Below are 117,099 nucleotides of genomic sequence, written 5' to 3'. Positions count from 1 at the left end.
ATCTGTTAAACTGTGGACTTTAAGAAAAATACGCTTCACACATCTACACAAAATTTTACATGTACTTTTAAGGAGCCCACAGAACCTATAAATCTGTGCATCTCAAGAAAGGGAATTAGAAGTATTTAATACCTGCTGTGTGCCAGGCTTTGTTATTAGGTGTTTTCACTCTTCAAAATAGCTATGTCTTTTTTTTTTTTTTTAACGACTAAGGAAGCAGAGGTTAAACAATGTGTCCAAGGTCACAAAACCGTTAAATAGCCAGGTGCAACTGACCCTAAGAGGAACATAATGGTATCCCTCCACCTCCAGGGGAGAGATCCTGTATTCAGGAGCCAGAATCCAGAGGAGATCCAAAAGACGGGCACAAACATTTTTAATTGGAGGCAAATCCAACTCTTGCAGGGATATCTGATCCCAGAATAGCCATCTCCTAATAGCTTTTGTTGTAGCAAAGAGCAGTAAACAGGTAAGTAATGCACTATTAAGTGTGGGGTTTACTGGGAAGTGTCAACCTGATACTCATCCACTCCCTGGATGCAGGAGGCTGTGGTGGACTCAGTAGTAAAATAAATAATAACAGTATCTTGGATTTTACATCACATTTTGCTTGAAAGAGCTGAAAGCGTTTTTTTTTTCTACCCAGAATCACAATTATGGTTGGAATGAGTAAGGTTAGGCACCCAGTGTGACGGGCTCTTAGTGGAGACAATAAAATGTCAAGTCTCAGAGCATGGATCCCACCTGAGGAATAAAAGAAACCTAATAAACTTTTCCTTTTTTTATTTTTTTAAGATAACCCATTAATCTCACAACCCAAATCTATGTGTAAACTGTGTAAGCAGTTGCCCGCACTTACCCTGGGAGGCGTCAAGATATTGTAAGAAGAGTATTAGGCCAGGAGTCATATTTTGGAAGGAAATTCCAAATACTTGGCTCCCCACCAGATCTGCAAAATTAGGTAAATTACTAATCTCTGAGATTGACTAATTTGATAAATAGGATAATAATACCTACCCAACCCCCGCACCCCCCCCCCCCAAAAATCCATTGCTATAATTCCAACTCATAGCAAACCTACAGGACAGGGTAGAACTGCCCCTAGAATTCTCAAGGAGCGGGTGGTAGATTTGAGCTGCCAACCTTTAGTTAAGCAGCTGAGCTCTTAACCACTGCACCACCAGGGCTCCATCTACCTAAGAGGGTCATTGAAAAAAAGGAAGACCGTCAAGAGGTGGATTGACACAGTGACTACAACAGTGGGCTTAAACATAGCAAAGATTGTGGGGATGGCGCACAACAGGGCACTGCTTCGTTCTGTAGTACACAGGGTTACTATGATTCAGAACCGACTCCAAGACACCTAACGACAGGCTAGCTAGGAGCATGGTAGCACAGTGGTTAAAGAGTTTGGCTGCTAACTAAAACTGAAAGGTTGGCAGTTCGAACCCGCCAGCTGCACCGGGGAGAAAAATGTGGCAGTCTGCTTGCGTAAAGATTACAGCCTTGGAAACCCTATGGGGCAGTTCTACCCTATAGGGTTGCTATAAGTGGGAATGCGTTTGATTTAGTTTAACAGGCTTATTGTGAAAATAATGCTAAAAAAAAAAAAGACATTGAAGCATGGCTGGTATATTGTAAGTTTCTTTCCTATAATTCCGTTAAGGGATGGTAGTGAAAATTCCCTCCTTCAATAATATCTTCCTGGTGCCTGACATTTTGATTAGTTCCTTTGGGATTAACTGCAGCTCTCAGGCGTTCCTAGTTAAGTGCAAATACCATTAGGAGAAGGATGATCTCTAAACCTGGGTTGGTTCTCCAGATTGGCTTTAACAGGCCCCTGAAGAAACCAAGAAATCGAACACACGAGACTGATACATTTTTCACTGGGAAGAGGTAGGGGACATCTTAAGTGTAGGGTATCACCTTAAAAAAAAACAGACCCTCATAGTTTGGAGAAAAGATGCTGTACTGGACATGGATTAGGTTCTAGTTTCAGCTGTGCCACTGGATGGATGAACAAGTATTTATGGAGGGCCACATAATGTGCTAGTTGCTGGGGAGTCTTAAAACAGATCACTTCCCCCTGAAATTGATAGACTAGTCAGGGAAACTGACAGTAAGCAAATAAATCCAGTGCCGTCGAGTCGATTCCGACTCATAGTGACCCTATAGGACAGAGTAGAACTGCCCCACAGAGTTTCCAAGGAGCGCCTGGTGGATTCGAACTGCTGACCCTTTGGTTAGCAACCGTAGCACTTAACCACTACACCACCAGGGTTTCCGGGGTAAGCAAATAGTCACTGAAATAAACAGTTAATTACAGTTGTGAAAAGTGCAATGAGGAAGTACAGGCAGACCTAGACTAGCCAGGGGCCCGAGGAAGTGTTCTCTGAGAAAGTGAGTTTCAGCAAAGGCCTAAAGGATGACCAGAAATTGGCCAGGCAAGAAGGGAAGGGAATGGAGGGAACAATATGTGCGAAGGTCCTAAGCGAGGAAGGAGCCTGGCACTAATGAGAAACTGAAAGAAGGCCAGCATGACTGGTGCGTAATGAGAGAGAGGGTGGCACTAGACCGGAAAATTGGGCAGAAAGGACAGAAGTACGGACTTTAGTCTTTAGCCTACGAACAACTAATAAAGGATTAAGCAGGAGAGTAGCATACTCGTGTTTGTTTTAAGTTCTCTCTGGTTGCATTGTGAGAAATAGATTTAAGAGTTTAGGAAGACAGTAGATTTGGAGTTCGAAGCATAGTACAGGAAATCCAGGCAAAAGATAATGGTGGCAGAATGCAAACGGAAATCTGTATACCAACGTTCATTGCAGCACTTTTTGCAATAGTCAAAAGGTGGAAACAACGTAAATGTTCATCAATAGATGAATAGATAAACAAAATGTGGCATATACATACAATGGATTACTACTCAGCCATGAAGAGAAATGAGTCCTGTTATGTGCCACAACATGGATAAGCCTTGCAAACATTATGCTGAGCAAAATAAGTCAGTCACAAAAGGACAAATACTATGTGATCTCACTTACATGAAATAAGCAAATATATAGAAGCCAAAGACGATTAGTGGTTACTACGGATGGGTGGGAGGGGGAAGCGGGAGCTTTTGCTTAGGGAGCGTCGAGTTAATGGCGGTGGAATACTTTGAAAAAGGATAGTGATAATAGTTGAATGACATGAGGAATGTTATCAATGTCACTGAATTATGCTTGTAGAAATTGTTGAATTGGTGACTTTTTTTATGTATATTTTCACTACCAAAAAAAAAAAAAGATAACGGTGGCATGGTCTAATAGCAGTGCAGATAATGATAGCCAATGCAGCCAGGAGCCGCTTGTTGCTCTTAGGTGCAGTTCCAAGTCATAGTGACCCTATGTACAACAGAACAAAACGCTGCCCAGTATTGTACCACCCTCACAATTTTTGTTACGCTTGAGCACATGGTTGTAGTCATTGTGTCAGTCCATCTCACTGAGGGTCTTCCTGTTTTTTGAGGACCCCACACTTTACCAAGCATGATGTCCTTCTCCAGGGACTGATCCTTCCTGTCAAAATTATGTGAGAAGTAGTTGCTTAGCCATTATCAAACAAAACCTGAAGTGATAATGCTGGGTGTGGCTCAGTTAGCCAGCTGCTCAGACCAAGCAGAACCTTCCCCCTCCTGTCCATCGTCCTCAAAGCATTGCATGTAGCTCAAGCCAATCAAACCCAGTTTACTAGCCTACATGCCAAAGAAAAAAAATGCAATTTGACTTACTGCGCCTATGGACAATGATAATCTGTGTAGTCCATAATGTTTGTATGTGCTTCCTTGTGAGACGCAGTATAAAAGTTTCTGCCTCCCTTTTGGGAGCTTGATTTGAGGTGTACACTCCTTGATCCTTGCCTGTGTGCTTGCTGGTAAATGCTCTTCCTCCCCCCTCACCTTGGTGTTTCTTTATTGACAAGAAGCCACACCAAGTAGTACCTGCTTTGGATAACAATATTGAGAAGTGGATGAAATTGAGAAGTTTCAAGAGGTTAAAAAAGAGGTTTTAGCGATTGATTGGAGGTAGGGGTGTTGCTGCTAAAGGAGAAGGAGGTATCAAGGATGCTATTTGATTTGATTGGAACAAGTGGGCTGACAAGGTGCCATTTTTCTGGGATGGAGAATACTAGAGAAGATTTCTGGGGATGGAGAAAGATAAATTTACCTTTGGACATGCTGGGTTTCAGGTAAACACAAAACATCAGATGAAAACCTTCTGTAGGCAATTAAAGGGTTGGGGCTTAGAAAAATGGGGCTGGCCTACATAGGATACAAATCTGGGAATCTCTGACACAAAGATATTATTTAAAACCAAAGGAGTCCACGAGATTTCTTCAGAAGAGGGCAAGAAGAAAAAAAGGCCCAGGACCATATCCTCAGGTACTTCAACAGTAAAGTTTGGTAGAGGAGGAGGAAAAGCCTCATCAGGAGATATATACAATCACACATGGTCCACAGAGAAACCAGGAGAGCAAATCAGTTCCTTGCTCTGGGTTTACCTCCAAGACTGAAAATAATAAAGAAGTTGGACCAAAATGACCTCTGAGGTGCCTTCTAGTTCCATCATTTTACTCCTTTGGAAGGTGGAAACCAAAGAGATCCTTCTGGATATATGAAAGGAGAAGGAATAAAAGAGAGAGAAGTGGGAAAGGCAAATTTTTGCATACTCTTCAGAATTTTGCCATGGGCTGGGCTGGGTCCTAGAGCTCTGGGTCTCAAACTTTTTCAACCTTCTGAGCCCTTTATCAAGAAGAGTAGACCTCATCACCCCAAAACCAAAACTAAACCTATTGCCATCGAGTTGATTTTGACTAATTGTGATCCTATAGGACAGAGTAGAACTGCCCCATAGGGTTTCCAAGAAGCAATTGGTGGATTCGAACTGCTGATCTTTTGATTAGCAGCCGAGCTTTTAACCACTACACCACCAAGCTTCCCAGCACCCAAGTCACCCCCTTAATATGACAGGAATAGAAAACACCTTCTGTGAGAAATGTTTATATACTTCACTTATACTTCAAATAAAGTGTAAGTACCTTTTTTTTTTTTTTAAAGATTTCTGTGGCCCACATAGGGTACAAAGCTTGCCACTCGCTAGCCCTGTATATTTCTGAAGCCTCGACTCCAGTGGATCCTCGTGAGCTCCATGTTCTACCAGTTACCACCAGTTGCCGTTGAGGTGATCCTAACTCATGATGACTCCCTGAGCGTCAAAGCAGGATTAAGCTCTGTTAGGTTTTCAGTGGTTCATTTTTTGGAAGTAGATTGTCAGGTACTTCTTCCGCGGCACCTCTAGGTGGACTCGAACCTCCAGCTTTTGTTTAGGAGCCTAAAACATTAACCATTTGCACCTCCCAGGAACTCCTCCATGCTCTAAAAAAAAACCCCAGTGCCATGGAGTCCTCCATGCTCTAGCCACACTGAACTCTTTCCCAAATACACATTTTTTTTCCAGAGCCCATATTTCTGCACATGCAGTTCTTTCTACCTGGAATGCCCTCCCCATCTCCCCAGCCCATTCCTATATGTCTTTCAAGATCCTGATCAATACAGGCTTATTTCTTCCCCCAAGCAGAAAGAAAGTACTCTTTGTTCAGCCATATTATCGGTCATATTTCCTTAGGGTAACCTATTCTAGTGTATTAAAACCATTTACATCAATGTTTCTTTTGTTTTGGAACTCCTGGACTTGTTGAAAATTTAATGAGAGCAATGAATCTTTTCTCCAGAAAAATGCACACGCACCCAAATTTTTGCCTGCAATCTCATTGACCACCCCCTTGCTCAAGCCCATCCATCCCATGGACTCCAGTTTAAGAGAACCCCTAACTTACATATTGCCTCTCCAATAAATCTATGACTGCTTATAGAGCAAAGAACATGTTTAATTATTAATCTTTATAATCTAATACCTGCTACATAGTAGGTCATAAGTGAGTGTTTGTTAAATTAATCTGTTATTCATTGGCAAGATTCTCCTGAGTAGTGTCAATCCCCATTTTATTGAAAAACTAGTGGGGCCAATATCTGGGTTGAAAGTTACATGTGCAGACTTAACTAGCTTAATTGAATGTAAAGAAAAGGCACTGCAGAACTCCCAGGGTAAATCGACAATTGACTGTTTAATGTGCAGGCTTATGAATCCCTGAATGGAGGTATGAAAAGAGCAACGTGAGAACTAGGGTGAAGGAAGAAATGACATACAGCTGGGCCAGGTGGCCTTTAAACACAAGGAGTTCATAGCCGTGCGTAGCCAAGAAATGTTATTAGAGACAGCAAGGGCAGAAAAGAACAAGAACCAAGAAAGAGCCGGCACTAAAAGAGCATTAGAAGTTCAACTCAGAGTCTGGAGGTAACAGCAAAAATTTTCACCAGTTCTCCAGAAAGTGGGGGAGTTCATAACAATGTAGTGAGTTTTTCATAAAGCTAAACTTATTGTATATAAAAGACTGCTCTTTATTCTAAGATTATTTCTCTGCCACCTTTTTGATGTTAAAATGCTGACAATAATAGTTGGCAATTCTTAAAAATATCCTTATTTGGCAAAATATAATGTTAGGAATCTCATGTTGGGCGCCCCAAATTTTTTTTTTTTAATTTGTTTATTGATACATGGAATCTAAAAATCCAAGTACCACTGGGGAACATCTGTGTTAGGGAGCAGCTTACGGTTGCAATCTAAGACAATAGACCAGTGAGAAAAATGGAGTGCAAACAGGATTTCTGGAGAGAGTATCAAGGGACAGCACCAGAATACTACCAGTCCTCAGTATTATGTGTGCCAAGAGAAGAGTTAAACCAATGAATGTGTGTCTGAACTATTTGCAACAATGTTTTACAGATAAATCCTACCCTTTTCCATTCTTGGGTGGTTACAGAGAATTTAAACTCTACAAAGGCAAGAATAGAGTCTGTCCAATTTGCTTAGAAAAACATCTGGCACAAAGGGTTTCAGATAAAGTTCTATGGATCTCTACCTCTGTGAAGTAATTCAGAAGGTATTCTTTGTTTAAAAAAAAAATGTGAAGGGCAATTTGCTTAGAAAGGTTAAGGAGATGGCTTGGTCAATGGGAACATCAACATTTCTGAGGCATGGTGTTTCCATATTCCCATTTTGATTCCTCAAGCAGAGGAATATTTGCTTTTTACTCAGCTGGCAGAGACTTTACAATACTCCTAATGTCCTATGAAGTAGGTAGTTCCCTAGCGGGTTGAGGATTGTGCATTTTAGGAGCTTGGCAAAGAAATAAAGGAGTCCTAACCAGGGACCCTGATATCAGTATCATTTCAAACAGGCTATTCACCAAGTGATAAATTAGTGCTTCTGTGTCAGACAGATGCTCTGGGTTCTAAAATCCTTCATCAAGTAAGTGGACTTTTCCTCTCCCCAATACTCTCTCACCAGTACTCTGAAAGGTGGTGAAAAAGCTTGCGGCAGCAAAATCTGATCATCTGCTGTTGTGAATTGAATTGAGTCCCCCAAAAATATGTGTCAACTTGGACAGACCATGATTCCCAGTATTGTGTGGTTGTCTTCCATTTTGTGATCTGATGTAATTATTCTGTGTGTTGTAAATCCTAATCTCTATGACATTAATGAGGCAGGATTAGACGCAGTTATGTTAATGAGGCAGGACACAATCTGCAGAATTAGATTGTATCGTGATTCAATCTCTTTTGAGGTATAAAAGAGAGAAGTGAGCAGAGAGAACAGGGACCTCATTACCGCCAAGCAAGAAGAGCCAGAAGCAGAGCGCATCCTTTGGACCTGGGGCCCCTGCACTGAGAAGCTACTAGACCAGGGGAAGATCGATGACAAGGACCTTCCCCCAGTGCCAACACAGAGACAAAGCCTTCCCCTGAAGCTGGCGCCCTGAATTCGGACTTCTGGCCTCCTAAACTGAGAGAATAAGATTCTGTTTGTTAAAGCCATCTACTTGTGGTATTTCTGCACTAGGTAACTAAGACAGCTGCCGTGGGGGGTTTGAACCCACCCAGCAGCTCCATGGAAAAAAAGATTTGGTGATCTGTTCCCGTAAATATTACAACCTAGAAAACCCTACGGCAGTTCTACTCTGTCACATGGGGTCACTATGAGTTGAAATCGACTTAATGGCACCTAACAACAACAACCATGGCCCTAACCAGTAAAAAAATAGTTGCCATCGACTCAGTTCCGACTCACGGTGACCCCATGTGTTACAGAATAGAACTATGCATAGGATTTCCAATGACTGTGACCTTCTGGAGGAGCCCTGATGGTGCAGTGGTTAAGACCTCGACTGCTAACCAAAAGATCAGCAGTTTGAATCCACCAGCCACTCCTTGGAAACCCTATGAGACAATTCTACTCTGTCACACAGGGTCACTATGAGTTGGTATGACTCAACAGCAATGAGTTTGGTTTGGTTTTTCACCTTCTGGATGTAGATCACCAGGCCTTTCTTCCAAGGCACCTCTGGGTGGATTCCAACCACCAGCCTTTCTGCTAGTAGCCAATCACTGAACTGTTTGCGCCAGCCAGGAACTTCACCATGGTCCTAGATCTCTAAAATCCCAGTCAAGTTGCATTCCAGTTTAGGCCTGGTCTTACAGCTGAAAATTATGTCCACAGGTGGGCCCAACTTTAAGTAAACCTAATATACAGAAAGTGGTTAAAGCACTCAACTGCTAACCAAAAGGTCAGCGGTTAGAACTCACCAGCCTCTCTGCGGTAGAAAGATGTGGCAGTCTGCTTCGGTAAAGATTACAGCCTTGGAAACCCTATGGGGCAATTCTACTCTGCCTGTAGGGTCACTATGAATTGTAATCAACGGTAGTAGGTTTGTTTTTTGGTTTTGGTTTTGCTTTAGTAGTAGTAGTATGTTCATGCATCAAATATCTATCAAACGCCTATTATATGCCAGGCACTCTTCCAGGGACTGTGAAAACAGAAGTGACTAAGAGACAGGAATGAAGGATATCATTGCTGATGTCAGATGGATCCTGCCTGAAAGCAGAGAATACCAGAAAGATGTTTAAAAAGAGATTACCTGTGTTTTATTCACTATGCAAAGGCATTTGACTGTGTGGATCATAACAAAATATGGATAACATTGGGAAGAATGGGAATTCCAGAACAGTTAATTGTGCTCATGAGGAACCTGTACATTGATCAAGAGGCAGTCATTTCAAGGGAACAAGGGGATACTTCCTGGTTTAAAGTCAGGAAAGGTATGTAACAGGGTTGTATCCTTTCACTGTATCTATTCAACCTGTTTGCTGAGCACGTAATCCGAGAAGCTGAACTATATGAAAAAGAATGAGGCATCAGTATTGGAGGAAGATCCATTTACAACCGGCAATATACAGATGATACAACCTTGCTTGCTAAAAGTTAAGAGGAACTGAAGCACTTACTGATTGTCTTAGTCATGTAGTGCTGCCATATCAGAAATACCACAAGTGGGTGGCTTTAACAAGAGAAATTTATTCTCTCACAGTCTAGTAGGTTACAAGTCCAAATTCAAGGCATCAGCTATAGGGGAAGCCTTTCTTTCTCTGTTGGCTCTGGAAGAAGATCCTTGTCCTCAATCTTCCTGTGGTCGAGGAGCTTCTCAGGCGCAGGGACCCCGGATCCAAAGGACACGCTGTGCTCCTGGTGCTGCTTTCTTGGTGGTATGACGTCCCCAACTCTCTACTTGCTTCTCTTTGCTTTTGTGTATTAAGAGATAAAAGATGGAGCAGGCCACACCCCAGGGAAACTCCCTTTATATTGGATCAGGGAGGTGACCCAGGTAAGGGTGATGTAACAATCCCACCCTAATCCTCTTAACATAAAATTACAATCACAAAATGGAGGACAACCAGGCAATACTGGGAATCATGGCCTAGCCACGTTGATACACACATTTTTGGGGGGACATAATTCAATCCATGACACTGATGAAGGTCAAAGACCACAGCCTTCAGTATGGATTACACTTCAACAGAAAGAAAACAAAAATCCAATAAGCAACATCATGATAGAGAAAAGATTGAAGTTGTCAAGGATTTCATTTTACTTGGATCCACAATCAACACCCGTGGAAGCAACAGTCAAGAAACCAAAAGACACTGCAAGGGGGAAAACTGCTGCAAAAGACCTCTTTAAAGTGGTGACAAGCAAAGATGTCACCCTGAAGACTAAGGTGTGCCTGACCCAAGCCATAGTGTTTTCAATTGCCTCATATGCATGGGAAAACTGGACGATGAATAAGGAATAAGGAAGACCGAAGAATTAATGCCTTTGAATTGTGTTGACGAAGAATATTGAATATACCATGGGCTGCCAAAAGAACGAACCAATCTGTCTTGGAAGAAGTACAACCAGAATGCTTTTTGAAAGCAAGGATGGTGAGACTACGTCTCACGTACTTTGGACATGTTACCAGGAGGGATCAGTCCCTGGAGAAGGATGTCATGCTTGGTAAAATGGAGGTCCAGGGAAAAAGAGGAAGACCCTCAATGAGATGGATTGACACAGTGGCTGCAAGAATGTACTCAAGAGTAACGATGTAAGGATAGTGCAGGACCAGGCAGTGTTTTGTTCTGTTGCACATACAGTCACTATGAGTCAGAACCGACTCAACTGCACCTAACAACAACAACAAGAGACAAGAAAGTCCCTGCTCTTATGGAGCTTCCATTCTAGTGGGGGGAGAAAATAAATGTATGTCAAATGGTGTCATGGATTGAACTGTGTCCCCCAAAAATATCTGTCAACTTAGCTGGGCCATGATTCTCAGTATTATGTCATTGCCCACCATTTTATGTGATTTTCCTATATGCTGTAAATCCTATCACTATGATGTAATAAGATGGATTAGCAGCAGTATATTGATGAGGTTTATAAGATTGGGTAGTCTCTTAAGCCAATCTCTTTTGAGATATAAAAGAGAGAAGCAAGGAGAGAGACATGGGGACCTCATACCACCAAGAAAGTAGTGTTGGGAGCAGAGCGCCTCCTTTGGACCTGAGGTTCCTGCACTGAGATGCTCCCAGACTAAGAGAAGACTGATAACAAGGACCTTCCTCCAGAGCCGACAGAGAGAGAAAACCTCTCCCTGGAGCTGACACCTGAATTCGGACTTCTAGCCTATTGGACTGTGAGGAAATAAATTTCTCTTTGTAAAAGCCATCCACTTGTGGTATTTCTTTTATAGCAGCTCTAGATAACCAAGACAGATGGTAAATAGGAAGTATAGTGCAGGGGGAAGTTGCTATTTTATATAGAATGGTGAGTGAAGTCCTCTCTGATAAGGTGACATATGAACAGAGACTTGAAGGAAGTGAGGAAATAACCTTGCAGTTACCTGATGGAAGAGATGCCTGAAGAATGTCCTAAGAGGTTATTGAATTAAAAAAAAAAAAAAAGAAGATACCAAAATAAGTAGGCCTGGGTTTGTGGGAAGGAATGGCAGAATCTGTGATGAACTGGAAGAACCATGCCCCATCTAAGTCATGCCTCAGTTCCAGTCAAGTGAGGAAATGTGGACCTAGTCAGATCTGTTTTTCATTTTTTTCAAGAACTGTATCTGGACTTTTTCATATGAACTATCCTAATGTTTAAAACCGTATAGGCATAAATGCACACATATGTTCACCCACAGACGTAATTCAGAACATTGATAGTGGCGCTATTTGTAATAGCCCTAACCCGGAAACTATCCAAATGTTCATCAACTGTAGAATGGATCATTTGCAAAACAGTGACAACTTCTCTACAGCAATGAGAGGAACCAACTACAAGTTCACACAACATTGTAGATGAATCTCACAAATATAATGTCAAATAAAAAAAAGCAGAAAGGGTACTACTACATGATTCCCATGGGTATGTTCAGTTTGTTATATATATCAGATTGTACAATTATGTGTATACTTTCCTGTACACATGTTATATTTCAATAAAAAGCTAAAACAAAACCGTGAAGCAAACAAAGCAAGTCTTCAGGGCGAATCAGGGCTGTGGGCTGTCAGTTTGATCTACAGTGTATAGACTTCTTTAAGAAAACAGCAAAGAAAGTTAGAAAAAAAAATTACACTTGAAACACAGGTAAACCCCATTATGAATTGATTGTGTTCCCCAAAAAAGATATGTTGAAGTCCTACCTAACCACTGCGTGATGGTTAAAATTGTGCCAACTTGGCCTGGGCCATGATTCTCAGTGTTTATATGTGATCACACCAATGATTGAATCTCGTATGGGTAGCCAGTCAGTTGAAAGGGAGTTTCCTTGGAGTGTGGCCTGCAACCAAATATAAGCAGACTTTCTTTTTTGCTCACTCTGGATCCTGCGCTGCCTCCTGTTCATCTGACCTCTGGCTTTTGGGACTTGAGATACCAGCTTATCTGCATTTTTTCGAATTCGTAGATCTTCACACCCGGAGAGCGGGAACCCTACTTTCCAACCTACCAATGTTTGCAATCTTTGGTTTGCCAGCCCCTGCTGCTACATGAATTGAGAGAACCCTCTATCCTAATACACAGACTTGGGAGTTACAGCCTCTATAATCCCGTGAGCTGTTTCCTTGATATAAATCTCTCTATAAATATATGTATACACTTACTGGTTTTGCTTCTCTAGAGAACCCAACCTAAGACACCCTGTTACCTATGAAGGTGACCTTGTTTGGAAATAGATCTTTGAAGATGTTATCAGTTAACATGAGGTCATACTGGAATAAGCAAACAAAAAACTCATTTCCAGTCAAGTCCATTCTGACTCATAGTGACCCTATAGGACAGAGTGTTGTTGTTAGGTGCCGTTGAGTAGGTTCCAACTCATAGGGAACCTATGTACAACAGAACAAAACACTGCTGAGTCCTGCACCATCCTCACAACTGTTATGCTTGAGCACATTATTGTAGCCATGGTGTCAATCCATCTCATCGATAGTCTTCCTCTTTTTCACTGACCCTCTACTTTACCGAGCATGATGTCCTTCTCCCGGGACTGATCCCTCCTGATAACTTGTCCAAAGTATGTGAGACATAGTCTCGCCATTCTTCCTTCCAAAGGGCATTCTGGTTGTACTTCTTCCAAGACAGATTGGTTTGTTCTTTTGGCAGTCCATGGTATATTCGATATTCTTCTCTAACACCATAGTTCAAAGGCATCGATTCTTCTTCAGTCTTCCTTATTCTTCGTCCAGCTTTCCCATGCATATGAGGCGATCAAAAACACCATGGCTTGGGTTAGGCGCACCTTTGTCTTCAAGTTGACATCTTTGCTTTTCAACACTTTAAAGAGGTCTTTTGCAGCAGGTTGGCTCAATGCAATTCGACTTTCGATTTCCTGACTTCTGCTTCCATGGGTGTTGATTGTGGATCCAAGTAAAATGAAATCCTTGACAAATTCAATCTTTGTTCCATTTATCATAATGTTGTTTATTAGTCCGCTTGTGAGGATTTTTGTTTTCTTTTTGTTGAAGTGTAATCCATACTGAAGGCTGTGGCCTTTGGTCTTCATCAGTGAGTGCTTCAAGTCCTCTTCATTTTCAGCAAGCAAGGTTGTGTCATCTGCATATCGCAGGCTGTTAATGAGTCTTCCTCCAATCCTGATACTGCGTTCTTCATATAGTCCAGCTTCTTGGATTATTTGCTCAGCATATAGACTGAATAACTATGGTGAAAGGATACAACCCTCACGCATGCCCTTCCAGACTTTAAATCAGGTAGTATCCCCTTGTTCTGTTCAAACGACTGCCTCCTGATTTATGTACAGGTTCCTCATGAGCACAATTAAGTGTTCTGGAATTCCCATTCTTCGCAATGTTATCTGTAATTTGTTATGATCCGCACAGTCAAATGCCTTTGCATAGTGAATAAAACACAGGTAAACATCTTTCTGGTATTCTCTGCTTTCAGCCAGGATCCCTCTGACATCAGCAATGATATCCCTGGCTCCATGTCCTCCTCTGCATCCAGCTTGAATTTCTGGCAGTGAAATTTAGTCAGTGAAAACTTTATGAATAGAAATCAGGTGTTGGTGAAGAATGTTGAATATGCCATGGACTGCCAAAAGAACAAATAAATTTGTCTTGGAAGAAGTACAGCCAAATGCTTCTTGGAAGTAAGGATAGCAAGACTGCGTCTCACATACTTTGGACATGTTATCAGAGGGATCAGTCCCTGGAGAAGGACATCACGCTTGGTAAAGCAGAGAGAGGGTCAGGGTAAAAGAGGAAGACCCTCAACGAGATGGATTGACACAGTGCCTGCAACAATGTGCTCAAGTGTAACAACAATTGTGAAGATGGCACAGGACCTGGCAGTGTTTTGTTCTCTTGTACATAGTTGTACATAGGGTCTTGGGGTCGCTAGAAGTAGGAATGGGCTCAACTGCGCCTAATAACATGTGTTGTAAAACCTAATCTCTGTCCATAGTTAAGGAGGCAGGATTAGATTATATGCAAGAGGATTAGGGTGGGATGTAACACCCTTGCTCAGGTCACATTCCTGATCCAAGGTAAAATGAGTTTCCCTGGAGTGTGGCCTGCCTGCACCACCTTTTATCTTACAAGAAATAAATGGAAAGGGACCTGAGCAGAGAGGCGAGACCTCATACCATCAACAAAGCAGCACCAGGAGTAGAGTGCATCCTTTGGACTCAGGGTCCCAGCACTGAGAAGCTCCTAGTCCAGGGGAAGATTGATGACAAGGACCTTCCTCCAGAGCCCACACAGAAAGACTTTCCCTGGAGACGACACCCTGAATTTGGACTTTTGGCCTACTTTACTGTGAATAAATAAATTTCTCTTTGTTAAAGACAACCACGTGTGATATTTCTGTTATAGCAGCACTAGAATAACTAAGACAGTTGACCAGATAGCTGTCTTCCAAATTTCCTGGCATAGACAAGTGAGCACTTCCAGGGCTGCATTCATTTGTTGAAACATCTCAGTTGGTAGTCGGTCACTTCCTGGAGCCTTGTTTTTCACCACTGCCTTCAGTGCAGCTTGGACTTTTTCCTTCAGTACCATGGATTCCTGATCATATGCTACCTACTGAAATGTGTGAACATCGACCAATTCTTTTTGGTATAGTGACTCTGTGTATTCCTTCCATCTTCTTTTTTTAAATTTTTATTGTTCTTTAAGTGAAAGTTTACAAATCAAGTCAGTCTCTCATACAAAAATTTATATACACTTTGCTATATACTCCTAGTTGCTCTCCACCTAATGAGACAGCACACTCCTCTCCACTCTCTATTTTTGTGTCCATTCAGCCACTGTCTGACCCCCTCCGCCCTCTCATCTCCCCTCCAGACAGGAGCTGCCCACATAGCCTCACGTGTCTATTTGATCCAAGAAGCTTACTCCTCACCAGTATCATTTCCTATCCCATAGTCCAGTCCAATCCTTGTCTGAAGAGCTGGCTTTGGGAATGGTTCCCTGTCTTGGGCTAACAGAAGATCTGGGGACCATGACCTCCGGGGTCCTTCTAGTCTCAGTCAGACCATTAAGTCTGGTCTTTTTATGAGAATTTGAGGTCTGCATCCCACTGCTCTCCTGCTCCCTCAGGGGTTCTCTGTTGTGTTCCCTGTCAGGGCAGTCATCGGTTGTAGCTGGGCACCATCTAGTTCTTCTGGTCTCAGGCTGATGTAGTCTCTGGTTTATGTGGCCCTTTCTGTCTCTTGGGCTCATAATTACTTTGTGTCTTTGGTGGTCTTCATTCTCCTTTGCTCCAGGTGAGTTGAGACCAATTGATGCATCTTAGATGGCCAGCTGGTCCTTCCATCTTCTTTTGATGCTTCCTGTGTCCTTTAATACTTTCCCTGTAGAGTCCTTCAGTATTGCAACTCAAGACTTGAATTTTTTCTTCAGTTCTTTCAGCTTGAGAAATGCAGAGCATGTTCTTCCCTTTTGGTTTTCTATTTCCAGGCCTTTGCATGTTATTACAATACTTTGTTTTGCTTCTCTAGCTGCCCTTTAAAATCTTCCACTCGGCTCTTTTATTTCATCATTTCTTCCTTTCACTTTAGCTACTCAATGTTCAAGAGCAAGTTTCAGAGTCTCTTCTGATATCCATTTTGGTCCTTCTTTCCCGTCTTTTTAATGACCTCTTGCTTTCTTCATGTATGATGTCCTTAATGTCATTCTACAACTCGTCTGGTCTTCGATCCTTAGTGTTCAATGCATCAAATCTATTCTTGAGATGGTCACTAAATTCAGGTGGGATATACTGAAGGTTGTACTTTGGCTCTTGTCAACTTGTTCTAATTTTCTTCAGTTTCAACTTGAACTTGCATGTGAGCAATTGATGGTCTTTTCTGCAGTCAGTCCCTGGCCTTGTTCTGACTGATGATATTGAGCTTTTCCATTGTCTCTTTCCACAGATGTAATCAATTTGATTCCTGTGAGTTCCATCTGGTGAGATCCACATGTATAGTTGTTGTTCATGTTGGTGAAAAAAGGTATTTACAGTGAAGAAGTCATTGGTCTTACAGAGTTCTATCATGTGATTTCCAGCATCATTTCTATCACCAAGGCCATATTTTTTTATTATTATTTTTTTTAATCCTTCTTCTTTGTTTCCAACTGTCTCATTCCAATCACCAGTAATTATCAATGCATCGTGATTGCACATTCAGTCAATTTCAGACTGCAGAAGTTGGTAAAAATCTTCCATTTCTTCATCTTTGGCTTTAGTGGTTGGTATGTAAATTTGAATGATAGTATTATCTGGTCTTCCTTATAGGTGTCTGGATATTATTATATCACTGACAGTGTTGTACTTCAGGATAGATCTTGAAATTTTCTTTTTGACGATGAATGCAACATTATTCCTCTTCAGTTTGTCACTCCTGGCATAGTAGACTGTATGATTGCCCAATTCAAGATGGCCAATACCAGTCCATTTCAGCTCATTAATGCCTAGGATATCGATGTTTATGTATTCCGCTTCATTTTTGATAACTTCCAGTTTTCCTAGATTCATACTTTGTACATTCCACATTCCAGTTATTAATGGATGTTTGCAGCTGTTTCTTCAAATTTTGAGTCATGTCACATCAGCAAATAAAGGTCCCAAAGGCTTGACTCCATCTACATCATTAAGGTCAACTCTACTTTGAGGAGGCAGCTCTTCCCCAGTCGTCTTTTGAGTACCTTCCAACCTGAGGGCTTTCCCCCATGCATTTGTCAGTTTGTCATACTGTGGGAGCTTGTGTGTTGCTGTGATGTTGTAAGCTATGCCACTGTTACTCAAATACCAGCAGGGTCACCCATGGAGGACGGGTTTCAGCTGAGCTTCCAGACTAAGACTAGGAAAAAGGACCCGGTGGTCTATTTCTTAAGAGAACTGGCCAGTGAAAACCTTATGAATAGCAGCTGAACGTTGTTTGATACAGGACAGAGGATTTCCAAGGAGCGGATAGTGGATTCAACCGCTGACCTTTTGGTTAGCAAACATAGCTCTTAACCACTATGCTGCCAGGGTAAGTTGGGTCCCAATTCAGTCTGAGTGATATTCAGGTAAAAGAGAAGAGATATAGAGACAGAAGGAAGAAACCCATGTCGCTAGGAAGGTATGCTATGGTTTAATGCCAAAGAACGCCTGGGGCTACCAGAAGCTGTGATTGACAATAGAGGATTGTCCCCTAGAGCCTTCTGAGAGAACATGGTCCTTTGGACAGGCTGAATTCGAACTGCTAGCCTCCAGAACTGTGAAAATAAATTTCTGTTCTTATAAGCCACCCAATTTGTGGTATTTTGTTACGGCAGCCCTAGGAAACTAATACACCCCTCTATGGATGCTTTCATTAGAGCAGTTCCTACAAGCCCAACGAGGAATTTCTTTCCCTCTAGGTCCTTACCCAGTCTCCCATTTACCCTTATATGTAGTCCAAACCTATTGCTCATTCTTATTCCCAAACTAGAAAAATAAATCCATGGATACCATATTTCAAGTCATGTCTCTCTGTAGAGGTAGAGCTGGAGAATATAGATGCATGAGGAGAACCTAGAAAGCAATTTCAAAGTAGGGTGTGGTCTACTTCAGGTTGAGAGAGCATCAAGAGTGTTTGGAGACAAGATATAACAGAAATTTCAAGTAGTTGTGGGGATGTAGGAATCATAATGGGCTGAAATAACTTATCTAGGAAATGAGGTGTCTTAGCCTGGGCTACGGACCTTGGGTAGAGAATCAATCAGGTGTAAAAGATACGTTTTAGAATCTCTGTGTTTCGGGGGACTTACCTACAGTCATTGCACAAGCACCCCCCAGGTATTGGTGAAGTTGGCAAGCCTGTGTTAAGAGTGAAGCCTGCACTCTATGGATGTATGCTGAAGCTGAGGTTCCAGAGGTACCTTGAGTGGAAAAGTGATTGTCTCAAAAGTTGTTACTGACATGGCAGAATTTGGGAACAGACTATATTTGATTTGGGCTAGAAATGGATGACAAAGTGGGGGAGTGAACAAAGAAATTACAAAGTACTACCTTCTAGGAGCCCTGGTGGTGCAGTGATTAAGAACTCGGCTGCTAACCAAAAGGTTGGCAGTTTGAATCCACTAGGTGCTCCTTGGAAACCTATTGGGGAGTTCTACTCTGTTCTGTAGGTTGCTATGAGTTGGAATCTACTCAATGGCAATGGGGCTTTTTTTTTTTTTTTTTTTTTTCCTAAAGGAGCCCTGGGGTTGCAGCGGTTAAGTGCTGGGCCACCTGCTCCACGGTAGAAAGATGTGGCAGTCTGATTCCATAAAAATGTACGGCCTTAGAAACCCTATGGGGCAGTTCTACTCTGTCCTGTAGGGTTGCTATGAGTCGGAAGCACTTAACAGCAACGGGTTTAATATCTTCTAGAAGCAGCCCTGGTGGCATAATGGTTAAGTGCTTAGCTGCTAACTAAGAGGGGGATGGTTCAATCTCACTAGCCACTCTGCAGGAGAAAAGACCAGGTAATCTGCTTCTGTAAAGATTAAACCCAAAAACCAAACCCATTGCCATCCAGTCCATCCCGACTCATAGTGACCCTATAAACATTACAGCCTTGGAAATCCTATAGGGCAGTTCTGCTCTGTCCTATAGGGTCGCCATGAGTTGAAACTGACTCGATGGCACGCAACAACAGTACCTTCTAAAGGAGGTCAAATGACATAGCTCAGGGATAAGAAAGGTGTTTCAGGATTGGGAAGGTAACCAAGAACAGAATTTCCAGAGGCAGAGTCCAAATCCAGTAGAACTAATCCTTTGGGATCCCTTGTCTAGTGAACAACCTTGGTTGTTACTGCAATATACTACAGACTACATGACAATTTTGCAGGGAGAAATTTATCCTAAGCATTGAGGGATCTACCCCACTCCCAGGAAAGGGATCAATTATGCTAGGAAAAGCCAAAGCTGTTGTTGTTGAGTCGATTCCAATGCATAGCTACCCTATAGGACAGAGTAGAACTATCCTCATAGGGTTTCCAAGAAGCAACTATTGGATTCAAACTGCCAACCTTCTGGTTACCAGCCGAGCCCTTAACCATTGTGCCACCAGGGCTCCTGTACCAGGAAAGTATTGCTCAAGGTAAATCAGTTTCATGCCTTCTTTCAGAATTCAGCCTTTTCTTTGTCCTTTCTGCCTCCTTAATAGTCCTAAAACTGGGCCAGCGATAATTCATAATGAGCTGGTTAAGTCCACATTTCTTTCTTGATTTTTGCTATCTTCATAATCAAATGTTAACAATACCAATACTCTCTCACCATACAGACTTACCCTTAGTGCCTTTCATGAAATGGGATAAAATGCCACCACTAAAGGGTAAGAGAACCATCTGAACTGAATATTAACATTCAAAGTATTTAATATTGGTCCTCCCTCTCTAGCGTGAAGTTATGAAAGAAATCTTCACATGAAGTTGTTCTGAATCTTCAATATTCAAATCTACTGTCCGTTTTCTATTTCAGAAGGACTGGGTGTGTGTGAGGTAGAGGGGTCTGGAAACTGAGGAGAACAAGGCAGAACCAAACAGGGACATGGCCAAGATGACACAGATATACAGCAGACTCCAAAGCCTTTATGGAAATCACATGCCATTTCCCCTCTACCAGCTAGACTCAAGTCCTGCACTGGATTCAACACTGGGTCCCACTGGTGGAAACTCGGAGAAGCCATCACATGACCCAGCTTTCCCCGGTGGGGTGTGCTCAGGAGACTACCAGTGCTAACTCTGCCTGGCTCTGTAGGCAGATGTAACAAGAGACTAAGGATTTTTCTTTCTCTTATAAATAAGCCCAACTACTTGAAAATGATGATGTGGGGCTAAAGTAGCCGAAAATTGTCTCCATTAAATCTGTTTAGGTATGTGCCTTCTCCAGGAAGTACTCATATATTCTCTTACCTCACCCCACCCCACCCCAGGAAACCCTGGTAGCATAGTGGTTAAGAGCTATGGCTGCCAACCAAAAGGTTGGCAGTTCAAATCCACCAGGCGCTCCTTGGAAACTCTAGGGGGCAGTTCTACCCTATCTGTAGGGTTGCTATGAGTTGGAATGACTTGACGGCAACAGGGTTTGTTTTATTCTCACCCCACCCCAAGCCTGGTTAGGTGATTGAACTGTCTGTTCTCTCAGCTCTCAGCCAATAGCTCTATCACTGTGCTTACCCCGTTATGATGTGTTGGTCTCTCATTAACTGGAGAAGGGGTTCTTAACCTTTTGATGCCTTTGGCAATTGGCCGAAACCTACAGACCAATTCTCAGAATAATCGTTTTCAGTGCTTAAAATAAAATACACAGGATTACAGAGGAAACCGATTATATTGAAATATAGTTCTTAACCCCAGGATGAAAACCTCTGGAGTATGAATTCCTTGCCAGTGCCTAGCACAAAGCCTGGCACATAGATGGTATTTATAAATGTTTATTTAACGAGTGAATAGAAAGGTAAATGGCTACTGCCAGTCAGCTTGAGTGATTCATTGCAACCGCTTGTGCACACATCAATGGCTTGCATATGTCTTACCCCATCTGAGATCATCTAGACCAGGGCTGTGCGGGAACCCATACTCAACCATGGGTAACATAGCATCTATTAATAATTGACAGGCTATTGGAAGACCAGTAAAACAACAAAGCTCATGTATTTTCACCAGCAGGAATATTCAGGTAGTGAAAGTGAACAGGCTGTCTTTAGGAGGGGGAGATCTCTTGCCTTTGGAAGCCCGATGCTCATGCTACCTTAAACCTCTCACAAGAGCTGTGACAGAGAAAAGAAAGGAACCTGAGCTAGTGTGTAGGTTTTCTCTAGGGCTCCTCTCCTGTCCCAAATTGGTCCTCTCACCTCTGGGAAAGAGAAAAGCATCCCTAAAAACCGCAGTGGAATGAGAGGTGCCTTTCTGGGTTCAAGTGGTAGTTTCAGTCCTAGAATTTTTGTTTTTATGTACCAACAGAAAACCTAAAGAAGCAGGAAATAAAACTTCCATCACTAAAGACATGTAAAGGGCCAAAGGTTTGTTCTAAGCCGATTGCTAAGCCTATCAAATATTTTGAAAAGAAAAATAAAACCCCAGACAATTTTAAAGCTGAAAACCACAACTGTATGGGGTTCAGAAACCCCACCCTTAAGGCTTTTAAGATTGACCCTCTCAAGTTAGAGGGCTTCTCTGGCTACATACAGCCATCTGAGGGATGGCAGAACACAATTTTCATTGCTTGACAGGGCTTCCAACATCAATTGGAAGAAACATGGCTTCAGGTAGGTGCCTTCTTCAAAAACAAAGAAACTACAGGTCAAAGTTTTGCTTTTAATAATAATTAAAAAAAAAAAAACCTCCCACTCCTAAGGTATGTGCTTTCTCTTTTGACCTATTTTTCCTTTAATTGTCTGTAGTTTCCCTATATTCTCCCTAGTGCAGTAAACAATGCAATCAAAGAAATAAAAACCAGGGTCCACTCTTACCCCAAACACTGAAGAGGGTCAGAGAGGGAGGGAATCACAGCATGGAAATGGCCCAGCTCTAAATATACAAACAACTTAAAAAAAAAAAAAACAGAATAGCCCTCCCCCCTCCCCAGGACATTATTATTGACATTCCTGGTAAATTTCCTATAATATAACGTTGCAGACAGTGCTTCTTTCCCAGGGAGTCCAGCTCACTCAGGAGGAGACATCTACTCGGTGCCTCAGGAAAGGCTGGGAGTCTTGAGTCTTCCCTGCCAAGCCTAAGATTTGTGATGAGCTCAGTATCTCACAGAAACATTTGTGGGATAAATGATAAATGAATTAAAAGGAGATGAAGGCAGGCAGGCACCTGTCACTGTTCTCCCAAAACCAGCCAAAAAGCTGAAGAGCGTGGTATCCAGTAGACAGATGCTGATAAGAGCTGAGGGATGGAGGACAGAACAAGAGGAAGCACCAAATGAGTGGCTGCTTTTGGTTCCAAAGCCCAAAAAGGGCCCCACCAAAAACGCAGCTGGCCCGGGTGAGGCACTCCCTTGCTCCTGGAGTCATGCAATAAAAAATGGTGGCCTTGAAACCCCACCCCCACGACAGCCACAGTCCAAGAACAAGAGCAGTTCACACCACATCTCGCAGTTTGCAGACGAATGGACTGATTCCAACTTTGGAGGGTAAGTGCTTTGACAAGGTGGTGGGGGAGGGGTGGACAAGGTGAACCCTGAAGCATAGCTGTGGCACCCCTGGATTTCTATTTCTGCAAAGCCACAGGCCACTGCTGCCATGGCTCCATGGAGATGTACCCTTCTACCCATCACCTGCTTTACCTCAAAACTGGCACTCATGGTGGTAGCCCTCAGAGATCTTAAGAGGCATCTGTTACACTTCTGGAAGTAATATAATTTCCTTGCCCCATCCTTGCCAAAGCACTTCCCTTTTCAAGCCGCTGCTGGTGTGCCACCTTTCCCTCCAAGCAGAGTTCAACTTCCTTTTGTTTCAGTTTTCCACTTCCCAGGATACAAAATAAAGTACCCTTATGCATCCACATGTGAGTGAGTTGCCTTCCAATGTCAGATCTGTGTTCCAGAGTTTGGTCAATGCCTCTTAACAAAAATAAAACCACATGCGTACACAGACAGACTAGCCTGGAAAGGGCTTTCTGGACAGGGTTTCTGGTTGTCTTGATGCCTCCTCTAAAGGAAATAGTTTCCTTTATCTAAGAAGATTAGTACATTGAGTGACCTACTCTCAACTTCTGAAAGGGCAGTTTGTTTTGTCCATTTTTCAATGAGGGGGTGGGAAGGACCCAACATTTTCAGTTATAACAACAAGATTTTGTCTTTTTTTTTTTTTAAAAAAAAAAAAAAAAGGATCCTATGTGGAAATGAGTGGGACAATGATAAAAATAAACAAATAATTAAAATTCCAAACCAAAACATATCTCCTGGCCCCGATATCCCCAGTTAATCCTCCAAGACCACAATTTCCACATTGTGGACTTGATGCTGGTGTTCTTCCATCTCAGCCACAACTTTCTCCTCAGTCCTCAGCTCTGTCTCCAAGATGACTGCTTTGCCCTCAGTATCCTCAGCCTCTGGGTCTGGGGCTGGGTCAATCTCAATGATGGTCTGCCCATCCTCTGAGGTGCTTTCAACAGCCTGGATTGCTGAGGTCAGGCCAGACTCCATGGCCACCAACTCCACAGGGCTCACCATGGTGGTCATGTTGCCCAGGGTACCCCCATCCTGCATGGCGGTGGAGCTTAGCAGTGCTAAGCTAGACGACGGGTGGATGGTCATTGTGTCTGGTGAGTTGCTCTTGGTAGAGGAGACCACTGTGGCATAGCGGAAGAGCTGAGGGCCAGAAGGCAGTGTGTGGACAGTCAAAGGGCTGGAGCCCTGGCTGAGGGTGGCCACTGGAATATTACCCATGGAAAATGACTGACCCACTGGGGTGATGGTGATGGGTGAGATGACTGTGAACTGAGGCTGCTGGACAGGAGGAGAAGGGCTCAGAACGGTGGTGGAGGCTGGCCGCTGGAGCCGGGGCCTTTTTGGAGGTTTAGGAGTGCTCACAGGCATCAGCACCACATTTTGAACCGTCTGGGATTTCAGCCTGTGATCCTGAGCTTGCTTCTTCTGCTCTTCCAACTGGCGTTCCAAGTCTATGGAAGAAAAGACAGACCATATGAAGGGAAGTACAAGTTGGAGAACAGTAGAACCCAGGACACCTGGGTTCTTGTCCTGGTTTTGCCACTATGTCACCTCTGTTAAGTCACTCATTGTTTTCAAAATGAAAACTAGACTGGATGATGTCCTTCCAATAATTACATTTCACTGTGAGACTATAGGCAGGGGAACAGTTCAGAATCTTTTTCAGTCTATGATCCTAGTATACCTCAACCCCAGAGGCTACTCTAGCATTTTGTCACCTGTGGCCAAAATAGAAACCTAAGAAACATCCAGTTGGTTTTGAGAAGATGAAAATTAGGAATATCTGCACAATCCCTTTGGAACTGCCTCAGACCTACAAAGGAGCTACAATGGCCACTTAGAAAAATAGTGATTCCCAAACTGCCCTTCAAGGCAGGATCATCTTGCCATGCTAGCTGGAAAACTTCTTTGCTGGTGACCCAAATGGCCTGTCTCTCACTGGCCCAAAAATGTCTACAGAAAGTGACAGAGGAAATCCCTAAGAATTACAGAACTGAAGGAGGTCTTAGAGTTCTCATTCATTTTAGTGGGGCCAGGACAAAAGTCTTCTGGTGGCCAGCTGGGTGGTTTTTCCACTATAATAAGCCTATCACTCTCTTTTTCCCAGGTGTTTAATCCAACCTTGCCGACCCCTGGTGATACCACATCTACACCTGAACCTCCCTATTGCTTAGTACTATTGCTTAGTACCTAATAAGCATCCAATAAATAACTGGTTACACCTATAAAGCAGAGCAAAAGTCACTTCCTTGTTTGGAATAAAAGATGTAGACGGGTCAGTAACGCTTTCAAATTTATAAAATACTACCTTTTAAAGTTATAAAATACTGGATATTTTCTATCTTCAGTAGTAATCAAAGAAATGGGAACTTAAACAAGGTACCAATTAAACCTATAATTTTTTTTTTTTTTTTAATTTTAAATCAGGGGATATTATAAATAACAATGACCAATGTTGGTGTGCTCAAACTGGTATCACAAATTGCTGTAATCTTGAGAATTTAACAATAGGTCACAAAAATCCATTAAAAAATTATCAATGCTATTTAATCTTAAACTTAGTCCTGGGAAGTAGTTTAAAAGGGCACAGAAAGAAAAAAAAAATTATACAAGTTCACTCCAACATTATATAAGCTGCTAAAGAAAATTTAGCAATTTTAAATATCATCCCTAGAGGGATGTCTAGGTAAGGTACTGTGTACACCAATGCTGTAGTGAAAAAAGCAGAAAACAAAATTTTATATATATTACAATTAAAGCTATCTAAAAAATAATACGGAAAAGGAACTTAAAGTCTACATTTCTTTAAAAAAAATTTTTTTTTCTGATGGCTTAAAATTTAGAGATGAGACAGAACTCTGTATCAGGAATAAGAAGATAGAGTCCTACTCTTGGCTTTGCTGCCAAGTAGTGATGTGGCCTCAGGCACGTCATGTATCCTCTCTGGGCTGCTACTGGATCATCTGTAAAATAAGGATACTAGCCATCTTGGCATTCTCAGGAGGATCAATGACATAGGGTATCTCTGAAAGCACTCAGTAACTGAATTTAAAATATAAACTGGGTATAAAAATAAATTTAAAACAACCTAAATTGTTTCTCTTTTACTAAATGAGTCTTTCTTTTTGGCTCCATAACTAATATATTCTAAATTATTCAAAGGCTAAAAATCCATACCTCTGACTTGTTTTGTGTTTTGCACCTGCCTTACCTCTTCCAAATACTTCTCTTAATTACTGGTATAAGTATAGGCATAAGCAACTACTCCTTTTGTTCTTCCACCCTAGCTGTGACATTCATCTGTCACAAAACTTATTTCTTTCTAGGTCTGCTTCCTCCTTGACTGAGGCTGTCTTACTCAATTTTGAATTTCTAAAATTTTGGAGACTGACACAAAGTAAGTACTTGATACAGAGTTAAATTACTCATGTTCTCATAATTTCTGATTACCACGAATAATGGAGAAGGTGCTAAATTTACATTCACCAAAAGGGGCAGTATCAAAAAATGTAAAAAAGACAAAGGCTAATTTCAATTTGTATCTTCTGGCACCAACATAACTGGATTAATTATCATTTCAGTAGACATCTTAATTCTCAAAAAGACACAAAAGGAGGACTGCAATGCTGGCTTCTCTGTTTTTACCTTTGTGTCTCCTTTGCTTCCCACCACGCCACCTCACCTGAGGCTGTGATAAAGGAAGAACAAAATCTGACACTAAGTGAATTAAAAAAAAAAGCCAGTCCCAAGACAAGTCACAAGGAAGATGTCAAGACTCAAGGAAATCAGTATAATACACCTAAGAAGGGTGATCAGTCACACACACACCTGTCAGAGTATAGAGAAATTGCTCTTCTCCCTGCTCTACTTGGTTCTTCCTGTTGTCCAAAACCTTCTTGACTGTGTCCATTAGGCCAAATGTATGTGCTACATTATTGAGAACAGCAGCATCTATTTAAAACAAAAGACACACCTGTTGAGTTAAAACAGAAAAATGTTCCACCAACTTCCTGTTGTGCTGCTTATAAATATGAAACAACGCAGAAACGATGGGACTCTAATTTCATGTATTTTTAAAAAAAATTTTAATAAAGATTTATCACACATCTAATTAATTTTATTTAATTATATCTTGGTAAGTCTTTCCACATAAATAAATTAAAAAATCATACACCTGGTTATAGGTTTTGACTTTTGGTTTGGAAAACATGGTCACTGTATTAGATAGAGCTAAGTCTGAATCTCAGTTTTGATACTTCCTCTCTGTGTGACCTTGGGCAAATCATTTCACTCCTCAGTTTTCCCATCTGAAATAAATGAGATCAATAATACTTACCCTGCAAGATAGATATGCAAATTAGAAATAACATATTTGAAGTACAAAACATAGGGACTGGTATGCAGTATTATTCTCTGTTCCCGTTATGTAAAACTTCTAGAAAGAGTCATCAATATTTGCTGTCATTACTTTCTTAAGTGGCACACTTTTCAACCCATACTGTTTTCCACAGTCATCTCCTCCAGTTCCATGGTTTTAAATACCACGTACATGCTGACACATCCCATATGTATATCTTCAGCCCTGACCTCTTTCCTGCATTCCAGATTCATATATCCTTCAATCTGAGCAAAATCTCCATTTGAAAGCCTCAGAGGCATCTCAATGTAACAAGTAAAAGACCAACTCTGATTTCCCCTCTAAATTTGTTCCTCAATAAATGGCATCACCACTCACTGCTCAGGTAAAAATGTGTACGTCATCCAGGATTTCTTCCTTTCCCTTTCACCCCACATCCAATCCATCAGCAAGACTTATCAGTTCCACATTCAGAATACATCCCCAATCTGAGCACTTCTTCCTAGGTCTATCCCTACCACGCTAATCAATGCCACCACCATCTCTTGCCTGGATTAATTCTTTCAAGAATCTGGCAAGTGGTCTTTCTGTCTCTACTCTTGCCCACATAGTCTACTTTCCACACAGAAACCAGAGTGATTATTAAAAATATAAATCCAATCACCTCACTCCCCTTGTTCAAAATCACTATGATGGCTTACGATCACCTTAGAAAAAAATCCAAAGTTATGGCCAAGGCTCACTGAACTGTCCCCTCTTCCTCTCCATGCTCATCACTATCACTCTCCCCATAGCTTACTCCACTGCAGCTACACCAGAGCTCTTATAATTCTTTGAACCTACCAGGCTTATTCTCACTTCAGGATCTTTGTTCCCTCTGCCTTGAATGTTCCTTTTCCCAGATTGCTACCTGGCTAGTTCATCAATTCACATGTGACCTCCTTAGAGAGGCCTTCTTTGACCACCTTATCTAAAATAGAGTGCTTTCTATATTATTTGCCTTTTTTTCACTCCAAGCATGCATTCTTCTAAGTTAAAAATAAAAAAATTGCTCCAAAGTTGTTAAAGTGTATGTTCATATGGGTTATAAAGCTGTTTAAGTGTATATAGCATATGGTTAAAAAGAAGTAACAAAAAACAACTAACAAATCTAAGTAAGAACTCACTGAATATACAAGCTTATGAGGTCTCATCATGACCCCGTTTATATCAGATGATTAGAACATCCTTTCATATCCTTCACAGCAGTAAGCATCCTGTGAATATTCAAAAACAGCTACAAGTACACACAACAGTTCTAGAAGCCTTTAACTGATAGGATATGAGAACACTCTAAAACCAGTTAGATTTCTCCAATTTTCAGTATGTATATGAGCCTTGGAAACCCTGGTTACGTAGTGGTTGAGTGCTATGGCTGCTAACCAAGAGGTCGGCAGTTCAAATCCTCCAAGCGCTCTTTGGAAACTCTAGGGGGGCAGTTCTACTCTGTCCTATAGGGTCGCTATGAGTCCGAATCAACTCGATGGCAGTGGGTGGGTATATGAGCCTTGGAGCCCTGGTAGCACAGGGGTAAGTAAAGAGCTCGGCTGCTAACCAAAAAAGGCTGGCAATTCCAACCCACCAGCTGCTCTTTGAAACACTATGTGGCAGTTCTACTCTGTCCTATAGGGTCGCTATGAGTCAGAATTGACTCGAAGGCAATAGGTAACGAGTATGAGCCTTAACTTTTATGAGCCTTAATTTCCTTATCTGTAAAATGGGGGGTCATAATGCCTATAGCTCAGGGTTGTCATGAGGCTAACAGGACCAGCCTACAGTTGTGAGTGTTCAATAAATGAACATATTGTTAGGATTAGTTCACTTACCTGTGACCTGGAATGGAGCCTGAATGAGCCGCTGCTGAACTCCCCTGAGTAGCTCCTCTATTTCCTTCTGTATATTACAGACAACCTCTTCCATCAGCCCTACATCAGCTATTCCTTTCCAGAACATCAAAGTGTCCTCTGGCACAAAGGTGAAAGAGAGAGAATAAACAAGGGATGCTATATACTCAGGCATACTCTCTACAATGTTAAATTCAAAATTATTTCAATTCAAAAGTATTTCTTGTTGGGCCACTTCTGAGAAAACTGGTAAGATGAAAACTTTCTGAATTCCAATTTCTTCATATGTAAAATGTGACTTTGCAGGGTTGTTGCATGGATTAAAATAAAGATGTTTGTGGCTATACTGAGTATTATTATATATGAAGAAAGCCAACAAAAATAATTAGGAGGGCTTCTGTGCCCAGAAGCATAATGAAAAGGGGTAAGGGTCACAAAACCCCACAGGAGATACTGAGGATGAACATATCTGAGCCCCACAGGAAGGTACCTGAAATTTCCTCTGAGTCTTTCTTCACGCCCTCCTCTGTGGCCATGGTAACGGCAGCAGTGAGGGCTGAGTTCCATTCCAGCCCTGCCTCTTCCATGCTCTCCTCTGAGATGGCAATCTGTGTGATGCTACCTAGAAGCAGTCCATTGGAGGCCAGTGAATTTTATGAAAAAATCATAGTTATTCTCTACCTCATGCTCAAAGCCACTGAGCCCCTGCTGTTATTTTAACATTCTGGCCTTTTGCCTGCAGATCCAAACTTTAAAAACTAGAATCCTAGATAAGCCAAGATGATTGGCTTTTCTAAAGAGAACCTGCCTTGCAAAAGAAAACATTTTCTTCTTGCTCTGAATAGAAAGTGAAAGATAGGTTTTGAAAAAAATCACAAAGGGCAATTTGCTTGCTAAGCAGGTATGTTTTTGAAAGAGAATGCAGGTGAGCATGATTGGCAGGATGCCTGCCCCAGACTTATCGAGGGTGAAAAGGACCCAGAATAATTTAAGAGAAATGCATCGTGGCTGGCCAAGAGCCCTATTATAAGCCCGTTTGATACTAAGCATCTAGGATATCTGAAGTTGTTACAGCTTATTTATCAGCCTATATAAGAGAAATGAGACCAAAAAATTCAGCAGATTCACACAGGAAAAAACCTTTCCTATCAAAAAGAATTGAGAAAAATCAAACTGATGCAAACAGAGATATAGGAAAGTGCGGACACTACATGCAGAAGATGTCAGTATTCAAACAAATGAGTACCAGCAATATCAATAATCAAGCAAAGGAGTTTTGGCCAAATAAAAAGAAAGAAAATAATTTCACAGCATTTTTCACTTTTCAAGAGAAAGAATCAAGTGACCAAAAATTCAAACTGCTAGGTATTTTATACTTTCCCGAAATGACTTACTTCCAAAAAATTTGGCTTCTATTCACCCAGTGGTTACTCACAGGACATTAGGGCTTGCCAGAAGAAACATTGAGAGGTCATTTTTAGCACAGTACTTCCCTAACCTTTTATATCCTTTAGCATTCTTGTGACTCTGTCAGGCACGGTTATAAATCTTCTGGTAGTAGTTGAGACACATACTATCCACCTGTGCGAAGTCTCCAGCTGGATTAACTAAATCTTTAATAATCACCTCCCATGGCTACGTGTTTTCTGGACATTCGGAGCCCTAGTTCCAAGCTCAACAATACTGAAGTTAAGTGTCTGTCCATCCTGCCATCCATCTGTGAGGAAGCCTCAGCTATATGTTTGATCCTTACAGCAGGGTCTTCTGAGTCTAGTCCAGCCAGTGAGACATGGATATATCTTGGTTCAATGGCTGAAAACCATTCATCATTCTAAGTTACTTTCCTGACTTGACCACTAGTTGAGCAAACAGTTTTCAAAACAGTGTAAGCTCAACCCAGACAAGACAAGTGGCACCAAAGTGAAACACTTGAATAAGCATTATAACTACTGAGCTATCTGTCTAGTGCTTACCACACATTGTAAGAAAGAAGCAAAGAAGGAGGTCTGGCCAACGGGACTCATGTGGAAGAAAATAAAAGGTCTGTTTCCAAAGCATGAAATCCCACCCAAGTTTACCATACCTGACAAGGCACATCAACACTCCCGAGAACTGAAATTAAGGAACAATGGGAGGCATAAGGGGTATACTGCTGCAGAAAAATACAGTGGGTTTTCAGGTGGTTTCCTACCCCCTACCATCGGCGGAGGTGGGTGTCTGCACCACACTTGTCTGCTGTCCTGGCACGGGAGCTCTTGCACTGCTGATGAGAAGATCAAATTTGGTGCTTCTGCAGGTATTGGAGCAAACCTTGTCATGCTGGTAAAAATCGATCTGTCCAGAGTCCATCATTTTCCTGTGCAAAGGGAGACAAGAAGTACCAGTTGAGCTGGCATTTCATCTAGAGGAAACCTGCCCTCAGGGATAAATAGAGACAAAGTTGCTAAGTCTACTTTGTAGATCAGTGAGACCCAATAGTATTAAAAGTCATTAGATTACAAAAATTCTAACTGGGGCTATAACATTTTCATTGGTCCTACCTACGTTTACCAGTACTCCTCCTACTCTCCTCTATTTCCTATTACCACTAAAGTTTAGGTTCTACTCCTAACAATACCTAAGTTTCCCCAGAGAACCTCACTGAAACCAAACTGAAAAGGGTTTGGTTAAAAGCCTAAAAGACTAGCTCATATCATAGCACAGCTGAGAAATGACACAGGGGAATTAGAATTTTGTGATGAGATTCTGATGTATTAGTACTCCTAGACCAGTAGGATTTGTTGCCACTTTCAGGGATAGAAAGCTTCAGCAGATTTCTTTTCACTGAAAAAAAAAAAAATTATATATACATATATGTGTATAAATATATATATAGATATATATCACAACTCTCCTATAAATAGAGGAAACCCTAGTGGTGTAGTGGTTAAGAATTTGACTGCTAACCAAAAGTCGGCAGTTCAAATCCACCAGGTGCTCCTTGGAAATCCTATGGGACGGTTCTACTCTATCCTATAGGGTCGCTATGAGTCGGAATCAACTCAACAGCAATGAGTTTCAGGTTTTTTTTTAATAAATAGAGAGCAAAGTTGATTTTACTAAACGCTCACTAGAAAATGCCCTTCTCCCTGGATCCACAAGACATTGTTAATATAAGCCATGAGCAAAAACACGGGGTATTTTAATTATACTAAACTGTATGTTAAACGTCACTTGGGTTTTACTGAAGAATTCTTAGGCATTCTTCTTCCTTTTAGATTTAGGGAAACTTGGCAGTACTTTCCTTTCTAAGCAAATAAAACAGACCAAGAACAATAAAAATGAAAGTTAAAGGTATTCTTCCCCAATTTTACGCAACTACTGATTTTGTACACAAATTATCTGAAAAAAAAATCTTTTTTAATTCTGTTTATGGGTCTCTGACTAAAAAAAAATGTGAAGGAAAAATTAACATTTTTAGTGGAAAACACAGAAAACTATAAAGAAAACAACTGTCCTTTAGAAAAAAAATCTAAAACAAAGAGATACTGTCATTGTTTTGGCATATTTTATTCCATTTAATTTTATTGACGCGTGGTGTTTTTAACACAGCTAAAATCACATTGTTTAAGTGATTTTATATTTTGTTTTCTTTCTTTTCATTACATCATAAGCATTTTTCCATGTAAAAACTCTTCAGAAATATTTTAATGACTGCATAAAATTCCACAGTATATACTCACAGATATTTAAATGAGTCATAATTTACTTTAGATGTCCCTTGACTGTGCATTTTTCAGACTGCCGTGTTCATCATCATAAATAATGCTGTAATGAACATCTTTATCCTTGAATCTCTACAAGCACTATAGATAATTTCTTAGGACAGATTCCTCAGAAGGAATAAAAAGCACTTTCACCTAAAGCACAATAAAGTGAATGAGCCAGATACAAAAGGAAAAATGTTATGTGGTTCCACTTGTATGAACTATCAAGATTAGGCAAATTCATCAAGATATAAAGTAGATTAGGTATTACTACAGGTTGGGAGGAGGGGAAAATGAAGGGTTATTATTTAATAAGTACAGAGTTTTTGTTTGGGGTGATGAAAAAATTTTGGAAATAAATGGTGGTGATGGTTGCAAAACATTGTGAATGTAATTAACGTCACCAAATTGTACATTTAAAAATGGTTAAAGTAGGTGGCACAACATGAAAAAAACGTAATCAATGTCACTGAATTGTGAACATGGAAGATGTGCTGATGAATGTTTTGGTGTGTATATTTTCATCACAATTTTTAAAAAATGGTTAAAATGGCAAATTTTATGTTTTTTTTTTTTTTTATTTACCACAATGAAAAATAATAAAATAAAAAAGGGTGGGAAAGAGTACACATTCTGAAGTTTGCTTCTCTGGTACAACGATGGCAAGGATTGCATTCGTTATGCATCGACAGCACCCTTCTACTTTACCAGGTGATCCCAAGATTTGTTAGTCAGCCTACACTTCTCCACGGTTGTCACACTTCCATAGCACCAGGCTTAGCTGTGCCTCTGCTTGGTGATCTCACGCAGGACTGTCAGCTGCTCCTGAGCTTCTCTGCCCAGAGATGATTCTACCCAACATCCTGACGTCAGAAAACCCTGCCCTAGATGCTAGGAAGAGTTAATTTAATTTGGTCTTCCTTCCCTTCCAGGTATTTTAAGAATGAGTTGATGAAGGTCAGATAACGCATGGATTGCTCAAGCCAATCCTTCAGACAGAAAAAAATTTTCAAACTGAAGAGAAAAGAATAGATTCTCCCATGATTAAAACCCAAACCCAGTGCCGTCAAGTCGTTTCCGATTCATAGCAACCCTATAGGACAGAGTAGAACTACCCCACAGAGCTTCCAAGGAGTGCCTGGTGGATTCTAACTCCCAACCCCTTGGTTAGCAACCGTAGCACTTAACCACTACGCCACCAAGGTTTCCATGATTAAGTGTGCCAAAGGCGTGTGCTTGCCATTAGAGCTTACCTGAGCATGATTCCACCCAGACGAATGGCTCTCTTCCAGTCCTTCAGGGTGGACTTGCCAGCCAGATGAACAAAATGCTTGGGACTGATCAACTGATCATTGAACTAAAGTCAAAACAAAAGTCCAAAACAATCCAATGTCAACTTAGCCAGGCCAAGAAGGAAAAGAAAGAGATAACTCTACTTGTTATGTACAAAGATATCCAAGCAATATTCTAAGCTATAAAACCAAAAATCAAACCCACTGCCAAAGAGCCAATTCCAACTCATAGTAACCCTATAGGACAGAGTAGGACTGCTCCATAGGGCTTCAAAGGAGCAGCTGGTGGATTCGAACTGCTGACCTTTTGGTTAGCAGCTGAGCTCTTACCCACTATGCCACCAGGGCTCCTCCTAAGCTATAGGCTTGTACTACCCAGCCTCCTGCACTACAGTGGAGCCGTGGTGGCACAAGTAGTTAAGTATTTGGCAACTAGCCAAAAGGTCGGCAGTTCAAATCCACCAGCCGTTCCTTGGAAGCGCTATGGGGCAGCTCTTCTCTGACTATAGGGTTGCTATGAGTTGGAATCAACTTGACGGTAATGGGTTTGGTTTGGTTTTGCCCTATTGTACCAGGGAGGATGAGCACAGTGTTCTTTTCTGGTACAAAGCTACAGAGGACATCAGGAGGATCTGAGATTAGTATCTTGATTAGCTCCTAAAATCCACTTAGGGCTTGAATCAGGTGGTTAGGTCTAGTGTTGCAAAGGCTATTCAAATAAAACAAAGTGATCTATCAAGTCCTAATGTCAAGATTCAGGATGTGGCAGAAAATACAAATACGGCACGATCAAAAGCACTGCAGGCCCTCAAAACTCTGTAATCTCTAATGATTCTAGGATGATGCCACTGAAGGTGACTAATTTCTGTGGACACAGCTGTGGCTACCAATGGACAGAGACCGAACAGTCACTTCCACATTTGCTCTCATAAAGATTATTTTATGTTTATTAATTCTACCACAATGCATACCAGGGCAAGGCATTTGCTCTGTATGTTTCTACAATGCTCTCAAATCTCACAAGATACAAGTCACTATTATGCTTCTAAAATATGTATGTATAATCACTCATAATATGAATTTAGGAACAGAAATACGTCTACCTTTGAGAGGCTCTCTAACATTAACTATAAGTCATTAGAAACTTGTAAGTCTTAAGAAAATTATTTAGAAAATTTCTGAACTTAGACATAGAAATGGATTGACACGGTGGCTGCAACAATGGGCTCAAACACAACAACGATTGTGAGGATGGCACAAGACCGGGGTGTGTTTTGTTCTGTTGTACATAGGGTTGCTATGAGTCAGAACCAACTCGATGGCGGCGCCTAACAACAGACATAGAAACACAGAAGCATGTGATGTATGTAAAGAATGTAAACAACCTTTAAGTTCACTTTGCCCAGCATGCTGTGACACAAGGAAACATAGCACAGATCTGAACAACCTCTGTAATCTCTAACCTTGAAGAAAAGATATGCCATTATGCTACTCTCCAACCCTGCAGAAAAGACATAACATACTAGCCTTTGACGTCACACTCACCCTTGTCATGTGGAAGGAACCAAGATGACAAATTCGCATATAAACCCTAAATTTCGGCTCACTCACTGAGAGAAGGAAGAGATGGAACTGAGATTCTGTTGTCAGCACCAACCTTGGACAAGGGGTCTCCACTGAGTTCAAGCCGTGGCTAAGCCTTCCTTCTAAAAGTTCTTGTTAAAGGTAAAAGCCTGAAGTCTAAAGATCTGGACTCCAACCACTGAACTAATATTCTAACTTTAATTGTTAATTCTGAGTCTCCAGTTCTAAATAAACATTGTGAGATTTTACCATCACTACCTTGCAATAAACTAAATGAGTTTATGCATGTCAAACCTGAGTGTCTCTTTATTAATTTTCTACGATAAAATCCTACACAACAGCATTTTACATATATTATTTCACTTAATCTTCTAGCAATCTTACAGTGTGTATATTATATATATATTACCACTTGAATCTATGTGGCTGTGAAATATTAGATAACTTGTTCAAGGTCACCCACCAGCTAGTCAGTAATAGAGACAGGACTCCATTCATTCATTCAACAAATATTTATTTTATTAAACAAACAAGTATCTATTGGTCACCTACGACATGCCAAACACCATTCTTGGTGCTGGTGATAACATTTGTGAACAAGACAGACAAGTTCCCTGTTCTCATAGAATTTGTATCATAGTGGGACTTCAGCCCAGGTCAATTTCACTCCAATGTCCTTATTCTTCCTACTGTGACACAATGGAACTAAAGCCACAAAAATAAAAAACACTGATATGGTGGACGAAAGGGAGGAGGTATCAAAACCACACCCTTTGAAAACAAGGAGTCCCAAAATAGGCCCCAGCAAGGAAAGAAGATAATTACCTTGACACACTTCACATTTATTCCTGGACATACAAACTTCTTCCAGAGGAGGATGGCTTTGCTCTCCCCACAAGTTATGGGGTAAGCAATTTCCATATCCTCATTTGCTTCTATAGTGCTTGCATCTGAAAATGGAAAAATATCAGTTATTTATTGAACAGCTCTTCACCAAAGCTTCAATTCAAAACCTAGTTTCTTGGTTCCTCTGAGGGGCTAACAGTTCATACTTGCTGGTATTGTTTAGGAATTCTTTGGAAGAAGTTTAGCCTAACAGCTATCTCTTACCAAGTTCCCACTATGTGCTATGTACTTTACATGCATCATTTTATTTAGTTCTTAGAACAATCATATGAAGCAGTGAGTGTTTCCTCCATTTTACATCATGTATGTGGAACTGAGAAAGGTGAAGTGACTTTCTCAGGGACACACAGCTAAGTAGTGAGGAAGTGATTTTCAAACTCAGGTCCCTCTAACTTCGAAGTCTATTTTCTTTCCACTGACCACCTTCCAGTCAACATCTTATGAGTAGTCTCATCAGCAACTTCCCCAATGACAGGGATCAACCTTGAGGCTCCAGTTTCTTTGTGGGATTTTTACAAATTAAAGATCTTTTCAGCAACCCTGGCAAATTGATGCTAAACAATCATTACCAGCTGACAGCCTTAACACCTAGCCAGTGATATCTCTAGATGTGACACCATCAAACTGATAGCTGCATTATTGGCAGGGCACAGTGAGCAGGAGAAAATCAAGGCACAAAAGGCAAGAAATCTCAACCAAGTAAGCTAAGATCAAAGGAACCAGAATAACAAAATGACTTACCAATCCCTTCCTCAATTTTGTGTATTGTGTGAGTTTCTACTGCCACAACTGCTGTGTTGTTCTCCGACCCAGCTTCATAAATCCTGTTGTAAAAGTGTCCATCGATAAACAAACTACATAAATCATGAAAAAATTAATATTCACAACATGGGGTTAAGAAATTTGTTTTAATCTATCCCATAAGGAATAAAATATACTTTACAACTCTACAAAAATCTTAGTGCTTTGACTAGTTCACTCTTACATTTAAAACCCAAGCTGCCCAGGACTGCTTAGCAGCTACTATCATGGAAATGAATCAACAATTTTCCTCAGCTCAAAGGCAAGTAACTCTGCTCTTGTTACTGCATTTACACCACTACTTGCTACTATACTACACCAAACTTTTCTCTTCATAATTTTAAATCTCATGACATACAGTTTAGTACAAGATTAAGTCACATTATACAATTATCCTGATAAGACCAAAAAGTAATATCACTGGACAGTTCAAAACAGAAGAACCATGAAAAGTAATATGTTAACCACAGAAATTGATGTCCCTTGTTGGAATCTGGGCCCTTTGGCATTTTTTAAGGCACCATAACCAAACTATTGACATGAGCAGAGCCTAATGAGGAAAAAACAAAAAAAGTAAGAGACCGTGCTCACAATAACTAGCAGTAACTAGAGGCATCACTTAGGGAAAGGTTATATATAACCCAAGTCACTCTAAAATGTCTCTACTGTCTAAGAAATGTGCTCAGATAACCTAATATGATACAACAAAGTCCTTTGTTTCATTTCTATAATAAACCTAATGTGTAATTATTACACCTTGCTAGTTGAAAGCACTGCCTGAATAATATTTCAGTAAACCTTTGCATCAGTGACCACCTACCTCCACGGTGATACCTCTGTCTCAGGCTCCCCCCACCCCCTTCTAAATTCCACACCGTAACATAGTTAACTGCTAAATGAATAAATCCATTTGGATGTCCCATAGGACTTTGCTGAGCTCATTATGTCTAAACCATGTTATCTTCCCTCTCCTACTCCCCAAACTACTACTCTTCTTCCTATAGTTCCCATCCTTGTTAATGGCATCACCCAGCACACTGAAGTCTAAGCCAGAACCTGGGAATTACACTAGATTGCTCCCTTTTCCTCCTCGTCAACTCCCACACAGTCAATTGCCAAATAACTACCAGATGCGTCTCTTTAACACCAATCTCCTCTCCCCCACTGCTACTGCCTTAATTCAGGCCTCATCATCTGGACTAGTTTCCTTACACTTACCTGATCTACTATATTCCCACCAGCGTGATCACATAACTCCCTCCTTGAAGTCCTTCAGGAACCCTCTCCTATCTGTTAAAATAAGGCCTCAAATCCTTAAGATGATATTTAAGCCCCTCTAAGATCTGGCCCCTAGTTTCAATTCTCTCCAAACCCTACTTTACAATCCAAGCCCCAGTTTTATTTGTGGCTCCTCAAAATGCCATCTTTTTTATACCTTCTGCTTTTGCTCTTACTTCTCCCTTTGCCCCATCTATTCTTTTTTCAATAAGCAGCCTCTATGATGCTTTTCCTACCTCTTCCATCCCAATGCCTCCAGTATAATCACTCACTTCCTCCTTTGTGATCCAAAAGTACTTTGTCACACATCTATAACTCTTAATAGTATATACTTGTTTACCTGTCTCCCCTTGGTCATAGTTTAAAAGGTCCCTGAGAGCAGAGATTATGTCTTACTCATCTATTCAATTTTGCCTGCCCAGCACATAGCACACTACCTAGAACATGGCGAAGCACCCAATAAACAGCTGTTCAATAAATAAGGATTGTGGTGAACATGAGAAACTATCGCTTCAAGTAAGATTAGTAAACTGATTCTAAGTGATGAATATGTGAAAAATCCCTTAAAAGAATAAATTCTTATTTATACATAACTTCAACAGCCAGTAAATTGTACTTCGGAGCAGGAAGTACGGGGCATAGTCTGTATTTTTGAGTAAACAAGATCTTATCAGGGAAATATTTTCTAAAGCAATTCAGAGTAATGGTAGATTTTGCCTAATTCTCTATACCTACTACAGCTATGGTCAAAAATCATTTTACATAACATTAACGAGGCATTGTAAGATATTAACATGCCTAGTGAATCATCGAAGGTAAAATTTATGTTTACTAGAACTTTAAAGTTAAAAAAAAAGGTCTATTTTATTGTATTCTAATTCTCTGAAAACTGATAATCCACATATAGTTAAGTTCTTTTTATCCAGAATGTTACAGAAAGATATTCTACTTAACTGAATACTGGATTAAAAACTAAGGATTCTCAAAAACAGAATTATTATTACATAAACTAACAGGTACTCTACTGATCTATACATCTTCCTAAGACTTAAGAAGTTTCTATTAGGGAGGGTATGAACATGAAATGGAAAGCAGGGCCACTACTCCTCAACTTCACAACTCCTCAGCTCAATCGATTACATTTGGGCTGAATTTCCTCTACAGAACACAGTCAGTCAGCACACTGAGTAACCTTACATAGTACTAAAGTCACCAGACCCTGATCTCATTATGCTAAAAATTCTAATATGAATCCAAAGTAAACTGAAAACTAAGAATGGTGATGGAATCCTAGCACCTCCACTTCTCCTAGAAATTTTTTGAGTATGTTATAAAAGATTTTATTTGAAAAAGCTAATACCCATTCCTTTCTTTTTTAAGAAAGCATATACTAAACAAGTCTTCTATCTTGAAAAACTCCCAGAATTTATAGCCTTATAAATTATATATACATTAACTGTAGCCTTGTACCTTAGTATTTATGTTAAAAAAGAAAAAAAAAAAGTTACAGGTGGACATCTTTTAAAGCCAATCTTGTTTTAATATGAAAGTATCACCTTATACAATGTGTCAGGTTGTATATAGTCATGCCAGGAGACTGTTACTAGACAGTCTACTTTTGCTTCATAATGTACTCCTGAAAACTTGTACTTAATGAATACTTGAAATCAAGTATAAAATGTCATACATGTAAAAGCTACAAAGACATACGAACGGAGTTCTGTTCACTGAAATCTAAAAACATTTATATAAAATCCCTAATTATTTCTTGCATTTTGGATATAATCTTTACCAATATATGCCAAAGCATTTCATGTACGTTCCTTGTTTCTTTGCTGCATACCTGAACTCACAGCCAATCAGGTTAAGTGTGACAGAGGCTGAAAACTGACACTCAGTGATTTTCATCTCTGTCTAAAGTATATTAAACTCATGAGACCTGTACTTATCACTGGTTTCAATGTTTTGTTTCCCATTCATTTTTATAAAATAAGGCTTAAGTGCAATAAAATAAAAATAATACTGTAAAAATTGATTGAGCATTGATTGGCAGGCATCTCAAAGTGCAGTATCTCAAAATTTCTTCATCAGCTCACATACTAAATTCAGTACGTGAAAAACGGCTTGAGCCAATATATGTTGTACTAAGATGCCCATATCTAACTAAGCAGCCAGATGGTTCCGAAAAAACCACTATGATTAGAAAAATAAAAAAGGCAGACCAAAGAAAAATAAATGCAACTAAATCTTCAAAATAACTACATCTATAAATAGTAGAGAAGAAATTTCTGTCTCTACTAGGGGTAGAACAAGTGACAATTGGAGCACGTTAGGAAAGAGAAGAAATGGTGACTCCATGAGAAAACAAAGCTACAGAGAACTCAAGAACCTACCCCTTTCTGTGTGCATAAGGAGTGAAGTTTTCAAACAAGTCAATCTGGATGGGCATGCATAATCTGTTGATGCCAATGAATATTTAAATCGCTCTACCAGCTATTTTTTTTTTTTTAAAAAAAAAACAGCTATATATCAGGAAGAATTTATATCAACTTTCCCTTATAGAGCTTAGAATACTTCTTTCATGCTTAACAATGTTCAGAAATGCCCACAAACTATGGTTATATTTTTAAGAAATCTTATCTTTTTGAGATACATACTAATGACAGATTGCTTTCAAAAAAATTCAGGAGCAGGTGAATGTAGAGATGAAATAAGACTGGTCATGTGCTGCCAAATGTTGAAGCTGGATGATAGATACTTACATGAGGGTTCATCATATTATTTTTGTATATATATGAAATTTTCTATACTAAAAAGTTTTTTAAATTACCAAGAGAGGTTCTGAATCCCTTTCTCCAGAAGTGTTTAAGACAAGGTACCCTATTTACTAGTTTGGGGCTGGATTATGGATTTGCCCAGGAACATTTCTAGTATTATGAGGAAATCTTCATCCCCAACGCAGAGTAACTCCCTCCTTTCTTATCTAACTCTTATTTATCCTTCAAGATCCATTTTTTCAAATCTCATCTCTTCTTTCAAATTCAGTCATCCTCTGAACTCCAAAGCACTTCCTAACCATGCCACTCAGTGCTTCTCAGATTTTGCCATGCCAGTGATCTTTTCATTTACTTTTTTTTTTTTTTGCTTTTCACAACTAGAATGCATGCTCCAGGATGGCAGGAACTATGTGCTGTATTTCTTTCAATACCTTTGTGACATATTATAGTTGCTGTTGTTAGAGACAGGTGGTTGATACATATTTTTTGATAGACCAAGCTTGATAATGTGCCCATCCATATGGGTCCAAAGAGCTTTCTGGCAGAAATACTTTTGTAGTTGCCTTGCCTGATCTCTTCCAACTCTAATGACACTGTCTTTCGGTAAACAGGTACCAAGATCCTGTGCTAAGTAGCGTGGATAAATAAGACGAGGGAGCCATATAACTTACCCTCCAGGAGAAGGAGAGAGACAAGGAAACAGCTAACTGTTGTAATAATTATTAAAATGATGAATATACCATATATAACATTAAAAGGATGAAAGCTTGGTCATTCTAAGAGGTTAATATTGAATGCTCCATTGTACTATGCAACATATAATCATAATTTCCCCCTCCTTTTAAACCTCTCAAAATTTTCTGAATATTCAAATCTTTAGTTGCTTACCCTTGCTGCACAGGTTGTAACTGCAAGATCACCTGGGTCTTAGTGTTTTCAGGGTTCTCTCCTTCATTGCCTTCAGTGGGTACCACAACTACATCCCCCACTGGGACACTCACTTCCGCATTAGCCATCTTTCACATGAAGTCAGGTAGATGAGCTGCCGTCAGGAACAAGAGCGTGAGTCATTTTTTTCTGGATTGAAAAGACAGAAATCATAGGAAGGGAATACCAAAACAATGACGACCAATTTCAAGGGCACCCTGGAGATTACGGACCTCTGAAAAGGATGGCAACTATGAGAAGGGGGTGACATAGCCTCTGGTCTTCCCAGCAATGCCTCAGTACTCACTAGCTATTGTAGGTTTTCTTAGCATGCCTGATCTATCTAGCGAGGGTACTGGAGCCAGCTCTACCCGTTAGTGAGAACCACCTGTGTGTATCTCTTCCCAAGCTCATGTTCAGTGACATCAAGTTGGTTGTTTGAAATCAGCCACGTTGCAGGTATTTACATCACAGAAATTGACAAGCCCTACAAATCAGGGTTTGTTTGTTTGTTTGTTTTTCTGGAAAGCTCCTTTATCAGCACACTATTAATTCCATCCCAAACAATAAACTCCTAGAAAGTAAGAATCGTATCTATTTTCTTTGGAACCAGCCATTATGCCTCACCAAGTGCTCTGTCCTTTGTGAATACTTAGTAAGTACCTGCTGACTAACTGAACTAAACTGAATGAGAAAGGGAAGATGGATTACGTTGTGTGGTTGTTTAGTAAATGCTGAAGCCGATGGTATGACCTCTAGGAGCTTTTTAATACCTCTGCCTCAGACCGAATGGAGAGATGATCTCGCCTTAAATCCCCTTGCAGGGCTGTTGGAGAAACCAGTGTCCAGTATCATGTGCTCCTTGACTCTAAAGTAACTCAAAGCGTTGTCCCAATCTTAATGAAAACTCAGAGGGCCCCTGGATATTCTATAGCTGTCTTCATGGTTGAAAAGAGAATATCGGTCAGAGCACTGTATCTACTTAAATACGGGAGTATGTGAATTTGTGTAAGGCTGCCTGAACAGAGTAGGCACGTAATGGATGAAAGTCTAAATATGTAGTCAAAAGACCTAATCCAAGTCTCAGCTCTGCCATAGCACTTTTTTGCCTATGATATATACTTAACTGTGGCACTCAAGGTCTCCCTCATTTGAACCCAAAATGCCTTTCCAGTCTTCTCCTCTGCAGCTATAATACCCCAAGAATCTTAAGCTCCAGCCATACCAACCACCCACTGTATAATGTACTTTCAGGTTTCTGTGCCTTTGTTTTTAGGAATAATAATAAACCCCAAACACCTTTCACCCTCATCTCCTTCTCCCTTCACGGTCCAGTTCAAAGGCTACTCCTCCATGAATTCACTATCAAGCCACTCTTTTCTGCATTCCCCCAGCACCTGGTTTACAGCTCTCTTCTAGTATTAATCACACTGTGCTCTGTATTGCAGGTAATTGAATAGACTTAGGTCTCCATCACTATACTCTCTGTGAGGACAAGTACTGCATCTGATCTAAAAATCTGCATGTCTCCCACAGCCCTCTTCATCATAGGCACTGATACGTGTTGGGTCAATTGATTTTGGTTTGCAGCTAACCAAGTCAAAATTCCTCATACCTGACCTCTCCTTCTGCCCTTTATGACTCTCACATTCATACTCTTTCCTGAACGCTAACCCCCCTACGTCCTATGTCCACCTGCTTCGAAGATGTCTTGTAGGCACCTTGAACTGAACTCATATGCCCTCCCAAACCTGCTCCTATGTTTCCTGTCTGAGTAAATAACTCCACTCCCCATCAATTTTCTCAAGTCAGAAACTAAGGAGTTATTTTTGACTCTGCCTTCTCTTTGTAAATCCAATCAACCACCAATCCTATCCATCCTAATACCTATTTTTCTCTTTGAACCATGCCCCATTCTCCATCTTGGCTACCACCATCATATCCTGGGCCATCACATTCTCTTGCCTGGATTTTTCTAGCTGCTCCTCATCGGTATCCTGATCTCTGGTCTCTCCCAATTCATTCCCCACAGAGCAGCCAAAGTGACCTTAATAAAAGTCACAGGCCTTTTATCCACTTAAAAATTCTTCAGTGGATTTTCGCTGCTGTTAGAATAACGTGCAAACGCCTTCGCGTGGCTTACGTAACACCCTCCAAACCTGCCCACTTTGATAACCTCATTTCTCACAGTTCCTCCCCTCACATTTAGGACTCCTATCATTGAATTTTTTCCAGTTTCTCAAATATACCACATTTCCTCATGTGAGTATTCACACTTGTTTCCTCTACCTGGAATTCTCCTCCCCTTCCTCTTTGGGTAGTCCCTGCTAACCTTTTGCGACTTACTTAAAATCTCACTTCTTCAGGGAGGCCTTCTGTAACTTTCTTTCCTAGATTCAAGCCTGTGTTCTTACTCCCTCAGCACCTGCAGCACCCCTGTCACAGCCATCATCCTACTCTGTCAGTTTCTCTGCCCAGATTGTACACCCTGGGAGAATAAGGATTGCTTCTCTTATTCTACAATTCTCCCATGTCTAGCACAGTGCCCAGCACACAGGAGTGTAACGGTTTTTGAATATCAGACTTCCACCTACAGAACTGCCTACCTAAACCTTTACCTGGCACACAGGTATGCTAAATATCTGTTCAATGAATGACTTGACTAACCCTAAAAGATTTCTAGAATTTTCTGTTTCTAACTTTAGGGAGTGTAAAATGTTTCCTAGAGTTAAAAAAAAAATATATATATATATATTTTTTTTACAATGTTAATTCTCCTAGGCAGCTAGGTGATCCATCATATGGCTAGTTCAACAAATATTTACTGAACTGGGACAATACCTGCTCTTAAGAAACCACAGAAGGGAAAGAGACGCAGGTCTCTGTCATATACTAGAGGAAAAAGTAACTGTAAAATATTACAGTAGGTAATCTGAATTTCTCAAAATTAAAGAAGTAAAACTATGGAGGAAAAAAAATACAATAATGCACTGGTCCTGCAGAACCAAAACCACTGAGACTCTTGTCTAGAAAAGACCAAAAGGTGTACAATGAAACACACAAATGTTATCAAATCCTAGAATAAATGAACCAATAAGTATTTTTAAAGTTTGGACCACTGAAATGTAGGGTAAATTAAAATAATAGCAGATAACGTTTATTGGACATTTATTATGCATCAGGCACTATTATTATTTCATATTTTAATTAATTTAAAAGATGTAATACTTTAGCATACAGCAAATTTATAGATGTTTTTATCCCAAAAAGGAAGTTTAAATTTAAAACAAAACTATCTCAGGTAAATTAATGGGTTATAGCAGCAGAATCAGAAGGATTTCAACCCTCCATCCCAAAATTGAGGCCCCTCTACCACACTCTGAATAAGTGGTTAATACCTTCCTCAGTAGGAATTCATATTGTACTCCTCACCCCTCCCACACCTTAGAACCTAAGAGGAATGTTTTGGCTGCTTCTCTAAACTTCTGAGAGTTCATCAGAAAAGATAATTACAATCATCCACAATGTTTCTTACTGTCAGTCAGAGACACAGGTCTGATTCAACATGGCAACTCTTACTACATTCTTTAGAGAAGCCATTTGGAATAAATATTACCCTAAATACCAGGTACCTAGCAAGTACCCCGAAACCAGCTCTACAGACTATATTGGCTAAATGCAAGGTCATCTTTTTGAGCTGAATGTAGAGTAGCTCTTGTTTATAGCAGCAAAAACTTCTGAGGCAAGATGAGTGAGTTGATCCTTTGGGTATTTCATGGAAGGGGCCTTACAGCATTTACTGTGCAATCACAGAAACTCTGTAATTCTAGGGGAACACACTTGAAGGAAGTATGTCAAACTTCCCTGAAAAGTAGGAATTACTTTGCAGTTATTTTCAAAGACAAAAAAGACACCTTCAAAGGGAGCACATGACTGCTCAGATAAACTATTGGAAACCTAAACAAATGACGTCTGACCTACTCTGGATTAAATTCATTTTTGTGTGTATCCTAAAAACCAGTATCTAAAACATGGCAAGATGCTGTGTGTGAGGAAGCATGAGTGTCACCTGATTACAAGGATAGCAGAGTTAGTAGTTGAAAGTGAGTAATACAAATGTCAAATATGGAAATTTTCTAACCCCAAAATGTATTTCTTCCACACTCTATTGTAACCCCTGTAGATTCTGTGATCTATTCTTAAGGAATTTCCAAGTTAAAACTGTATTATTACTTGAAGCCAAAACTTTTTTTCCTCATCCATTTAGTAGGTGCTCCAGAGTGCTAAAAGATGTAATGATGTTAACAAGTAGGCTACAGAGAACCACTGTGAAAGAATTATCCAGAGCAAACGAGGTTTTGGATAAACCAGACTGGAGACTAATACGGTGGGTATTTCGGAAATAGTGAGATAAAAGCGTTCTTTGAAGGGTCATCCCGCTAAAATCTGAAGACTCCTGCTTAGGACAAGACCAAAATCAGGTCCAAACTAACCCAGTGAAGTTGAGTACAAGTTATTCAATATGTTTTCTGAGGTAAATATCAATGAAAAAGTCATCATTTCAGCTAGTAAACATGAAATACACATAATAGATGTAAGACTGACAAATTTAGGGGAGTCAGTTCAGCCATATCATTAAAAAGTCTCCCAGATGAACTTTGGTGACCATTAACAGGAGTTGAGGGGGGAGAAAATGATTTCTCTGTGAGACCAGAGTCATCCAATAGTCCCTTTCCCTGATCCTCCACTAAAAAGGAACACAGCACTTCTTGGCCCTCCGAATAAACACCAAACAAGACCCCTTTCATGTCTGCTAGTATGCGGTTTTGACATTTCTTCTATCTTGACAGAATTCAGTTCTGCTCCCTGGGTAGCAAGGCCTTTCCCTGATCCCTCCTCAATGATGGAGATGCCTTACTATGGTGGATCACTCTCCAAGACCCTCGGGTAAGATTCTGCCCTCATCTCTTCTACTCCTCAATTAGGCGCACTGGCCAATTCCCTGTCACTTCAGAAAGCAGGAGTACCCTAAGCTTTTTCCTCTCCACGATCTTTTCCCTGTTCTCTACCTACATAAGGAGGTACTCGACTCTCTCTTCATTCTCTCACACAGGTTTGGACCCTTTTCATCTTACTTTAGGAGGCCCTAAGGTATCCTCCCAACCCACCTCTCATTTCTGGGAAGACAGGCCTGCTCACTTTCCCTTGGAGGTCCTCTTCCTTGTCCCCCTGCTCCCACTACCCAGGTCTTTTCACACACCTTCGGAAAAGCACATGCCTCTTTTCCCCTCAACTGGGTGGCCAAGGCCTCTAACGCGCCCCTAGAATGAAGCTCGGACCCTCCTTCCCTCAGCGGAACCCACTCTCCGCTCTTGCTCGCCCGCCAAGGTTCCGAGGGTCTCCTCCCGGGTGGGTATCCGAGCTTCCCTCTGCTTTCGGCTCCCCTCCCCCCTGAGCAGGACCCAGGCCTCTCCTCTGCTCTTTATCGAAGGGCCCAGTGCTCCCCGGGCCCCGCCTGCGGGGGTACCCCAGGCTCCCCCGACCCCTCGCCGGGGTCCTGGGTGCTCGGGCTTCTCAGTCCGGAGTCGCTCTGGCCCCTCGGCCAAGGACTTCCGGGCCCCTAGCTCCGGGGACGCCGGGGCCCCCCAGTGCGGGCTCACCGGCCCCCGCCGCCCTCGGCTGGGGCCCCGAAGCCCCGGGGCCGGGAGCCGAGCCCGGTCGGCGCGGCCGGCCGCGCTGGGGGCGGCCCGGCAGCTCAGGCGGACCCAGCGGCAGCGTCCCCCCACCCCCCCGCGGCGCCGCGACGTCCGCTCGCTCCCCGGCGGCGGCGGCGGCACGCACAGGGCGTGGGGAGGCGCCCGCGGAGGCAGCAGCCCCCCGCCCCCTGCGCGCCCGCCCGCCCTCGCCGGCCGCCGCGCGGCCCCCGCGCCCGCCCCCCCCGCCCCCACCCCACCCCGCGCCCGCGCCCGCGCGCCCACCCCTCCCCCTCCTCACCGTCTCCGTCGGGCGGGCGGGCGGCGAGCGGCCAGGGCGGGCGGGCGACGGAGCATGCGCAGAAGCCGCCACGACCGCTACCGCCACCGCCGCCGCCAGGCCGGGCTTCAACACTTCCGGCCGCCGCCGCCGGCGAGCTGGCGCCTTAAAGGGGACGCGTCCCTATTGCCGGCCCTGCGGAGGATAAACTCTTATCCCGAGGGATTTGGTTCTTACCTGAGCAGGGGTCTTCTGCCTTTGAAAGTGAGTGCTAGAGAGGACTATAAAACCCAAAAAACCCGTCTTCCCCAACTTCATAGATGAGGAAACTGAAGCCTAAATAAAAGAACCGGCTCGTCCACAATCACAGGCAAAGCCAGATCTCTCGACTCCTCTGGAGGACTCTGCCCCTTTTCCCTCCCCAGATCTTGTTCTGTGATGCTTAAAGCTCATCGGACCTTGAGAAATTACCACCCAACTGTCAATTTGGAATCAAAAGACCTGCTTGAGCATAGTAACTGATCATGAGTCTTCCAGAAAACTTACATTCTCTGACCCATGCTTGTCTACCAAGTCCGCCTTTTCTGATTGAGGTTCTGGATTCAAGACCTCGCAGTTAGAAGCTTTTTGACTTTGGGGGAGTTATTTTAACAGCGCTAAACCTAAACCTCTATTTTGCATTAAAAACTACCCAAACCCTTTGCCGTCGTCGAGTCGATTACGACTCATAGCGACCCTATAGGACAGAGTAGAACTGCCCCATAGGGTTTCCACGGAGCACCTGGTGGATTCAAACTGCCCACTTTTGGTTAGCAGCTGTAGCTCTTAACCACTACGCCACCAGAGTTTCCATTTTGCATAAAGCATAAGGTTAGTGTGAGCGCTAGGTGAGGCGCTAAGTGAAAAGTACTTAGAAATGATCCTGACGCCAGTATAGTAATTAAAAAGTATTAAGACCTTTCTGGGGCCAGGCCCTAGGGAAAATGTTGTGTCGTATAACCTTAGCAGTAGGTTCTTTGTTGTTGTTGGTTTGCTATCCAGTAGATTCCGACTCATGATAACCCTATGTGTACAGAGAGGGTTTTCAAGACTGTGGCCTTTTAGATCTCCAGTCCTGCCTTCTGAGCACTTCTGGGTGGGTTTGAACCACCCAGGTTTCAGCTAGTAGTTGAGTGCTTAACCATTTTCACTACCCAGGGGCTCCCGTAGGTTCTTTATCACTTCCAATTTACAGATAAAAAACAGGAGGCCAAGGGAGGTTAACTAATCCCTCTCTGTCATATAACCTGTAAGTGATTTAAAAAAAGGCTTGCCTAGTGGATTCCAACTCATAGTGACCCTAGCCAGGATTTAAATTCAGGCCCTTCTTTCTTCAGAGTCCCAGGTTATAACCACTAAGATGACTACTGTTGTTATTAAGAACAAATGAGGTGGTGGTGTACAGGTTTGTTTGTTTTTTGGGAGGGAGGGTAGGGTTGCTTCCCCAACTTGCCTCCTCCTATGAATCACATCTCTGCTACTCTATCTCCTCAGTTTGAGGAGACATGAAGAGGTGACAGAAGTTCTACAGCTTTTTAATTCAAAGGAGGTGAGACAGCCCTGGAATCAACAGAATTGAATTTAGGGGTCAGACAACCTGGATTCTAGGTTTGGCTTTAGCAGCTCAGAGACCTTGGCCAAGTTGCAGCCTCCCTTAAAAGGTGCAGTTATTGTCTCCTTTAATTTTTTTGTTGATGCTATGGGTTTTCACTAACAGAAGGCATGCTGATTAAAGGACCAATTCACAGTTTTGTTGTGTGGATTTTGATACCCATTATCTGCGATCACATATGTCCCAGTGGACGCTGGATGTAGTAAATCATGCCGGCATGAGTCATGATAAAATAGCTTTTTTCCCCCCTCGGGAATTTGCAAAAGATAAAGGCACCTGACAATAACTGCTGGTGGATTTGAACTGCTGACCTTTTGATTAGCAGCTGTAGCACTTCACCACCACACCACCAAGGTTTCCGCAATATCTGCACATACATTTTATTCTAGCCGTTTTATTATTTTTCATGAAACTTCTCAAAACATGGTACAATGCATTCATCCCTACTGCAAAAGCAGTACTTGCTGCCAAAATAAATAAAGCCAAGGGATTCTTTATCTCAGGAAAATTACCACTACAATGCATTCTTCATTACTGCAAAAGCAGAACTTACAGGCCAAATAAATAAAACTAAAGGAATTCAAATCTCTGGAAAATTACCACTACTATGTATTCTTCATTATAATAAAAGCAGTACTAATAGCTAAGAAGCAAAGAGAGCTGCCCCGGAATACTGCAGCACTGTTCGCAGTGGTGCAGTCTACCTGCCACATGTGGAAGCAATGATTGGGCCCTAAGATTGTGTGGTAAGAACAACTTAGGGGAGTTCGAGTTTCTTGGAAAGTACCACTGCAATGCATCATTCCTTGTTGCGAAGGTGTTATTTACTGATCAGAAGTTAGAAAAACAGGGAGCCAGTAACACCTGTAAACAATGAATGGCATCAAGGAGAAAATGGCCGCTATGACTGAATGAAGACTAAGAACAGCTTATTCTTGGTATAAGTACATTCTAAAGAGAACATAGTAACTAGGAAACAGCGAGGAAGGCTTATCTTGCAGAAATAAAGGCAAAACAGTCAAAAGTTTAGAAAACTCACACATCCACGAGGTATCACCTAAGACAATGCTCAAACTACACAAAAATGAGGCTCTAACTCTGGGTTCTTGAGTTTCACAAGGCTTCCATCTTGACGCTAAACACATTAAAACTGGGCTACCTCCTTCTCAAAGAAACCCTGGTATCATAGTGATCAAGTGCTACAGCTGCTAATCGAAAAGGTCAGCAGTTTGAATTCACCTAGGCACTCCTTGGAAACTCTACGGGGCAGTTCTGCTTTGTCCTGTAGGGTTCCTATGCGTAGGAATTGACTAGATGGCAATGGGTTTGGTTTTTGTTCCCCGCCCCCCCTCCTTCCCAAAGAACTCCAGAGGCATAAAAAGTGGTTGGAAAAAAAATTTTTTAATATAGAAACATATGAAGAATATAGTTATCACCCATAGTCTCTCCTTGTCCTAGGCTGTTTTCTCTAGAGAAGCAAAACCAGTAAAGTGTATAAATATGTATAGAGATTTATATCAAGGAAATGGCTCACATTATTGCAGAGGCTGGAACATCTTAAGTCAGTTGGTCAGGATAATGGTGTCTTCTGATTCAAGTAGCCACAGGGGCTAGTGAACCCCAGATCGGCAGTTCAGAGGGCAGGGCTCTTGCTCACAGGCTGCAAACCAAACCAAACCAAATCCAGTGCTGTCGAGTCGATTCCGACTCATAGTGACCCTATAGGACAGAGTAGAACTGCCCCATAGAGTCTCCAAGGAGCGCCTCGCAGATTTGAACTGCCGACCCTTTGGTTAGCAGCCATAGCACTTAACCACCACACCACCAGGGTTTCCTCACAGGCTGCAAAGATCAACTAATCCCAATATTGGCAGGCAAGACCACAGGTAAGCTGCTAGCTCAAGTCACAAGCACTGGAGGTCAGATGAACAGGAGCCAGCTGCAGGATCCAGAGTGAGCAAAAGTCCAGGAGCCTTGCAAGAATGTCTACTTATATCCAATGCAGGCCACACACCCAAGGAAACTCCCTTTCAACCGATTGGTTACTCACAGCAGATCCCATCATGGAGGTGATCACGTAATATCAAATCTCATCATGGAAGTGAACACAGTATCTTACGACTGACAAACTGCTGAGAATCGTGACCCAGCCAGCCAACTCACATTCTGAGGGGACACAGCTCAATCCATGACAGTCCTCTAAGAAAACTGCTAACACTTTGGTCTATTTCTTTGTAGTACTTTTTATTTTTCACAATGTGTGTATACATACTTTTTTTTTTTTTCACAAAGTTGATTATATTATGTAAATTAAAAAAAAAAGTGGTTGGGATACAGCATATCCTATGGGTCCAGAAAGGGTTAAGTCTTGATTTCCACATCTGTAAAATAGGAATAGTTATCCTACTCCACCCCCCTCTCAGGGCTGTTGTTGTTGTTAGGCGCCCTTGAGTCGGTTCCAACTCATAGTGACCCTATGTACAACAGGACAAAACACTGCCCAGTCCTCTGCCATCCACACAATCATTGTTATGTTTGAGCCCACTGTTGCAGCCACTGTGTCAATCCATCTTATCGAGGGCCTTCCTCTTTTTTTTGCTGACCCTCTATTTTACCAAGCGTGATGTTCTCCAGGGACTGGTCCCTCCTGATAGCATGTCCTAAGTGTGTGAGACAGACTGTCACCATCCTTGCTTCCAAGAAGCACCCTGGCTGTATTTCTTCCAAGACAGACTTGCTCTTTCTTCTAGAAGTCCATGTTATATTCAATACTCTTTGCCAACACCATAATTCCAAGGTATCAATTCTCCTTCAGTCTTCCTTATTCATTGTCCAGCTTTCACATGTATATGAGGCAATTGAAAATATCATGGCTTGGGTCAGGTGCACCTTAGTTTTCAAAGTGACATCTTTGCTTTTTAACCCTTTAAAAAGGTCTTTTGCAGCAGATTTGCCCAATACAACATGTTGCTTGATTTCCTGACTGTTGCTTCCTTGGGCATTGATTGTGGATTCAAGTAAAATGAAATCCTTGACAATTTCAATCTTTTCTCCATTTATCATGATGTTGCTTACTGGTCCAATTATAGGGATTTTTGTTTTCTTTATGTTGAGGTACAATCCATACTGAAGGCTGTGGTCTTTGACTTTCATCAGTAAGTGGCTCAAGTCCTCTTCACTTTCAGCAGCCAAGGTTGTGTCATCCGAATAAGGCAGGTTGTTAATGAGACTTCCATCAATCCTGATGCCATGTTCTTCTTCTTGGGTTATTTGCTCAGCGTACAGACTGAATAAGTATTGCGAGAGAATGCAACCCTTACACACACCTTTCCTGATTTTAAACCATGCAGTATCCACTTGCTGTGTTCAAATGACTGCCTCTTGGTCTATGTACAGGTTCCTCATGATCACAATTAAGTGTTCCAGAATTTCCATTCTTCACAATGTTATCCATAATTTGTTATGATCCACACAGTCAAATGCCTTTGCATAGTCAATAAAACACAGATAAACATCTTTCTGGTTCGGGGGACATCTAGGTCAACTAGCATCACAAAGTTTATTAAGGAAATGTTCTGCATCCCACTTTGGTGAGTGGCGTTTGGGTCTTAAAAGCTTGTGAGTGGCCATCTAAGATGCATCAATTGGTCCCAACCCACTTGGAGCAAAAAAGAATGAAGAACACCAAAGGCACAAGGGAAATATTAGCCCAAGAGAAAAAAGGTCCACATAAACCAGAGATTCCATCAGTCTGGGACCAGAAGAACTAGATGGTGCCTAACCAAAAAAAAAAAAAAAAAACCAAACCCACTGCCATCGAGTCAATTGAGACTCATAGCGACCCTATAGGAGGGAGTAGAACTGCCCCGCAGAGTTTCCAAGGAGCGCCTGGCTGATTCGAACTGCCAAACTCTTGGTTAGCCACTGTAGCACTTAACCACTAAACCACCAGGGTTTCCAGATGGTGCCTAGCTACCACCAATGACCACCCTGACAGGGAACACAACAGAGAGTCCCAGATGGAGCAGGAGAAAAGTGCAGACCAGAACTTAAATTCCTGTAAAAAGACCAAACATAATGGTCTGACAGAGACTAGAGGAACCCCCGAAGCCATGGCACCCGCGTGCTCTGTTAACTCAGAACAAAAACCATTCCTAAAGCCCACTCTTCATACAAAGATTAGACTGGACTATAAAACAAAAACTAATACTCCTGAGGAGGGTGCTTCTTAGTTCAATCAGGTACACAAGGCCAAATGGGCAGCTCCTGTCCCGAGGCAGAATAAGAAGGCAGAAAGGGACAGGAACTGGTTGAATGGACACAAGAAGCCTAGGGTAGAAAGGGGAAGTGTGCTGTCACATTGTAGGGATTGCAACTAATGTCACATAACAATATGTGTACACATTTTTGTATGAGAAATTAGCATGAGCTGTAAACTTTCACCAAAAGCACAATTAAAAAAAAAAAATGGGGAGAAATAAAATCTTTCTGGTAGTCCCTGCTTTCAGCCAAGATCCATCTGACATCAGCAATGATATCCCTCATTCTATGTCCTTTTCTGAATCCAGCCTGAGTTTTTGGCAGTTCCCTGTCAATGTGGTGCTGCAATCACTTTTGAATGATCTTCAGCAAAATTTTACTTGGCGTGTGATATTAATGGTATTGTTTGATAATTTCTGCATTCTTTTGGATCATCTTTCTTTGGAATGGGCACAAATATTGATCTCTTTCAGTCGGTCGGCCAGGTAGCTGTCTTCCAAATGTCTTGGCACAGATGAGTGAGCACCTCCAGCAATGCATCCGTTTGTTGAAACATCTCAGTTGGTATTCTGTCAGTTCCTGGAGACTTGGCTTTTTCCAATGCTTTCAGCAGAGCTTGGACTTAGTCCTTCCGTACCATCGGTTCTTGATTATATACTACCTCCTGAAATGTTTGAACATTGACCAATTCTTTTTGGTACAGTGACTCTGTGTATTCCTTCCATTTATTTTTGATGCTCCTTGTGTCATTCTTGTGTCCATAGACTCCTTCAAAATTGCAATTCGTGGCTTGAATTTTCTCTTCAGTTCTTTCAGCTTGAGAAATGCTGAGCATGTTCTTTTTTGGTTTTCTAACTCCAGGTCTTTGCACATTTCGTTATAATACTTTGCTTTGTCTTCTCGAGCCACCCTTTGAAATCTTCTGTTCAACTCTTTTACTTTATCATTTCTTCCTTTCAATTTAGTTACGGTACATTCAAGAACAAGTTTCAGACTCTTTTCTGACATCCATTTTTGTCTTTTCTTTCTTTCCTGTCTTTTTAATGACCTTTTGCATTCTTCATGGATGATGTCCTTGATGTCATTCCACAACTCATCTGGTCTTCAGTCATTAATGTTCAATGTGTCAAATCTATCCTTAAAATGGTTTCCAAATTCAGGTGGGAAAGACTCAAGGTCATATTTTGGTGCTCGTGGACATGTTTTAATTTTATTCAGCTTCAACCTGAACTTGCATATGAGCAACTGATGGTCTGTTCTACAGTCAGCCCCTGGCCTTGTTCTAACTGATGATATTGAGCTCCATTGTCTCCACAGATGTGGTCAATCTGATTCCTGTGTTTTCTACCTGGTAAGGTCCAAATGTATAGTTGCCGTTTATGTTGTTGAAAAAAGGTGTTTGAATGAAGAAGTCGTTGGTCTTGCGGAATTCTATCCTGCAATCTCCAGCATCGTTTCTATCACCAAAGCCATATTTTCCAACTACCGTTCCTTCTTCTTCATTTCTAACTTTTGCATTCCAATCACCAGTAATTATCAATCCATGTTGATTGCGTATTTCATCAATTTCACACTGCAGAAGTTGGTAAAAAAATCTTCAATTTCCTCATCTTTGGCGTTAGTGGTTGGTGGGTAAATTTGAATAACAGTCGTATTAACTGGTCTTTCTTATAGGCACATGTATATTATCCTATCACTGACAGTGTTGTACTTCAGGATAGATCTTGAAATGTTCTTTTTGACAATGACTGGGATGCCATTCCTCTTCAATTTGTCATTCCCAACACAGTAGGCCATGTAATTGTTTGATTCAGAATGGCCAATACCAGTCCTTTTCAGCTCACTAGTGCCTAAAATATCTGTCTTTATGGGTTCCATTTCATTTTTGACTATTTTCAATTTTCCTAGATTCAAACTTTGTACATTCCACATTCCAATTATTAATGAATGTTTGCAGCTGTTTCTTCTCATTTGGAGTCATGTCTCATCAGCAAACGAAGGTCCCAAAAGCTTGACTCCATCTATGTCATTAAGGTCAGCTCTACTTTGAGGAGGCAGCTCGTCCTCAGTCGTATTTTGAGTGACTTCCAACCTGAGGGACTCATCTTCCGGCACCGTACCAGACAGTGGTCCACTGCTATTCATAAGATTCTCACTGTCCAATTTTTTCCGAAGTAGACTGCCAGATCCTTCTTCCTTGTTTGTCTTAGTCTGGAAGCTCCACTGAAACCTGTCTACCAAGGGTGGCCCTGCTGGTATTTGAAATACCAGTGGTAAAGCTTCCAGTATCACAGCAACAGGCACACCACCACAGTATGACAAGTCAGTTTGGCATCAGGGCTCTTAAAAAAACCAAAAACCAAACTCCTTGCAGTCAAGTTGATTCTGACTCATAGTGACCCTACAGGAGGATCAAATGTTAGTGTCTGTACTTATGATTAAAAAAAAAAAAATTTACATACTAGCAAATGATTCTGAGTAAAGAGGGCTGATCATGACTGGAATCTTGACCTATATGAGCTATTCCTTAATGGAATCATCTGTATGTTTTGATTATGCATTGTACACTCATAGAACATTTACTAAAACTCTATTCCTTCCTTCCAGAAGCTCTTGGTTCACTTTCTTGGGGGGCAGAATGGTAAACAGATAAAAGACAGTACAGTACAGTAAGTGTTATCCTAGTTATATGAGCAAAACACTGAAAAAGTGTCATGCTCTCTCCCTGAGGATTACTGAAAGGCTTCATAGCATTTGAGTCCAGTTGTAAAGGATGAATAGGAGTTCATGGAGGGGACAAGTGGGGAAGGGCATTTCAAAAGGCACAACATATACAAAAACATCCACTCGTAGCAACCCCATAGTTGTTTCTAAGGCTATAAATCTTTACGGAAGCCAACTGCTGTACCTTTCACCTGCAGAGCCATTGGTGGCTTTCAACTGCCAATCTCTTAAAGACAATGGCATAGGAAATAACGGGAGATGGGACTGAAGAGGGAGGTTGGAAACAGATGGTTGCAGTAAGGAGTGGGGAGCAATGATACAGCGGGTAGGGAGGTAAGGGGGATATTGAAGTCGCCTCCAACTCCGATGCTAACACTCAGCCCTGGACCACTTCAGTAATTTCCCAGCTGCTCCTTCTGAATGCCCTCAGCATCCCTATCTACCCCGCCCCCAAATGATATCCACCCTAGACAAGTAATGATTTAAAAAAGCCAAATCATGTCACTTCCCTGTCAAAAATTGGCCTCCCATTGCACTTAGAATAAAACTCGGATTCCTCCCCAGGGCCACCGTGCATGATCTCCTTCCTGCCACCCTTTTCTCTGCCCCTCACTCACTGTGCTTCAGACACCCTGGGTGACTTTGGGTGCCTGCAGCCTCCCTCAGAGCCTCATCACCAGCTCTCTCCTCTGCCTGGAATGCTCCTTCCCCAGGTCTTCAGAGCTCATTCTCATCATTTATTCCTCACTGTCTTCCCTGGCTCCCAACCTAAAGTAAGGTCCCCAGCTACATTCTTCTGTATCATTGCTGCCCCTGATTCCATCAGGAAACCTGTCATGTTCATTAGGTGGACTATTTCAGGGCAAAGACCACATCCGAGAGAATCTCTTCCTCATGCCCCAGTTACTTTTTCTCACATCCCCCTATTTACCTTCATAGCAATTTATGCAATTTTAAATACCCTAGATTATTTATTTACTTCCTTATTTTATGTCAGTCTTTGTCACCTACCCCACACAGTATTTGGAGCAGAGTTTGGTGCACAGCAAAAGTTTGATAGTTGAATGAATGATTGAATGATCAGAAAAAATATAAGAAGATATGGACTGGAGAGGAGAAAGACCAAGACAAAGAAACCAGGTGGGAAAAACTGCTGTGATCCCCTCTGAAAGAGAGAGGGTGGGCAGAGCCAGAGCACATGAGCGGTGAGCCTGGATTCTAGCCATAGTCCCAAATTGTAACCAACAGGCATCAGTGATCAGCTGAACATGGGGTTAAGGGAGAAAAAGGGACAAGGATGACCCCAAGTGAAGGAAGAGTTGGTTGGGGATTGAGGAAAAGTAGAAATGACTCAGTTTGAACATATAGAGTCTGGAGTACTTGAAGGACATCCAGATGGAAGGTGTTCAGATGAAGTTGGACTGACTTGTCTAAGGCAAGAGGCCAGGGCTGGAACTCGGGACCTGTTAGAGTAGATTGGACCACTGAAGCCAAGAGTGGACAGGGTCACCCAGGAAAAGAATGTAGAAAGGGAGGGACCAGAGGCCCGAACCTGGGGAACACCAAGACTTGAGGGACCCATAGAAACCAACCAGAAAGGCCAGGCCTCTGGATGGAGGAGAGAGGAACCCCAGAGAACAGGTAGGGAGCTTATAGGAAGAGGAGATGCCAACAACAACATCAGGTACTGCAGAGAGCTCTGGCAAGGAAAAAGAAGCCACTGGACTTGGCAACTAAGAGGTCATTGCTGACACTTCCAGGGTGGGGTTACCTCCACACTTGGGGAGGAGCCCAGATTGTCCTTGGGTCAAGTAGTGAGTGAGAGTAGAAGTGGTAGAAACAGGGAGCAACAACTCTAAAAATTTTTGATACAAAGGAGGAAATAAGACATAAGGCAATAAGATGATTGTTTTAAGAGGAAAGGAATTCAACTGAAGGCTTTTTACTTTTTTCACTTAATGGTTTTTCCTGTAATTACATGTTCACTATAGAAAATTGAAAGTGCATAAAAGGATGGAGAAGCAGAGAAAGGAAAAAACCTCTATTAATATCTGGCATATTTCCTTCTAATCTTTTTTCTATGCATTTTTTTCCATTACCTTATTATCTTGTGTCATGGATTCAATTATGTCCCCCTAAAAATATGTGTCAACTTGGTTAGGGCATGATTCCCAGTATTGTTGGTTGTCCTCCATTTTGTGATTGTAATTTTATGTTGAAAGGATTAGGGTGGGATTGTAACACCACCCTTACTCGGTTCAACGCCCTGATCCAAAGTAAAGGGAGTTTCCATGAGATGTGGCCTGCACCACCTTTTATCTCTTGAGAGATAAAAGGAAAGGGAGGCAACCAGAGAGTTGGGGGCCACATTCCACCAAGAAAGCAGCACCAGGAGCAGAGCGTGTCCTTTGGACACAGGGTCCCTGTGCCTGAGGAGCTCCTAGACCATGGGAAGACTAAGGACAAGGAGCTTCCTATAGAGTGAACAAAGACAGAAAGCCTTCCCCTGGAGCCAGTGCCCTGAATTTGGACTTGTAACCTACTAGACTGTGAGAAAATAAGTTTCTCTTTTTAAAGCCGTCCACTCGTGGTATTTCTTTTATGGCAGCACTAATGACTAAGACATCTTGAATGTACGGTTTTGTGCTATACTTTTTTTCCCCCACTAAACACTGTTTCCTAAGCACTGAAAACAATTTTTCTTCTTCTAATTCTTTTTTTTTTTTTTAATTTTGCTTTATCATTTCAACCAGTTGTCATTGAGTCAACTCTGGCTCATGGCAACCCCATGTGAGTCACAGTAGAACTATCCTCCATAGGGTTTTTAATAGCTGATTGAAAGTACAGTACGAGGCCTTTCTTCCAAGGCACCTCTGGGTAGAATGGAACCTCTGACCTTTCAGTTAGCAGCCAAGTGTATTAACTGTTTACACCATCCAGGATTCTTTTTTTTTTAAACATGAGCAATAATTGAGTGAGCATATTGGTTTTCCCTTCCCTCCAGCATTCTTGGGGTCTCTCTGATTTCTGAGCAATTTTGTTTGGGAAATAATTCTATTCATTTGAGTGAATAAAAAAAACTGAACAGCAGAAGGACCAAAAATAACTTTGGGGGCAGCAGACAGGGTTAGGAGGGACCTCAGCGTGGGATGTTCGAAACACCCAGGCCCCCTTGGAGAGATGTGGGTATGAGCTGTACACAGGTCCACAAGTGGCTGCAGTCAGTTTGGAAACAGCGAGGAAGCTGAGGGATGGTGATGCCCAGGCCTGAGGAGAGCTTGCTAGCTGCCAGCCCCTGCCCTAAGCACCATAGATCTATCCAACCTCACAGCTCTTGTTACTAACTCATTTAACCTGAGAGGTTAAACAGTTTTCTCAAGTTCACACAATTAGTTAGCAACTGGTTGGATCTGGGCATGGGCAGTTGTACTCCAGAGCTCACTCCTAATTATTCCCCCCTCGCACACACACTGCAGACAGAGCTCTTGTCTCTGGCGGCATGTAGAATCACTTGGGGATCACTTTTATAAAATACCTATACCAGGGCCCTACCCCAGATTAATTCAGTTGGAATCTCTGAGGGTAGGGCCCGGGCATGAGTATTTTTTAAAATGTCCTAGATGATTCTACGGCCTGCCAGGGTGGAGAACCACAACTCTGCTAGCTCTGGAGTATGTTCATCCTACGCCAAGTAAAAACAATAACGGCTAACCCTTACTGTGAGTCCCTGGTTAACATGCTAGGCTGCTAATCGAAAGGTTGGAGGCTCAAGTCTACCCAGAGGCACCTCAGAATAAAGGCCTGGCAATCTAATTTTGAAAAATTAACCATCAAAAACCCCATGGAATACAGTTCTACCCTGACACACATAGGGTCACCATGAGTTGGAATTGGCTTAATGGCAATGGGTCAGGTGAACCCTTACCAAGTGACAGGCCCTGTTTTAAACCACTTATACGTATTAACTTATCCTATAGTGTCGCTATGAGTCGGAATCGACTCGGCGGCACTGGGTAATCTCCACAAGGTAGGTATTGCTATCTATAAGATGAGGTAGTAGTGTCTCCATCTTACAGGTAGCAAAACTGAGGTTGCACGGTTTGTAAGTGGTGGAGATAGAATCTAGGCTCTTAACCTCAGTCTATGCTATGGCCTGACCATTTCAATTTCCTGAGACTTTAGCTACTCAGGGGGTTGAAAGGAAAGGAAACTAACATCCGTTAAGAGCCTTCTCTGTGTCTGGCACTACGCTAGGAATTTTCCCATAGGTGAAATTCCTGTAAGTCTATCTTTCATTTCCTAAGAGAGGCCAGACAGGCTCAGTGAAGTTAAGGGGCACACCTGGGTTACAAGGTTGGGAAGCAGCAGAGCTGCAACTCCAATGGGTCTGTCCAGGCCAGCTTCTTGACCATCTCATCCCTTTCCATAGGGCTACCTCCCACCCACGCCACAGGTGGTAAACTCCAGTGCCTTCCAGGATCAGGCCTTGAGTGGACTTTGCTGGGGTCAGATGGGTGGGGGAGTTCATGCATCACCTGGAGGGGCAGCAGCTTCCCCACTAGCTTGCTGTGGCCTTTCCAGAATGTGGGTCCAGTGTGGCCAGAGCATCTAATTTGGAAGAGGTACTGGTTTCTCTGGATTTGTAAATGTTGATAACCAATTTAAAAACAAGCCTCAAGCATCTTCTGGGTTCTACATTACCCATCAGCCAGGAAATGTGGCCTGTGTCCCCAGGTGGGACTCTCTGGTCTCTTCTCCCAAGTGTCTCCCTCTAGCCTGGAGCAGTATCTCTAGCTCCCTAACCAGCCACTAAGTCTGCAAACTCAACATGTCTACAACTGAATTCATCATTTCTATCCCCACCTCCCTCCCCTCTGACCATGGCCCAAAGCTGCTTCTCCCTCAGCATCCCCACCTCAGTCAGGGAATGGCACCTCCTTCAGGCAGAGTCACCTTCCAGAAGCCCTTGAATACCACCTCTGTTCTGAACCCCACCTGGTCCAGGCTACCATCATCCCTGCCTCTGTTACAGATAAAAAAAAAAAAAAAAAAAAACCTGTTACAGATAGAGCACCCTAATTGGCCTCCCCACTTCCAGTCATGGGCTTCCAGTCTCCATGCTTGGCTCCTCCAATGCCCCCCACTTTTCCCCTAGAGCAAAATCCCGACTCCTCATTGTGGCCTACAAGACCCTATATGACCTGACATTGGGCTCTTCTCTTTGCTCCTTTCCTTCTTTCACTCTGCTCCAGCCACACTGGCCTTCTTCTTTTTTTATTAATTGTGGTAAATATATAGGAAGGAGCCCTGGTGGCTCAATGGTTAAGTGCTTGGCTACTAATCAAAAGGTTGGCAGTTTGAACTCACCCAGCAGTTCCACAGGACAAAGACCTGGTGATCTGCTCTCATAAAGATTACAGCCTAGAAAACTCTATGGGTCAATTCTACCCTGTCACACGGGTCACTGTAAGTCAAAATCTACTCAACGGCACCTAGCAACAAATATACAGGTAACTTAACATTTGCCATCTCTACAATCTTCACATGTACAGCTCAGTGATATTAATCACGTTCATCATACTGTTCAGCTATCACCATTAACAGTTATCGTATTTGTCTCTCCCCCTTAACAGAAGCTCAGTGTCCCCTCCCTAAGCTTTAATTTCCCCTTCCCTCCCACCCACCCCTGGTAACCACTAATAAACCTTGATCTTTATACACTTGCCTTTCATATATGTACACACAGCCTTCTTGTAGTTCCTCTAACACAAGGCCTCTGCCTGTGCTGCTTCCCCGTGCCCAGAACACTCTCCCTCCAGGTCATCAGCGGGCTGGCTCCTTCCCATCCTCCAGGTCTCATCTCCTCAGGCTGCCCTGTTCACACCATCTCAAGTTGTGCCCACTTCCCAGTCTCTCTCACATCTCCTTTATAGCCCTTACCGCTATAGGACATATCTATCTCCTCCCTTGTCTGTATCTACCACCGCCCCCTCCCCTCCACACATATATATCAGCAATGGACCCTGTGTGAGAGCAGGGACAGGGTCTGCTTTATTCACTGCAGAACTCCCAGCCCCTGGAACATTGCCTGGCACATAGAGGGAGCTTAGAAAAGATTTGTTTCTTAAGGACTGCCTGCACTTTTGTGTCTGCTTCCCCACCCCCCACAGCTTACCCCATCTCCCCACATCCACATTCCCAGAAGCCAGAAGCTACCAACAGATGGAGAGTGAATCAGAAAAGGAGGCAGAGAGAGAGAGAGAAGGAGGAAACTCTGCCAGGCGGTGAACAAAAACAGAAAGTCTGGAATGAGCCTAGATACAGTCAGGTGAATCACTTCCTCCCCCACTCCGGTGCCGCCACTACCCACTGTCCACCACCAGGGCCAAACTGAAAGGCTGGCTTTCTGGTGTGGGAGACGGAGAAGACTAGATTCAAGTCCTGCTAGCTCTGTGACCTTGAAAGAGTCTTCTGTCTGAACCTCAGTTGCCTCCTCTGTAAAAGGGAGATGGTAATGGTACCTCACTCAGAGGGGGTCTGTGAAGATTAAATAGAGTGATTCACATGCACAATGGGACTTAGAATAATGTCTGGAAGGTAGTAAGCACTCAAGAAATGTCAGCTGTTATTACTATTTATACTTCAACTACCTGCCCACCTTACAGAATTCGGGGTTCAACAGTGCCTGTATTGGTTATAGACCTTGGTTAGGCCCTCTCTGGGCCTCATCTGTGATGGAGACCATTAGTAGTTACATTTAGGAGCGCTTGCTCTGACCACTGTTCTGTGCATTTGGCATCTACACTGTCTTGCCCACTACAGTGTAAGCTCCCTGAGCCCGTGACCATTCTCCAACCCAGTACTGAGGACATAATAATAAAAAAAAAAGAGAGATAAATAGATAGCAGCTGTTTAGTTGACTCCAACTCAGGCAACCTTATGCACAACAGAATGAAGTGTTGCCTTGTCCAGCGTCATTCTCACGATTGCAAGCATGCTCCAGTCCATTGTTGGGGCTATCGTGTCAATCCATCTCACCAAGGGTCTCCTTTGGCTTCATTGGCCCTCTACACCAACCAAATGAGATGTCTTTCTCCAGCAGTTGATCCCTCCTGATGACGTGGCCGGAAACCCTGGTGGCATAGTGGTTAAGTGCTACAGCTGCTAACCAAGAGGTCGGCAGTTTGAATTCACCAGGAGCTCCTTGTAAACTCTATGGAGCAGTTCTACTCTGTCCTATAGGGTCGCCATGAGTCAGAATTAACTTGACGGGAGTGAGTTCGGTTTTGGTTTGGATGACATGGCCAAAGCAAGCAAGTCAGACAATGTTATGTTATGATCCATAGGGTTTTCATTGGCTAATTTTCCGAAGTAGAACACCAGACCTTTCTTCCTAGTCTGTCTTAGTCTGAAAGCTCTGCTGAAACCTGTCCACCATGGGTGACCCTGCTAGTATTTGAAATACCAGTGGAGTAGCTTCCAGTATCACAGCAACACGCAATCTACCACAGTAGGACAAACTGACAGGTGGATGGTGGGAGAGCATAAGCTGTTGTTGTTAGGTGCCATCGAGTTGATTTTTGACTCCTAGCAACCACCTGTGACAGAGTAGAACTGCTCCATAGGGTTTTCTAGACTGTAATCTTCATGGGAGCAGATTGCTCCGTCTTTCTCTCACAGAGCAGCTCGGTGGGTTCGAACTGCCAACATTTCAGTTAGCAGCCAAGCCCTTAACCATTGTGCCACTAGGTTCCTTCGGGGATATAATCTCTGTTGCTGTTGAGTCGATTCTGACTCACAGCAACCTTATAGGACAGAGTAGAACTGTCCCATAGGGGTTTCCAAGGAGCGCTGGGTGGATTTTAACTGCCGACCTTGTGGTTAGCAGCCGACATCTGAACCACTGTGCCACCCAGGCTCCCAAAACCTTGCTCTACATCACTGTTTCTTATCTATGGTCACTGATCCTAACATCCTGGAAAAGGACTGGTAGGCCGGCTCTGGAATCTGGTTCCAACAGAGAAGCCATGTTTGCATCTGCCCCAGGAAGGAGGGAAGACCTTCTTCCTCCCCTCTGCCAAACTGACACCTCTTGCCCTCCACTCTTCAAAGTTCCAAACCCTCACAACCTCTAAAAATCCATCTCCCACACCCATCTGCAGTTAACTGATCGTGTTGGGAAGTCTATGACCTTAGTCGAAGTTCCATGTTAGTTTCAGAAGGCTCTGCTACTTCCTTACTATCAGTGTAAGCTCAGAAAATCTGTAAAATGGGAGGATTCTTCTGTCCTACTTCGGAGAGTACAGTCGGTTTTCTAGAATGAACAGGAGAAGGCTGCCTTGTTCACCTCTATATCCCAGGACCTACACTTGCTCAATAAATAGCGGCCAATGTCATTGTGTCTCCCACCAATCCTGATGCCCCGTTCTTTTGCATATAGTCCAGCTTCTAAATTTGATTATTTTCTCAGCATATAGATTGAATAGGTATGGTGAAAGGATACAACTCTGATGCACACATTTCCTGACTCTAAACCACACAGTATCCCCTTGTTCTGTCCTCACAACTGCCTCTTGATCTATATACAGGTTTCTCATGAGCACAATTAAGTGTTCTGGAATTCCCACTCTTTGCAATGTTATCCATAATTTGTTATGATCCACACAGTCAAATGCCTTTGCATAATCAATAAAACATAGGTAAACATCTTTCTGGGATTCTCCGCTTTTAGCCAAGCTCTATCTGACATGAGCAATGATATCTCTGGTTCCACATCCTCTTCTGAATCTGGCCTAAATTTCTGTCAGATCTCTGTCGATGTACTGCTGCAGCCGCTTTTGAGTGATCTTCCTTGCTTGCTGAAAGTGAAGAGAACTTGAAGCACTCACTGATGAAGATCAAAGACCACAGCCTTCAGTATGGATTGCACCTCAACATGAAGAAAACAGAAATCCTCACAATTGGACTGACAAGCAGCATCATGATAAATGGAGAAAAGATTGAAGTTGTCAAGGATTTCATTTTACTTGGATCCACAATCAACTCCCATGGAAACAGCAGTCAAGAAAGGAAATTACGCATTGCATTGGGCAAATCTGCTGCAAAGGACTTCTTTAAAGTGTTGAAAAGCAAAGACGTCACCTTGAAGACTAAGATGCGCCTGACCCAAGCCATGGTATTTTCAATTGCATCATTTGCATATGAAAGCTGGACAATGAATAAGGAAGACCTAAGAAGAATTGACAGCTTTGAATTGTGGTGTTGGCGAAGAATATTGAATATACCATGGGCTGCCAAAAGAATAAACAAGTCTGTCTTGGAAGAGGTACAACCAGGATGCTCCTTAGAAGCAAGGATGTCAAGACTACACCTTATATACTTTGGATATGTTGTCAGGAGAGATCAGTCCTTGGAGAAGGACATCGTGCTTGGTAAAGTAGAGTCAGTGAAGGAGAGGAAGACCTTCAATTAGATGGATTGACACAGTGGCTGCCAACAATGGGCTCAAGCATAGCAACCATTGTGGGCATGAAGCCTGACAGGGCAGTGTTTCATTCTGTCGTACATGGGCTCTCTATGAGCCAGAGCCAACTCAAGGGGACCTAACGACAGCAACAACAATGTAATTGTGTATGTACAAGTACTTTATAAGCCATGAAATGCTCTACAAATATTTATCAAATGCCTACTATGTATCAGGTACTAAGCTAGACCAGGGAAACAAATAGTATACAAGACATGAATAAATCTCCGGCCCTAAAATGGCTGGTATTCTGGCTGGGGAATAGGAACATTAAACAACTAATTTTACAGCTAACGTTTTAATAACTATTTTGATAAAGTTCTTAAAAGTAGAAGTAGCTGGTACTATGAAAGAGTGTAACAGAGTGGTGGGAGCTGACCTAGTAGTGGGTGGGGGGATTCAGTAAGGACTTCCCTAAGGAAGTGACATTTGAGTTGAGATCTAAGGAATGTGGGGTTAATCACGTTACATCTGACTTTTTTTGTGAGTGCTTGATTTTACTTACCATCATTTGTATTCCAGGTCCCTGGATGGTACAAATTGCCCTCGACTGCTAACCCAAAGAGAAGCCCTGGTGGCACAGTGGTTAAGTGCTCAGCTGCTAACAGAAAGGTGGATGGTTTGAACCCACCGGCCCCTCTGCAGGAGAAAGATGTGGCAGTCTGTTTCCGTAAAGATTAAAACCAAAAAAAGAAAACTAACCAGTTTGCCATCGAGTCGATTCCAACTCATAGTGACCCTAGACAACGAACAGAGTAGAACTGCCCCGTAGGATTTCTAAGGAGCAACTGGTAGATTCAAAGTGCCGACCCTTTGGTTAGCAGCCTAACACTCAACCACTGCACCACCAGGGATCCCATAGGATACCTATGACTTGGAATCAACTCGACAGCAATGGGTTTGGTTTTTTTGGCTTATGAACACGCTGAAAGCAACTACCGGATATCCACACGGTGGATTACTATGCACCCACTGAAATGTTGAAATAAAGGCATTTGTTCTGTCCATGATAATGGTCCCCCTTCACTTTCCCAATAAATCATCCCTCTCTAATTGATTCCACTGTAGCTGATATTTCCCTTTGGGCATCCTCTGAGCAGTGACAGACACTGCTATTTTCTAGCTGTGTGATGTGAGCCTCCCCGAACCTTAGTTTTGTCATCCATAAAGTGAGCATCATAACACCACCTACAGCATTGGTTCCTGTGATGATTAAAGGTGCTAATATATCCAAAGTGCTTATTATAGGGTCTGGCACTTGGGGACCATTATCATGGAGAGAACAAATGCCTTTCTTTCAACATTTCAGTGGGTGCATAGTAATCCACCGTGTGGATATCTGGTAGTTGCTTTCGGTGTGTTCTGTTATACATGGTGGTCGCTGTTAGTCTGAGCTAACTCTATGGCTTTTTATAATGATATATTGCTGTAGAATGTGTAGGTCAGGGGTCTGCAAACTATAGTTTGCTGGTGGCTGCCTGTTTTTGTAAGTTTGTAAGCTAAAAATGTCTTGGAAGAAGTACAGCCAGAAAGAGCCTTCATCTCACATACTTTAGGCATGTTATCAGGGAGGACCAGTCACTGGAGAAGGACATAATGCTTCGTAACGTCGAGGGTTAGCGAAAAAGAGGAAGACCCTCAATGAGATGGGTCGACACAACGGCTGCAACAATGGACTCAAACATAGCAATGATTGTGAGGATGGCACAGGACTGGGCAGTGTTTTGCTCTGTTGTACATAGGGCCCATTATGAGTCAATGACACCTAAAAACAATAAGCTAAAAATGGCTTTCACATTTTTAAATGATTGGAGAAAAAAAATCCGAAAAAGAATACTATTTCACTACATCAAAATTATATAACACTCAAATTTCAGTATTCGCAAATAAAGTTTTATTGAAACACAGCCATGCCAGTTCATCTGGGTTGTGTCTCTCTTGCAGCTTTGGGAGGATATTGGTATTTAGTAGTATAATTCTTACCTTCCATGTGAGAGACTGTCCCTCAAAAATGCATGTTGTAAATCCTAACTACTATGCCTATAGTTATAATCTCATTTGGGAACGGGTCGTCTTTGTTATGTTACTGAGACAGGATTAGTGCAGGTTGTATTTTGAGTCAATCTCTTTCGAGACATAAAAAAGATCGAACAAGCAAGCAGAGGAGAGATGGGTTAAGATAGATGCCAAGACGCATGGAGATCTCCAAGGAGCCAGGAAGCAGAAGATAAAGAGACAGGACTGTCCTCCAGAGCTGACAGAGAGAGAAAGGCTTCCCCTAGAGCTGGCACCCTGAATTCGGACTTCTAGCCTCCTGAACTGTGAGGATAAATTTGTTAAAGCTATGCACTTGTGGTATTTCTGTTATAGCATCACTGGATAACTAAGACAGAATTTGATACTGGAAGAGCGGGATGCTGTTCTAACAGATACCTAAAATGTGAAAGCAGTTTTGGTACTGGGTAATGGGTAGGGGCTGGAAGAGTTTTAAGGTGCCTAATATAAAAGCCTAGATTGCCTTGAAGACACTTGGTAGAATCATGGACGTCAAAGGCAATTCTGGTGAGGGCTCAGAAGGAAGTGAGGAGAACTATAGAGAAAGTCTCTATCATCTTTGAGAATACATATGGCACCAGCAACAGAATGTTGCTACAAATGTGGATATTAAATCTGCTTCTGGTGAAGCTTTAAAAGAATATGATGAACATGAAATTGGACAATGGAAGTAGGGTGATGCTTTTTATGCAGTGGCAAAGAACTTGTTTGAATTATGTTCAAATGTTTGGTGGAAGTTATAAGCAATGAACTTGATATCTGGCTGAGGAGATTTCTAAGCAAGATCTTAAAGGGGCTGCATGGTTTCTCCTTGCCACTTTTAGTAAAATGGAAGAGGAAAGAAATGAACTTGCAAAATGAAAACAAAGCTTAAAGATTTAGAAAATTCTGTTGTACAAATTAAGGACATATGCTTCCAGAATGTTTACCAAGGATGTGGCTACACAATCTTTTGTTAAAGAGATTAAGCCTGTGACTAATGGATCTGATCAACTACCACAGCAGAAAAACCATCAGTTTAGACTGAAGGGGAGAAAGAAAGAAAGGAAAGAATGATGCCTGCCTCTTGGAATTCTGTAGGCAGGTGTCATGGATTGAATTATGCCTCCCAAAAAATGCATGCATCAACTTGGTTAGGCCATGATTCCCAGTATTCTGTGGTTGTCCTCCATTTTGTAATTGTAATTTCATGCTAAAGAGGATTAGGACGGGATTGTAACACCACCCTTACTCAGGTCACCTCCCTGATCCAATGTAAAGAGAGTTTCCCATGGTGCAGCCTGCACCACCTTTTATCTCTCAAGAGATAAAAGAAAAAGGAGGCAAGCAGAGAGTTGGGGCCCTCATACCACCAAGAAAGCAGCACCAGGAGCAGAGCGCGTCTTTTGGACCTGGCATCCCTGCAGCTGAGAAGCGGCTCGACCAGGGGAGGTCTGAGTTCAAGGAATCTTCCTCCAGAGCCAAGAGAGAGAGAAAGCCATCCCCTGGAACTGACACCCTGAATTTAGACTTTTAGCCTACTTTACTGTGAAGAAATAAATTTCTCTTTGTTAAAGCCATCCACTTGTGGTATTTCTGTTACAGAAGAACTAGATGACTAAGACAGCAAGTAACAGACCAAAGGAGCTACATCCCTTGTCCTCCAATAAAAGAAAAGGGCCATGCCAGGAGCAGCTCGGAGATCAGCAGGACTGTTGGAAGGAGCGCAGAAAGCAGAGCCTTCTCAGTTTCAAAGGGTGGGGCCATGGTCTCCTGCATCTCAAAGGGTGGGGACACAGCCTCCTAGGTTTCAAAGAGTTGGATCTTTGCCAACTTGGCTCTGGAGTGTGGGGCTCCTGTGAAGATGTGCCAGGGGGACGGGGCTGCTGCCCAAAGCTGAGGGGGTAGGGCCGCAATGCCCAAGGGGTAGAAGAGTGGAGTCTGCTGGAGCCAAGGGAGTGGGGTTACCACTCATATGGATTAGGAGAATGGAGCCATTCAAAGCTGAGGGGGTAGAGTTAACAACACAGTGGTCCTGGAAGGTGGAGCTGAAGCCCAGGGCTGAGGGGCCTCCACCGAGAATCCAGACAGCATAGCCAACATCCACAGTCTGGAGAACAGAAGATTATTTTCAAGCCTTCAGAGCTAATGTAATGTATTCTGCTGGGTTTTGGACTTGCTTGGTGCCCATTATCCCTTCTTTCCCTCCAATTTCTCCTATTTGTAATGGAAATGTCTACTTTGTGCTTTTTCTATCATTGTATTTTGGAAACAGATAACTTGTAGTCTAGATTTCACAGATTCACAGATGAAGAGGAATTTTGTCCCAGGATGGAATATGCCTGAAGTCTCACCCATATTTGATTTAAATGATTCAGCACATGATATTATGGACATGGAGTTGCTTTAAGAGTTTTGGGGTGATGTGATGGGATGAATGTATTTTCCATATGGCAAGGGCATGAATTTTGGAGGGCCTAAGCATGGAATATAGGGTCACGGTGAGTTGGAATCGACTTGACAGCAATGGGTTTCATTTATTTTTTTAAGGGTGGAATGCTATGAATTGAATTGTGTCCCCCTCAAAATATGTGTTGTAAATCCTAACCTCTATGCCTGTGGTTACAATCCCACTTGGAAATGGGTTGTTTTTGTTATGTTATTGAGACAGGATTAGTGTAGAGTGTGTTTTCAGTCAATTTTGAAATATAAAAGAAATTAAACTAGTGAGCAGAGCAGAGGTGGGGTAAGACAGATTCCAAGACACGTGGAGATCTCCAAGGAACCAAAATGCAGAAGCTGAAGAGACGAGGATCTTCCTCCAGAGTGGACAGAGACAGAAAGCCAGCATCCTGAATTTAGACTTCTGGCCTCCTAAACTGTGAGATAATAAACTTCTGTTTGTTAAAGCCATTCACTTGAGGTGATCCTGTTATAGCGGCACTAGACGACCAAGACAGAGATCCAGGTTAGATTATCGGCCAATGCAGCCACCACCCCTCTGTCACTGGAGGCCTCCGTGTTGCTATGAAGCTAAACAGATTTCAGCAGAGCTTCCAGACTAAGACCGACCAGGAAGAAAGGCCTATTTCCAAAAATCAGTAAATGAAAACCCTGTGGAGTGGCTAGTGAAGATCATATGGCCAGCAAAACCTAAAACATGTACTATGTGGCCCTTTAGAAAAAGTTTGCCTATACCTGCTGTAGATTCAACTTCTTATACTTTATTAAAAAACACTACGGTGAACATCCAAGGCCTTTGAGACCTGGCCTTAGCAGCCTCTTCCTGCTTCCCTTGTGTCTTGGCAACTGGCTGGTTTCACTCTGGCCGTTTTGGTCCTTCAGGCTCTGGATTGTAACACATTTTTTCCAGCCTCAAGACTTGGCCTCTGCTTAAACTGACCTGTCATGGATTGAATTACTTCCCCCCAAAAACGTGTGTATCAATTTGGCTGGGCCATGATTCCCAGTTATCTGTGACTTTCCTGTATGTTGTAAATCCTGCCTCTATGATGTTAGTGAGGGAGGATGGGCAGCAGTTGTGTTAGTGAGACAGGACTCAACCTACAAGATCAGATTGTGTCTTGAGGCAATCTCTTGAGATATGAAAGAAAGAAGTGAGCAGAGAGACAGGACCTCATACTACGAAGAAAGCAGTGCTGGGAGCAGAGCGCGTCCTTTGGACCCCAGGTTCGAGCGTGAAGTTCCTAGTCCAGGGAAGATTGATGAGAAAGCCAACAGAGAGAGAAAGCCTTCCTCTGGAGCTGATGCCCTGAATTTGGATGTTTAGCATACTTTACTGTGAAGAAATAAATTTCTCTTTGTTAAAGCTATCCACTTCTGGTATTTCTGTTATAGCAGCACTAGATGACTAAGACATGCCCATTCCCCCATTTCCCCCCTATACACTTTGCCTGGTTGTCCCCTCTATTCAACCTTTAGGTTACATCTTTAGTCCTTGTCACAAACATTTTCTCAGAACTCCCCCTCCCCTCCCCTCAGCCCCCCAAAAAGAAAATGCAGCCTCTCTATTGTTTGTGCCTTTCTCTCCTCATTGCTGTGGAGCCAATTCCCATTCATGGCGAACCCATGTGTTACAGAGTAGAACTGCTCCATAGGATTTTCTTGGCTGTCATCTTTACAGAATCGGATAGCCAGGCCTTTCTTCGACAGCACTGTAGTGTGGGTTCATACTGTCAGCCTTTAGGTTAGTAGTCGAGCACAAACCATTTGTACCACTCAAGGACTCACTAAACTGCCAGCCTTGTGAAGACAAGGACTGCATTCATCTATTCTGTTTGCTACTGTATCAGAGCCCAGCATATATTATTAAAATGGAACACTTATAGCTAAATCTTCTCTTAAACATGATTTTATACATGTGGACAGATTCCTAGGACATTAATGTTTCGAAAGCTTTAGATTTTTGTGGATATTGCTGAATCACTCTCCAGAAATGCTGTTGCTAGCAACAGTATGAGTACTACTTAGCTGCTGTGTTTTATTGTCTCTCTTTTTTTTTATTATTTATAATACCTTTATTCATAACACCCCCAACTTGAAGCAACCCAAATGTGCATCAAGAGGAGAACATGCAAACATTTCAGGTTATATTCATACAATGTCAAATTAACCAACCAATCCGTTGCCATCGACTCTACAGGACAAGGTAAAACTGCCCCGTTGAGTTTCCAAGGCTGTAATGTTTACAGAAGCAGACTGTCACATCTTTCTCCGGCCAAGTGGGTGGCGGGTTTGAACAGCCATGGTTTGCAGCCGAGCACTTAATCATCGCGCCACCAGGGCTCCTCACGATGTCAAATTACTCAGCCCGGGAAAGGGTAAACCACTGATCCACAACATGGATGAATCACAAAACATCCTTTTGAGAAAGAGAGGCAGACACCAAGAGTACATTCTGATTTATTTCATTTTTATGAATTTCAAGACATGGCAAAACTGATGTATGATAATAGACATCAGAACAGAGGCTGTATATTGGTGGATATTGATTGAAAAGGAGTTGAGTTCTGGGTTAATGGACATGATTCATATCTTGACAGGGTTGTTGGATACCATAGGGGTGTGTAAAGTTTCAAAAATTCATTAAGTCCTTAAGATCAGTGTTTCAATTTTACATCAAGTAAAAAAGAAATAGAAAGAGGGAAAGAATGATCATTAGAAAGTCCACTTGCTAATGGATAAAACCCAAAAAACCAAACCCAGTGCCGTCGAGTCGATCCCGACTCCTAGCAACCCTACAGGACAGAGTAGAACTGCCCCATAGAGTTTCCAAGGAGCACCCCGCAGATTCGAACTGCCGACCCTCTGGCTAGCCGCTGTAGCACTTAACCACTATGCCACCAGGGTTTCCTGCTAATGGATGAGTACACTCAATTGTCCAAGTCCACCCCTAGACCACCTTACCGATAACCTGTCTAGGTGCCAGTTGCTGATGGGTTCCCAGTGGAATGCTCGGGGGATCTTTGTGGTTTGTAGTGGCTGGTGGGTCCAAGGTTACTAGGCAGAGCCCCGTGGTGGCTGCAGTGCCACTAAGGGGCTATGTTCCTCTGTGGAACTTGGCTTTGGCTGCTCCTTGGGAAGCTGTGAGAGGATGATGGTTCTGCTGCTGGATGAGGAGTCTACACCTCATGTCTCACAGCCTCTGGTGGGTGACAGCAGTGTGTCCATCTCTCATTGGTTTTTTTATTTTTTTTATTGAGCTTTAAGTGAACGTTTACAAATCAAGTTAATCTGTCACATATAAGCTTATATACATCTTACTCCATACTCCCACTTACTCTCCCCCTAATGAGTCAGCCCTTCCAGTCTCTCCTTTTGTGACAGTTTTGCCAGTTTCTAACCCTCTCTACCCTCCCATCCCCCCTCCAGACAGGATACGCCAACACAGTCTCAAGTGTCCACCTGATACGAGTAGCTCACTCTTCATCATCATCTCTCTCCTACCCATTGTCCAGTCCCTTCCATGTCTGATGAGTTGTCTTCGGGAATGGTTCCTGTCCTGGGCCAACAGAAGGTTTGGGGACCATGACCGCCGGGATTCCTCTAGTCTCAGTCAGACCATTAAGTCTGGTCTTTTTATCTCATTGGTTTTTTGATGGGTCTCTTAATTTTGTTCAGACTGGTGCAGTCCGCTGGAAGTAGAATTAACATAAGACATGAAAAGCAGCTTGCAGACACTGGCTGAAGTGATTCAGGAAAAATGTCAAGTTTTTGATAAGCTCAGCAATGCTTAAAAGAGGTATGCTGAGATCGGGTCACTTTTAGAGAATGGCAGGCTGTGGAGAGAGTCTTTAAATATATGGAGCCTTTTACAGACGTCTACGATAAGGTGAGGAGCAGAAAACGAAATTGGTGGATCTGGGTCAACATCTGAAAAAGAAATCCAAATGTTCCCAACAAGAAAAAGCGCTCCAGCCCTCGCCCTGTATCTCCAAGTTAACGTGCAGTTTTCTTGAGCACTGAAGTGCCCAAAGTCCAAAAACGTCAATCCTAACTCTCCCAAGTGGACGTTCTCACAGATCCAGACACCTTGAAACCACCTCTTTCCCTTTCACGACCCAGAACTGACCCAATCACCATATTCAGAGGTTAATCCTATAGGCCTTCCTCTGTATGTTTTTAAAGGACAAAACCCTAGAATTCAGTTTTAAACCTTTTGTGGTCCAGTGGGTTACGGCTCATACCGACCCTACAGGACAGGGTAGAAATGCTCCATAGGGTTTCCAAGCAGCAGCTGGTGGATTCGAACTGCCAACCTTTTGGTTAGCAGCCAAATGTCAGCAGCCGAGATATTAATTAATCACTGTGCCACTAGGGGTAGGAAGGGACATGTATGCCTGATAAAAGAATTCCACAAGATCAATGTTTTATATGATTCCATAGCCCCTTGCAGGAGGCGCCTGGAAACTGGGGAGTTACAGCCTGTGCACAAACCAACACACCCATGAGTAAAATGCAAATTTGCTTAAACCCCTGTTTCTTACTAAATGAAGATACCAGCTTTCTGCTTAGAATTTCAAAAGACTACTTCAGTCCCTGAACCTTCACGGTGCTAAACGAAAACTGTTGTTGTTGTTGTTAGGTGCCATCAAGATAGTTCTGACTCATAATGACTATGCACAACAGAACAAAACACTGCCCGGTCCTGCACCGTCCTTAGAATCGTTGTTATGCTTGAGCTCATTGTTGCAGCCACTGTGTCAACCCACCTCGTTGAGGGTCTTCCTCTTTCCGCTGACCCTGTACTGTGCGAAGCATGATGTCCTTCTCCAGGGACTGATCCCTCCTGACAACATGCCCAAAGTATGTAAGACGCAGTCTCGCCACCCTTGCTTCTAAGGAGCATTCTGGTTGTACTTCTTCTAAGACAGATTTGTTCGTTCTTTTGGCAGTCCATGGTATATTCGATATTCTTTACCAACACCACAATTCAAAGGCATCGGTTCTTCTTTGGTCTTCCTTATTCACTGTCCAGCTTTCACATGCATATGATGCGATTGAAAATACTATGGCTTGGGTCAGGCATGCCTTAGTCTTCAAGGTGACATCTTTGCTCTTCAACACTTTAAAGAGGTTCTTCACAGCAGATTTACCCAATGCAATGCGTCTCTTGATTTCTTGACTGCTGCTTCCATGGCTGTTGATTGTGGATCCAAGTAAAATGAAATCTTTGACTTCAATCTTTTCCCCATTTATCATGATGTTTCTCATTGGTCCAGTTGTGAGGATTTTTGTTTTCTTTATGTTGAGATTCAAACCATAGTGAAGGCTGTGGTCTTTGGTCTTCATTAGTAAGTGCTTCAAGTCCTCTTCACTTTCAGCAAGCAAGGTTGCGTCATCTGTATAACGCAGGTTGTTAATGAGTCTTCCTTCAATCCTGATGCCCTGTTCTTGTTCATATACTCCAGTTTCTTGTATTATTTGCTCAGCATACAGACTGAATAGGTATGGTGAAAGAATACAACCCTGACGCACACCTTTCCTGACTTTAAACCAGTCAGTATGCCCTTGTTCTGTCCGAACAACTGCCTCTTGATCTATGTAAAGGTTCCTCATGAGCACAATTAAGTGTTCTGGAATTCCCATTCTTCACGATGTTATTCATAATTTGTTATGATCCACATAGCTGAATGCCTTAGCATAGTCAATAAAACACAGATAAATATCCTTCTGGTATTCTCTGCTTTCAGCCAGGATCCATCTGACATCAGCAACGATATCCCTGGTTCCACGTCCTTTTCTGAAACTGGCCTGAACTTCTGGCAGTTCCCTGTCGATATACTGCTGCAGCCGCTGGAAACAAAGAAGGACCAGTTGTTGGAAAATATGGCCTTGGTGATAGAAACAATGCCAGAGATGGAATAATAGAATTTTGCAAGACCAAGGACTTCTTCATTGCAAATACCTTCTTTCACCAACATAAACAGTGACTATACACATCGATCTCACCAGATGGAACACACAGAAATCCAATTAACTACATCTGTGGAAAGAGACAATGGAAAAGCTCAATATCATCAGTCAGAACAAGACCAAGGGCCGACTGTGGAAGAGACCATCAATTGCTCATATGCAAGTTCAAGCTGAAAGTGAAGAAAATCAGAGCAAGTCCACGAGAGCCAAAATATGACCTTGAGTACATCCCACCTGAATTTAGAGACCATCTGAAGAATAGATTTGACGCATTGAACACTAGTGACCGCAGACCAGACGAGTTGTGGAATGACATTAAGGACATCATACAGGAAGAAAGCAAGAGATCACTGAAAAGACAGGAAAGAAAAGACCAAGATGGATGTCAGAGGAGACTCTGAAACTTGCTTACGAACGTCAAGCAACTAAAGCAAAAGGAAGAATTGATGAAGTAAAAGAACTGAACAGAAGATTTCAAAGGGCCTCTCGAGAAGACAAAGTATTATAATGACATGTGCGAAGAGCTGGAGATAGAAAACCAAAGGGGAAGAACATGCTCTGCCTCTGCGTTTCTCAAGCTGAAAGAACTGAAGGAAAAATTCAAGCCTCGAGTTGCAATAGTGAAGGATTCTATGGGGAAAATATTAAACGACGCAGGAAGCATCAAAAGAAGATAGAAGGAACACACAGTCATTATACCAAAAAGAATTAGTAGATTTTCAACCATTTCAAGAGGTAGCATATGATCAGGAACTGATAGTACCGAAACAAAAAAAGTCCAAGCTGCTCTGAACGCATTGGTGAAAAACAAGGCTCCAGAAATTGATACAATATCAATTCAACTGTTTTCAATAAACTGATAAGCACTGGAGGTCCTTATTCCTCCAGATCAAAAAACACGGAAGACAGTTTCCCAACCAATTGACTAAAAAAAAAAAAAAAACACATCTAGATCTCTAAACGCAGAACAAGTGAGCCGCCCAAACAGACTAATTACAGAAAAAAGCCATCAGTACCAGACCCAACTACCTTTCCGATAACCAAGTAAAAACACAAACTATTTACTTCTTACTTTTTGAACATGAAACTAGGGCGCCGGGACCAACGATCACCAGCTGCCCAGAGAACAAAAATTACGCTTCCGAAATCTCTTGATGTCGATTCCGCACATAGAGCAATAGAGTTGCCCTACGTGTGCCACTTCACGACAGAAGCCCTTTTTTAACTCTGTACTGTCAAATACAGGGTAGCGCTGCTGGAAAATGCATCTTTTGTTTAGGGTGAAAAATTCTATGCCACCTCCTATTTTGTGTTCCTAACGTTAGAGATTACAAACAATTTTACACCGATGAGAAGTTTCATCAGGAAAATCTAGGATTTATCCATTCGATTTTTATTTAGAAGGCACGGACATGAGGTGATATGTAAATTAGCGCACTGCTTGCTGGGAAGATGGGGCGGGCCCAGAGGGAGCAACCGGGAAGCGCTGAATCGCGAGGTAGCAGTGATGCGCTGGTAGGCTGCAGTTGGGGAAGTCTCTCTTCTGTCATCCGCTTCACGGTACCGCAAGCTGCCCGGTCACAAAAAGGCCAGTTTCTCCGCGGCCGCCCAGGGCGTCCTTTGCTCGGTGCGTCGCTCTCTGAGAGCGCGCACTCCCTTCATCGTGGGCGTCCCGCGTTGTGCTGGGTGCTGTGGATACCCAACTGGGGAAGAGACGAATCCGAGTCTATTAAAATTGAAAATGCACAGATGCCAGCCACCCTAGAGCGGTCCTGGCACGTGTGCACAGGGTGGGGCACTGCATCATTGAAAGAGTGTCAACTTAATGCCACCTCCACAATAACGGATAAACAAAATTGTGTATATAAGCCACCGTGGCATGCTATATACAAAAAATGTGTGGTAAGAGTTGTAGAAAAGGTACAACATGATACCATGAATGGGGGGAGGGGCGGGGAAGCAATATTGCATTTCGAATAATCGAATTAATTTTTATCAACACATCAAAACTATGTAATGGGAAAAGAGCGTAGAATGGGGTATGGCGTGATATCATCGATTCGATAAAGAACACACACACAACTCAGTGGAATGTATTTTCTAAGGCCGTATTATATATAAATACATATTTTTAAGTTTGGAAGGACTCACATCAGTAATTACATCTGGGAAGGAGGGAGGGGATCAGGACTGGGGGTGGTGATCACACGGAACTTTAGATTTACCTGTGAATCTTCTAATTTTTAAAAAGAATGGATTATTTTATTATTGTATAATTTTATTATTTGTGTAATTAAAACATTTTAAAAATGTAGTTCTTCCCTTGCATATTTTCTCCATATACTTCATTTTTTAAAGTCAGGCTGACTGAGGTATAATTTACATACATTAAATTCACCTTTTCTACCGTAGTAAATAAGGTTTAACAAATGCATAGTCATGTACCCACTGTTGCTGTTATGTGCCATCAAGCCGATTCCGACTCATAGAGACCTGATATAACAGAGCGGAACTGCCCCATAGGGTTTTCTTGGATGTAATCACAGAAGCACCTTGCCTGGTCTCTCTCCCTGGAAGCCACTGGTGGTTTTGAACCACCAGCCTTTCAGTTACTCGTTTGCACCACCAGGGCTCCTCACGTACCTACCACCACACTTAACGTACCAAACATTTCTGTCACCCCAAAAAGTTCTCTTGTGCCCCTTTCTAATCACCCCTCCCTCTATCCCTAATCCCTGGCAACCAGTGATCTCTTCTCTGTCCCTAGACCTCCAGTTTTGTCTTTTCCAGAATGACACATAAATGGAATCATTAACATATACTTCATTTTTAATATAAAAACCGTAAAACCTGTTGCCATCGATCTGACTCATAGCGACCCTACAGAACAGAGTAGAACTGCCCTCCATAAAGTTTCCAAGGAGCAGTTGGTGGATTTGAACTGCTGACCTTTTGGTTTGCAGCCTTAATGCTTAACCACCGTGCCACCAGGGCTCCAATATAAAAACAACATGTGCTAATTGTGAAGAAATTGAAACAGTTCAGAAATTGTGTAAAAAGTAAAAATGCTATTATTGACCACAAACACTTTAGTGTTTGCCTTGCCAGAATGTTTTCTATGTACATATACATTAACCATACATTTTTTTTAACAAAAAATATGTATTGTTAGGCATTTTACTTTCTTAGCATAATAATATATGGAGGTCCGTGCCCTCTGCAAAGTAGAAGCTACAAGAGAAGGGAGTCACATAAACAGCTCTTAAACTGTAATAGGAAGCAGATGTGTTGTATAAACTGGTGGGAAGCCCAGATGTGGCTCCTTCCATAATTCACCAGAGTCATCTCTTACACACAAAATCTTTTCACTCCTCTGATTAAACCTCCAGTGCCTCCCCATTATACACTGAATAAAATCTCAGGTCCGCACCATAGCCTACAAGCTCCTGCATCAATGTCGGCCACTTCCCTCATCACTAATTAAGTTCCAGCCACCTTGGCCATCTTGATCCTTGAATAAGCTCTTTCCTAACCAGGGCCCCTCCATCACCCAGCTAAATAAATCTTCCCTGGTATTCTCTTACCTTTTTGTGATCAAACATGCAATCAAGATGCATTGGTAATTACCGGTGACTGGAATGCAAAAGCTGAAAAAAAAAAAAAAAGGATCAGTAGTTGGAAAATACGGCCTTGGTGATAAAAACAAGGCCGGAGATCACATGATAGAATTTGTAAGACCAATGGCTTATTCACTGCAAATACCTTTTTTCAACAACATAAACGGTGACTTATACACATGGACCTTGCCTGAAGGAATACAGGAATTAAATCGACTACATCTCTGGAAAGAGACCATGGAGAAACTCGATATGATCTGTCAGAACAAGGCCAGGGCCAACTGTGAAAAAGACCATCAATTGCTCATACGCAAGTTAAAGTTGAAGCTGAGGAAAATTAAAACATATCCACAAGAGTCCAAGTATGACCCTGAGTATATCCCTTAAAACATGTCCACAAGAGTTGAAATATGACCCTGAGTATATCCCATCTGAATTTGGAAACCATCTCAAGAACAGATTTGACAGATTGAACACTAATGACCAAAGACAAGACAAGTTGTGGAAGGACATCATACATGAAGAATGCAACAGGTTATTAAAGGAAAGAAAGAAAAACCAAAATAGGTATCAGAAGAGACTCAGAAGAAATGATAGAGTGAAAGAGTTGAACAGAAGATTTCAAAGGGAGGCTCAAGAAGATAAAGTATTATAATGAAATGTGCAAAGATCTGGAGATAGAAAACCAAAAGGGAAGAACACGCTCAGCATTTCTCAAGCTGAAAGAACTGAAGAAAAAATTCAAGCCTCGAGTTGCAATACTGAAGGATCCTTTGGGCAAAAATCACTAATATCACACACAATATCATTACTATCACACGCAAGTAAAATTTTGCTGAAGATAATTCAAAAGCGGTTGTAGCAGTACATCCACAAGGAACTGCCAGAAATTCAGGCCAGATTCAGAAGAGGACTTGGAACCAGGGATATTTTTGCTGATGTCAGATGTATCCTGCCTGAAATCTGAGAACACCAGGAAGATGTTTACTTGTGTTTTATTGACTATGCAAAGGCATTCAACTGTGTGGATCATAAAAAATTATGGGTAACATTGTGAAGAGTAGGAATTCCAGCACTCTTAATTCTGCTCATGCAGAACCTGCATATAGACCAAGAGGCAGTCGTTTGAATGGAACAAGGGCATACTGTGCGGTTTAAAGTCAAGAAAGGTGTGCATCAGGGTTGTATCGTTTCACCATACTTATTCAATCTGTATGCTGGGTAAATAATCCAAGAAGCTGTACTTACAAAGAACTCAGCATCAGGATTGGAGGAAGACTCATAAACAATCTGCAATATGCAGATGACACAACCTTGCTTGCTGAAAGCGAACAGGACTTGAAGCACTTACTGATAAAGATCAAATACCACAGTCTTCAGTATGGATTATACCTCAACATAAAGGAAACAAAAATCCTCGCAACTTGGCCAATAAGCAACATCGTGATGAACAGAGAAAGACTGAAATTGTCAAGGATTTCATTTTGCTTGGATCCACAAATCAACACCCATGGAAGCAGCAGTCAAAAACCAAATGATGCATTGCATTGGGCAAATCTGCTGCAAAAGACCTCTTTAAAGTGTTCAAAAACAAAGATGTCACTGTAAGGACTAAGGTGTGCCTGATCCAAGCCATGGTGTTTTCAATCACTTCATATGTATGTGAAAGCTGGACAATGAATAAGGAAGACTGAAGAAGAATTGACACCTTTGAATTATGGGGTTGGCGAAGAATATTGAATATATCATGGATTGCCAAAAGAACAAACAAATCTGTCCTGGAAGGAATACTGCCAGAATGCTCCTTAGAAGCAAGGATGGTGAGACTACGTCTCACATACTTTGGACATGTTATCAGGAGGAATCAGTCCCTGAAGTAGGACATCACACTTGGTAAAATGGAGGGTCAGTGAAGAAGAGGAAGACCCTGAACTATATGGACTGACACAGTGGCTGCCACAATGGGATCAGGCATAATAATGATTGTGAGGATGGTACAAGACCAGGCAGTGTCTGTTGTACATAGGGTCACTATGAGCTGAAACTGACTCGAAGGCACCTAACAAAAACAACAACATGGGCAAAAAATTAAACAACACAGTAAGCATCAAAAGAACATGTAAGGAATACAGAGTCACTGTACCAAAAAGAATTGGCCTATGTTCAACTATTTTAAGAGAGTAGCATATGATCAAGAACTGATGGTACTGAAGGAAGAAGTCCAAGCTGCACTAAAGGCACTGGCAAAAAACAAGGCCCTGGGAATTGAAGGAATATTAATTGAGATGTTTCAACAAACAGATGAAATGCTGGAAGTGCTCGCTTGCTTTGGAAGACAGCTACTTAGCCAACTGACCATATTAGCACCCGCTCCAAAGACAGGTGATCCAATAGAATGCAGAAATTATTGAACAATATCATTAACACCATGTGCAAGTAAAATTACACCGAAGATATCAAACACGGTTGCAGCAGTACATCAACAGAAATGTCAGAAATTCAAGCCCGATTCAGAAGAGGATATGGAACAAAGGATATCATTGCTGATGTCAGATGATCTTTATGAAAGCAGAGAATACCAGAAAGTTGTTTACCTATGTTTTATTGACTATGCAAAGGCACTAAACTGTGTGGATCATAAAAAATTACTGATAACATTGTGAAGAATGGGAATCCCAGAACACTTAATTGTGCTCGTGAAGAAACTGTACATAGATCAAGAGGCAGTTGTTAGAACAGAACAAGGGGTTACTGCGTGGTTTAAAGTCAGGAAATGTGGGCTTCAGGGTTGTATCTTTTCACCATACTTATTCAATCCATATGCTGAGAAAATAATCTCAGAAGACGGACCCTATGAAGAAGAATGCAGCATCAGTATTGGAGGAGGACTCATTAACAACCTGCGATATACAGATTTCTCCACCTTGCTTGCTGAAAGTGAAGAAGACTTGAAGCACTTACTGATGAAGGTCAAAGACCACAGCCATGGTATGGATTACACCTCAACATAAAGAAAACACAGCTCCTCACAACTGGACCCATAAACATCATGATAAATGGAGAAAATATTGAACTTGTCAAGGATTTCATTTTTCTTGGACCCATAAAGCAATGTCCACGGAAGCAGCAGTCAGTAAATCAAAGGACATATTGCGTTGGGCAGATCTGCTGCAAAATACCTCTTAAAAATGTTAAAAAGCAATGATGTCACCTTGAGGTCTAAGGTGCGCCTGACCCAAGCATGGTACTTTCAATTGATTCACGTGCATGTGAAAGCTGGACAATGAATAAGGAAGACTGAGAGTTGATGCATTTGAACTATGCTGTTGGCAAAAAATACTGAATACATCATGGACTGTCAGTAGAATAAACAAATCTTCCTCGGAAGAAGTTTAGCCAGAACGCTGCTTAGAAGCAAGGATGGTGAGACTTCATCTCACTTGCTTTGGACATGTTATCAGCAGGGAGCAGTCCCTGGAGAAGGACATCATGCTTGGTAAAGTGGAGGGTTAGCGAAAAAGAGTAACACCCGCAACAAGATGGGTTGACACAGTGGCTGCAATAATGAGCTCAACATAGCAACGATTGTGAGGATGGTGCAGGACTGAGCAGTGTTTTTCTTTCTGTTGTATATAGGGTCACTACGGGTCAGAACAAACTGGATGGCATCTAACAACAACACTTAACGTGCACTTTTTTATGGTCTATTTCCCACTCTAGATTGTAAACTCCCTAAGGAAAAATACTGTTTTATTCATCAGTGTGTATGTAGCACCTAACACAGGGATTGGCACACAATGAGCACTTCCTCAATAAACATTTGTTGACTAAACGAATGTACATTTAAACCGGGTCTTAATAAGATGATGAGGAATGTCTGACGGTTAAGGTTGTGTATCACCTTGGCTGGGCCATGATTCTCAGTAGTTTGACAGTCGTATAATGTTGTGATCGCTTCCATGATGAGATCTGATATTATGTGATCACTTCCATGATGGGATCTGCTGTGAGTAGCCAATCAGTTGAAAGGGGGTTTCCTACGGCATGTGGCTTGCATGAATATAAGCAGATATTCTGGCAAGGCTTGTGGGCTTTTGCTCATTCTGGATCCTGCAGCTGGCTCCTGTTCATCTGACCTCCAGTTCTTAGGACTTGAGCTAGCAGCTTACCTGTGGTCTTGTCTGCCCATCTTTGGGATTCATCAATTTTCACAGCCTTGGAACAAGAACCCTGCTCCTCAACCTACCGATCTTGGGTTCGCCAGCCCCTGTGGCTACATGCATCAGGAGAAGCCTCTATGCTGACCCACGGACTTGGGATGTTCCAGCCTCTACAACCACGGGAGCCATTTCCTTGGTATAAATCTCTCCCTATGTATTTATATGCTTTACTGGTTTTGCTTCTCTGGAGAACCCAGCCTAACACAGAAGGCAACGAGAACAAAGTGGTAAACACACCCCAAGGAGAACGAGGAGAGCGCTGGCAGGGAGATATGGCTAGAAAGACGGCTTGGAGCCTAATGGTGAAGAGGCTTTGTATCTGAGAATTCGGATTTGGTGGCTGTGTAGAAGGTGGATTGGGAATACTGTGGTAAGACATAAAGGCTGGCATATGGGCGGTGGAAGGCTGCTGCACCAGTCCAGGTACTGGCACCTCTTCCTGATTCCTGCTGGCAGTTACTGTTACTTTCCTTTGTGTTTTGTTGGTTTTTCTCCATTTTACTGTGAGCTCCTAGCATTTAGCATGGGGTCAGAAATACAGCAGTTCTCCTTAAGCATTTGACAGATGAAGTTAACTGAAAGCATCAAAGCTTCCAGATGACCTACAGTGCAGGCTCAGATTCTGGGGAAAGAGTTTTGAGTTCAAGTAGAGACTGCCCTTATTTGTTGAACCATACTTAACCTCTCACAGGTTTTCTTCAAATTATTAAGTGATGTTTCCGAGGGACTGGCACAGTTCCCCGCGCTCAATCGTTATTATTACTAATTGCCAATTTAGAGGCACAACCCTGTCCCCAGGCTCCTGTGCTGCTGCTGTCCCAGGTGACATCCCCGTCGTGATACCACGACAAAGGCGCCAACCAAATATGGCTACCTCTAAGTCACCCTAGGACTCCAATTACCGGTCATATTGGAGATACATACTACGGGCAGTGTCTGAGACAGTGAAGGCAAGCTCCGTAGCCGCGTGGGTGGAAAGCGTTCAGTCGGCGCACGCTTGCAGTCAACTAAAAGTGCGAGAAAGAAAGCGCAACAGTCAAAGCACAGGGAGAACCCTGGACAGCGAGCACGTGTTGGAGAAATGTCTGCGCCTGCGCAAGCCAGGCGCGCGCCCGCGGGCCGGAAGAGCTGCGCGTTTCCGGGTTGGAGGCGGGGAGCGGTGCCGGAAGTGCTCGGGGAGGGCCGCGCAGTCGGACCGGCTGCTGAGACGAACGCTTCAGTGGGGCAGTCTCTGCATATCATGGGGAGATAGACGCTGCTGCCTGTGAGTCTTGGGCCCTGGCAGTTGAGGAAGAAGAGCGGGAGGAGGGAGTTAGGAGCTGGGCCCACAGTGGGTCAGCGTCTGAACAACCAGGTTGTGGAGGAGATGGGGCTGTGAGGCTCTTTGGACGGGACTGAGGGGATCGGGGCTCGGAGAAGACGCGGCTGTGGGAACCCGCACAGGACTTAGGGAACGGGGATCGATGTGAGTTCCCCGGCACCTGAGGGAAGCAGTCTGAGAGGGATAGGATGTAAGGACCCACGCTCCTAAGAAGAGAGGGTCTGAACAGAACGGGGCGTGAAGACACGGGCTCTTGAGTGGTAAAGACAGGGCAGTGAGGACTTGGACTCTTCAGGAGCAGAAGCGGGACGGTGAAGACCCAGGCTCCTGAGGACTCAGAAACAGGACAGCGAAGACTGAGGTTCCTGAGGGGCAAAAGCAGGCAACGAAGGCATGAGTTTGGGAGGAAACAGGAACGGGCAGTGAAGATAGGCTCGGAGCTTTGAGACTCCGAGTTTCTGAGGGAACTAGGCTGTGCGGACCCGAGCTCCTAAAAGTGAAGATCAGCATCCGAGGGAAAGGTAGGGTTTGGAAAAGGTATAGGGACCTACTTTTTCTCATATTCTCTGAACCCGGAGGGGTAAAGGAAGTATTCAGGGGAAGACGACGCCTTCGCGCTGCCTCCTTGGCTTTGGGCAGACTTTTCCTTGTGTCATACTTAACCTAGAAAGCCCACATGCAAGCATCTTCGTTTTCTGCTTCCTTCTTGGGAAACTCGGATGTGAAGTTGGAAGCAGTTTGAATTCAGTTATATACTTAATAAGCGCTTTAAGTACCATTCCACTCAACCGTGATTGAGCACAGATCCCTACATCTCAAATAAAAGAATGTCAGCGATGAAAGGGCTCAAAAAGATTATCTTTATTTAAATTCCTGTTTTACATTTAAGGAGGCTTAGCCCAGAGAGGGCTTAGGATCCTAGTGAGGCAGTGGTTAATTAGATCATAATTTTGTTCCAATGCTAGTACTCCTCTGTGCCTAGCAAACAGAAAATGCTTGGTTAATGTTCCTTGAATGAATGCTTCTGGAATCTTTGCTCTAACTTCAAACTCAGGAGGGAATATTTACAGATTCCAGCATATACTTTATTTCAAGACTTGTTACTGTTGATACAGTGGATGTCACATACCAGTAAGGAAACCTTTAAATGAAGCCAAAAAAAATTTTTTTTTAAATCTGTAAGCCATTTAGAAAATGGCAAATAGATAAATTGTGTCCTATACGTTTTAAAAGTTTTGGATGAAAGTATACACAAGAAAATGGATACCCATTCAACAGTTTTTATGTGTACAGTTCATCGACACTGGTTACATACTTCACATTGTGTCACCATTCTCCCTATCTCTGTCCATATTGTTTCACTACTGTTAACTTAGACTCACTGCCCCTTAAAGTTCTCATCTGTATTTTAGTTATTGTTGTCCATTTGGTATCATATAGATAATACTTTAAAACTGCTCAGTGTTCAAGGTGAACATTCTTTTTTTTTTCATTATACTTTAGATGACGCTTTATAGAACAAACTAGCTTCTCATTAAATAGTTACTACACATATTTTATGACATTGGTTACTAACCCCACAACATGTCAACACTCTGGCTTCTTGAGGGCAGACATTCTTTATTAAATTAGTTAAATAGTTTAAACACAACTTCCTGAGATAGTTTCAGTTTAGGGCTTAAAAGTTGTTTCCAGGCAATAGATTCAGAGCTTCCTCCAGTCTCAGCGTATCTAGTAAGTCCAGTTTCCAATAAGAATTTGAAGTTCTGTTCCACATTTTCCTCCTTTTGATCAAGATGTTCAGTAATGGTAGCCGGGTGCCATCCATTTCTTATGGTCTCATAGGAAAGGAGGTAGTAGTTCATGGAGGCAATTAGACCTACAGTCTATTTCCTTCTCTGATTCCTCGGTCTCCTTCATCCTCCAGACTAATAGATACTAACTGTATCTTGGGTGGCTGCTAGTGAGCTTTTAAGACCCGAAACACTACTCACTGAACTAGGAGGTGAGCAGAAACTCTAAAGACAGTATTAGGCCAATTGACTGGACAGGCCCATGAATCCGTGACTGAATCTTTGAATTGAGAAAACTAATCCCAAGAGGTGTTTATCTGTACCTATAATTTTTTTTTTTTTTTTATGTAGTGGTTACTCCTTGGAAACTCTATGGGAGCAGTTCTACTCTGTCCTATAGGGTCGCTATGAGTCAAAATCGACTCGACGGCACTGGGTCTGGGTATGTAGTGGTTAAGTGCTACAGCCGCTAACCAAAGTGTCGGCAGTTCGAATCCGCCAGGCACCCCTTGGAAACTCTATGGGGCAGTTCTACTCCGTCCTATAGGGTCAGAATCGACCCAACAGCACTGGGTTTGTTTTTTTTTTTTTTTTTCAGTATCAATAGCAGCAGCCTTTTTGGGGGGAGAGGGCTGCTGTTTTTATTGCAAAATTTTTTATAACATCCTGTTTGCCATTTCACCATTTTTCCCCCTTGGCGTACAACTTAGTGATACCAGTTACAATAATCAAGTTATGTATCCATTACCTTAAGTCAATGACAATTTTTCTATCACCATAGACAAAAATGCAGGACTTCCCAAAGAATGATTCTCCATGTCCCTCTCCCTTTCTGCCCCTGGTAACCCCTAGTAACCATTGGTTTTTATATATTTACCTATTGTCATTTCATGTAAGTGAGATCATACAATATTTGTCCTTCGCGATTGATTTATTTCACTCAGCATAATGCCTTTGAGGTTCATCCATGCTGTAGTATGTATCAGGACGTCATTTTTCTTTAAGGCTGGGTAGTATTCCAAAGTGTGCATGTATCACATTTTGTTTATCATTCATTTGCTGAAGGGCACTTGGGTTGTTTTACATTTTTGCTATTGTGAATAGTGCTGCAGTGAACATCGGCATCCATGTCTGTTCATGTCCCTACTTTTAGGCTCCTAGAGTGTATTCCTAGGAGTGGGATTGCTGGATCATATTAAAAAACCAAAACCAAAACCAAACCTCTTGCCATCGCATTGGTTCTGACTCACAACGACCCTATAGGACAGAGTAGAACTGCCCCATAGGGTTTCCAAGGAGCGCCTGGTGGATTCGAACTGCCTTCCTTTTGGTTAGCAGCTGATCTCTTAACCACTGCACTGCCAGGGTTCCACTGGATCATATGGTAGCTCTATTTCTAATTTTTTGAGGAATCGCCATACTGTTTTCCACAATGGTTATACCGTTTTATGTCCCCACCAGCAGTAGGTAAGAGTTCCAACCTCCCTACGTCTGTTATTTTCTGTTTGTTTGATCCTTGCCATTCTAGTAAGATTAAGATGGTATCCCATTGTAGTTTTGATTTACATCTCTCCAATGGCTAAGGGAACCATGGTGGCATAGTGGCTAAGAGCTGTGGTTGCTAACCAAAAGGTCGGCGGTTTGAATCCACCAGGCACTGCTTGAAAACCCTATGTGGCAGTTCTATCCTGTCAAAATTGACTTCATGGCAGTGAGTTTTTTGGTGGGAATGGCTAAGGAGGAGCCCTGGTGGCCACAGTGGCTAAAGCAATCGACTGCGGTAGTTCAGTAGGTGAGTAGTTCAAAACTGCCAGCCACTCCATGGGAGAAAGATGTGGCAGTCTGCCTCCGTAAAGACTTCAGCCTTGGAAACCCTGTGAGGCGGTTCTGCTCTGTCCCGTAGGGTTGCTGTGGGTCAGAATCAACTTGACTACAACGTGTTTGGTTTTTTGGTTTTAATGGCTTATGGTGATGAGCATTTTTTCATGTGTTTGTTGGCCACCTGAATTTCCTCTTCGAAGAAGTGTCTGTTCACGTCCATTTTTGATTGAGTTATTTGTCTTTTTGTTGTTAAGTTGTAGCAATTTTATGTATATTTTAGATATTAGACCTTTATCAGATATGTGCTTCTCAAAGATTTTTTTCCCAGCCTATGGGTGGTCTCTTTACTCTCTTGATAAAGCCTTTTGATGAATACAAGTGTTTAATTTTCATGAGGTCCCAGTGATCTATTTTGTCTTCTGCTGCTCGTGCATTTGTTGTTGTGTTTGATAATCTGTCACTAAAAAAACTAGGTCTTATAGTTTTACCCCTATGTTTTCTTCCAAGAACTTTACAATAGTACCTAAAAAAACAAAATACCTAGGAATAAATTTAACCAGGGATGTAAAGGATTTACACAATGAAAACTATAAAACACTGCTGCAGGAGACTAAAATAGACCTAAATAAATGGAAAGATATTTCATGCTCGTGGATAGGAAGACTTAATATTGTGAAAATGTCAATACTACCCAAAGTGATCTACAGATTCAATGCAGTCCCAATCAGAATTACAGCATTCTTTACAGAAATGGAAAAATTTCTTCACTTTATGTAGGAAGGAAAGAGGCCTGGCGTAGCCAAAGCTATTTTGAAAAAGAACAAAGTAGGAGGCCTTACACTACCCGATTTCAAAACATACTAAATAGCTACAGTAATCAAAACACCTGGTACTGGTTTAATGATTGACATATAGACCAATGGAATAGAATTGAGAGCCCAGAGATAAATTCATAACATCTCTGGTCAACTGATCTTCGACAAGGATGCTAAGTCCATACGATAGGAAGGAACAGTCTCCTCAACAAATGGTGCTGGCGAAATTGGATTTCCGCATGCAGAAAAATGAAGTAGGACCCACATCTCACACCATACACAAAAATTGTTACAGCTGAAACAGTCAAGTTCTCATCCTATACTTTTAACATAAGCACTTACTAGAGATGGCTGCTTTTAGATAAGGATAGCAGAGAGACATGGAACAGTGACTACCCTTCTCCAGTAATACATACTATCTCAGTTACTTCCCTTTTCCAGTAATGTCTTTTATTAAAACCTACTCAAACTTACGTGATCATGAGCACTTTCAAGTAAAAAAAATCATTTATCACAGCCCCACAAGTTAGATATTGTTAATACCATTTTACGTATAAGGAAATAGGTTCAGAGAGGCTCAAAGAGGTTAAATTACTTGCCTGAAACCACGTGGTACTCAGTGGCTAAACCCCAGTCAAATCCACTTATGTTTGCCTTTGCTTTTCTGAGTGGGTTCCTCTGCACATCTCAGTTTGCCCATCTGCAAAATAGAAGTGATAGTTATACAAAGCACATCTTTGGAAGACGTCCCTCCCTTCCCCTTTAAGACTCCTCTTAATGTCGAGTCCTGCAGTTTATTAGGGTACGTATGGAGTATAGTATTTGGCGAGAACTAAATTCCTCTGTTTTCACAGAGGCATAGATATTCAAGATACAAAAGCAGGGCCTGTGTACAGCTTTTCCGTGTGATGCAGTAAGATATATTTAATTTTAAATTTAGGAGGCCAAGAAAGACCAACTTGAAGAACAAGGACTTAAACTGGGTTAACTTTACAGTTGTAACATGAACTGGATGATTGGGGGAATTGAGCTAACTTAGTTTTTTCACAATGAGTTAGCCTATACTCTGTGCAAGTGCCAATACTATGTGCAAGTGATCAAAACTTATTTACGCAAAATTATGAGGTAGAGCCTGATACCGTTCCAAAATACTTGATTGGTTTAATGATAGTTTATTTCTAAGTTAATATTTATCTATGTTTGCGAAATGTTCTCTGTTTCACTTATTTGTGGTGCTAGCATTGAATGAGTTATAATAGAATTTCAAAGTACCAGATCAGAAAACCATTGTGCTAGATTTAGAGCAGATATGAACATGAGAAATATTACTTTTGACCTGAAGTCTTTATAGAATGCCCCAAAATGTTTTGGAGGCAATACATTCAGCAATGGTTATATTCTGCACTCTGAAGCAGGTGTGTTGGAGGCGAAGGACAAACTTTGAAATTAGTATGTATGGGCGTATTTAAAATCTTAAGCTATTAGAGCTGGAAGAATTTGCCTCATCTAGCTCCTAATTACAGATGTAGAAACACTGGCTGAAGGAAGTTCAGATGGTGAACTAGGATGGTACCCAGCCTCCTGTCTGGGATCTTCCTTGTGCCACAGTGCCTCTCATCGTCCTCCTGCTGACCAGTTGTTACTCCCATTTTTTTTTTTCCAATCCACTCTTCTCTTCTTAATCTGTGTCACTGTTACAGTGGTTATAGGGTGCCACCAGCGTATGGGCGTGTGTGCAGAGTTAATACCAGAATGGGTGAAAAAAATTTAGAATAGAGAAGAGCATATATGTATTAACATACATGTTTATTAGTGTTTATCATGTGCCACACACAGTCCTCTAAGTACTTTAGGTACTTAAACTCAGTGAATTGTCACAACAGCCCCAGAGGGTACACTTTATTGTTAACCCCATTTTTCAGATGAGGAAACTGAGGCATAAAAAGATTAGGTAACTTGCTGAAGGACATACAGTTAAAAGTGGCAGAGTCTGTACTTGAACCCAGACACCACAAGCCCATGCTCTTGACCAGTGTGCTATATATGTTACCTTTCTGTTAAGTCAAAAATCACCTCAACGGGGACAAACTGATCAACCTTAGCATTAGCTTCAAATTGGAAAAAAGCCTGCATTTCTGTTTTCAAGTCTCACAGACTGCAATGAATTGGCTCTTTTTGGTTTATTTAGGCTACGAAATTTGAGTTCATTTAGATACACCTAGAAGTCAGAGAGGAAAGAAACAGCTAGGTAGAAAACCCAGTTATTAAGTCATATGCCACAGCAATAGAGTGTTTATCAGGCCAGTAGACCCCTTGACTCAGTATTTTGTTTAAATAATAAATTCCTGGACATTTCAGAGATAAAAGAATTTTAAAGACAACTGGTCTTCTATTTCCCTATCCTTTTTACTTTTTTTTTGAACAGTTAATGGAACTGATGCCCAGAGAAGGCCAGGGTCTTACAACTATTGCCAGGTCCTTCCAGTTCCCTACCCTCTGAAAAATCAGATTCATTAATAGGGTTTGTGACTGTATTTCTGTTTGAGATACAAAGTTGTTAAAAGCAATTAGGAGTTGTCATATGCAGCCTATCTGCCACAGTTTAAATGTGATCAGGGTGGAGATAGACTGGATAACTGAATAGAACTCTAACCACACAGTCTTGTTTTGATAAAATTGTTAAATATTTTCAGCTGTAAACCATTGGGACATGGACTTTCCAGACTTATTTGTGAATCGTCTAGCACATGATTTCCACATAGTAGGTGCTAACAAGGGTTAAATACTATCATTGTTTTTTCAAACTGTCTCACAGATAATACGTGTTTTTACACGGTGGTACATCCCTATCTCTTGGCATTCTGAGGAAGTGAGAGTTAGAAATTGAGTAGCCCAAAGGTAGCCATGATATATTACATAATGGATCCAAGTTATTTACAATCAGTTCATTCCACTGTGCTTGGTCCACAATCAAACATGATGAAAGTTGCCAGTAAACAGGTAATTTGGTGAGGAGGGAGAGTGCTGACATGTCGTGGGGTTATTAACCAATGTCATAAAACAATGTGTATACTGTTTAATGAGAAACTAGTACTGTAAACCTTCATCTAAACCCAAACCAAACCCACTGCCGTCAAGTTGATTCCGACTCATAGCAATCCTGTAGGACAGAGTAGACCTGCCCCATAGAGTTTCCAAGGAGGGCCTGGCAGATTCGAACTGCCCACCTTTGGGTTAGCAGCCGTAGCACTTAACCACTACGCCACCAGGGTTTCCCTTCATCTAAAGTACAATTTAAAAAAAAAAAAATTGAAAGAGAAGGAAAAAAAAAAAAACCCAGGTAATTTGGATATGGAGTCATTGACCATTCTGATCTGATGGTTACATTTTGTTTTCCTTTTTTTTAAGTTATTTTTTAATTTACATCCAATAAAGCTCACTCTTTTGGGGTACAAGTCTCTGGGTTGTAACAGATGCATACTGTCACGTAACCACCACAACAATCAGAACACAATACAGTGGTACCCTTCCCTGCCAAAACGTTTCCCTTACGCTGCTCTGGGTAGTGCAAAAGGTTAACTAACGTGCTTGGCGGGTAACTGAAAGATTGGAGGTTTGAGTCCACCCAGAGGCGTCTCAGAAGAAAGGCCTGGTGATCTACTTATGGAAAATCAGCCACTGGGAACCTGTGGAGCTCAGTTCTAACACACACAGGGTCACCATGAGTTGGAACTGACTCTACAGCACCTGAGAGAGAAAGAGAGAGTGTGTGCGCGCTCCTTCATAGTCAAGTCCTCTCCTGCCTCTACCCCCGGCAAACCACTGAGCCATTCTGCATCCCTGTAGCTTTGCTTTTTCCAGCATGTCACATAAATGGTATACTGTAAGCAGCCATTTGACTCTTGATTCTGGCACTTAGCATAATACATTTGAGATTCATCCATGTTGTTCCATGTATTACCAGTCTTTTTACTTCTGAGTAGTATACTGTTTTATCGGCATACCATTGTTTATCCATTCACCAGTTGAAGGACATTTGAATTGTTTCCAGTTCTTGACAATTATGAATAATTTTGCTGTAAATATTCATATACAGGTTTTTGTGTGAATGAACTTATACTCGTTTCAATTTCTATAGGGTAGTATTTAGGAGTAGGATTGCTGAGTCATATGATAAGTGTATGTTTATATAAGAAACTGTCAGACTTTTCCAAAGCATCTATACCAATTTAATTTTAGCTATGTATGATTGAGCCTGGTGGTGCTATGGTTAAGCGCTGGGTTCAGACCCACCCAGCAGGTTCACTGGAGAAAGCCTTAGCTATCTGCTGCCGTGAAGATTACAGCTTAGAAAACCCTATGGGACAGCTCTATAGGGTTGCTATAAGTTACAATCAATTGGATGGCACGCAGCACCAACAGCAGCAGTGTGTGAGAGTTTCAGTTGCTTTGCATCCTCTTCAGCACTTGGTATTGTTAGTTTTTATTTTTTTAATTTTAGCCATTCTAATAAAACAAAAAAAACCAAACCCATTGCCTTCAAGTTGATTCCGACTCAGTTGATTCCGACTCATAGCGACCCTATAGGACAGAGTAGAACTGCCCCAAGGAGCACCTGGTGGATTTGAACTGCAGACCTTTTGGTTAGCAGCCATAGCACTTAACCACTACGCCACTAGGGTTTCCAGCCATTCCAATAGGTGTATAGTAGATATCTCATTATGGTTTTAATTTGCATTTCCCTAATGACTAATGAGGTACAGATTTGCCCAATGCAGTGTGTCTTTGATTTCTTGACTGCTGCCACCATGGGTGTTGATTGTGGATCCAAGTAAAATGAAATCTTTGAACACTTCAACCGTTTCTCTCTTTATCTTGATGTTGCTTATTGGTCCAGTTGTGAGGATTTTTGTTTTCTTTATGTTGAGGTGTAATCCCTACTGAATTTGGGTGTATGGTTAAAGTACTAAGTCTTCTCCCATTTTGGTCCCATAGGCTACCAAAATACCACTGTTTTCCCTCCCCCTCAAGGCAACCACTATTGTCAGTTTTTTATGGCTCTTCCCAGGAATAATTTGTGCATTTACAAGTGTGGGTATATGTTTTAATAAATGATAGCAAGCTATTCTTACTACTCTTAACAGTTTTATAACTGAATAATATAACTTGGAGCTATATTGAGCTTCCTCATTTTTTTAAACAGCTTGAGATATAGTTCACATATATGGTTCACCTATTTAAAGTGCAAAATTCCATGTTTTTTAGTACATTCATAGGGTTGTACAACCATCGTCATAATCTAATTTTAGAATTTTTCATCCCCCACAAAAGAAACCCCATACCCCTTATCAGTTAATCTCCACTCCCCTCTCTCCCCAGCCCTAAGCAACCACTAATCTACTTTCTGTCCCTGTAGATTTGCCTGTTCTGGACATTCCGTATTTTGTGACTGGCTTCTACTTAGCAAAACGTTTTCAAGGGTCTCATTCTTTTCTAATGGATTTCATTATATAGTTGTACCCTAATTTATTTAACTGTATCACTTTTGATGAACATTTAGATTGAGATTCCTTCTATGTGTAGTATTCTATTTACATATAAGTTTGACTATAATATAAAGTACCGAAAGTGGAATTATAGGATCAAAACAGTATATACTTTTCTAATTTTGGTAGATACTGCCAAGTAGCCATTTATAGAGACCTCTGACTAGTTTATATTCTCCCCACTCCAACAATGTATGAAACGACCTCTTCTCCATAAATATTCAAACAGTATATATAAAACTTCTGGGTTATTGCCAAATTAGGAAGAAATAGTAGCTTGTAGTTTTAACTTGCATTTTTATTATGAATAAGCATAAGGATTATTTTGTTATCTTCAGAGCCATTTGAATTTCTTTTTCTTGTACCGTCATGTTTTCTGTAATTTTTCTTTTCAGTGGTTAGGTACTTATTGATTGTAGATTTTTTTAATGTATAAATCAATCCTTTCTCTTTGATATGTGTTGCATGTATTTTCATAGGTTGTCTTTTGTCCTTTGACTTTGTTTTTTACCATGCAGACATTTTTTTAATTTTTATGTAATTGGATATTTTTATGTATCAGTCTTTTCTTTTATGACTCCAGAGTTTTGCATCATCTTTCAAAAGGCCTTGACAATATTTTTTCCTGATTTTTAAAATTTGAGATTAATTGTTAATTCACATGCAGTTATAAGAAATATCACAGAAAGATTGCTTTGTTCACTTTGCCCAGTTTTCGCCAATGGTAGCATCTTGCAAAACTGTAGCACACTAGTGGAGCCCTGGTGGCACAGTGGTTAAGAGCTCAGGCTGCTAACCAAAAGGTTGCCAGTTGGAATCTACCAGCCGCTCCTTGGAAACCCTGTGGGGCAGTTCTACTCTGTCCTATAGGGTCACAGTGAGCCAGAATCGATTCAATGGCAGTGGGTTTGGTTTTTGGAATAGTATGCTATGACAACCAGGATATTGACATTGATATACTCCACCAATTTATTCAGATTTCCCCAGTGTTATTTGTATTCGTTTGTGTGTGTGTATGTATTAATTTCTGTACAGTTTTATCACTTGTGTAGGTTCAATTATCTGTCACCTCAGTGAAGATACTGAACAATTCCATCACCACAAGGATTCCTTGTGTTGCCCTTTTATAACCATACTCACTTCCCTCTCACCCACACAACCCAACCCCTGACAAGCACTCATTAATCTGCATTTCTAAAATTCTGTCTTTCAAAAATGTGTCAATGAAACTATACAGTATGTGTTCTTTTTTAATTTGCTTTTTTCACTCAGCATAATTTCCTGCAGGTTTGTCCAAGTTGTTGCATGTATCAGGATTGCGAAGTAGTATGCATATGTATCAGCACTGCTAAGTAGTATCCCTATTCCATGGTATGGGTGTATCACAATTTAACCATTCACCTGCTGAGGGACCTCTGGGCTGATTTTAGTCTTTAGCTGTTACAGATGAAGCTGCTTTGAACTAGCAAGGTATCAATGATCCAGTGTCCTTGCCAGCATTTGGTGTTGTCACTGTTTTTTATTTTAGCCATTCTAATAGGTGTGCAGTTCTATCTCCTTGAAGTTTTAATTTGCATTTTCTTAATGGCTAATGATAATGAACATCTTTTCATGTGCTTATTTGCCATCTGTGTATCCTCTTTGGCAAAATACTTGGTCATGTCTTCTTTCCATTTTAAACTTGGATTGTTTTTTGGCCTTTTTTGTTTGTTTGTTTGTTTTTTACTATTAAGCTGTGAGTGTTCTTTCTGTGTTCTAGATACTAGTCTTTTGGAATGTTGTTAAGCCATAAAGAGAAATGAAGTTCTGATACATGAGATGACGTGAATGAGCCTGGAAAGCATTATGCTGAGTGAAATAAGTTAGACACAAAATTTCTTTAGCGGTTACAGGACTGGGAGGAGAAGAAAATGGCAGTAATTGCTGAAGCAGCACTGAGTTTCCGTTCGAGGTGGTAGAAAACTTGGAAGTGAATGGTGCTGGTAACTCAGCATGGTGAATATAATTGATGTCATTGAATTGTACACTTAAAAATGGTTAAAACGACAAAATTTTTTGTTGTATGTATTTTACCACAATACAATTTTTTTTAATGCATGGATTTTAAATGTTCAGTGTGTTGAGTCTGGAAGTTGTATGTTGTTGTTAGTTGCCATCGAGTTGATTCCCACTCATGGTGAACCCACGTGTGCAGAGTAGAACTGCTCCATAGGGCTCTCAAGGCTGTGACCTTTCAGGAGCAGATCGCCAGGCTGTCTTCCGAGGCGCCTCTGAGTGGGTTCAGACCACCGACCTTTCAGTTAGTAGTCGAGCACTTAAGTGATTGCCACACCTAGGGGCACCCGACGATTATATAAACCCATATAATCACCACCCAAATATGTTCCAGGGGTTTTCAATCCAGCTGTACAAAGGAACAGTCAGGGAAACTTAGGTTCATGTCAATCAGATCATGGGTATCTGATCATCATCTGCTTTGTTTTGTTTTAACAGGAAGAAGTGGCTTAGAATTACTGAAAATATAGAAGTATTGCTTGCTTTTCAACAAGATCAATGATTGAAGTAAATTGCAGTCTATTTTCTTAGGGAGAAACTTTGATTTTTCTTATACCATAGAGATTCTATTTATTTCATTATAGCAACTACCATTGGAGCTATTCCTTAAGGTTAATTCCTAATGTGATATGTGATTACCCATATTTGGCACTTTTTATATAAAAAAAAAAAATTTTTTTTTATATAGGCTATTTTTTTTTTCTTCAAATCTTATTACAGAAATTCCCATTATACAGAAATCTCCACTTTTTTACAAAAAAAAAAAGTCTCCACTTATTTTGAGGAATACACAGTACTATTTGCCAAGTCCCTTAGAGGATAAAAAAATGCGAGGATGTTATTTGAGAAGTATAGTATTTTTCAGTGTGAGGCTAGAGTGACAATTAGTGCTGTACACTAGGATACAGTTTGATAGTCTTTAATAAGCCTTTTTCATAGAACTTGCTTGGGAAAAAGAGTTTACTTTTATATCATTACAATAATTATTACCATGTTAACCTTTCCTAACAATTTCTTCCTGTCCCATTGGTAGCACTTGTGGGTAGGGGGGAAGGTATGGGCTACATGTGGTTTTAAAAATAAATAAGTGATCCCGATACTGTGCTGTCCCCCTCGGCTGGCTCTTAGCCAAACAGTCAGCCCCGTTTCTCTTGGTCATTTAACTAGTGCATGGTTAGTTGTTTTTATTGAAAATAAGCCAAGAGAGGATGATTGCTTAGATTAGAATACTAGACAATATGTTGGGGAGGAACTTTGCAGTGGAGGCAAGAATAGAACAGAAACACACACATTCAGGTTGCTAAGCTTTACCAAGTTCTGAAAGCCATTGACATGATTCCTGCAGGTTCACATTCCACAATTTTGCTCAATAAACACTTTCATATGCTGCTAGTTTATTTCTAACAATAAAACACTCAAAATTATAGAAAGATAGTGTATATGCACTACAGCTATCATTAACTAATTTTAAAAGTTGTGTATGAAAGAGATGGAGATGGTTTTCTTGGCACCCAACCGGGACAAGGAGATACAATTCTCTGTATCTAGTTTGCCTGCGTCCTGGTTGGTGAAGATGTGCCAGGCCATACAACTGAAATGGTTCTGTAGCAGGGGTGGTGCTTGATGCCGGTTGTTCATTTACAGGTAGCTTTTGAAAATGGCTGCCTCTCATTTCTCCGGGCTCACAGCCGTTGCTGATGTAATTAAAGATCTAGACACTCAGATAGCTGTAAGTAAGCTCCTCGAGGCTGTTATGGGCAGAACTTGGTGAATGTGCTTCTGATCCTGATGACACCAAAGCTGATGTCCAGGAAACAACCTCGTACTCTAAGATTTAGAAGTCCCAGCGGCTCCAGGCTGGGGGCTCTGCACGTACTGAAAGATTGCTAACATTCAGATAAAAACTGCTTCTGATGGTAAAGAAGAGCTTACTTTTAACAACTGCTGAAATTGTGCTTATTGGGCATAGCCTGACATAGACTTAAGGATGTTTTGAAATGCCAAAATAAACTAATCTGTTTTCTGAAGCTTTGTGACTGAGTTTTAAGTATGTGATTGTGTCATGATTTATTTGAATTTAACATTTGGTGCTCAAAAAGTATGCATGTAGTACTTAACCAAGTATTCTGTTTTTATAAAGTGCTCAAACATGTTTTGCTCATTTTAGTTTATTTTTGTACACAAGAGTCCTGATGTCATTTGCTTTTGTTCTGATTTCAATTTGTGGATTATTTAATGTACTTTTGGAGAAGAGATGGTTTCTAGCTGTCAGGTGAGACCAATGAACATTCTTCATTCCGTCTGTTTTTAATGTGCGGGTATCAAATGGTCATCAGATATATCAAAGACCACATATAATTTTACTTTCAAAACTCATCCTTTATTACAGGTGCTTCTGGAGCTAATTCTGGTGTTTTCTATCTACAGTTGATTGGCCTTGGTCCTCACAGCTCCAAAAAGAAGCAGGATCTTGATAAGCTCTATGAGCTGAAGTCCAAAGCTCGACAGATTATGAACCAGTTTGGCCCCTCAGCCCTAATCAACCTCTCCAATTTTTCATCCATAAAACCGGAACCAGCCAGCACCCCTCCACAAGGCTCCATGGCTAATAGCACTACAGTGGTAAAGATACCAGGCACTCCTGGTACAGGAGGTCGACTCAGCCCTGAAAACAATCAGGTATCATCCTCTTATTTTTTGCTCTCTGTAGGCACCTCTTATGTGTTATTTGAACCAATGCTTTGAGAGTTGTCCATCTCAGATGCTACCTCTTCTTCTCAGCTGAAAAAGAAGATCTTTTCTCTCCCTGGACTTGCAAAGTTCTTTATCAGATTATCATTCATGTTCATAAAGTTTATTCATTTTTTAAAAAAAAAAGTACCAATTTTTATTCTGAATGTACTTGTGTGTATGTATATATACACACATCAGTAAACACACACGCCACCTTGTCTGTAATTAGTTATATAACTGTTAAATAAAATAATAAATGGATTCATTATTCCTGTAATAAGAGTACTTCTTCTAATTCGTACAACTGCTGCCATTATTAATTTTCTGTAGTACTTCTAAACTCTGACCCCCGATCCTGATTCTGCCCTCCAGAGACACAGAAATAAGTATAATCCCGTGACTTGGTTGTGGAGCTGACATTCCAGTGGAATGCGGGAGGGACTAGCAAAGGTGAAGGGGAGGGGGTTAAGCAGATATCCAGGAGACCAATGTTTGTTAAATGTAGAGTCTACTGGAGAAGAGCAGGAGATAAAACTATATAGGCAGGATTATGTGAAGACGTAGTGGGCCTCTACTAGTAAGTTTACATAGGAACTTTTAGTCTTTGCAAATATCTAATAGGAGAATAAGAGTTATGTAATAAACAGATATGTTTTAGGAGGATTAACTTGGCAGTAAGGGGTAAGACCTGTAGGAAAGGAGGTAGACTGGGAGGAAGACCAATTCTAAGACTTTAGCAGTAAATCCAGGCATGTGGTAAAGGCTTGAATTAGATGATAATGATAGACTGAAGAAGAGTGAATAGATGGGAAATATCACCAAATATTCACTTTAAAATTTTTCTTTTTTTCTTATTTCTAAAGTTCCTCATGTTTATCGCAGACACTTTAGAAATATAGAAAGACTAAATAGTGCATAATTCCGCCACCACCCCCAAACTAACCATGGTTAGCATTTACTATATGTCTTCCATGGTTAGCATTTACTATATGTCTTTTGATCATTTTTTAATGGCACATATATGCTATACAACATTCCCTTAATGGATCCTGGTGGCATAGTGGTTAAGTGCTGTGGCTGCTAACCAAAGGGTCGGCAGTTCAAATCCCCCAGGTGCTCCTTGGAAACTCAATGGGGCAGTTCTGCTCTGTCCTGCAGGGTCGCTATGAGTTGGAATCAACTCGACGGCAGTGGGTTTTGGTTTTTAATGAGAGAAGGATCGTAGTTATCCATACTTACACAAATATTTAGTGATACAGAGACGAGCACATATTTCCTGCCCTCTGGGAGCTTATAGCCTCTTAAGTTAGAGACAGGCAAACTTATAAATACACAGCGATAGCAGGGCACACAGCATACAATAGAGGCCAGAATGGTTGCTGTTACCTGAGTGGGCTAGGAAAAGCATCAGAAGGAGCTGCCATGAGCTGAGCAGGTAGGAGGAAGGGAGGAAGAGCATGTCCAAAGACAGCAGAGGCACGGTACAATTTGTGGTGGGCAGAGAATTGCAAATTGTTTAATAAAGGGAGAAGGCGAGGTACAGTGAGAAAAAGAGATGAGGCTGAAATAAATTCCCTGACGGCTAGATGCTTGCCTCCGTTCCAAACTGCAGTTCCCCAGGCTGCTTCCTCTTTCCTTAGAGTGTAGTCTTACAGCAAATACCACTAGGTAGACCAGACTTTGAACTCTTTGGAAAGTAGAAACTAAACTCAACAATTTGACAGTCTTTCTTCCTTACAGGGTAATGTGTTGTTTTGTTTCCTTAATACTTGGCTGAAATATCTTCTCCTGGTTAACTTTAGGTATTGACGAAGAAGAAATTGCAAGACTTAGTGAGAGAAGTGGATCCTAATGAGCAGTTGGATGAAGATGTGGAGGAGGTAAGGTGGGGCTGGATACACTGTGTCCCTGAGAGCTGCTATAGCACAGCGTGAAAAGCACAGACTTTATGGGCAGAGGAATCTGAATTTGAATATGGCTCTGCCATTTACCAGCTTCGGGGCTGTAGATAAGTCACCTAAGCTTTCTGAGCCTCAGCTTCTCCCTGTTTTGGTAGTATGATAATATTTACTATAGAGTTCTTGTGAGGATCCCATGGGATAATTTACACAAATCATCTGGCCTTTATACCTAGTAGCTGCTACTACTTTTGCCTCTCAAAAAAGACAGCGTGCTACTCATAGGCAATCACTTTCAAAAGTTTTAGCTGTATCTACAGCAGAATGTAACTTAGCATAATGTACTCAAAGTTCATTCACGTTGTAACATATATATTCCTTTTATGGCTGAATAATATATTGCATTGTAGGAATATACCACATTTTTGTTTATCCAGTCATCCATTGACTGTTGTTGTTTCCACTTTTTGGCTGTTACGAATAATGACACTATGAACATTGGTGTTCAAGTTTTTGTGTGGACATATGCTTTCATTTCTCTTGGGTATATACCTAGGAGCGAAATTTCTGGGTCGTATGATAACCGTGTTTAACCTTTTGAGAACTACCAGACTGTTGTCCAGAATACTGCATCATATTATATTTCCACCAGCTAAGTATGAGTGTCCCTATTTCTTCTACTACTTTTTCGATAATTTCTTCTCCTTGGCTTTTGCCTTCTTTCCGGCATGACCCATCCACTGCTGTTGAGTCGCTTCTGACTTATAGCGACCCTGTAGGACAGAGTAGGACTGGCCCATAGGTTTCCAAGGCTGTAATCTTTACAGAAGCAGACTGACATATCTTTCTCTCATGGAGCGGCTAGTGGGTTCGAACAACCAACCTGTCAGTTAGCAACTGAGCGTTTAACCACTGTGCCACCAGGGCGCCTTTTGGAATGACAGTTGGGTCTTCTGGATTAATCCTCTCAGGTTTTTATTTTTTTTATCTTTTCTCTCCTATTTTTCATCTCTTTAATTGTAAGTTCCACTTCTTGGGGAGATTTCCCTTAGTTTATCTTCTAAACCTTTTAACTTTTTAAAATTTTGATTATAGAAAATTTAATTTTTTTTTCTTGTTGACTGATTGGTCCTTTTTTTTCCCAAGCCATTCTGTTCTTTTTTTATGGTCGTAGTAACTTATATCTCTCTGTGCATATTAATTTTATATAAAAAAAATTCGACATTTTCTTCTTTTCCCTGCATTGTCTTTGTTTCATTTTTTGGTTTATTTATTTTCCTTTTTAGTGTTGGAGACTTCCTTCAGATGCCTGGTGATCCTGGCTATCCATTCGTAAAGAATGAGCCACTAGAAAGCTAATTTGAAGCTGGACATACTGACTGTTGGTTACTAGTAGATGTCTAACAGTCTCTGAGGAAAAGGCCAAACTTGTGGCACTTCCTGATTTTCTTGTCCTGGCCCACTTTAAGCTGCAGCTGATGTCATCCACTGGGAAGAGGTGCACTTATTTGGCCTTCGTGAGCCGGTCTCAGCTGGTTCTAGCACATCACTGGCTTCACTTCAGAATCATTTGTCCACAAACCAACCTTCTTATTGGGGGATTCCCTAAGTGTCAGTATCTATACATTTTTTTCTCTAGAGCCATTCAGTAGCTCCAGAGAAAAATCCTCCAGTCGTCTATCTGGAGGGTTTATCCCTCGCTTCTAACATTCTGGAAGCAAGGCAGGAGAAAGGGCCCTGCATCTCTCCCTACCTCTGCAGTGTCTGGTGTATTCTGATTCAGAGCCACTCCCATTCACTTTCTCTAAGGAAGAAACCTGCTGGGTTCTAGGTCAAGTGTGTGTGTGGCAAAGTCACCTAGCTGCTTTTGGAGCACAGGGGTGGGGGAACAACTCTGTATATAGATGTGTAATAATTCTCCTGTTTTTAGTTCTGTGCTTTAGCCCATTTTTCTGTGATAAATGGCACTTCCGGATCCTGCATCTCTTAGGGACTTTGAAGGGCATGTCAGTTCAGTTCTCATTGGTGTCCCCTCTACAGGCACTTGTGTTGTACCTTCTTCTGTCTGCTAAGTCAGTTTCCACTCTTCATCTGTCTGTTATCTTTGTAGCAAAAATTTACTTTAAAAGTTTGTTGAGATCTCTTGTCCATTAAGGTTTCCTCTCCTGTTCTTACTGTCTTTATGGATTTATAGCTCTTTCTTTTTTCCTTTACTATTATTTTAATGAGTTTAAGGAGGTAGATGAGGTCATTTTTGAAATTGATCTGCCATGTTTAATCAGAAATCTTTCCTTTAGATAGTATCCATTTGATTCCATATGAAAGATAACCAGTCAAGTTGCCATTGAGTCAGTTCCAACTCATAGCGACCCCATGTGTATCAGAGTAGAACTGTGCTCCATAGGGTTTTCAGTGGCTGATTTTTTTGGAAGCAGATCACCAGGCCTTTTTTCTGAGGCACCTCTGGGTGGACGTGAACCTCCAGCCTTTGGATTAGCAGCCAAGCACCTTGACCGTTTGTACCACCCAGGGACTCCATAGGGAAGATATCATTAAGCAATGGTCCAGCAAAGCAGGGAAGTCTGTACTCATGGTTGTAATTTTTGTTTGTTTGGGGCAACAGAGAAAGGTATGAGGAATGTGTTGACTGATCAGAATTTCAGTTGTTTCCTATAGATTTTTAGTTTCAGAGTTCTGATCCTGGTCTTCACACAGTCTGGGAATAATTGATAGTGAAGTTAAAAAACCAGGATTTGGGTTTTTTTGAGTTTGGATCCTGGTTCCGCTGCTTACTGTTTACGTGGCTGTGAGCAGGTTAGTTTCCCTGAGTCTTGGCATCCTCCTCTGAAGAATGAGGATGAAATGTATGTCCCGTGTTCTTCACAGGATCACTGTAAGGACTGAATGAGTTTATGGAGATGGAAGTGCTTTAAGAAATTGGAAGGAATTAAAAGAGAGAGAGAGAGAGACTGTGAGGAATTACCATGATTCACTTTTGTTTTCCCACCTGATTCAGAAGAAAATGTGGATGCAGGGATTGGGCTAGTTGATCACTAGAGGGTTTAACGTACAGAAAGTACATCCACAGAAAGTGGACCGGATTAAACAGTTGATGTGTTTCTGTCATCTTTCTCATTTCTCCTTCCCACCTTAGCCCAAGTGTTGGTTCTTAGCTGCCTAATAGATTCCAGACCTGACTAAATGTGTAATTCAGACAGGTAACAGTTATCTCAGCAACAGGAGTCTACCCTGCCAATGCCATGGTTACTCCCTGCCCTTCCTCCCCACTTTTGCCCTCCCCAGATGCTGCTACAGATTGCTGACGATTTTATCGAGAGTGTGGTGACAGCAGCCTGTCAGCTTGCCCGGCATCGCAAGTCCAGCACCCTGGAGGTGAAGGATGTCCAGCTGCATCTAGGTATGTGGTCTCATTTCTTCCCGAGGTACCCACACTGCAGCCCCTTCAGGACTGCCAGAGACAGTGTCGTCAGGGGAACCCTCATGCTGGGAGGAGACTTCGGCTCTAGACCTGTGTATTCATTCAATGGCAGCATTAGAGAGAGGAGAGATCCGTCTGTGGCGGGGAGATGGAGGCCAGGCATTGGGCTTGAAACTAGATTCTGCCATTTTCTAGCTGTCTCACCTTATCCTTCCTACTTAATTTCTCGTAGAGCCTGTTTCCTCATTTGTAAAGTAGGGATCATAATATCCTCCTGACAGGGAATTGTAAGAATTACAGGTGATGTTTCTGAAGTGACTGGCACAGGCCCTGGCACACAGGAAGAGCTCAGTCATGTAGCTATGATTATGTCTCCACCATTCAAATAAAGCTGTCCCTCATTGTTCCCTTCCAGTTTTTAGCCTATTTATGCATTTTTTTTTCTAAAAATTATAATCCTAGTGTACATACAGTTTTGTATTCTGCTTTTTTCACTTAACAGACCCTCAATTTGAGCCTGAGGTTTTCTGGGACATACTTGTCTAACATTGATAACTATAATCACATGGAAGTGAATGAGCCCCCCTCTGCATTGGTTATAAAGTGATCAAAAGAAAGAGAATGTAACTGCACAGACAGGCCAAGTGAATAAGGCAGGAAATATTAAGGGGTTCAGGGCAGATGAGCCCATGACTGATTCCTGAAAGGCTTCCCTCAGCTTGAGGAGGCGCTGGTAGTCCAGGTGGAGTCCATAACAGACCTCTCGCTAATGTCCCTGGTGCTAATAGCAGAGGACACATTTTCTGGTTGTCTGTTACTGTGTAACAGACTACTCTAAAACAGTGGTTTAAAATGATGACAGTCATTTACTTTGTTCATGAATCTGGGGGTTGGCTGAGCTTAGCTAGGCAGATCTTGCTAGGGGTCTCTCATGTGGTTAAAGTCAGGTGGTGGCTGGGGCTGAGATCATCTTAAAGGAAGGTTTTATCACTTCCATGCCTGATGCCTGCGCTGGGGCAGGGGGACTCCGCAGGCATCCCTCTCTCTCTAGTCTCATATGGCAGCCCCAGAGTAGCTGGATTTTCGACATGAGAGTCCAGTGAGCGGCTTGCAGAAGCTGTGTGCCCTTTCCTAACCCAGCCTCTGAAGTCACACAGTGTCACTTCTGCCAAATTCTTTTCTTTGAAGTAGTCACAAAGACCTGTCCAGGTTCAAAGGGTAGAAACATAGACACCCCCCCCGTCAATGGGAGGAGTTTTAAACAATTTGTAGACATGTTTTAAAGTCGCCACAACAGATTATATTACTTGAGAGTTTAGCTTTCCTATTTTATACTTTAATTATTGAAAATAAAACCAGAATGCCAGTTTATTTATTAAGGGTAAGAAATAATTATCACAGAGATTAGACTACTCAGAAGCCTGCATGACCAGAAGTTTCTGTAGCAGGCCTAATGGAAGCTAAATCATAATCAGAAGATTGCTTGGAAAGAGCATGGGATCACAACACAGGGAATTAAGGAACTTGGTGTTAGATGAAGGAGTCTCTTGGTAGTACAGTCAGTTAGGTGCTCAACTATTAACCAAAAGGTTGGTGCTTCGAACCCACCCAGAGGCACCTCAGAAGAAAGGCCGTGTGATCTGTTTCTGAAAGGTCACAGCCTTGAAAACTATGGAGTGCAGCCTTACTCTGCACACATGGGGTTACCATGAGTCGGAGGGGACTCAACAGCAACAGGTTTTTGGTGTTAGATGGCATCAGACCACACCACTGGGCAAGGGTGAATTTGCCAATGGGCTATAAACTCTTGACGCCTCCCTCCGGAACAGGACTGGGATGGGTACTCCAGTGTTTGCTCCTGACCCATTTTCTATATTTACGTGGCTGAATAGTCTCCCCTTCTGACTGACAGTCTTTCTTTAAAAATGTTAAAATTAAATGAGATAATATACATAGAATGCTTTGCACATTTTATTCACTAAATGATTGTAGCTGCTGTTTTCTTGATATAAATACATCACATATATAGATACACATGATTACATACACATACGTACATACATGTATGCATTCGTGCCTGGGAGCCCTCTTTCTTTAAAGTAACTTTGTATATCAATACTGTGGTCCACGTTGAGTTGATTGCGAAGTTTAATTCCCAGAGAATAAGCTTAGTGTTACCTTCAAGTACTGACAACAAATATTGTAGCAGAAGGGTTCAGACATTTTTCTCCCAAAAGCACAAAGTGAACCAATTCAAACTAAAACATTTCGGTTTTCAAAGAACTATTGGAGAAGAGCTGTGTATCACATTATTCTAGAGCTACACATGAATCATTCATTCACACAATATTTGCTTGGCATTAGATCCAGCGCATAACTATGAAACCACAAATATTCCATTTGATTTAACAGCCTGCCTGGGATAAAATAAGTTTGGCGAAACATACCCTATTTTCAGTGCTCTGGGGGACTGTGATAAAATAGTGACCTATTCCCTAAATACCTTGTGTAAGTATAATTTTTTATATTGGGTTTGCGTGAAGTGCAGTACACCTTTATTTATTTGTGAGTTTAGAGGGCCGTGTAACTATATAACTATGCCAGTCACTGACAAAGTGAAATAAAGTCCCTGCCCTCTGGAAACTTCTATTGACAGCCTTACAGGGATGATTCTGTTCAATGGTACAAGGGCATAGAGCTGTGATGTGAACGTACCTATAGCTGTATCCTTATCCCAGGCCCTGGGCTAAACACTTTGCCTACATTATGTCACAGAACTCTCTCAACCATTCTATGAGGTAGGTACTGTTATTACGAAGTGAAAGGTGAAGAACTCGAGACCCAAGGTCACACAGCACCTCAGTGAAGCAGCAGAACTGGAACTCAGCTCTTAGCTCCGGAATGCCGGAAATGCCTTTCTGTTCCTTGTCTTCCTTTGGTTTGAGGGGTTATTTTGAGCACAGGAGTGGGACAGTTCAAGGAACAAACGGCTTTCATTTTCTGTGGGATAGACGAGCCACGTGAAAACCTCAGGGTTCAGCAGTCACAGCTTTGATTAATTTATCACTTTTTTCTTTGCAAGAAGCTCAGACTAGTTGCATCCTTTAAAGCACAGGAGGAACTCTGTACAATTTCCTCATAGGATCCTTCTGTAGGGTTAGTGTCAGGACATTGATTGCCCAGCCTAGTCTCCTTGCCCCTTGCCTGCTGGTCACGTTGCACTGACACTGCCTCCTGGTCGCCTTTTCTCTGTGTTGGCCCCTTCCTTGCAGAGCGCCAGTGGAACATGTGGATCCCAGGGTTTGGCTCTGAAGAAATCCGACCCTACAAAAAAGCTTGTACCACAGAAGCTCACAAACAGGTGAGAGGCTGTCAAAGCCCCAGGGGGCAGCCAAAGCCCCAGGGGGCAGCCAAGCGGGAGCCCCTGATCAGTGTCTCAGAAGGGGGCAGGTACACACAGCTACCTTCTAGGGGCATTTAGCTACCACCGTTGTCCCTTCCCCCACCCACCGAACCGCACTCTATGGACTAAAGGTCAGAGAGAGCAAGAGGCAGCAGCAGTCCATGGGAAATCATCAGCTGTTTCCTTGGTACTGTTGCCACATGAGTCTTTTTTTTCTCTCAACTCTGATGAGCATCGCTTAAAGCTATTAATTCTAGGTTCTAACGTGACTAGAGCTTACCCCCTCCACACCTCCTTACTGAAATCTTCCTTCATAATTGCTGATTTGAACACCATATATGGCCCTATGAGTAGAGGGCAGGTTAAGGAAAGCAAATACAAACTATTCTTGTGCAGGTAGGTAGCACCCAGGCTGCCCTGCCAGGCATTCTGGTCCCTATCCCAGCTTAACCTCTGTTTTCTGCCCTCTTTCTTTCTTTTTATTGTAGTAAAATACATGTAACATTTGCTATTTAAACCATGTTTAAGTGTACAGTTGAGTGTCTCAGCGCCTCTTAACAAGGGTCCCAGAGGCTGGCCTAAGAACCTCATGCCGCTTTTGCTGTCGAACAAGTCATCCCTGTCATTGGTCAGCCCGGCAGCAGTGTTGACCTCCCACTGACAAGGCTGTTTTCTGTCTTAATTTTACGGGCCATTTGGATTTGAAAAGTGAGCTTTTTCCATAGCCAAGTATCTCTGGAGGAGACCTGGTAGCTCAGTGGTTAAGCACTTGACAGCTAACCGTAAGGTCAGGGGTTTGAATCCACCAGCCACTCCATGAGAAAAAAGATGCGGCCATCTGCTACCATAAAGATTACAGCCCTGGAAACCCTGTGGGGCAGTTCTACTCTGTCCTACAGGGTCACTATGAGTCAGAATCTACCCGACAGCACAGTTTGGTTTTGGTATCTCTGGAGTGGATAGGTTTACAGAGCCCACAGCGGAAGCCCTGCCAGGAACTGCCAGTAGCCTAAATCCAAGGACTGTGGTGCTCTTCAGAAGGGAGTCAGTCCCTCCAGACTGCCATTTTGGCTCTGCTCCCAAATTATCCACTTTTAGCCTTATGTATTTATTTAGTCAAAAATGTAATGTTGAGGCAGTCTCTTGGTCAAAAAGAGTGAGCAAAGCAAGTTAGTGATTTGGCCAGTGACTGGTAACAGTAAATTTGAAACCAGTGATCTGTTTATCTGTTGGGTTGGGTAGAAGGTGTAGCCTTCAGTTTCCCTTCACTGTAGGTCAAGTGTGAAATGTCAGCTCCTTTTGTGTGTGGCAGCAGTTTTCAAGTAGAGCCCCCTTCCCTGTTTGCTCCATCATCAGAGAAAGAAGAGACGGGTGTTTGATGGCCTCTCCCCTACATCCCTAAAAGTCAAGGCTGTTACCGTCTCCTGCCTTTAACTTTTTGCCATCCTGCTAGCCTAGAGCAGTTTGGGTGTCTTGGTCAATGGAATGAGGCCACTGGCCCATCAAACATCTTTGGAGCCCTGCAGATGGCTCTCAGGTCCCAAAGGAGCCTGCTGAGCTGCCTATGACTGTGGCGTCCCCGAGGGCTGCAGCCTGCAGTGTAGACTGTGCTGCCTGCGCCCACGCGTCAGTGTCCGGACTTCAGGCTCCGGACTCTAACCTGGGTAACTGCCGTATTTCTCTCTCCTTTCAGAGAATGGCATTGATCCGGAAAACAACCAAGAAATAACACACGGAAAGGTCAGGGAATGGACAACAATGCCTTTGGAGATACTTGAGCTGAGGCCTCAGCCATCTCATCCATGGAATTTTTTTTTTTTAGTGCTTTACAGAGAAGCATATATTTTTTATTAACAGTGCAGCAATATCTATAATGACTGAGAGGATCTGCCAAAAGAATAAAGCCTCCTATCCCACCTTCCAGCCCCTCTTCCCTGCCGTCTCAAAGAGGAGCAGTGTATCTTCCAGAGAAGATTTTATTTGTGGTTTATTATATAAGTGATTGGATATGGGACAGAGCATCGTGGTCTTGTTTGGTGAGACAGTATTAGCAGGATGTGTAGAGGTTTTTGTTTCCTTCTCCCCTCGCCTTTCCTGTACTTTGTAATGTCAGTGTTTATATGAATATGACTTTAATTTGCTTTTACAGAATAAAGACGTTATTAATTGAAAGACACAGGACGTGTGGCTTACAGCCTTTGGAATGCCAGAGAGTTAGGAGGGCAGCAAGGCTGGTTGTAACTGCCTAGTCAGCAGGTGGCTGCAGAAAACTCAGGGGTTTTCCATTCTTTTACTCCAAGAGAAGCCATACCAGCCACAGGAGTTTGAGTCTGTTTCCGTGCTGTAAGAATCAGGCAGTGGTGACCAGCTCTCATGAGCCCCAGACTGAAGAGGCATCCTGTTCTAGCAGGGTTACGTGGCTAAGAGCCTTTTTGACCTGCTCTGTCTGGAACTCCTGAAGAAAGTTGCGTTCGTTCTTGGCCCTGTAAAAGAATGGCATAGCCTTGGGGCGAGGCCTGTCTCTCCAGGTGCCTGTCTTGTCTTAATTGTTGGTATCCCCGATCCCTGTCATTTCACCACCCAGCAGAGGAAACCGAGCCCCTTCCAGACCTCAAAGCCATGTCCTTCAATGTCATCTTGTCCTGTGCCCAGCTTAGACCTTGTGCATCGTGAGGGTTCCATGGACCTCAGGGAGGGTGGCTTATCGGCCCAGGGGTCACCAGCTCAGGCACGTCCACCTTGCCCTGCCTTGGTCCTCTACCTCCTGAGACTTGGTCTGAGACAGGAGCCTTTCACTCCCTCCCCCTTTGACTTTGGCCCCATGACCCCTCTCTTCACAGCCTCATAGAACTCTTGGGTAAGCAGCTCAGAGGCAGCGCTGATGTTACCGTTGCTCTGGCCAAGGCCTCAACACAGCAAGCCCCAGGGAGGTTGCCAGCTTCTCCCCTCCTTTGCATCACCTGATGTTCAGCCACCAGATCACTCCTGGGGACTGCAGCGAGGAAGAGGACATAGAAGGGTTTCACTTTTCCCAGAACCTCCTGATGCCACTAGGCGATGCTCTTAAAGGATGTTCTGTTGGTGATGTCAAACAGCAAGAGGCCTCCAGCTGAGCTCTGCTAGTAGGAGTGGGTCACTGACCTCGCTAGGCAGCCAAGAAGGAATCCAGAATTAGTTTTGAGTCCTCTCTTGACAACAGAAGGCAACAGTGGAATGGGGTGGGGAATGGAAAGAGCTGGGGTAGAGAGTCAAAGGCCTCAATTTGTGATCAGGTAAATGGCTTCATTTGAGTCTCGCTGTCCTGTCTGCATACTGAGGAGCTTGTTCATTAAGCATTGTCTGTGACTGTGCTGGGCAGTAGGTGCAGTGATGAATGCAAACAGACATGGGCACAGTGCTGTGATATGATCAATGTAAAACTGCCACTGTGACAAGGCTACAAAGGAGAGGTTCACAGCACAGGTAGGGGCTGACCTAGGTGGGAATGAGAAGTTCTGTTTAAGCTGCGATTAGAGGGGTTCAGGTGAAAAGGAGTGAGGATCTCTTTTAGGAGAAGGAATTTCATGTGTACAACCCCTGAGACAGTACTGAGGTAAGTTGGGCCAGGTTGTGCAGGGCCTCCTATGTCCTAGCAAAGAGTGGTCTTTATCTGAAAATAACAGGAGCCATTGAAGGATTTTTTTTTTTGCAGCATGACATGGTCAGATTTGCAGTTTTGAAAAGATCATTCTGGCTAGGCAGCGTGGAGCACAGACTGGAGTGGGAGGAGAGAAGGCAGTTGTGGGAACAGTAATTAGAAGGCTGCTGCTGAATTGACCTACTAAATTAAGATGGTGGTAGTGGAAGTGGAGGAAGGAGCCCTGGTGGCACAGTGGTTGAGCACTTGGCTGCTGACTGAAAGGTTGGCAGTTCGAATCCACCAGCCACTCCGCAGGAGAAAGATATGACAAGACTGCTTCTGTAAAGAGTACACCCTTGGAAACCCTATGGGGCAGTCTTCTGTATCCTATAGGGTTACTGTGAGTCAGAATTGACTCAACAGCAACTTGCTGGGTCACCAGTGGGATTACAGAGAAGGGGTAAATTTGAAAGAAGTTTAAGTGGTGTACTCAGCAGGACTGGGTGACTGGATATGAGAGTAAAGGAAAGGGGATGTCACCAAGCAGGAAGGGATCCTCTGACTCAGTGAGTCATGCACATGGCCCTCCACCCCGCTAAGTAACCACACCCACTTTAGTCTCAAGAGCCTAGCACAGCGCTGAGCACACAATAAAACCAAAAAAATGTGTTGCCATCAAGTCAATTTCAACTCATGGTGACCCTGTAGGTCAGGGCAGAACTGCCCCATAGGGTTTCCAAGGAGTGCCTGGTGGATTTGAACTGCTGCGCTGTTGGTTAGCAGCCCTAGCTTTTAACCACTATGCCACCAGGGCTTCTCAGCACACAACAGGACTTGACAAATGGTGAGGAGCTCCTGGCATACCCCGGGCAGTAGATTCGCAGGCTCCAGTGTAACAAAGGTTGTCATAGATGCTTCCTTCCTAGGGCTGTGCTGAGCACCTTACATGGGTGAGCTCATTGTGTTTTCTCAACTGGCCTGAGGAAGAAAGAATAGGCCTACTCTGTGGCAGGCACTTTATTTGTGATACTTTATGTAACCCCAGATGAGGAAACTAAGGCTTAGAGAGTTTCAGTAATTTACTCAAGGTCACATAGCTAGTAATAATGGTTCTGGGATTTCAACCAAGTTCATCCAAGCCTACACTCTTAACTGTGACCTAAACTCTGTCCCTAAGTCCTGTGGAGACAGAGATAAGAAGAGTGGCTAAGGAAAGAGAACAGCATTGGCAAAGGCCCAGAGGAGTAAAGAAGTCAGCGGATCGATGTGGCTAAAACACAAAGTGCAAGATTAGGAGAAAGTGGCCAGAAATGAGCAGAAGGTGAGCCGGGGGTGGGCAGGCCTCAGACTAAGCAGTGGGGGCTTCATCCTGGCTCTCTATGAGGGTACATGGAGCTTTCAGTCCATTTCCCATGCCTTGGAGGCTGCCATGTGAGTACTTGGGGGGCGGGGGGAGGGTGGTGTATTATGCGAGGCCCAAGGGGCTGGCTTAGGCTTCCCTCCCTCTTCATCCTGATCAAAATCTTTAACTTGGACATTTTAGGGCTCTGAGAAAGAATCCATCTAACCAGAGGATTCTGTTGCTAGAAACAAGCATATAATCAAAAAGTTTGAAAACCACTGCACAGGCAATGGAGAGCCAGTGATCAATGGGATTGTTTGCCTTTAGAAGGCTCCCTCTGGCTGCCAGTGTGGGGAATGGATTTGGAAGCAGGCAGGAGGGGACTAGCCAGGAAGCTGTTGCAGTTGTTTGGACTAAAGGTAGAGGAATAAGGCTTGAGCGGTTTTCTCGAGAAAGAATTAACCAAAAAGCAGGGGCAGGGGCTGGTTGCAGAACTAGGGGTGAGTTCTGAGGAAACAGAAGGAGCCATCTGGGATCAGGAAGCTATTCTGAAACAGGTCTGTGGCTGCATGGGATGAGGCTTGTAGGAGGGGGGCAGAACTGGCCTAAGATTTTATAATTTCCCAGAGTTAGGAAAGAAAAGACCCTTAGAGGTCATACAAGATGTCACTGTTAAGTGCCATTGAGTTGGTTTGTAAATCATGGAGACCTGTGTACAACAAAACAAAACACTGCCTCGTCCTGCACCATCCTCACAATCCTTGCTATGTTTGAGCCCATTGTTGCAACGACTGTGTCAGTCCATCTCGTTGAGGGTCTTCCTCCTTTTTACTGACCCTCTGCCAAGCATGGTGTAGTTCTCCAGGAACTGGTCCCTACTGATAACATGTCCAAAGTATATAAGACGAAGTCTCACCATCCTAGCTTCTAAGGAGCATTCTGACTGTACAGATTTGTTCATTCTTCTGGCAGTCCATGGAATATTCAATGTTCTTTGCCAACATCATAATACAAAGGCATCAATTCTTCTTCCATCTTCCTTGTTCAGCCTCCAGCTTTCACATGCATATGAGATGATTAAAAGCACGGTGGCTTGGGTGAGGCGAACCTTAGTCCTCAAAGTGATATCTTTGCTTTTTAATACTTTCAAGAGGTCTTCTGCAGCAAATTTGCTCAGTGCACTGTGTTTGATTTCTTGACTGATGCTTCTGTGAGCATTGATTGTGGCTTCAAGTGAAATGAAATCCTTGACAATGTCAATATTTTCTCCATTTATCATTTATTGATTGATTTGTGAGGATTTTTGTTCTCTTTATGTTAAGGTGTAATCCATACTGAAGGCTGTATAGTCTTTGATCTTCATCAGTAAGTGCTTCAAGTCCTCTTCACTTTCAGCAAGCGAGGTTGTATCATCTGCATGTTGCAGGTTGTTAATGAGTCTTCCACCAATCCTGTTGCTGTGTTCTTCGTATAGTACATCTTCTTGGATTATTTGCCTAACACACAGATTGAATAAGTATGGTGAAAGGATACAACCCTGATCCACACCTTTCCTGATTTTAAACCACACGTTATGCCCTTGTTCCATTAGAATGACTGCCTCTTGGTTTTTATACAGGTTCTGTATGAGCACAATTAAGTGTTCTGGAATTCCCATTCTTCACAATGTTATCCATAATTTGTTATGATCCACAGAGTTGAATACCTTCACATAGTCAATAAGACACAGGTAAACATCTTTCTTGTGTTTTCTGTTTTCAGCCAAGATCCATCTGACATCAGCAGCAATATCCCTCATTCCAAGTCCTCTTCTGAATCCGGCTTGAATTTCTGGCAGTTCCTTGTTGATGTACTGCTGCAACTGTTTTTGAATTATCTTCAGCAAAATTATACTTCCATGTGGTACTAATGATATCGTTCGATAATTTTTGCATTCTCTTGGATCACCTTTATTTGGAATAGGCATGTTTATGATGTCTTCTAGTCTGTTTGCCAAGTAGCTGTCTTCCATATTGGTGGGCATAGGTGAATGAGCGCTTCCAGCATTGCCTCTGTTTGTTGAAACATCTGAATTGGTATTCTGTCAATTCCTGGACCCTTGTTTTTCACTAATGCCTTCAGTGCAGCTTGGACTTCTTCCTTCAGTACCATCAGTTCTTGAACATATACTACCTCCTGAAATAGTTGAACATCAACCAATTCTTTTTGGTACAGTGACTCTGTATTCCTTCTGTCTTCTTTTGATGCTACCCACATAGTTCACATTTTTGCCCATAGAACCCTTCAATACTGCAACTTAAGGTCTGAATTTTTTCTTTAGTTCTTTCAGCTTGAGAAATTCCGAACATGTTCTTCCCTTCTGGTTTTCTAACTGCAGGTCTTTGCACATTTCATTATAATACTTTGCCTTTTTTAGCCGCCCTTTGAAATCTTCTGCTCAGCTCCTCCACTTCATCATTTCTTTCTTTTGCTTTAGCTACTCAATGTTCAAGAGCAAGTTTCAGACTCTCTTCTGACATCCATTTTGGTCTTTTTTTTTTTTTTTCTGTCTTTTTAATTATCTTTTGCTTCCTTCATGTATAATGTCATTGATGTCAGCCCCCAACTCATCTGGTCTTCAGTCATTAGTGTTCAGTGTGTCAAACCTGTTCTTGAGATGGTCTC

The 117,099-nt window shown here is 42.1% G+C and overlaps 2 protein-coding genes and 1 non-coding gene across 10 annotated transcripts; 1 reads left to right on the top strand and 2 right to left on the bottom strand.

Moving 5' to 3' along the window:
• Positions 1-23,310: 23,310 nt before the first annotated feature.
• GMEB1 (glucocorticoid modulatory element binding protein 1) lies at positions 23,311-48,305 on the bottom strand. 8 transcript variants are annotated; one of them, XM_049878477.1, is made up of 10 exons: positions 48,207-48,305; positions 42,174-42,327; positions 37,171-37,283; positions 36,349-36,473; positions 33,901-34,004; positions 31,100-31,257; positions 29,392-29,523; positions 28,884-29,021; positions 26,490-26,612; positions 23,311-24,112 (listed from the first exon to the last, which is right to left on the bottom strand). In XM_049878477.1, the coding sequence occupies exons 2-10, from the start codon at positions 42,299-42,301 to the stop codon at positions 23,412-23,414; spliced, it is 1,722 nt and encodes a 573-aa protein (XP_049734434.1). In that variant the 5' UTR covers positions 42,302-42,327; positions 48,207-48,305; the 3' UTR covers positions 23,311-23,411. The 8 variants fall into 8 exon arrangements, with proteins under 8 accessions (XP_049734434.1, XP_049734436.1, XP_049734439.1 ...); XM_049878479.1 differs by having other exon boundaries at positions 42,174-42,362; positions 48,207-48,297; XM_049878482.1 differs by lacking the exon at positions 48,207-48,305 and adding an exon at positions 47,873-47,894.
• A 29,596-nt stretch (positions 48,306-77,901) lies between these two features.
• On the bottom strand, positions 77,902-78,035 carry LOC126074168 (U11 spliceosomal RNA). Its single transcript, XR_007516970.1, has one exon. It is a non-coding gene; the product is annotated as a U11 spliceosomal RNA (small nuclear RNA).
• A 7,773-nt stretch (positions 78,036-85,808) lies between these two features.
• TAF12 (TATA-box binding protein associated factor 12) lies at positions 85,809-114,495 on the top strand. Its single transcript, XM_049878474.1, has 6 exons — positions 85,809-85,914; positions 100,429-100,680; positions 102,537-102,614; positions 105,936-106,050; positions 109,344-109,432; positions 111,168-114,495. The coding sequence occupies exons 2-6, from the start codon at positions 100,513-100,515 to the stop codon at positions 111,201-111,203; spliced, it is 486 nt and encodes a 161-aa protein (XP_049734431.1). The 5' UTR covers positions 85,809-85,914; positions 100,429-100,512; the 3' UTR covers positions 111,204-114,495.
• Positions 114,496-117,099: the final 2,604 nt, after the last annotated feature.

The sequence above is a fragment of the Elephas maximus genome, chromosome 3, assembly GCF_024166365.1.
Source record: "Elephas maximus indicus isolate mEleMax1 chromosome 3, mEleMax1 primary haplotype, whole genome shotgun sequence".
In the NCBI taxonomy this organism is placed as follows: Eukaryota; Metazoa; Chordata; class Mammalia; order Proboscidea; family Elephantidae; genus Elephas; species Elephas maximus.
Note: the sequence above shows the minus strand (reverse complement) of the source record. Positions and strands in the feature narration are given on the sequence as shown.

Excerpts from the sequence above, each read along its gene's own strand:
- TAF12 (XM_049878474.1), top strand. The coding sequence starts at position 100,513 with ATGAACCAGTTTGGCCCCTCAGCCCTAATCAACCTCTCCAATTTTTCA. Across the intron at positions 100,681-102,536 it reads TCAGCCCTGAAAACAATCAG|GTATTGACGAAGAAGAAATT; the intron begins GTATCATCCTCT and ends GGTTAACTTTAG. Across the intron at positions 109,433-111,167 it reads CCACAGAAGCTCACAAACAG|AGAATGGCATTGATCCGGAA; the intron begins GTGAGAGGCTGT and ends CTCTCCTTTCAG.
- GMEB1 (XM_049878477.1), bottom strand. The coding sequence starts at position 42,301 with ATGGCTAATGCGGAAGTGAGTGTCCCAGTGGGGGATGTAGTTGTGGTA. Across the intron at positions 26,613-28,883 it reads GGCTCCATTCCAGGTCACAG|ATGCTGCTGTTCTCAATAAT; the intron begins GTAAGTGAACTA and ends TGTTTTAAATAG. Across the intron at positions 24,113-26,489 it reads ATTTCTCTATACTCTGACAG|ACTTGGAACGCCAGTTGGAA; the intron begins GTGTGTGTGTGA and ends TTTCTTCCATAG.